The sequence below is a fragment of the Odocoileus virginianus genome, chromosome 9 (genome assembly GCF_023699985.2).
Source record: "Odocoileus virginianus isolate 20LAN1187 ecotype Illinois chromosome 9, Ovbor_1.2, whole genome shotgun sequence".
Lineage (NCBI taxonomy): Eukaryota > Metazoa > Chordata > Mammalia > Artiodactyla > Cervidae > Odocoileus > Odocoileus virginianus.
The window spans coordinates 25412013-25530342 of record NC_069682.1 but is presented as its reverse complement, the minus strand read 5'-3'; the positions used below and the strand labels follow the sequence as shown (position 1 = coordinate 25530342).

Below are 118330 nucleotides of genomic sequence, written 5' to 3'. Positions count from 1 at the left end.
AAAGCACATCTTCAGTGAAAAGAAAACTGAACACGCAGAGAATAGTTTGGGTGTCCAGATTTGTGTTCATCCAGACACATAACAGTCCTCCCCGAAGTGGCTGGAGCTGCTTCACAAACCGGTTTGGCAGGTCATAGCTCTTGGCAAAGCTTCTGATAGGGCCCCTTCCTCACCAGGCTGATTACATATCCTGGCAAATAGCCCTCTGGGAGCTCTCCCGGGAAGGGCCGTTGGGTCATTTCACCAACCGGGCACCTGGCTTGAAAGGGCCATGCCAGGGGACTGGGCCACCTTCTGGCTTCTAGCCTCTGCTCTCTGTCTCCACACTGGCTGCACAGGTGGTACCTGGAAACAAGACGCACCTTAGAGGTAACAAGACAGCGCTGACAAGTCAGGTAATCATTAGGAGTGACAAATTCATCCTAAGACCATCCTGCAGCCCCGCCTTCTAAAGATCAAGTCAAAGGGACCACGATATGCCATTCCCAAATACACTACTTTGGCATCAGGATTATTACTGATTACAAACTGAAGGCAAGCGAGAATCAACACAGTGCTAAATGAGTTCTCTTCCCTCCCCTTTTCTGCCTAAAAACAGGGCATAAAATTCCCTTGGGGAAGGTTTCCCTCCTCCTGTACTAGAAAGAGATTCTTATTACCAAGACAGAGTCATCACCAAGACGATTCTGCATACACAGACCTTGTTAAAGTAACCCTCGGACTTCCCTGGTGGTCCAGTGGTAAAGAATTCTCCTGCCAATTTGGGGAACATGGGTTCAGTCCCTGGTCTGGGAAGATCCCATATGCCTTGGAACAATTAAGCCCATGTGCCACAACTACCGAAGCCCTTGCACCTAGAACCCAGGCTCTGCAACAAGAGAAGCCACCGCAGTGAGGAGGCCAAGTAACCACAACTAGAGAGTAGCTCCCTGCTCACTGCAGCTCGAGAAAAGCTTGCACAGCAGTGAAGACCCAGTACAGCCAGAAATAAATCTATAATCTTAATAAATAAATAACCCTCATCTTCCATTAGTTTTCCCCCCTTATATTTCCTCGTCACTTCTCCACAAGGTATCATCCCTAGAAGCCCAAACCTGCTTTCCTTTGTTGAAGATGACATATAAATCCCCGAATCAAGTCTACCTTGAGTTTCACTTTTTTCTGTGAACTCCAAGTAAAATATTAATAAAATTTGTCTTCCTTTTCTCCTTATAACCTGTCTTTTGCTGTTTAAATTCGTAGGCCCTCGAGTACTGAACATAAGAGGGTAGTGGATAAGTTTTTCCTCCCTCCTAGAAAGTCCACAGATCCAGATTTTAAAAGGGATCCAGACTGTTTGCTTCAGAAAGTTCTATTTTCAAATAGATTCAAGTTGAAAGTGGCTCTTAATCCTCACTTTGTCCAACAGCAGAAGCATTAAACCAGAGTGAACTCTGTAGAAACAAGAGCTGCATCATGGAGCTAGTGTCTAAGAATGCCTAATGCACAGTAGGCACTCAATAAACAGCTCAGTGAATAAATCAATGGATGGATGGATGGTCAGATGGATGGATGTTGGGTCAAATAAGGTTGGAGCAACTGCATCACGCAGAAAGTAAAATTGTGGACTTCCCTGGCGGTCCAGTGGTTAAGAATCCACCTGCCAGTGCAGGGGACATGGGTTTGAACCCTGGTCTGGGAAGATTCCACATGCCTTCAATTCCACTAAGCCCTCGAGCTACAGCTACTGAGCCCACGCACCATAACCACTGAAGGCCTAGAGCCCGTGTTCTGCAACAAGAGAAGCCACTGCAATGGGAAGCCTGTGTACTGCAAATAGAGCAGTCCCGGCTTGACACAACCAGAGAAAGCCCACATGCAGCACAGTGCAGCCAAAATAAATTAATTAATCAAAATGTTTAATTTTTTTTAAAAAAGTAAAACTGTAGCTTATTAAATACAGGCTCCCGTAATATATCACCAAGACAACCTGTTGATAAAGCAAAGCTTCCAGCAGTAACAGAGGTCATTACTCGCCAGTCTCAACAGTGTCTCTGAGTCGGGCAGGTTATTTATCAGGTTGAAGGTGGGTCTTTCAGTGTGGGGCTCATTAGGATTGTATAGGTTCTTGATGTAATAGCTCAGGATTGTGGGCACAGCAAGGTGTGGTAACAGTCATTTGATGTTATCTGCTGAAAAGCTAAGCAGTTTTAAGTGGGTTTAGGAGAAGTTCCTAAAACCATAAAATTATTTACAGCTTTTATCTTCTTGGGCAAATGTTTCTACAATCGTTAAGTCATGTTGGTAAAGACAGGGGAATCAAGTCATCAGTGAGGACTGCATGGTACTAGTCACACTAGTACAGACGTAAGTAAGCTTGGTGGATGTGGATGTGTTCGGGCCTCAAGCCAATGACCTTAAGTAAAGCGTTCTCCTTCCACCCTGTGACAAGAAGTAAAAACCATGTCTGTCCACAGGAGCACAGCAAACTTAAGTGGGCTCTAGGCTATGTGCGGCGGCTAATTTCATATGATATCACTTATATGCAGAATCTTAAAAAAAATTGATACAAAGAACTTATCTACAAAGCAGAAACAGAAACACAGACTTGGAGAATGAATTTACAGTTACCAGAGGAATGAACTGCCCGGAGGTATGAACTGGGAGTTTGGGACTGACATACATACACTGCTACTAACTCCGGGAGCTAGTGAAAGACAGGGAAGCCTGGCGTGCTGCAGTTCATGGGGTCGCAAAGAATCGGGCACAACTTAACAACTGAACAAAAATGTACCTAAAAGAGATATATCAACATGGACCACTGTATAGCACAGGGAACTCTGCTCAATATTCTGTAATAGCCTCAATGGGAAAAGAATTTGCAAAAGAATAGAAAAAAACAAAAAGCTTAATATGTATATCACATAGAGCTTTGTAGCTACAATAAAAATATAACTGTGATAGCAGTTTAAAAAATGTTTGTCCACAGGAGTACAGGGTATGTGTGGTGGCTAATTTCTGGTTAAATAGAAGTGATACATGCTAAACCACCCATGGGAGAGGTGATTTTTTTTTCATTTATTTTTATTAGTTGGAGGCTAATTACTTTACAATATTATAGTGGTTTTTGCCATACATTGACATGAATCAGCCATGGAGTTACATGTATTCCCCATACCGATCCCCCCTCCCACCTCCCTCTCTACCCGATCCCTCTGGGTCTTCCCAGTGCACCAGGCCTGAGCACTTGTCTCATGCATCCAACCTGGGCTGGTGATCTGTTTCACCCTAGATAATATACATGTTTCGATGCTATTCTCTTGAAACATCCCACCCTCGCCTTCTCCCACAGAGTCCAAAAGTCTGTTCTGTACATCTGTGTCTCTTTTTCTGTTTTGCATATAGGGTTATGGTTACCATCTTTCTAAATTCCATATATATGTGTTAGTATGCTATAATGGTCTTTATCTTTCTGGCTTACTTCACTCTGTATAATGGGCTCCAGTTTCATCCATCTCATTAGAACTGATTCAAATGAATTCTTTTTAATGGCTGAGTAATATTCCATGGTGTGTATGTGCCACAGCTTCCTTATCCATTCATCGGCTGATGGGCATCTAGGTTGCTTCCATGTCCTGGCTATTATAAACAGTGCTGCGATGAACATTGGGGTGCACGTGTCTCTTTCAGATCTGGTTTCCTCGGTGTGAATGCCCAGAAGTGGTATTGCTGGGTCATATGGCAGTTCTATTTCCAATTTTTTAAGAAATCTCCGCACTGTTCTCCATAGTGGCTGTACTAGTTTGCATTCCCACCAACAGTGTAAGAGGGTTCCCTTTTCTCCACACCCGGGAGAGGTGATTTAAATATGCCTTAGACTTTGATATCTGAATGGGATCCCTGCTGGCCCAGACGGTAAGGAGTCCACCTGCAGTGTGGGAGACCCAAGTTCGATCCCTGGGTGGGGAAGATCCCCTGGAGAAGGAAATGGCTACCCACTCCAGTATTCTGGCCTGGAAAATCCCATGAATAGAGGATACTGGTGGGCTACAGTCCACAGGGTGGCAAAGAGTCTGACACAACTGAACGACTTCATTTTCACTTTCTTTGGTATCTGACAGTAGCCCTGGCAGGCCAGGCCATTGAAACAACTTGCAGAGCCCAGTGCCAAATGAAAATGCAGAGCCTCCTGTTCAAAAACTAAGAATATCAACTAGTTTGGCAGTTCTTCAAAAAGATAATGTATAATTACCATATGACCCAGCAATTCTACTCCTAGGTGTATACCAGAAAAAACCTGAAAACAGAGACTCAAACACACAATGGAACACCAGTGTTCATCACAGCATTACTCACAATTGCCAAAAGGGGTAAACCACCCAAATGTCAATCAACATATGAATGGATAAACAAAATGTAGGTACATACAGATAATGAAATATTATTCATCCATAAAAAGAAAATGAAGTTCTGATATACGCCACAATATGGAGGCACTAAGATGCAGCAACTAAAGATCTCCCATGCCGCAACTAAGACATGGCACAGCCAAATAAATAAAAATAAATAAAATATTTTTTAAAAAAGGATGGTGAAAATTGCAAGCCCACTATCACCCTACCTCCCTGGCCTCCTCAACATCACATCCAGACCCAGAGCTCCAGAGACTTCCCTACATCAACCCTGGAGGTGACAATGTTTATGGGATTTTTCCTCCTCCTTCTGACATCAGTTCTGGTACTTTAACCCTGTGGTACCATTCACAGGGCAGACGTGTGTAGCCAGGGGTACAGAGGGGACAGTAATCTAGCTGGGTCACATGACGGGTAATTAGGTGAACAGTTACCACCCCCATGTTATCTGTAGACTCTGATTGAATTGGATGACAAGGCCAGGACTCCTTCCAGGTTTAATCTCTGCCGTCATCTGACATTCATGAGCACACTCTCCATTCCTTCTGTTTTTCCCTCCATGGAAACTCTCACTTCTCTGGGCTTCCTCTCACTCCGGATCCATTAGATGGGACCTGTTAGGGGGTATAGAGGGGGGTATAGAGGGATAAAGATGAGGGATTAAAGGATGGCAGAGACTAACCCGGAACTAACTAATCCTGGCCTTGTCATCCAATTCAATCAGAGTCTACAGATAACATGTATTAAGTACCAATGAGAGATGGGAGGTCATGACCCTGCCCCAGGTAACCTTATGATAGATAGCTTGCTAACTTGCATACATGCCTTAGATGATCAGCCTTTGATCTGGGGTTTACTAAGCAGAAAAGATGCCCTTCTCATGAGCCAAACCAAACACAGGGGCCCACGCCATGAGCTTCCTGAGCCCTGAGGCCACCTCTGGCTGTTCCTACTCATTGGTGGCCTCCAAGCTGTTCCATCTCTGGGCAACACTCAATAGGAGGGTGGGGGCTCTGCCTACTGGCTGAGTGCAGACCCCAAACAAGACACTGAAAAATAAAATGATACAAAGTAGTCCTCTGACTCTGAACCTGCTTACCATTGTAGGATTCCCCAGCCACCCCCAAAGCCTCTCATCATTTCTAGGACATCTCATGGGTATGTGTGTCCTTTCACAACCACATGGCACACATGCTTTCTCCAAGTCTAACTATGGTTCCCTACTAGGTTACGTGCTGCCCCAACTGCCAAAGGTCTGAAAGGTCCCAGAAAGGTGTCTCCCTCCAGTCCTGTCTCCTGCTGCCCAGGGGTCTGTGGTCAGGCAGAGGCTTCTCCTCAAGGCCCTGGACATCAATACAGCCCCCCACTGCAGATGCCTGTTCTCCCCAAAGAAGAGAGAAGCCTGAATCACACACTCCACCCTCCCCACGCTGGGCCACTGTGTAGGTTTCTGAGCACTCGCAATGTTCAGGAGAATGATGCATGGCCCTGCCATGCTAAAGCTTGCCCTTCAGCAAGACTATACAGTGGAAAAAAAGATAGTCTCTTCAGCAAGTGGTGTTGGGAAAGCTGGACAGCCACATGTAAATCAATGAAGTTGGAACACTCCCTCACACCATACACAAAGATAAACGCAAAATGGCTTAAAGATTTAAATATAAGACAAGACACCATAAAACTCTTAGAAGAGAACACAGGCAAAACAGCTCACAGAACCCTACCAATGTTTTCTTAGGTCAGTCTCCCAAGGTCATAGAAATAAAAAACAAACATAAACAAACAGGACCTAATCAAAATTACAAGCTTTTGTACAGCAAAGGAAACCATAAACAAAACAAAAAGACAACATACAGAATGGGAGAAAATATTTGCAAATGATGCAACCAACAGGGGCTTAATTTCCAAAAGATATAAACAGTTCGTATAACTCAACAACAAAAAAACAAAAAACCCAATCAAAAAATGGGCAGAAGACCTAAGTGGACTTTTCTCCAAAGAACACATACAGATGGCCAATTGGCACACAAAAAATGCTCAACATTTCTAATTTTTAAAGAAATGCAAATCAAAACTACAATGAGGTACCACCTCACAATAGTCAGAAGGGCCATCATGAAAAATATCTACAAATAACAAATGCTGGAGAGGGTGTGGAGAAAAGGGACCCCTCTTAAACTGTTGGTGGGAATATAAATTGATGTAGCCACTATGGAAAACAGAACAGAGGTTCCTCAAAAAACTAAATATAGAGTTGCCATAAGATCCAATCACACTCCTGGGCATAAACTCAGAGAAAAGTTAAATTTGAAAAGATACCAAAAAAATAAAAAAGAAAAGATACATGCAGCCCAATGTTCATGCAACACAATTCACAACAGCCAAGACATCGAAACATTCTAAGTGTCCATCAGCAAATGAATGAAAAGAAAATGTGGTAGGTATATATAATGGAATACTACTCAGCCATTTGTAAGAATGTGGATGCAACTAGAGATTCTCAAACCAGGCGAGCTAAGTCAGAAAGAGAAAGACAAACATCATGTGATATCATTTATATATGGAATCTTAAAATATGAGATAAATGAACTTATCTACAAAACAGAAACAGACTCACAGACACAGAGAGGTTGCCAAGGGGGAAGGAGAGGGGAAGGGATGGACTGGGAGTTTGGGATTAGCAGATACAAACTATTGCAAATAGAATGGAAGAACAACAAGGTCCTACTGTACAGCACAGGGAACAATACTCAATATTCTGTGATAAAACAAGATGAAAAAGAATATAGAGAACAAGATGGCGGAGGAGTAGGTGGACATGGAGTACACCTCTCTCCGCAGATACATCAGGAATACACCTTCAGGCACAGAAGTGCATGCAGAACACCTGCTGAGAGCGGACAGGAGCACCTGACCAGTGGGAAAGAATATATAGAACCACGCAAAACTCAGTAGGATGAATAAACTAGTGGGAAAAACAGGAATGTTAGTCAGACTGGACCTGCCTTCAGTGGGTGGGGAACTGAAGCAGGGGTCGGATCCCCACAGTAGGGCAATTGTCTGAGTCGAAGGAGAAACATTTAAGGCTGAGTGTGAAACAGCTGATCTGTGGCAGCTTAAGTGGAAAGAGAATCACAGTCTTTGCCACAGGCATAATACCCTGGAGAGGAACGCTGGTCTCCTGGAAGGTGCAGCGACTGGGAGCTGGAGTTTAGGGATTGTGGAGCAATCCCAGGGCGAGGGCTCCTGTTGACTGTGGAGAGACGGATTGAGGGGATGAGAGGGGTGGTGGGAAATGCTGGTGAAGGAAAGCCAGACAGCCATGGAAGTAAGGCGATAGATACTGCTGAGTCACACATAGGGGCTGGAGCCATCACCATAGCCTCTCTCTCCCCACATGCCAACAAAGGCAGCTGAACAATAGGGAGGCTGGCCCATCAAGTGCCTGACACGCTGAACTACAGAGTAGGACCCCGCCCAGGGTGCCCCTTTAAGTACCTGATGCGCCAATCTCCAGAGTAGGACCCCAGCCAGGGGGGCCCCTCTATGTGCCTGACCTGCAGAACAACAGAGAAGGACCCCAGGCAAGGGAGCCCTCTAAGTACCTGAACAGGAGGAGCTACAGAGAAAGACTGGCCAAAGAGGCCTTCTGATCACCAGCTACAGAGGCTCGAAAAAAAGACTCTGATAGGGCCGTAACTCCTGCAGCGGAAGCAGTCCGTGTCCCTACACACAGTGCCACCAGGGTCCCACAAGCCAAGCAGCTGCACCAGCTTCACGCTCAACTCTCACTGGGCAGAGCTGCCACAGGCAAAAACAGTCTTGTCTATGCGCGCAGGGTCACTTCGGTTGTGTCAGACTCTGCGATCCTGTAGACCGTAGCCTGCCAGGGTTCTCTGTCAGAGAGGGGGTTCTCCAGGCAAGAATACTGGAGTGTATTGGCCAATACTGGTTGCCATACCCTTCTAGAGCACTATTTCCTGCTGCCCTAGCCGGCAACCCCCCTGAGTACCTGGCGCTGCCAGAACCCCTGTGACCCAAGCACCTGCACCACCTCCACACCTGGCCCTCACAGGGGCAAACCCAAGCCCTCCAGGGCAGCCTCAGGAGCTAAACCCCAGTGGACGACCCACATGTAGAGGTGGAAATAAAACCACAGTTGAAACCCAGCGGCAGTGCGGCTAAGGAAGAAGACCCAAAACCTTCCCACCAGCTGTACAAGCTGCAGATTAAATCCACACGATCAACTAAGCAGACTCTGTGTGTATGGAATATATAAAAGGCCATTAAGAGCTCCCACAAAAGAAAATGCACTAGCTCTAATAGCTGTGGACATTGGAGGCAAGAGCACACAGGAGCAGGACCAGATTAAAATCGGAGCAGCCCCCACAGCAGGTCCAGCGATCAGCAGAGTGTTGGAGGGCATCCTAGAGAGGTAAGGTGGACTGTGACTCCCAGCATGGGGAAGGACTCTGACAGCAGTGACTCAAAAATATTTATTATTCTTATTTTTTGGCTTGTTCTGTAAATTCTTTTGGATTCCCACCCCCACTGTTGTAGTTGTCAATTTTATTGGCACTAAGAAAGCCAATTAAGTTTTTGAGCTTTTATTTTTTTTCTCAGTCACATTTTTTATTGTTGTCATAAACCTCTGCCTCTACATTGGGCTTTTGCACTTCAGTGGAGTTTTCCTCTTTTTTTCCTTTTCTCTTAATTTTAATTTTTTAAACCTACTATTATTTTTTCTACATTTATTCCGTTGTTTGCTTTTCCTACTGTTCTTTTCCCCTTGCAGTTAATTTTTAACATATATAAATCTTCTTTATCTACCTCTATTTAACTTTGCATATCTATTCTTTTTTTTCTTTTCTTTGTCTCCCTTCTTCTCAACATATTTGTTAGTTTTATTTTCACTGCTTTATTCCCCAACTGGCACCTTGCTTTAGTTTTGTTTTCCAACTTGTGCTTTACTTAGTCTTGCTCTGGTAGATATAATTTTTGCTTTCCTTTGTTTTCCAGGTCAATCTATTGTACTTTATTTTTGTTGGTCAATCTATTGTACTTTATTTTTATTTATGTTATTTTTATTTTGTTGTACTTTATTTTTGTTTTGATTTTGCTTGTGGGTGTATAGGTATATGTGTATATTCAGTCACACTTTCTATTATTGTTATAAACCTCTACCTCTACATTGGGCTTTTGCAGTTCTGTGGAGTTTTCCTTTTTTCCCCTTTATCCTTTCTTCTGTTTTTTTTTTCTTTTCTCTTTTTTATAATTTTAATTTTTAATTTTTCAAACCTACTATATTTTTTCTACATTTATTCATTTGCCTTTTCTACTGTTCTTTTCCCTTGCAGTTAATCTTTAATGTATATAAATCTTCATCTACCTCTATTTAACTTTGCATATCTATTCTTTCTTTCTTTCCTTTCCTCTCAACATATTTGTTAGCTTTGTTTTCATTGCTTTATTCCCCACTTAGCACCTTGCTTTAGTTTTGTTTTCCAGTTTGTGCTTGTTAGTTTTGTTCTTAACTGGTAAATATAATTTTTGATTTCCTCTGTTTGCTGGGTCAATCTACTGTACGTTATTTTTGCTGGACTGTTGTCACTTTGCTCATGGGTGTATATGTATATATTCCACTATTTTAATTATTATTTGTCTGATTTTGTAACTGCCATTTGTCTGGGGTTCATCTTTGGTTTCTAGCTTTTGGATATTTGTTTTAATCTCACTTAATGCCATAACAAACCACTTGTGGAATCTTCGTTCCTGACCAGAGATCAAGCCCTGAGCCTTTGGAGTGGGACCACTGACTCCAAGACCCTAGACTACCAGAGAACTAACCCTAGGGAGTATCAAATAGTGAGAACTCATACAAAGGAAACAACTTAAATACAAGACCCAGCATCACCCAACCACCAGTAGCACCCTGTGCAGGATGCTTCATCTAAACAACAAACAAAACAAAAATACAAGCCCAATCATCAGCAGACAGGATTACCACCTCACTCAGCCTCACTCAGCCTTGCCCACCAGAGGAAAAACAAACAAACAAAAACTCAGCACAAATCTCACCATATACGAAGCTCACAAACCACTGGACCAACCTTAGGAGGGCAGAAACCAAAAGGAAGAAAGAATTCAACCTTCTTCAAGGAAAGAATTCAGCTTCCCTTGAAGCCTGGGCAAAGGAGACCTCAAACATGATAATTTAAAAAAATAATAATGAAAGGCAGAGAAATACTGCACAAATGAAGGAACAAACTAGAAACACAGAAGTCCAAATAAACAAAGAGGAAATAGGTAAATTACTTCAAAAAGAATTCAGAATAATGATAGTAAAGATGATCAAAAACCTTGAAAACAAAATGGAGAAAATGCAGGAATCAATTAACAAAGACCTAGAAGAATTAAAGAATAAACATACAGAGACAAACAACACAATTACTGAAATTAAAAATACTCTAGAAGGAATCAATAGCAGAATATCTGAAGCAGAAGAATGAATCAGTAAGCTGGAAGATAAAATGGTGGAAATAACTTCTGAAGAGCAGAATAAAGTAAAAAGAATGAAAAGAGCTGAGGACAGTCTCAGAGACCTCTGGGACCAAACCAAATGCACCAAAATTCGAATTATAGGGGTCCCAGAAGAAGAAGAAGAGAAAAAGAAATCTCTTTTGGAGAGATTATAGTTGAAAATTTCCCCAACACAGAAAAGGAAAGAGTCAATCAAGTTCAAGAGGCACAAAGAGTCCTATACAGGATAAACCCAAGGAGAAACACGCCAGGACACATACTAAGTGTTAGTCACTCAGTCGTGCCCTACTCTCTGTGGCCCCATGGACTGCAGTTCACCAGGCTACTGTGTCCATGAGATTTTCCAGGCAAGGATACTGGAGTGGGTTGCCATTTCCTTCTCCAGGGGATCTTCCCAATCCAGGGATCGAACCCGGGTCTCCTATACTGCAGGCAGATTCTTTACTGACTGAGCTACAAGGGAAGCCCAGACATATAGCCTTTGTTAGTTTAATTAGACACATACTAATCAAACTAACAAAGACTAAACACAAAGAAGGACTATTAAAAGCAGCAAGGGAGAAGCAACAAGTAACATACAAGGGAAACCCTATACACTTAACAGCTGATCTTTCAGCAGAAACTCTACAGGCCAGAAGGGAGTGGCAGGATATATTTAAAGTACTGAAAGGGGAAAATATACAACCAAGATTACTGTACCCAGCAAGAATCTCATTCAAAATTGATGGCAGAATAAAAAGCTTTTCAGACAAGCAAAAGTTAAGAGAATTCAGTACCACCAAACCAGCTTTACAACAAATGTTAAAGGGACTTATATAGTCAAGAAATAGAAGGAAAAAAATCTACAAAATCAACTCCAAACAATTAGAAAGTGGCAATAGAAACATATACATCAATAATTACTTTAAATGTAAATGGATTAAATGCTCCAACCAAAAGACACAGACTGGCTGAATGGATAAAAAAACAAAACCCTATATATATACTGTCTACAAGAAACCCACTTCAGACCTCGAGACACATATAGGCTGAAAGTGAGAGGATGGAAAAATATATTCCATGCAAATGGGAAGCAAAAGAAAGCTGGAGTAGCAATCCTCATATCAGACAAAATAGACCTTAAAATAAAGATTACAAGAGATAAGGAAGGACACTACATAATGATCAAGGGATCAATCCAAGAGGAAGATGTAACAATTATAAATATCTATGCACCTCATTACATAAGACAAACACTAACAGACATAAAAGGAGAAATTGACAGTAACACAACAATAGTAGGAGATTTTAACACCCTACTCACACCAATGGACACATCATCAAAACAGAAAATTAATAAGGAAATGCAAGTCTTAAATGATACTTTAGATGAGAGGGATCTCATTGATATCTTCAGGACATTCCATCCAAATGCAGAAGAATACACCTTATTCTCAAGTGCACATGGAACATTCTCCAGGATAGAACACATCTTGGGTCACAAATCAAACCTCAGTATATATAAGAAAATTGAAATCATATCAAGCATCTTCTGTGACCACAATGCTATGAGACTAGATATCAATTACCAAAAAAAAAAAAAGTGTAAGAAACACAAACACTTGGAGACTAAACAACATGTTTCTAAATAACAAACAGGTTACTGAAGAATCAAAAGGAAAATAAAAAAATTTCTAGAAACAAGTGACAATGAAAACATGACAACTCAAAACCTATGGGACGCAGTAAAAGCAGTTCTAAGAGGGAAGTTTATAGCAATACAATCCTACCTCAAGAAACAAGAAAAACATCAAATAGACAACCTAATTTTACACCTAAAACTGGAAAAAGAAGAACAAAAAAACCCCCAAAATTAGTAGAAGGAAATAAATCATAAAGATCTGAGCAGAAATAAATGAAAAAGAAATGAAAGAAACAATAGTAGAGATTAATAAAAGAAAAACTGGTTCTTAGAAATTAAAAAAATTGACAAACCTTTAGCCAGACTCATCAAGAAAAAAAGAGAGAAGAATCAAATCAACAAAATTAGACATGAAAAAGGAGGTTACAACAGGCAATGCAGAAATACAAAGGATTATAAGAGACTATTGTGAACAACTATATGGCAATAAAATAGAGAAACTGGAAGAAATGGACAGATTCTTTGAAAAGTTCAATATCCCAAGACTGAACCAGGAAGAAATAGAAATTATGAATAACCCAATTACAAGCACTGAAATTGAAGCTGTTATCAAAAATCTCCCAAAAAACAAAAGCCCAGGAACAGATGGCTTCACAGGAGAATTCTATCAAACATTTAGAGAAGATCTAATGCCTATCCTTCTAAAACTTTTTCAAAAAATTGCAGAGGAAGGAACACTTCCAAACTCAATTCCAAGAGGCCACCATCACCCTGATACCAAAACCAGACTAAGACAACACAGAAAACTACAGGCCAATATTACTGATAAACATAGGTGCAAAAATTCTGAACAAAATTTTAGCAAACAGGATTCAGCAACACATAAAAAGGCTCATACACCATGATCAAGTCAGGTTTATCCCAGGGATGCAAGGATTCTTCAGTATACACAAATCAATCAATGTGATGCACCATATTAACAAACTGAAAGATAAAAACCATATGATCATATCAATAGATGCAGAAAAAGCCTCTGACAAAATGCAGCACCCATTTATGATTAAAACTCTTCAAAAAATGGGCATAGAAGGAACCTACCTCAACATAGTACAGGCCATATATGATAAGGCTACAGCAAACATTATCTCATGGTGAAAAACTGAAAGCATTCTCCCTAAGATCCGAAACAAGACAAGGGTGTCCACTTTCACCACTGTTATTCAACATAGTTCTGGAAGTCCTAGCTATAGCAATCAGAGAAAAAAAAGAGATAAGAGGAATCTGGATTGGAAAAGAAGAAGTAAAGCTCTCATTGTTAGGAGATGACATGATACTGTACATAGAAAACCCTAAAAATAGTATCAGAAAATTAGTAGAGCTAATCAGTGAATTTAGCAAAGTTGCAGGACACAAAATCAATACACAGAAATCACTTGCATTTCTATATACTAACAATGAAAAATCAAAAAAAGAAATTAAGAATCAATCCCATTCACCACTGCAACAAAAAGAATTAAATATCTAGAAATAAACCTACCTAAGGGGACAGAAGAACTGTACACAGAAAATTATAAGACACTAATGAAAGAAATCAAAGATGACATAAACAGATGAAGAGATATTCCATGTTCCTGGGTAGGAAGAATCAATATTGTGAAAATGACATACTACCAAATGCAATCTACAGGTTCAAAGTGACCCCTATCAAATTACCAAAGGCATTTTTCACAGAACTAGAACAAAAAATTTCCCAATTCATATGGAAACACAAAAGACCCCAAATAGCCAAAGCAGTATTGAGAAAGAAAAATGGAGCTGGAGGAATCAACCTTCCTGACTTCAGATTATACTACAAAGCTACAGTCATCAAGACAGTAGGCTACTGACACAAAAACAGAAATATAGACCAATGGAACAAGATAGAAAGCCCAGAAATAAACCCATATGCACATATGGGTACCTTATTTTTGACAAAGGAGGCAAGAATATACAACAGGGCAAAGACAGTCTCTTCAATAAGTAGTGCTGGGAAAACTGGACAGCTACATGTAAAAGAATGAAATTAGAACACTTCCTAACACTATACACAAAGATAAACTCAAAATGGATTAAAGACCTAAATGTAAGACCAGAAACTATAAAGCACTTAGAGGAAAACATAGGCAGAACACTCGATGACATAAATCAAAGCAAGATCCTCTATGACCCACCTCCTAGAGTAATGGAAATAAAAACAAAAGTAAACAAGTGGGACCTGATTAAACTTAAAAGCTTTTGCACAGAAAAGGAAACTATAAGCAAGGTGAAAAGAAAACCCTCAGAATGGGAGAAAATAATAGCAAATGAAACAACTGAAAAAGGATTAATATCCAAAATACACAAGCAGTTCATACAACTCAATACCAGAAAAACAAACAACCCAATCAAAAGGTGGGAAAAAGACCTAAACAGACATTTGTCCAAAGAAGATATACAGGTGGCTAACAAGCACATGAAAAGATGCTCAACATCGCTCATTATTAGAGAAATGCAAATCAAAACTACAATGAGATATCACCTCACACTGGTCAGAATGGCCATTATCAAAAAGTCTACAAACAACAAATGCTGGAGAGGGTGTGGAGAAAAGAGAACACTCTTGCACTGTTGGTGGGAATATAAACTGATACAGCCACTATGGAAGACAGTATGGAGATTCCTTTAAAAAACTAGGAATAAAACCACCATATGACCCAGCAATCCCACTCCTGAGGCATATACCCTGAGGAAACCAAAACTGAAAAAGACACATGTATCCCATTGTTCATTGCAGCACTATTTACAATAGCTAGAACATGGAAGCAACTTAGATGTCCATCAACAGATGAATGGATAAAGAAGTTGTGGTACATATACACAATGGAATATTACTCACCCATAAAAAGGAATGCATTTGAGTCAGTACTAATGCATTTGAAGTTAGTACTTCACTTTGAGTGAAGTACGTCAGAAAGAGAAAGATAAATACCATATTCTAATGCATATATATGGAATCTAGAAAAATGGTACTGAAGAATTTACTTACAGGGCAACAATGGAGAAACAGACATAGAGAATAGACTTGTGGACATGGGGAGAGGGAGGGAGAGGGTGAGATGTATGGAAAGAGTAATATGGAAACTTATATTACCACGTGTAAAATAGACAGCCCATGGGAATTTGCTGTATAGCTAAGGAAACTCACACAGGGGGCTCTGTAACAACCTGGAGGGGTAGGATGGGGAAGTAGATGGGAGGGAGTTTCAAAAGGGAGGGGATACATGTACACCTATGGCTGATTCATGTTGAGGTTTGACAGAAAACAGCAAAATTCTGTAAAGCAATTATCCTTCAATAAAAAATAAATTAATTTTTTAAAAAAAGAAGATATATATAACTGAATCACTTTGCTGCACAAGAGAAATTAACACAACACTGTCACTGTAAATCAATTCTATTTCAATAAAATAATCTTTTTAAAAAAAGACTGCCCTTCAAGACTGGTGCTAGGCCTGGGATCTACCTTGCCAGTCCTCCAGGCAAACCCAGATGAGTCCTGAATCCTGGAGATTCAGCATTGGTCAGCAATTCCCAACATACCAGAAGTATAAGGTCTAGGGGTGTGTTACAGCAGAGAAACACTAATATATCTTAAGTCTCTTCTCCTTCCCCTCTTTTTAAAAAAATTTTTAAAAATAATTTTATTTATCTTTGGCTGTGCTGGGTTTCCGTTTATGTGCAGGCTACTCTCTAGTTGTGGTGCTTGGGCTTCTCGTTGCAGTGGCTTCTTTTGTTGAGGAGCGTGGGCTCCAGGGGCACATGGGCTCAGTAGTTGCAGCTCCGTCTCTAGAGCACAGGCTCAGCTGTTGCAGTACATGGACTTGGTAGCTCAGCAGCATGTGGGATCTTCTTGTAGCAGGGATTGAACCCTTGTCTCATGCATTGGCAAGCAGCCACCAGGGAAGCCCTCCTTCCCCTTTTAAGGTGTAAGTTTTAGCATCAGAGAGATGAACATGTACCACGCTTCAACTACCTTTGTCAGGGCTTTAGTCAAACCAGTCTTCTTTCAATCATGTAGAATAGACCTGCTTTTTCTAATGTCTTTGAATCAAAAGCCACTATCTTTGGAAAATGTATGGGACTATTAGAACTATCTCCCTCTATGGAGGGGATCCTCCCCAGTCATACTCTTGTTCACCACTCCACCCCTCCACCATTCACAGAAGGCTCCATTTGCAAATATGTACCCTTGCCAGGCTCTGGCAAATTTCTTTTTGACCGTTGCAAGGACACATTTGCTATAAGCACCCACACTCATTACATCTTCCTAGGCTAGTCCTTTGTCTGGTACAGAAAGGTCTAGAAGTCAGCATCTGAGGATCTTGATTTCTGGCCCAGCTTTCTATTATATAACCAATCCTCTTCTCCCTAATCCCTGAGTTTCTCTTTTGTCATCTGGGAAAAATATTGAACGTGAGGATCAAATTAAGAATGTGTGTTAAGCTCTAAATGCTTTGCAAATCATCAATCACAGTGCACGGGAGAAATTGTGTCCCTTTGATCGGCCTGGCTGAACTCTTGAGTCTGGGAGTTCCTGGGGATCACACTCAGGAGACGTAATCACATGCTTTCTGATCACATTCTTTAAAAAGCTGGCCAGAATGTCACCATTCCTTGGGCAAGCTTAGCTTAGAAGACCATTGTAGTAAGACCCTCTTTTGCTGAAAAAGCTTTTACCAGTAACAGAGTGTGAAGAAGAGAGCTATATGTGGGGGCAGACAGGATACAGTTGGGCGAGACCCCTGGCTGGTGAACTTGACCCTACTTTGGGAAGATTGGAAAGTTCTTAGGGATAGAATTCAGTGGAAATATGTGTTTTCTGATACAGAATCTTTCCACTTAAAGGAAGAGTAAACACAATAGAAATTGTGGAAATTGATCCATCAGCCTGCTCCAGAGTGGCAAGCATGGACCTCAGAACGGGAAGACTTCTCCCTTGTCACAGGAACCACAGACTTTATCAATAGAGCTATTATAAATGGGAAGACCAACTGGGGGATGGTCTGGGTTCCCTGCTCCTGCCACGTGCAGGGAGGACTAATCCAAGGAAGCAAAGCAGGAAGGGACAACCCAGGGCACAGGAGGATGATGGAGGAGGCTGAGGAATGAGCCACTGCATGCCAGCCTGAGAGAGAACATTATAGCATTCTAGAAACCAAAATGGCACCCCCTCCACCTCTTTATGCAAAGTCACCCCTGAGCTCCTCCCAAACTGCTTCCTTCAAAAACTCACGGTATGTAACATAGCCAACAGGAATTTGCTGTATAACTCCAGGAACTCAAACCAGGGCTCTGTAACAACCTAGAGGGGTGGGAAGAGGTGCGAGGTGGGAGGGAAGGGACACATGTATACCTATGGCTGATTCATACTGGTGTATGGCAGAAACCAATGCAATATTGTAAAACAATTATCCTTTAATTAAAAATAAATAAATTGAAAGCACACAAAAAAACTCATGGAACCCTGAGCGTCCACAGAAATGTTCAACAGCCCTGCCATCGGATCATGCTACTGGGAACATTAAACTCACACCTGGAGCACAGATGCACTTCCCCCCCTAAAACACACCCAGGAGGAAAGGGCACATGCACCATTTTTTCCTTTACATAACCATCAGCAAACAAACCCTGGGCTGAATCAGAGGAAGGCAAAACCAAGGGAGCTCAGCTGTATGATTCGCCTGCTTGTCCAAGTTTAAGATGCCATGGACTAGCTTTCACAGCCTGTTGGTTACTACAAGGTCATTGTTATGGCCTTGATTCCCTACAGGACTCTATGTTGCACAAGCCATAAAATTAAGCCTTGAAATTATAATCTAACCCACAGATTCAGTTTAGTTCAGTTCAGTCGCTCAGTCATGTCCGACTCTTTGCCACCCCATGAATCGCAGCACGCCAGGCCTCCCTGTCCATCACCAATTCCCATAGTTTCCTCAAACATATGTCCATCAAGTCGGTGATGCCATCCAGCCATCTCATCCTCTGTCATCCCCTTCTCCTCCTGCCCCCAATCCCTCCCAGCATCAGGGTCTTTTCCAATGAGTCAACTCTTCGCATGAGGTGGCCAAAGTATTGGAGTTTCAGCTTCAGCATCAGTCCTTTCAATGAACACCCAGGACTGATCTGCTTTAGGATGGACTGGTTGGATCTCCTTGCAGTCCAAGGGACTCTCAAGAGTCTTCTCCAACACCACAGTTCAAAAGCATCAATTCTTTGGCGCTCAGCTTTCTTCACAGTCCAACTCTCACATCCATACATGACCACTGGAAAAACCATAGCCTTGACTAGACGGACTTTTGTTGGCAAAGTAATGTCTCTGCTTTTTAATATGCTATCTAGGTTGATCATAACTTTCCTTCCAAGGAGTAAGCGTCTTTTAATTTCATGGCTGCAATCACCAACTGCAGTGATTTTGGAACCCAGAAAAATAAAGTCAGCCACTGTTTCCACCGTTTTCTCATCTATTTCCCATGAAGTGATAGGACCAGATGCCAAGATCTTAATTTTCTGAATGTTGAGCTTTAAGCCAACTTTTTCACTTTCTCACTTTCATCAAGAGGCTTTTTAGCTCCTCTTCACTTTCTGCCATAAAGGTGTTGTCATCAGCATATCTGAGATTATTGATATTTCTCCCAGCAATCTTGATTCCAGCTTGTGCTTCATCTAGTCCAGCGTTTCTCATGATGTACTCTGCATATAACTTAAATAAGCAGGGTGACAATATACAGCCTGGACATACTCCTTTTCCTATTTGGAACCAGTCTGTTGTTCCATGTCCAGTTCTAACTGTTGCTTCCTGACCTGCATATAGGTTTCTCAAGAGGCAGTTCAGATGGTCTGGTATACCCATCTCTTTCAGAGTTTTCCACAGTTTATTGTGATCCACACAGTCAAAGGCTTTGGCACAGTAAATAAAGCAGAAATACACGTTTTTCTGGAACTCTCTTGCTTTTTCGATGATCCAGCAGATGTTGGCAATTTGATCTCTGGTTCCTCTGCCTTTTCTAAAACCAGCTTGAACATCTGGAAGTTCACAGTTCACGTATTGCTGAAGCCTGGCTTGGAGAATTTTGGGCATTACTTTACTAGCGTGTGAGATGAGTGCAATTGTGCAGTAGTTTGAGCATTCTTTGGGATTGCCTTTCTTTGGGATTGGAATTTAAACTGACCTTTCCCACAGATTAGGGAAGCACAAAGACCAGAAAAGCTACAGAGCTGTTCTTAGAACACTAGGTAACAAATAGCTTTCAACATACAGACCCTAACTGCTTGGAACATGTCCCCAGCTCCTTGAATTTCTGGTCCCTGGGTAACACTACCTTCTACCTTTTAGCTCTCCCAGCTCTTCCACCAGCTTTATGACTGAATTCCACGTATTAAATCCCTCTCTGTTTGAAATACCTAAAGTGATTTACAGTTCTAATGAATACACTGATGAATCTTTTTTCAATTTTTACCCCCCCCCCCCTTTTGGACATTTGTGTACAGGCAGACCTCATTTTATTGTGCTTCACAAACACTTCATTTTTTTACAAATTGAAGATCTGCAGCAATTCTGTATCGAGGAAGTCTATTAGTGACATTCTCCCAATAGCATTTGCTCCTCTTGTGTCTCTGAGTCACATTTTGGTAATTCTCACAACATTTCAAAGTTTTCTCATTATTATTATTATATTTGTTGGTGATCCGTGATCTCTTATGTTACTACTACAACTTGTGGAAGGCTGAGATGCCGGTTAACAATTTTTGGCAAGAAAACATTTTTTCATTAAAGTACATATATATGTTTTTAGACAATGCTTTGCACACTTAATTGACTATGGTGTGGTGTAAACATAACTTTTACAAGCCCTGGGAAACCAAAAACAGTGTGCAACTCAATTTATTACAATATTCACTTTATTGCAGTAATTTGGAACCAAATTTTCAGTATCTCCAAAGTATACCTGTAAACATCCAAGTTTTCATGTTTGGGTGCTGACCTTTGTACTCATGTGGATGAATTCTTTGACATGATCTTTTTGTTTTTAATTTTTTCAGTTGTCAATGTCTATCCTCACTACCCTCTCAACATTGGCAAAGTTTGCTACTTGTCCTTAATTGGGCTTCTCTGCTTTTAGACTTCTGTTACGTTAAACTTAGGGCTCCCGTGGTGGCACAGTGTTCAAGAATCCACCTGTACTGCAGGAGACAGGTCATCAGTCCCTGGGTCGAGAAGATCCTCTGCAGAAGGAAATGGCCACCCACTCCAGTATTCTTGCCTGGGAAATCCCATGGACAAAGGAGCCTGGTGGGCTACAGTCCATGGGGTCGCAAAGAATCGAACATGACTGAACGACTGGACAGGCACACACACACAAACACACATGTATATTAAACTGCAGAACAAACTTAAAGCACTGGGCAGACCCAATCCCTTCCTCTGGGGACACTCAGGGCTCCACGGAAACTTTTACTCCACTGGGTCATTAACAAGAAAGGTCTGCCACTGCAGGACCCTGCTTCTGTTGATGGGAGCAATGCATAACTAATGAAGAGGAAAACTGGAAGCCCAACTGCCTGATCAGTCTCAACATCTTTCTAACAATCTCTACATCTCCCAACCTTCACTTTCCTGGATACCTTCCAAAATGAGTACTCCAAATCCACTTCAGCCCACTAAAATTTTTTAAGGTTTTTAAAAATACCTTTCCATTTATTTATGCATTTTCTTTTTGGCCATGTGGCATGCAGGATCCCACTTCCCTGATCAGGGATCCAACCCGTGCTCCCTGCAGGGGAAGCATGGAGTGTTAACCACTGGACCACCAGGGAAGCCCCCACTAACATTCTCAAGTCTATACTTTCTCTTCCTTTCCTCCCTATCTTATGACACTTGGTTTCACAGACAGATGTTAGGCCCAACTTCTTAGTTCCCTGTGACACTTTAAATACGACTTGCCTTGGTCTCTGGCTGTGGATCCTAAGATGTCAGAGCTATCCAATAACCTGGGAGATTGAAGAGGAGGTACTGTAGTGGACTTCCCTGGTGGTCCAGTGGTTAAGACTCTGTGCTCCCAATGCATGTGGCTCAGGTTGGATCCCTGGTCAAGGTACTAGATCTCACGAAAATCAAAGATCCCATGTGACATAACTAAGACCTGGCACAGCCAAATAAATAAATGTTTATTTAAAAAGAGTAGGTACAGCAAACACCCCAGAGATAGGTACTAGGTCTCTGTTTCAAATTTGAAGTCGTGATGCTTCCATGACCTAGGAAGGGTTCATTACAAAATTTATTAACATCACAGAGACCATAAGAGGCAAAGTCAGGATCTGAACCCAGGTCTTTCTGCTGCCACAGCTCCAGCTGGGTCTACCATTCAGAAGCTAAGCTTCTAATAGTAACAAGGGAGTTCAGAAAGCCTAGCCATGGGCAGAGATGCCAGCCACCTTCAGTGAGCCTAGAAAAAATAAACAAAGCACTGGATTTTCCATTCTATCCCTACTCTGTCAACACAAGGTCCCTCTTGGGTGAACATTCCCTTCAGGTGTTTCCCAGCAACTCTAGAAGCATTATCATGACAACTTTCAGTTCAGAAGAGTCTTTCAGAGTTCATTTCTCCTGAATTGCACAGGAACATGAAGTATGTTAGAGGAACAAGGACAGAGGTGTGGCAGGGAAGGGAACGTGAGGAGAGGCTGGAAGTAGTAAGGTGATGACTGGTCTCACCTTCATACACTTATTTCACTTGCTACAATAAACATGTATTAATGTGGAAAGTATCAAATAAGAAAAGTTAGCTCGTGGCAAAGACAATACTATATGTACATCAAATCCATTTTATTATCTTCTTTCTACATAGATACTTCCACGTGGAAACGGCCTTTTAGTGTTTTTCCTAACTGGATTTTTTTCAGGTTCTAAGTTTGTAAAAGGACATCTTTCTGAGTATAGTTCCTTTCCCTTCTTCTGCTTCTGAATCACCTTCCCATTCTCATTTTGTTGTGGTGGGTTTGTTCCAAAGGGGAATAAATCAGAGAGGAAATAGTACATGTATTTTACATTCTCATTTAAACAAGGCCTAAAAGGGGGGAGAAATCTTATTAACACTTTTATCCTCCCCTCAGGGACCATTCTGAATTTTACTATCCTAATATTTACTCACTGCTACAGTAAAACCTTGGATAAACCAACAGGGACGGAGTTGTTTTAGAGACATGTGCTTCACAGAACTGGAATTTACACATTTGGGCAATAAAATGCTGTTGACTTTTAAATGTTCTGAGGAAAATATTTATGAGCATATTGAATGAAGGATGGTGACACAGTTTCACCCAAGTTCCCTGAACACACCACGCTCCCAGGAGGGGCTGGCACATGCTGTGACCTTTGCTTAGAACAATCTTCCCCTGCTTTGCCTCTTTAAATCCTCTGCATCCTTAGGCTGTTAGCGGCCAAGACCATTTTCCTCAGGTACACTCTATCAATTTTTACTAAAACGCATGAACTGTTCACTTAAAATGGGTGAATTCTGCCGTATGTAAATTGTACCTCAATAGAGCTATGAAGAACAAAACACACTGTCCAGGAAGTGAAGCCCACCAACCCTCCCCTCAAATGCAGCAGCTTTATGGTATGGAAATGGGGAGGGAAAGAGTCACACTGGAGAAACCTGATGAAAACTCTATCAGCCAGGACTTCCCTGGCGGTCCAGTGCCTAAGACTCCCCCATCCAAACAGGGGATCCGGTTCGAACCCTGGTCACACATGTGGCAAATAAGAGTTTGCATGCCTCAACTAAGACCCAGCACAACCAAATAAATAATAAATATTTTAAAAAATTAACCCCATCACCATATACAATTATGCTTGTGTGATTTGTTCGCTATATCTTTGGCACAAGGTAAGGACCTGGTTATTGATACACATTTAGTAATAAACATAGAGCAAGTACAGTGTCAGAGAATGTAAGTTCCATGACAACAGAATTGTGTCTGTCCTGTAGTCTGCTATATCCCCATCACCTAGAGGTGCCTGGCACATGGAGACAGTCAACAAAGACTCCTCCCCAAGTTGAGCCAAGGAATTCTTTCCCCAATGGTTTGTTTGAATTTGGGATAAAGACATTTTAGCTCAATCTGCCACGTTTCTTCAATAAAAGTCTATGGAAATATTGATGGAAATAATGTTTCTCACCAGATAAACAAAGAGGCACATGGGTCTTGGCCGTATTGAGAGAAGAAAGAAGCCAACACTCAGAGTGAAGGAGGGAAAAGAGGCAGAGCAAGAGGCCACTGGGATTCCCCTCAGGGATGTCCTGTCTGGTTCCCAGGCAACTGGGATCTTCTGTGTCCTGGCTGCCATGCGAAGTCCAATGAACTTGACCATGAGATCCTGTTGCTTGATTCAGCTTCACCAAGACTTTATCTGTGACATGTTTGACTAACCTGTGTTTCTGTTATGAAAGATGTTGGATCAAATAAATGTGGGAAATATCAAGAGAAGGAAAAGAGACAATAGAGCAGAAATGGGGATCAGAAAGGGAATGTAGAGGCTATAAAAAGGAAAGAAGAGGAAGAACTGAAAGAAATGAAAATGGCCTGATAAGTACACAGAAACAAGCATGAGTTTCAAAGCGTGGTGAATTTATAAGAGCTAAAATTCCAAAATATGCAAACAGCTCATACAACTCAATAACAAAAAACCCAGAAAATCCAATCAAATAATGGGTAGAAGACCTAATCATTTCTCCAAAGAAGAATGGCCAATAGGCACATGGAAAAGATGCTCATCATCGCTAATCACTGCTGCTGCTAAGTCATGTCAGTCGTGTCCAACTCTGTGCGACCCCATAGACGGCAGCCCACCAGGCTCCTCTGTCCCTGGGATTCTCCAGGCAAGAATACTGGAGTGGGTTGCCATTTTCTTCTCCTTGCTAATCATTAGAGAAATTCAAATTAAAACTACAGTGAGATACTACCTCATACCAGTCAGAATGACCATCATTAAAAATAATAAATGCTGGAGGAGATGTGGAGAAAATGGAACTGTCCTACACTGCTATAGCAGGTGAAGTGAAAGTGTTAGTTGCTCAGCTGTGTCGACTCTTTGAGACCCCATGGACTGTAGCTCGCCAGGCTCCTCTGTTCATGCAATTCTCCAGGCAAGAATACTGGAGTGGGTAGCCATTCCCTTCTCCAGTGGATCTTCCCATTCCAGGGATCAAACCCAGGTCTCCCTCATTGCAGGCAGATACTTTACCCTCTGAGTCATCAGGAAAGATAGTATGGAAGTTCTTTTAAAAACTAAAAATAGAGTTGCCTTATGATCAAGCAATCCCACTCCTGGCCAAATATCCAAAGGAAACTATAATTCGAAAAAATACATGCATCCTAATGTTCATAGCAGCCCTGTTTACAATAGCCAAGACATGGAAACATCCCAAATGTCCATCAACAGACGAATGGATAAAAAAGATGTGGTACATTTGTACAATGGAATATTACTCAGCCATAATGCCATTTGCAGCACCATGGATGGACCTACAGATTATTATCCTAAGTCAGACAGAAAGACAAATATCATATGATATCACTTATATGTTTGATCTAAAATATGATATAAGTAAACTTATTTACAAAACAGAAACAGACTCACAGACATTGAAAATAAATTTATGGTTACCAAAGGGGAAAGGTAGGAGGGATAAATTAGGAGTCTAGGATTATCAAATACGCACTACTGTATATAAAATAAGCAACAAGGCCCTACTGTATAGCACAGGGAACTATATTCAACATCCTGTAATAAACCATAATGGAAAAGGATTTGAAAAAGTATACACAGATATATAACTGAATCACTTTGCTGTACACCTGAAATGAATGCAATGTTGTAAATCAAATATGCTTCAATTTAAAAATAAATAAATAAGAATCAAAGTGTTGTGAATTCATTCATTCAGCAAAGATGCATTGCATGTGCTTTAAATCTTTTCAGTAATCTCTGACTCTCTGCGACCCCATGGACTGTAACCCGCCAAACTTCTCTGTCCCTGGGATTCTCCAGGCAAGAATACTGGAGAGGGTTGCCATGCCCATCTCCAGGGGATCTTTCCAACCCAGTGATTGAACCCGAGTCTCTTATGTCTCCTGCATTGGCAGGTGGGTTCTCTACCTGGGAAGCCTAAAGATACACTAAGCACTTACCACATGCCAGGTTCCACTCCAGGTATCAGGAATACGGCACTCAACCAAAATGACAGACATGACCACTCCAAAGAGCTTGCATCCTGGTGGGGGCTGGAGGGGAGGGACAGAAAGTAAGCAAACAAATAATTAAACAAGAGCGAAACCAGAGACTGGTGAGTATTTAGATAGCAATCTCAAATACAGTGTGACTGAGAGACAACTTTATATTGGTTGATCAGGGAAAGTGAAAGTGAAAGTCACTCAGTTGTGTCCAACACTTTGCAATGAATGCCATGGACTATACAGTCCACGGAATCCTCCAGACCAAATACTGGAGTGGGTATCCGTTCCCTTCTCCAGGGGATCTCCCCAACCCAGGGATCGAACCCACATCTCCCACATGGCAGGCAGATTTCTTTGCTCTTTGAAGGACAAGAAGATGCAACCAGAGTGAAGGTGGTAGAGGGTGTGTGGGGGCAATGATCCAGTCTGAAGGAGGAACCACAGCGTTAGGGCTCCAAGGAAGGTTCTGAAGCACAGGAAGCGGGTGGCCCTGGGGGGACTTTTGGTAATGTCCAGGGACATTCTGTCCTTACAAAGTGGTGGCAGGGGGTGGTGACACTGGCATCTAAGGGTTAGAGGTCAGGGATACTGCTGACCTACCATGCAAGGGACAAACCCACAGGCAAAGGGTTATCCAAAATGTCAGTGGTGCCAGGTGGAAAGACTGCCCTGAGACCATTCCAGCCTTGGCATCTCCAAGGTGTAGAAAACAGGAAACCATGCCTGGAAAAGAAAAGAGGAGCACCACAGGGCTATGAAATCACCCGCTTTGTACACCTTGGTGAGAAGCTGACAGCTCATTCTATACGTGGCAAGGAGCCCACAGATGTTTTAAAACCGGGCAGTAAACATGGACTCATTTATTTTTGGAGACAATCACACCAGCTTGTGTGTGGAATGTAGGGGGAGGGGCAAGTGTGAGTGAAAGAAACCAGGTGGGTGGCTTCTAATAGTAGACAGAAGTGATGGCAGCTTGTATGTTCATCATGGCAGGAGAGACAGAGAAGAGCTGAGATGGATTTCAGAGGTCATACTCATAGGTCTTGATGATAAAGTGAATTAGAAGGTGAGGAAAAAAGGAATCCGAGATTCACTGAAGGATTTGCGGCCATCTTCATGGGGGTGTGATCAGTGCCAAGAGATGTCCCCCAGGCTGGTGGGGACCTCAGGGGAGGCTCAGGGCCACCCTGGATCCAGGTACTGGGCAGGTCCCAGCACAAAGGCTTCAATGCCCCCAGGAAGGCCAGTATACTGGGGATGGGGGCACAACCCTGTAAGGAGGCGGAATTCACTACCCTATTCCTGCCCATCTCCATGTAGCACCAGGTCTGGCAAATTCTATAGCTGATCCTGCTTAAAAGCTATTTGGGGCAACCAGACACTCAGTTAGTGTCATTTACCAAAACAGAAAAGAGCAGGGTGGGGTAAGAGGTGCAGTTTGGGACGTATTTAACCTCGAGATGCCTGTGAGACATCACACTGACAAGACCAAGTAGGCAATTGTGTACATCTACCTACAGCTTCCCACCTCCCTCCGTGCTGGGCTTCCCTGGTGGCTCAGCTGGTAAAAATCCACCTGCAGTGCAGGAGACCTGGGTTCAGTCCCTGGGTTGGGAAGATCCCCTGGAGAAGGGAGCGGCTACCCACTCCAGTATTCTGGCCTGGAGAACTCCAGGGACTGTATAGTCCATGAGGTCGCAAAGAATCAGACACAACTGAGCAACTTTCACTTTCACTTCACCTACAGCTCAGGAAAGGTATGAAGTCACATAGAATTCATCTGCTGGTAGATAGTGTTTAAAGCCATGAGAATGATGGTGCAGCTGTTATGAAAAACAGTAGGATGGTTCCTAACACCATTAAACACAGAATTACCAGAGAATCCAGCAATTTCGCTTCTGGGCAAAAGAAGAGAAAGCAGGGACTCAGGCCCATATTTGTACACCCATGTTCACAACAACATTATTCACTGTAGCTGAAATGTGGAAACAACTCGAATGTTCAAATGCCCATTTACAGATGAAGGAATAAACAGCATGCTGTGTAGACAATGTAATGTTGCATGAGTGTGTGCTCAGTCGTGCCCAACTCTTTGTGATCCCATGGACTGTAGCCCACCAGACTCCTCTGTCAATGGGATTCTCCCAGCAAGAATACTGGAGTGGGTTACCATTTCCTCCTTCAGGGGATCTTCCCAATCCAGGGATTGAACCCATGTCTCCCGCATCTCCTGTAATGTAGGTGGATTCTTTACCACTGAGCCACCAGGGAAGCCCCACAATGTGATACTACTCGGTTTTAAAAGAGAAGGAAATTCTGACATGTGCTACAACATGAATGAACTTTTAGGCCATTGGGCTCAGTGAAAGAAGCCAGTCACAAAAAGACAATACTGCAGGATTCCACTTATGTGAGGAACCTGAAAGAGTCAAATTCATAAAATGGTGGTTACCAGGGGCTGGGAGCAGAGCAGGATGGGGAGTCATTACTTAATGAGTGTAGAGTCCCAGTTCTGCAAGATGAAGACGTTCTGGAGGTGGATGGTGGTGATGGCCACAAAATGTGAACGCACTTAGCGCCACTGACCTGAGCACCTAGAAATGACTAAAATGGTAAATTTTGTGTTATCCACATTTTACAATTTAAAAATGAACTTATTCATTATTATTCAATGCTTCCTCAGCAATATCTTCAGAACTGTTCTAAATGCTTTCCATGTTTAAAACTCATATAACCCGGGGGACATGGGTTCAAGCCCTAGTCGAAAAAGATCCCTCATGCCTCGAAGCAACTAAACCCGAGTGCCACAGCTACTGAAGCCCATGCTCTAGAGGCCTTGAGTCACAACTACTGAAGCCTGTGAGCCTAGAACCCATGCTCCATAACAAGAGGAGCCACTGCAATGAGAAGCCTGTGCACTGCTGCTAGAGAGTAGCCCCCGTTCTCCATAGCTAGAGAAAATCTGCATGCCACAGTGAAGACTCAGTGCAGCCAAACATAAATAAATAAATAATTTAAATATTAAAAAACCCCTCATATAGCCCCTCATCACCATCTCTAAGGTAGGTCTGACATTATCAAGCCATTTTACAAACAAGTGACCAGAGATGTTAAGGAACAGACCTAAGCACACCCAGCTTCCAACTGGCTAGGGTAGAATTTAAGTCAGATGGTCTGGTTGCAGAGCCCAGGCTTTTTTTTTTTAACATACTGTACTACGTGCCAACTGAGATTATGTCATATGCTATAAGAATACACATTTCACAATAAAACAATAATTTTTAAAGTTAAAGGCTGAATTTATGGCCCACAAGCAGCGAGGTCCTGGCTTTTCATCATATTCCAACATCACTTCCCAGCATAGAGCCTGGCATTGCAGATGCAATGAGAAATCATCCAGAAGTGATCACTGTACCATGTCTGAGAAAACCTCTCTATGACCAGAGACATTTTTAGGAAATACATACCAGAGAGTCTCCTCTGAGTGCAAAAAGGCCAGGATCCCCCACGGCCCCTTTCCCAGTCCTTAGGAGGATTCAGCCTGGACTCAGCCAGCAGGGGCACAAGAGTCCAGGAGGGCCAGGCCCCAGTCCCAGGACAGGTAGCCCTGGGGGAGAGAGGTGCAGATCTTTGGCGTCAGAGAGAGGCAGTTACTGGGCTATTTTTAAGTTGCTCTGCTATGTTATCAGTTAAACCTCTCAAGCAGAAGCAACACCAACGCCACAGAAACTCCAGGCCTGCAGCTAGGAAAAATATGGTGGCTGGACCATGATATACAAAGTTCTCATTTATGAAGCAAAGTTGGAACTGGCTGGCAGAGGGTAGGTAAAAACCACCCATGTAGATTCACTCTAGAGGTCAGAATTCCCTTGCTCAGAAACACATCCCAGGGACCTCCCTGGTGATCCAGTGGCTAAGACTCTGCACTCCCAACGCAAGGGGCGCGGGTTCCATCCCTGGTCAGGGAACTGGATCCCACAAGCCACAACTAAGAGTTCGCCTGCTGCAACTAAGACCCCATGCAGCCAATAAATAAATAAATACTTAAAAAGAAAGAAACAAATGCATCCCAGACCATTAGGAACCCCTGGCCAGTGTCAGCTCTGGGGGAGCCTGAGTCACTGAAGTGGATAGAATGCAGGAAAGGGCCAGGTGAAAGGATGCAAAATGTCCTCTCGGCTCAAGTCTTAGGCAATTGGAAAAGGGTGAGCAGCCTTAGATTGATCTCAAGGTCAGAATCTCCATATCCAAATGGTTCTTTCAGACACAGGGAGGCCCAGGCCCCAGAGCAGTGAGCAGGAAGCCCCTCCTCAGGTGGAATTTAAGGTGACCCATAGCCACTGCCTTTGAGTATCCTTACCTCTCAGGCCCATTCGTGTGTTGGGAAGGACCCTGACCTCCACTACAGGAGCTGGGTCAGACGTTCTGGGTGGGCAAAACCAGCCCTCAAGACCAAGGAGGTTCTGCTGAATACAGCATTAGCATAGCCCAGAGAAAATGTTTCGCTTAACTTATCGGAAATAGCTAAATTTATATGAAGGGAGGCAGAGAAACTAGACTGTTCCATCATCTTCACTTCCATTTTTACCACTTTTCAAAGAAATTTCGAAAACAACACCTGTAATAGTAATCTCAGCGCTCATTAGCTATGTTTTTTTTTTTTTTTTAATTTTGAAAATTTCAGCTGTGCTGGGTCTCCACTGTGGTGCTCAGGCTTTCTCTAGTTACGGCTCCCGGGTTTTGTTGCTCCACGGCATGTGGGATCTGGATCAAACCTGCGTGCCCTGCATTGGAGGGCAGATTCTTAACCACTGGGCCACCAGGGAAGTCCTTCACCAGCTATGGTTTTCTTCTAGATTTTAATACTTCAGTTCTCTGATCCTTCCTCAAAGCAAGGCAAATACCAAAAGAACAAACCAACATGTTAACATCATCCCTAGGAAATGACAACACAATAAGCAAGAGAACACAGCCTTCCCGGGTTACTGAATTCACATCCAGAATTCCACCAAACAGAAGAAACAAGTGGTAACATTTGGTGCATCCTTCCTGTTTTCTTAACCCCTCTTTTCCTCCCTATCAGTACATTATGTTGCTGAGAACACAGTTCACATTGAAAGCAGTGTTGTTTTTTCTTTTACACTTGATCAGACTCATTTCCCAACATCGTTAAAAATTATTAATCGAGGTGTTGAACAGCGGCATAATATTACAAGGTGTTTCATGCGGTCAAGTATCTAACCATTTCCAATTGTAGGAAGCAACATTGAGGTCGTTTCCAGTCTTTCATGATTACAAATGATGCTGACAGACATCTCTGGTTTATATCCTAGTCTGTGTTTCCGAGCATTTCTTTTGGGGAGATTCTATTAGTGAGATGACTGTCTAATGTATATACTAGTTCTGAAGGCTTTGGGAACACAGGAAAAGAGCTGTTTTTTTCAGATTCTGTGACTTCGTGGGTCAGGCCCTCCCCCGATACTAATCCAGCATTTAGCCCTATGTTCTTACCAAGGTATCTTTGCCCTCCGCCACCTTTCCACCCAAGCACAATTACTACCTCCGATAATTACAGGCTTCTATGATAGGTATGAGGAATTAAAAGGCACCACAGCTGCTACTGGGGGGAAAAGGTGAGGAAGGGCGTAGAAATGCTTGCGTTTACAAAGCGCTTTTCCTCCAAAAAGCTCAAAGGTGTTCTGAGACATGGTCTCATTAATCTCCACAGGTCTGTTATTTTTCCTTCTGATACAGGTCCAAACATAAACCTTATTTGTTAGCTTGTATTTATCCACTCACTGTGTGCCAGCTTTCGTGACGTTCCTAAAGTAGCTTTTATATTTGGGACTTCTGGATCACGCGGATGACAAAAAAGCCCCATAGCTCACCCTTAAGGCCCAGAGGAGGAAAACAGGAAGGACAATTGGTTCTCATTTTAAGAACAAACAGCGGACTTCCCTGGTGGTTCACTGGTGAAGAATCCACCTGCCAATGCAGGGGACACAGGTTCCATCCCTGGTCCAGAAAGATCCCACGTGCCTAGGGGCAGCTAAGCCCGTGCACCACAACTCCTGAGCCTGAGCTCTAGAGGCCGTGCTCCCCAGCAAGAGAAGCCACCGCAAGAGGCCAGTGCATCACGACTAAAGAGTAGCCCACTCACAACGATGAAGACTGTGGCCAAAAATTAACAAATAAATACATTTACATTAAAAAAGAAAGAAAGAACAGAGAAGCTAAGTTACCCAGCACAGAGTGAAGGAGTGAAAGGGGGACTGAGGGCAGGAGCCCTACAGGACAGCTGGACACGAGGCAGGTTGCTTTCTTGCGAGTCGCTTGCTTATACCTTTTTGCATGAATACAGTCACAATTTCTGACTGTAGATATCCTGAAATGAATTGTGCTAGATGGAATGTTGGCTTAGCCAAAGACGTCCACCTCCTAGCCGCAGAACCTGTGAATACATTACATGGCAAAATCAGATGTGATTAAATTAAGGATCTTGACAAAGTAAGACTATTTGGATGGCATCACTGACTCAGTGGACATGAATTTGAGCAAGCTCCAGGAGATGGTGAAGGACAGGGAAGCCTGGAGTGCTGTAGTCCATGGGGTTGCAGATTGGATATGACTGAGTGACTGAACAAATTCTGGATAATGGGTGTAGTCACAAGCATCCTTCTAAGAGGGAGGAAAAACTTTTATGCATCAAAGGACACTATTGGATTGACATATATACACTACTATATAAGGAATGGCCTTCCCTCGTAGCTCAGACAGTAAAGAATATGCCTGCAATATTGGAGACCTGGGCTTGATCCCTGGGCCGGGAAGGTTCCCTGGAGAAGGGAATGGCTATCCAGTCTAGTATTCCTGCTGGAGAATTCCATGGACAGTGGGGCCTGGTGGGCTACAGTCCATGGGGTCTCAAAGAATCGGACACAACTAAGCAACTTTCACTTCACTTTACTTCATATAAAGAATAAAGAATAGCACAGGCACAGGCAATTCTACTCGGTGCTCTGTGGTGACCTAAATGTGAAGGAAATCCAAAAAAGAGGGGATATGTGTTTAGGAATGACTGGTTCACTTTGCGGTACAGTAGGAACTAACAGTATTGTAAAGTGACTATGCTCCAATGAAAACAAAAAGGACACTATTATGAGTGAAAAGACAAACCAAGAATGGAAGAATGTATCAGCGAATTGTATGTCTGATAAGGGATTAATATCCAGAATGTGTAAAGAACTCCTACACCTCAACAACAAAAAGACAAACAACCCAATTAAAACGGACTTAAATAGACATTTCTCCAAAGAAGATAAACAAACGGCCAATAAGCATATGAAATGTGCTATGAAATGTTCTATATCATTAGTTATTAAAGAAATCAAATCCACAACAAGAAACTACCGCACATGCACTGGGATGACGATAATCATACAGACAGACAGTAACAAACATTGGTGAGGATGTGGAGAAATTGGAACCCACACACACTGCTGGTGGGAATGTAAAATGGTCCAGCTACCGTGGAAAATCAGTTCGGCAGCTCTTGAAAAAACTAAATGTTGCATTTTCCTATAATCCCACAATTCCATGCTCTTGGGTTCAAAATAAAATCAAAGAAAGAAATGAAAGCAGGAACTTAAACAGATACTTGTACTCCAATGTTCACTGCAGCATTGTTCATAATATCGAAAGTAATAGAAATAAGCCAAGTGTTCATCAACCAATGAGCAGATAAACAAAATGTGGCATACACATTCAGTGGAATATCATTCAGCCACCAAAGGAATGAAGTTATGGGGACTTCCCTGGTGGTCCAGTGGCTAAGACTGCCAGCTCCCAATGCAGGGGTCCAGGTTTGATCCCTAGTCAAGGAACTAGATCCCACATGCCTCAACTAAAGGTCCTGCATGCCACAACTAAGACCGAGCACAGACAAAGATTTTTTTAAAAAGGAATGGAAGTTCTAGGATATGCTACAACACAGATGAACACTGAAAATACTACGCTAGGTAAAAAAACAAACACAAAAGGATAAACGCAGCCTGATTCCAGTTACATAACATACATGCAATAGGCAGAGTCACAGAGACAGTGAACAGACTCAAGGTTACCAACAGCTGGGAGAAGCAGGGAATGGGGAGTTATTGCTTAATGGGCAGAGTTTCTGCCTGGGCCAGGAAGGGTTTTGGAAACAGTGGTGAGGGTTATACTACATTGTGTATGTAATTAATGCCACTGAATTGTACACTTCAAAATATGTTTAGGTGCCAAATTTTATGGTACAAATATTTTATATTTTACAACAATCAAAGTAAAGAGGGAGTCAAGAGGGTCAAGGTCAGAAAAAAGATGCGAAGATGTGAGCAGAGACTGGAGTGATGCACTTTGAGGAGTGGAGCCGTGAGCTGAAGAATGCAGGCAGCCTCCAGAAATAGGTAAGAAGACAGATTCTCTCTGGAGCTTCCAACATCTTGATTTCAGCCTTCTAAAACTCCTATGGGGCTTCTGACCTCCAGAACAATAAAATAATAAATCATGTTGCTTTAAGCCACTAAGTTTGTGGTAATCTGTTGCAGCAGCCATAGGAAACCAATGTTGTTGCTATCGTTCAGTCACTAAGTTGTGTCTGAATCTTGGCGACCTCATGGACTGCAGCCCGCCAGGCTCTTCCATCCTCTACAAGGATATGAGGAAACTAATACCCAGACATAAAATCTTATTACAGGCTTCCCAGGTGGCACAGTGGTAAAGAATTCGCCTACTAATTCAGGAGATGTGAGATGCAGATCAATCCCTGGGTCAGGAAGATCCCCTGGAGAAGGAAACAGCAACCCACTCCAGTGTTCTTGCCTGGAAAATTTCATGGACAGAGGAGCCTGGCAGGCTACAGCCCGTGGAGTTGCACAGAGTCAGACCTGACTGAGCACAGCAGCACAAGAGCTATAATACGATTAACTTCACAGAACCCACAGAGCCTTCATATCCAGCCAGCTATCTCTCAACCCTCTCTCCTAATACCAAGATCTTGATTCCGAGGCATATCTCAGTGGTATTTCTCTAAAATCACCAAACCACAATCTTAGGGTTCAATTGGGTTCCATCCCTAAGATTCTCTGTGCTGAATTCAATAAAGCTGCTTCTTATCCACTGATCACCCTACATGACTTTGCTCCATGAATCTGATCACTGCTAATCAAGTTTCAGCCAGGTGCAGCCAGGTGCAGCTGTGGCTCCGTCACCTGAGCTCCAAGCCACGAGCTATGGATGCTCTCCACATTGTGGCACTGGGCGGATACAAAGGCTCTGCTGGTTGGGGGTGGGGGTAACAGCCAGAGATATGGACTCAACCATCATCCCCATGGAGCTGTGGTCCATGGTGGAGGAAGGGGGTTTTCTGACAATCGCAGTGGTGCCCCGCCCCCCTTTCTTAAAACTGTGGTGATAGACACAGACCAAGGAGGAGGGGTAAACAGGTGGGAAGGCAGGTGACCGGGGCAGTCTTTAGCACTCAGCCAACTCACTTCTTCCCAGGAGTGACCTGAGCAGTGTTTGGTTTCCTGCATTTTGCTTACGGTCTAAGTAAATAAAGGAAAAGTGGTAAATCCACCTGCCCTTTCTTTCTTCCTCCCCATGAAAATCCCCATGAAAGTCACACACAGTGGATTGGTAAACAACCAACCAAAGATCTTGTCAAAAAAGAGCCAGGAAGAAAGTGAACAGAAGTCTGACAATCTGCTACTGCCCCTTAAGAGAATGTTTCTCCAAATCACTTATTTTTTAATTACAGAAGGAAGGCATGTTTACTGTAAACAATTTGGAAAGTAGAGAAAAACACACAGGAAAAAAATGCAAATTATCTATAATTTTACCATCTTTTTTTTTTTTTGCAACACCATGTGACTTATGGGATCTCAGTTCCCAGGCCAAGTATTAAACTCAGGCCCCCAGCAGTGAAAATGTGGCGTCCTAACAACAGTGGACCGCCAGGGGATTCCCTGTAATCTTACCATCTTGAGATTTCACTGTCCCTTCTCTAACACCCTCTATACTCTAACTCTGCCTTATTTGGGTTCATAGTTTTGTTAGATTACTATTACTATTATTGTTGTGGTGGTTGTTACTTACTGTCTGACCACCTCAGTAGAACACAAAGTCCATGAAAGCAGGGAATTTTCCTCCCTGAAAACCAAGAATGGTGTTCAATAAATGTTTGTTAAATGAAAAATATTAAAAAAGACACATGCACCCCAATAGCAGGACTATTAATATTTACAATAGCCAAGACATGGAAGCAACCTAAATGTACATCAACAAATTAATGGATAGAGAAGAAGTGGTACATATATACAATGGAACATTACTCAGCCATAAAAAAGAAAGAATGCCATTTGGCATTATAACATGGATGGACCTAAAGCTTGTCATACTGAGTGAAGTAAGTCAAATGGAGAAAGACAAACACCATATGATATCACTTATATGTGGAATCTAAAAAAAATAGTACAAATGAACTTACAAAACAGAAATAGAGTCACAGATGCAGAAAGCAAATCTGTGGTTACCAAAGGTCAAAGCAGGGAGGGATAAATTGGGAGACTGGGATTGACATAAACATACTACTACACATAAAATAAATAGTAAAGGCCTACTGTACAGCACAGAATCTAAAAAAGAGTGGACATATGTATATGCATAACTGATTCACTTTGCTGTACATCAGAAACTAATACAACATTATAAATCAACTACACTTAAATAAATATTAATTAAAATAAAAAATACTTTGGTATATCAGCTTTTAATCACTTTTCTAAAAAACATATATGTACACAAATTATGTTTATACAGCATTATTTTTGTTACTTTAAAAATCATTCTAGGAACTACCCTGGTGCTCCAGTGGTTAACATACTCTGCGCTTCCACTGCAGAGAGCACAGGTTCCATCCCTGGTCGGGGAACTAAGATCTCACATACCAAATGGCATAGTCAAGACTTTTTAAAAAATAAATGGAGAAGTTTAATAAAATAAAGTACCTTTCTATCATCAAGAGCCTCAAAGAGAATATCTGAAATGGTCATGGTCTGAAAAGCTGTGCCCAGATGAACTCAACTGCACATTTATTCTTCTTGGGATGAATTTTAAAGCAGGATCTTTGGGGACAGGCCTTGGAGAACAAATGACGTCATTGTTTCAGCCTTTAATGGTGCACCTGGCTTACGTGCTTTCCCCTGAGAGTCACGCAGCTGCCAGCGTTTGCACGGATACACTTGAACAGGTGAGTAGGTTGCCTGGGAGGTAGGATTGAGTGGATGGACCCTATAGAAGGTCAAGGGCATAAGGGCACCAAAGAACAAGTGCAGAATTAAAGCATGTGAATGGGTGATGGGACTCTGCAGCACGCTCCGTTCCTCAACCTCAGATCCTAAGGTACAACTGTGTTCTGTAATATTAATTTCTTTCTAGTGCTAAACCAGTAATTAGAAAAAAAAATTAAACATACTGGGTCAGGACTTCAGCAAGTCATTTAATAAGCCTCTCATCCTTGCAGAAAAGGTTGAGAGATGTGGATTAAAACATAATGCAGAAGCTTTTTAGCAGAAGACCTTTCATCGACGCAAACGAAGCTGTTGTGGAGTTGAAAACTCAATGATGGGACTCTATGAGCCGTCAACGGTGGTGCACTGGGCACAGCCACTTCCACTGTCAAAAGTGTTTGATGAATTCAAATACAGTAAGTGCCAACAAATGTCCTGCAAGGTCACTGCATTTTGTTGCCTCACCCATCCTGTTCTTTCTCAATTTACCTTTAGTGCAGCGACGGCCAAGGAGAGGCACTGTGAAGCCAGAGTCCTGACTGATCATGTACTCAGACCTGAACCAGGATCAGTTCAGTTCAGTTCAGTTGCTCAGTCATGTCCGACTCTTTGCAACCCCATGGACCGCAGCACTCCAGGCTTCTCTGTCCATCACCAACTCCTGGAGCTTGCTCAAACTCATGTCCATCAAATTGGTGATGCCATCTAACCATCTCATCCTCTGTCATCTCCTTCTCCTCCTGCCTTCCATCTTTCCCAGCATCAGGGTCTTTTCAAATGAGTCAGTTCTTCACATCAGGTGGCCAAAGTATTGGAGTTTCAGCTTCAGCATCAGTCCTTCCAATGAATATTTAGGACTGATTTCCTTTAGGATGGACTGGTTGGATCTCCTTGCAGTCCAAGGGACTCTCAAGAGTCTTCTCCACCACCACAGTTCAGAAGCATCAATTCTTCCATGTTCAGCTTTTTTTATAGCCTGCCCAACTCTCACATTCATACACGACTACTGGAAAAACCATAGCTTTGACGAGATGGACCTTTGTTGGCAAAGCAATGTCTCTGCTTTTTAATATGCTGTCTAGGTTGGTCATAGCTTTTCCTCCAAGGAGCAAGCATCTTTTAATTTCAAGGCTGTAATCACCACCTGCAGTGATTTTGAAGCCCAAGAAAAGAAAGTCTGTCACTGTTTCCATTGTTTCCCCATCTATTTGCCATGAAGTGATGGGACCGAATGCCATGATCTTAGTTTTTTGAATGTTAAGCCAGCTTTTTCACTCTCCTTTTTCACTCTCATCAAGAAGCTCTTTAGTTCTTCTTTGCTTTCTGCCATAATGGTGGTATCATCTGCATATCTGAGGTTATTGATTTCTCCCAGCAATCTTGATTCCAGCTTGTGCTTCATCCAGTCCATCATTTCTCATGATGTACTCTGCATATAAATTAAATAAGCAGGGTGATAGTATACAGCCTTGACATATTCCTGTCCCAATTTGGAACCAGTTTGTTGTTCCATGTCCAGTTCTAACTGTTGCTTCCTGACCTGAATACAGGTTTCTCAGGTGGCAGGTCAGGTGGTCTGGCATTCCCATCTCTTTAAGAATTTTCCACAGTTTGTTGTGATCCACACAGTCAAAGGCTTTGGCATAGTCAATCAAGTAGCAGTAGATGTTTTTCTGGAACTCTCTTGCTTTTTTGATGATCCAACGGATATTGGAAATTTGATCTCTGGTTCCTCTGCCTTTTCTAAATCCAGCTTGAACATCTGGAAGTTCTCAGTTCACATACTTCTGAAGCTTCAGTTGGAGAATTTTGAGCATTACTTTGTTAGCATGTGTGATGAGTGCAATTGTGCGGTAGTTTGAACATTCTTTGGCATTGCATTTCTTTGGGATTGGGATGAAAATGGACCTTTTCCAGCCCTGTGGGCACTGCTGTAACACCAGTGTGTAATACCTAAGAAGGTCTCCAGCACCCAGCCCTCTTCACCAGCTCTCATTCTTCTCAGTCCTTTTCTGTCCAGGATCTCATCTTCTGTCTGCTCAACAGCATCCTCTCAAAGCCCGCCTGTCCTTCTTCCCAGGTGCAGTCACTAGACACAGGCTTTTTTAGGACCAGATTAACGTTTACTTATCATTATAATACCATTAGCATGAGGAAGGGTCCATTCCCTTCACCTGTCTCACAGTCTTCCAGCCAAAAATGCCATCATGGCAGCCACTTCCTCATTCTCCTTGCTGTTTCCGCACCTATGTCCTGCAGGCTGGTAACAGACCTTAACTTCACTCACTTAATGTGTTCTGTTTCCACTCACCAACCCCCAAACTCCTCTTCTCCACAGCAACTCAGTTCTCCTGCTCAGTACTCTCCAACAAGATCATTAAGGATTTTTTAAAGTTAATTAATTAATTAATTTGGCTGAGCCAGGTGTTAGTTGCCACATGAAGAAACTTTAGTTGTGATGTAGGAACTCTTAATTGCAGCATGTGGGATTGGTTCCCTGACCAGGAATTGAACCTGGGACCCCTGCACTGGGAGCTCAGGGTCTTAGCCACTGGACCACCATGGAAGTTCCAAGATCATTAAGGATTTTTGGTGCAGGGAAACTGGTCATTTTTGGCAAAGGGTATCCATATGAATGTAAATAAGCAAGGAAGAAGAAATCTATGAATGATCCCAAAATTATCAGTCAGACCTGCATTCATCATTGGTGAAAATGCACATGGGAAGAGCAAGTTTTACTCCCTCTTAATCACATAGAATTTATACACAAATGGACTTATGAATAACTTGTTTGTAAGTAGAGGCACACTGGTACAGTTACATGAAGTGATAACTGGTTGAGCAACTTCACCACAAGATATGGGCTGGTAGACCCAATGCCAATATTTCCTTTTGTTAAAACATATAATTTTTAAAAATTGAGGTATAGTTGGTTTATAATATGATGTTAGTTTCCAGTGTACAAGACAGATTCAAAAATGTTATAGCTTATACTCCACTTATAGTTATTGAAAAATATCGGCTATATTCCCTGTGCTGTGCAGTATATCCTTGTAGTAGCTTACTTATTTTATATATAGTAGTTTGTATTTCTAAATCCCCTACCACCATCATGCCCCACCCTCTTCCCTCTCCCCAGAAGCAATCACTAGTTTTCTATCTGTATCTGTCTTGTTATATTCACTACCTTGCTTTATTTTTTAGATTCTACATATAAGTAATAATATATAGTATTTGTCTTTCTCTGACTCACTTCACTAAGCATAGCATTCTCTATGGCCACCCACACTATAACAAATGGCAGAATTTCTTTTTTATGGTTGAGCAGTACTCCATTGTGTATATATACCACATCTTTATCCATTCATCTATTGATACACTTAGGTTGCTTCCATATCCTGGCAACTGTAATCCATGCCAATTTAAAGTGAGGTCTCTAATGCTTGCTAAATCTTCATCTCTGCCCTGTTCATGCCTTTCCAATTTGTGAAGGGATAAGAAAATCCGTGCTGAAGGGTTACTTTAAGTAAGAATCAGGGTTCTTGTACAAATATAAAATGAACATGTGTCCATTAACTAACTTATTAAATAACAATGAGGCAGTAAAACATTACAACTGGCTCCAAGGGAAACCCAGAGAAGGGACACGTACAAAAGCAATCAGAGATACTGAAATAAATTTGCTAATAGATGGAAGACTAGCAGTTTCTTTCACAGGGTGAAAATCAATTGCATGTCCACCAGACAAAATTCATTTGCCTCTTTATGGATGAGAATTCTTCGCATTAGCACCATGTGTTTTCTACAATTTATAGTTGCAAATTAGTTTAATCAAAAACAGTGAAAGACACAGACCCCTGTAAAATCAGACAACCCAAGAAGAATCTGCTAGATGACACCCAGCAATTTCACTGAATGGAAACAGTCATCTTTTTGCCCATTTCAAAGCCTTTCACAATTTTTTCCTGACAATAAGAGGAAACAATAATCACAAAGCAATCTGAGGTCTTGTGCAAGTCCAAGAACAAGTGGAGAATAGAAAAGCCTGTAGCTTAGCAGCAGTGCATGCAGGAATGGTTTGAGTTTAAATCAGAATTATATTCAGTGTGATGAGTGCCTGTATTATACTCAGAGCATGACTGCCAAAAAATTCCTAGGTTTTTCTTTCCACTTCAGGCATCTTCTGTATAATAAGAGAAGGAAAGGGCCCACTCTGGTCAGCTGTGATCAGACAACTGGGTTCCAGTTACCACATTTTACAAGGACTAGAGACAGTCAGGAAGATAAAGGAATGTGGGCTGGTGGAGGAAACCAAGAATATCTGGTCTAGAGAAGACAAAGCTCAAACAGGAATGGGATAGCTGGGACTTCCCTGGCAGTCCAGAGGTTAAGAGTCGGTGCTTCCAATATAGGGGACATGGGTTCAATCAGGGATCACATGCCAAATGACCAAAAAATAAAAGTAAAAAAATAAAATTTAAAGGAATTGGATAGCTGTCTTCAAACCTTTACATTACAAATGTGAATGAAGGCTTAAAGAAAACCGTCCTAAATAATAATCCAATGAATGGTGATGTTGACAACATCAGTCAAGATTTATTGAGCTTTGCTCTCTGGCAAACCCTGAGCTAAGCACTTTACAAGTGTCATCTCATTTACTCTTCATAACAAGGAGAACTTAGTGGCCGAGTCTGGACTTGGCCGACAGAGACATCAAGCTTTGGATGGAACCAAAGGCCTTTAAGTCCCTTTGAGCTTGGAGACCACATGGTTGTGTGTTGCTCCTCTGCTCAAAGATCTCCAATGGATCCCTATAGGTTACTGTATTAGGTATACATTTCTCAGCCTAGCAACAAAGACATTTCATGGGATGGCCCACATTACTGTCTCTGTTTATCACCTGAATACTAATACCCAAAACGTATCCAAATCAGTCATGTCAGGTACTTTACTCAAACAACCCTTTTTCAACTTAACCAACCCTCTACGATCCCACCTGTATCTTTCCATCTCCAATGCTACCTCTTCTGCAAAGCCATTCCAATATCTTTTTTTCCTCCTCTCCTACCATCTCTCTGCACTCCTTCCACCACGTGCTGCCCATTGTCATAGTTAATAAGTACTTGTTTGATCTCTTCTACCAGTTCACAAACTCTTTGAGGGGAGGGATATTGGACATGTGTATAGAATGGCCCAAGAAGGAAGGTGGGATGTAGACAGAAAAGAAGGAGCTTGAGGAACCTTCCAAGGCAAGAGGAACAATCCCAGGTCCTTAGCAGGGGAGCAATCTCTGGAATGCCTCCATCTCATGGGCATTTCCATGAGATGACAGGGCAGTTGAGGCTTCCTCCGTTTGGTACCTAGACCCCGAGAACAAGTCAAAAGGGTTTGATAAATGACTTACTTATTTACTATAGTTGGCATCAGAACTGGACAAATATGTTTGGGTCCAGATTATAGAAGGCCTTGAACATCAAAACAAGAGGAGTGCCTACAGATCCTGGACAGTAAAGTGCCTTCTCTAAGTGATTCTAATAGTCTTGAATGTATTTTTTAAAAATATGCTCGTACAATTTTCTCTTTTTGTTTGATCTCTCATTTTCCTGTCTTTATAGTTGCTCTGAAAACATTATTTTTGACATTTGATGGGTTTGTGTTTCCTTTGCTTTTTATCATCTCCCACCTAGACCATCCAGGCTTCCCTGGTGGCTCAGCTGATAAAGAATCCACCTGCAGTGCAGGAGACCTTGGTTTGATCCCTGGGTTGGGAAGATCCGCTGGAAAAAGGCGAAGGCTACCCACTCCAGTATTCTGGCCTGGAGAATTTCATGGACTGTATTAGTCCATGGGGTCACAAAGAGTCGGACACGACTGAGCAACTTTCAATTCACCTTGACCTAGAATACACTTTTCCCCTCCTCCATGGACACGAAAATGTCGTTGGCCAGTTTCCCTCTCCCTCAAATCCATAAAAGCCTCTTGACAAGTCTGCTTTTCTCTTGACAGTTTTCCCTCTTCCCTCCCCGTTAGTGGTTCCATTGCTCCAAGTCTGTCATGTACTTGGGTTTGGGGTTGGGTTGTACTTGGCTCCTATCTGGCTCCTATCTCTTCCTGTGGGAGACTGCAGAGAAAGTGAACCTACCCAGCAAACAATCGGGAATTCCTCACTAACCAGTGGGTTGCCTGCACTTGTTATATCTCTTTTCCAGAACCATGGAGAGGGGAGCGGTAGCCACCTTCTCCCCCACCCTCAGGAGCTGGGCGTTCTCCTGGAATTCGGGCCATCCCACCAAATGCAAATAACATGAAGATGGTGTTATGAGCTGCCACTTCATTGTCAACCCTCAAAACAACACTCCCACATGGGTTACTACCCCTCTGCCACTGACAGAGATGCAATGTGGGGTAACTAAAGATCCCTGATGTCCCAGAGCCAGTGAGTGACAGAGCCAGGAATCAAACTCTAGCCTTACTGACCCCACAGGTATACCTTACCTCCAGACTTCATGTTTTGATGCTTTGCACTGGGCTTAGAAGACTTACATTTCTTTAATGTGCTGCCCTGGCAAAAATTCCAAAAAGTAAAAACAAAGGCTCCGTTTAAAAAGTCACATCTCTTACATGTAGCCATCCAGTTTTTCCAGCACCATTTATTGAAGAGGCTATCTTTGCCCCATTGTATATTCTTGCCTCCTTTGTCAAAAATAAGGTACCCATAAACATGGGTTTGCTTCTGGACTTTCTATCTTGTTCCATTGGTCTATATTTCTGTTTTTGTGCCTGTATATATTTCTGTTTTTGTGTTAGTACCATACTGTCTTGATGACTGTAACTTTGTAGTATAATCTGAAGTCAGGAAGGTTCATACCTCCAGTTCCAGTCTTCTTTCTCAAGACTGCTTTGCCTATTGGGGGTCTTCTGTGTTTCTATATGAATTGGGAAATTTTTGTTCCCGTTCTGTAAAAACTGTCATTGGTAATTTGATAGGGATCACATTGAATCTGTAGGTTGCATTTGGCAGTATAGTCATTTTCACAATATTGATTCTTCCTACCCAGGAACATGGAATATCTCTCCATCTGTTTATATCATCTTTGATTTCATTAGTGTCTTATAATTTTCTGTGTACAGTTCTTCTATCTCCTTAGGTAGGTTTATCCCTAGATATTTAATTCTTTTTGTTGCAATGGTGAATGGGATTGATGCCTTAATTTCTCTTTCTGATTTTCCACTGTTAGTATGTAGAAATGCAAGTGATTTCAGTGTATTGATTTTGTATCCTGCAACTTTGCTAAATTCACTGATTAGCTCTAGTAATTTTCTGATACTATCTTTAGGTTTTTCTATGTACAGTATCATGTCATCTGCAACCAGTGAGAGCTTTACTTCTTCTTTTATGATCTGGATTCCTTTTATTTCTTTTTCTTCTCTGATTGCTGTAGCTTGGACTTCCAGAACTATGCTGAATAATAGTGGTGAAACTGGACCTCCTTGTCTTGTTCCTGATCTTAGTGGGAGAATGCTTTCAGTTTTTCACCACGAGAATAATGTTTGCTGTAGGCTTATCATATATGGATGATGATGCTGTGAAAGTGCTGCACTCAATATGCCAGCAAATTTGGAGAACTCAGCAGTGGCCACAGGACTGGAAAAGGTCTGTTTTCATTCCAATCCCTAAGAAAGGCAATCCCAAAGAATGCTCAAACTACTGCACAATTGCACTCATCTCACACACTAGTAAAGTAATGCTCAAAATCCTCCAAGCCAGGCTTCAGCAATACGTGAACAGTGAACTTCCAGATGTTCAAGCTGGTTTTAGAAAAGGCAGAGGAACCAGAGATCAAAGTGCCAACATCTGTTGGATCATTGAAAAAGCAAGAGAGTTTCAGAAAAACATCTATTTCTCCTTTATTGACTACACCAAAGCCTTTGACTGTGTGGATCACAATAAACTGTGGAAAATTCTGAAAGAGATGGGAATACAAGACCACCTAACCTGCCTCTTGAGAAACCTGTATGCAGGTCAGGAAGCAGCAGTTAGAACTGGACATGGAACAACAGACTGGTTCCAAAATAGGAAAAGGAGTGCGTCAAGGCTGTATATTGTCATCCTGCTTATTTAACTTATATGCAGAGTACATCATGAGAAACACTGGGCTGGAAGAAGCACAAGCTGGAATAAAGATTGCCGGGAGAAATATCAATAACCTCAGATACGCAGGTGACACCACCCTTATGGCAGAAAGTGAAGAGGAACTAAAAAGCCTCTTGATGAAAGTGAAAGAGGAGAGTGAAAAAGTTGGCTTAAAGCTCAACATTCAGAAAACTAAGATCATGGCATCTGGTCCTATCACTTCATGGGAAATAGATGGGGAGACAGTGGAAACAGCGTCAGACTTTTTTGGGGGGGCTCCAAAATCACTGCAGATCATGATTGCAGCCATGAAATTAAAAGACACTTAGTCCTTGGAAGAAAAGTTACGGCCAACCTAGATAGCATATTAAAAAGCAGAGATATTACTTTGCCAACAAAGGTCCATCTGGTTAAGGCTATGGTTTTTCCAGTGGTCATGTATGGATGTGAGAGTTGGAATGTGAAGAAAGCTAAGCACTGAAAAATTGATGCTTTTGAACTGTGGTGTTGGAGAAGACTCTTAAGAGTCCCTTGGACTGCAAGGAGATCCAACCAGTCCATCCTAAAGGAGATCAGTCCTGGGTGTTCATTGTAAAGACTGATGCTGAAGCTGAAACTCCAATACTTTGGCTACCTCATGTGAAGAGTTGACTCATTGGAAAAGACCCTGATGCTGGGAAGGATTGGGGGCAGGAGGAAAAGGGGATGACAGAGGATGAGATGGCTGGATGGCATCACCAACTTGATGGGCATGGGTTTGAGTAGACTCCAGGAGTTGGTGATGGACAGGGAGGCCTGGCGTGCTGAGATTCATGGGGTTGCAAAGAGTCAGACATGATTGAGCAACTGAACTGAACTGAACTATCATATATGGCCTTCACTATATTGAGGTAGGTTCCTTCTATGCCCATTTTTTGAAGAGTTTTAATTATAAATGGGTGCTGAATTTTGTCAAAGGCTTTTTCTGCATCTATTGAGATGATCATATGGTTTTTATCTTTCAATTTGTTAATGTGGTGTATCACACTGTTTGATTTGCGTATGTTGAAGAATCCTTACATCCCTGGGATAAACCCAACTTGATCATGGTGTACGAGCTTTTATGTGTTGCTGAATTCTGTTTGCTAAAATTTTGTTGAGGATTTTTGCATCTATGTTCATCAGTGATATTGGTCTGTAGTTTTCTTTTTTTGTGTTGTCTTAGTCTGGTTTTGGTATCAGGGTGATAGTGGCCTCATAGAATGAGTTTGGAAGTGTTCACTTCCTAACACCATACACAAACTCAAAATGGATTAAAGACCTAAATGTAAGACCACAAACTATAAAACTCTTAGAGGAAAACATAGGCAGAACAGTTGATGACATAAATCAAAGCAAGATCCTCTATGACCCACCTCCTAGAGTAACAGAAATAAAAACAAAAGTAAACAAGTGGGACCTGATTAAATTTAAAAGCTTTTGCACAGCAAAGGAAACTATAAGCAAGGTGAAAAGACAACCCTCAGAATGGGAGAAAATAATAGCAAATGGAACAACTGACAAAGGATTAATTTCCAAAATATACAAACAGCTCATACAACTCAATAGCAGAAAAACAAACAACCCAATCAAAAATTGGGAAGAAGACTGAAACTGACATTTCTCCACAGAAGACATACAGATGGCTAACAAGCACATGAAAAGATGCTTAACATCGCTCATTATTAGAGAAATGAAAATCAAAACTACAATGAGATATCACTTCACACTGGTCAGAATGGCCATTATCAAAAATCTACAAACAACAAATGCTGGAGAGGGTGTGGAGAAAAGAGAATGCTCTTGCACTGTTGGTGGGAATGTAAATTGATACAGCCACTATGGAAGACGGTATGGAGATTCCTTAAAAAAAACTAGGAATAAAACCACCATATGACCCAGCAATCCCAATCCTAGACAAATACCCTGAGGAAACCAAAATTGAAAAAGACACATGTATCCCATTGTTCACTGCAGCACTATTTACAATAGCAAGAACATGGAAGCAACCTAGATGTCCATCGACAGATGAATGGATAAAGAAGTTGTGGTACATATACACAATGGAACATTACTCAGCCATAAAAAGGAACACCTTTGAGTCAGTTCTAATGGGGTGGATGAACCTAGAATCTATTATACAGAGTGAAGTAAGTCAGAAAGAGAAAGATAAATATCGTAATCTAACGCATATATGGGGAAGGCAATGGCAACTCACTCCAGTACTCTTGCCTGGAAAATCCCATGGAAGAAGGAGCCTGGTAGACTACAGTCCATGGGGTCTCGAAGAGTGGAACACTACTGAGAGACTTCACTTTCACTTTCCACTTTCATGCACTGGAGAAGGAAATGGCAGGCCACTCCAGTATTCTTGCCTGGAGAATCCCAGGGACAGAGGAGCCTGGTGGGCTGCCGTCTATGGGGTTGCACAGGGGATATATGTATACCTATGGCTGATTCATGTTGAGGTTTGATAGAAAACAACAAAATTCTGTAAAGAAATTATCCTTCAATAAAAAAATTAATTAATTTAAAAAAAGGTCACATCTCCCATTTGCAGCAATGTGGAGGGACCTTGAGATTATCATATAAGCAAAGTAACCCAGATAGGGAAAGAAAAATATCATATGATATCACTTATATGTGGAATCTAAAAAAATGATGCAAATGAACTTATATATAAAACTTAAATAGACTCACAGATATAAAAAACAAATTTTTGGTTACCAAAGGGGAAATGGGGGAGAGGGATAAATTAAGAGTCTGGGATTAACATATACACACTACTATATATAAAACAGATAACCAACAAGTGTGTATAGCACAGGGAACTGTACCTAATATTTTGTAATAACCAACATCAGAAAAGAATCTAAAAAAGAATATATATGTGTATACATACAAGGGGGCTTCCATAGTGACTCAGTTGGTAAAGAACCTCCCTGCAATGCAGGAGACCTGGGTTTGATCCTTGGGTCGGGAAGATCCCTTGGAGAAGAAAAAAACAACCCACTCCAGTACTCTTGCCTGGGGAATTCCATGGACAGAGGAGACGGGCAGGCTACAATCCATGGAATCGCAAAGAGTCGGATGTGACTATCTGACTGTTCACTTTGCTGCATACCTGAAACAAACACAACATTGTAAATCAATTATACCCCAATAAGAAAGTAAAAGAAAATAAATTCACAACTGAACACTCTCGCCCAGTAATACTAACCCTCTTGTAAACATATTTGCTGTGTCACCTGTACAAACATTCCTCATGAACACGACCCTTTGTCTGTTTCACAATGTAAAATGCAACAACTCTATAAAAGGAAGGATCACCCAAAAACAAGGGTCAATTGCTTCAGAGATGCATTTGCCATGTCATCTTCTTTTCTCTTCTTCTTTTCCCAGATTGTCCCCCCATTTCTGTTTCTGGAGGTTTCCTTTTTTAAAAAATTAGCAAGGTTTTAATGAACCCGTTCACTTTCTTTTTTAAAAACATTATTTATTTATTCAATGCTGGAGAGGGTGTGGAGAAAAGGGAACCCTCTTACACTGTTGGTGGGAATGCAAATTAGTACAGCCACTATGGAGAACAGTGTGGAGATTCCTTAAAAAACTGGAAATAGAACTGCCAGATGGGCCAGCAATCCCACTCCTGGGCATACACACCGAGGAAACCAGATCTGAAAGAGACACGTGTACCCCAGTGTTCATCGCAGCACTGTTTATAATAGCCAGGACATGGAAGCAACCTAGATGCCCATCAGCAGACAAATGGATCAGGAAGTTGTGGTACATATACACTGTGGAATATTACTCAGCCATTAAAAGAATTAATTTGAATCAGTTCTAATGAGATGGATGAAACTGGAGCCCATTATACAGAGTGAAGTAAGCCAGAAAGATAAAGACCAATACAGTATACTAATGCATATATATGGAATTTAGAAAGATGGTAACGATAACTCTGTACGCAAAACAGAAAAAGAGACACAGACATACAGAACAGACTTTTAGACTCTGTGGGAGAAGGCGAGGGTGGGATGTTCTAAGAGAATAGCATTGAAGCAAGTATACTATCAAGGGTGAAACAGATCACCAGCCCAGGTTGGATGCATGAGACAAGTGCTCAGGGCTGGTGCACTGGGAAGACCCAGAGGGATGGGATGGAGAGGGAGGTGGGAAGGGGGATCGGGATGGGGAACACATGTAAATCCATGGCTGATTCATGTCAATGTATGACAAAAACCACTACAATATTGTAAAGTAATTAGCCTCCAACTAATAAAAATAAATGGAAAAAAAATATTATTTATTTATTCATTGGCTGCACTGGGTCTTCATTGGCTGCGGGCGTTCCCTAGCTGCAGTGAGCAGGGGCTACTCTTTGTTTCCGAGCTGGGCTTCTCATGGAGGTGGCTCCTCTTGTTGTAGAGCACGCAGTCGTCAGTAGCTGTGGCGTGTGGGCTTAGTTGTCCTGAGGTTTACAGGATATCCCTGGACCAGTGGTGGAACCATGGGTGGAACCCATGGCCCCTGCATTGGCAGTGGATTCTTAGCCACTGGACCGCCAGAGAAGCTCTCCCTTTCACTTTCATTCCCTCCCTCTGAACAGGTTCACCATCCTGATCTCCTCTCTTTGGTCCCTGGATAAGCCCACAAGACACGCACAGATTGGAAAGCATAGCCTCTTCCCTTAGACCCCTGTCAAGTTTATAGCATCCTCAAATTTTGCTCAATTGAAGAGGGGTGTGTTTATACCCTTCCTGTTCCCTGCAGTGATCTTCCATCCAGAATGTAAATTTATCATTTTCTTTTAAAAATTTTTTCTCAAAGGGATGCCAAGGGATTAAAAAAAATCATTTTAATTACTCAAACAAATTAGAAAACAATTTAAGAGGAGGGACTTGCCTGGTGACCCAGTGGTTGGGAAATCACCTTGCACTGCAGGGAACTCAGGTTCGGTCCCTGGTTGGGAACAAAGATCCCACATGGTTCAGGGCAACTAAGCCTGTAAACCACAACTGAGGAGCCTGCATGTGGTGACTACTGAGCCCGTGTGCGGTAGGCTCCTAAATGCCACAACTAAGACCCAGTGCAGCCAAACAAATAAATACTTTTTTTTAAGGTGTAAAAGGGTATAAGTCCTTGTCATAGTCCCTTGTTTTCTATACACAGGCCACCACTCTCACCAGTTGGTTTGCTAATTCAAACAATAAAGATCTGTGTATATAGTTTACTGCTCCCTGTGTCTTCAAGTTAACTTCAAAGATAATTCACCCATTCAGTTCAGTCAGCTTGAATCACTAATCCACCTTTAGTCTTGACTTAAATGACACCTCTTCCTGGAAGCCTTTCCTGTCCTTCCCAAGCCTGCAACACTAGGCATTTGCCCCACTGTCCATCATGCTTACCAAGAAGGATGGACATTGTCTGTTTCTTATTTGGGAGGGGCAGGGTCAGCACCAGACACACAGAATGCATTCAGGAAATATTTGCTGAATTAACATAAATACTATCTGGAGATCAACATATACTCCAAACTATGCGTGAAATCTGTGGAATACAAAGGCAAATGGACTAAGGTATCTACCCTAACCTTCCTGGAATCTTCATATAACAAAAAGCAAGAGAAAGATCCACTTTCATTAATTCTACTTTTAATCTAGGTTCATTAAGTAGCAGTATTTCTCATTTGCAGGATCTGTTCTTTCTCTTATTGTTACTGTGTTCTACAGTCTCCCTTTATTGCCAAGATTTGTCCTAGGAATCCCATGGATTTGCGTTGGCCCAAAGCATGAAAGGCTGAAGATTTCACCTTGCCTTCTTTGCCATTTTCACTTTCTTCAAACTGGCAACTTAATGACCCACTCAAACACCAACTATAGAGAACACTGGCAAGCAATCAGCTGCGAGAGGGCACCACCTATTTTTATGACTTCAATTGAAAAGTTACATTGTTGTTGTTCAGTTGCTCAGTCTTCTGATTCTTTGCGACCCCATGGACAGGAGCACACCCGGCTTTCCTATCCTTCACCATCTCCTAGAGCTTGTTCAAACTCATGTCCATCGAGTTCATGATGTCATCCAGCCTTCCCATACTCTGTCATCCCCTTCAATCTCTTCCTGCCTTTAATCTTTCCCAGCAACAAGGTCTTTTCCAATGAGTTGGCTCTTCGCATCAGGTGACCAAAGTATTGGAGTTTCAGCTTCAGCATCAGTCCTTACAATGAATATTCAGGATTGACCTCCTTTAGGATTGACTGGTTTGATCTCCTTGCAGTCCACGGAACTCTCTAGAGTCTTCTCCAACACCACAGTTCAAAAGCATCAATTCTTCGGCACTCAGCCTTCTTTAGGGTCTAACTCTCACACCCGTATGTGACTACTGGAAAACCACAGCTTTGACTAGACAGGCCTTTGTCAGCAAAGTAATGTCTCTGTTTTTTAATATGCTGTCTAGGCTGGTCATAGCTTTTCTTCCAAGGAGAAAGTGTCTTTTAATTTCAAGGTTGCAGTCACCATCTGCAGTGATTTTGGAGCCTAAGAAAAGAAAGTCTGTCACTGTTTTCATTATTTCCCCAGCTAATTTGCCATGAAGTGATGAGACCGGATGCCATGATCTTCGTTTTTTGAACGTTAAGCCAGCTTTTTCACTCTCCTCTTTCACCTTCATCAAGAGGCTCTTTAGTACCTCTTCACTTTCTGCCATAAGGTTGGTATCATCTGCATATCTGAGGTTATTGGTATTTCTCCGGACAATCTTGATTCCAGCTTGTGCTTCATCCAGCCTGACATTTCGCATGATGTACTCTGCACATAATCTAAATAAGCAGGGCAACAATATATAGCCTTGATGTACTCCATTCCCAATTTGGAAGCAGTCTGTTGTTCCATGTCTGTTTCTAACTGTTGCTTCTTGACCTGCATACAGGTTTCTACATACAGTTTACAAATATAGAGTCATCCCCTGGTATCAGTGAGAGATTGCTTCCAGAATCCCCACAGATGCCCAAATCCGAGGATGCTCAAGTCCCTCATATAAAATAGCACACTATTTGGACTTACCTGTGGTCCAGTGGCTAAGAATCCAAGCTCCCAATGCAGGGGACCCAAGTTCGATCCTTGGTAAGGGGACTCAAGATACTGTGTGCCACAAATAAGACCTGGAGCAGTCAAATAAATGAAAATAAATATTTTAAAAATAAATAAAATAGCACATTATTTGCATTTAAACTACCACATAATCCTTTGTACACTTTAAATCATCCCTAGATTACTTATACTACTTGAGTGCACGTGTGCTAAGTTGCTTCAGTTGTGTCTGACTCTCTGGCTGTAGCCCGCCAGGCTCCTCTGTCCATGAGACTTCCCAGGCAAGAATACTGGAGTGGGTAGCCATTTTCTCCTCCAGGGGTCTTCCTGACCCAGGGATCGAACCCCTTGTCTCTTAAGTCTCCTGCATTGGCAGGCGGGTTCTTTACCACTAGCACCATCTGGGATACCCCTTATACTACTTAATACAATATAAATTCTACATTAAGAGCTGCAAGGGCATAGCAAATTCAAGTTTCTCTTTTTTCTGAGTATTTTCACACACCGAGGGTGCGGAACCTGTGAGTAGAGAGGGGCAACTGCAGGCTTGAAATATACTCGGAGGCAGTGTGTGTTGGCACCCTAGGGTGTCAGAGCAGGAAAGTGGTATAAGAGCTCAGTGGGGTCCATCTGGGTATCCTGCCAACTTCCAGACACAGCGCAGTCTGGCAACAGCTCTGAGCTTCTGCTGTGTGACAGGAGCGGGTCTCTGAGTCATCATTGGGGGTGTTGTGATATGTTAACTAAGTCTACAGGGCTTCCCTGGTGGCTCAGACTGTAAAGAATCTGCCTGCAACGTGGGAGACCTGGGTTTGATCCCTGGGTTGGGAAGATCCCCTGGAGAAGGGAATGGCTACCCACTCCAGTATTCTGGCCTGGAGAATTCCATGGACAGAGAAGCCTCGTGGGCTACAGTCCATAGGGTCGCAAAGAGTCGGACATGACTGATCAACTTTCACTTTTCAACTAAGCTAATGAATGCACATGCCTGTGACAACAGTTGACTGGTCCTGAGGGCTCAGTGTAGCTAAGGGAGGAGTGATAATTCCTGCATGATGATGACAACTTTGATACTTATCATTTTAAAATTATTTAAAAATGCAAAGCCATCTTATTATGAAATTCTACTTAAGTGAAATGGAGCAAATGTTCTGTGCATCAGCCTTAGGCAAATCACCTTGCCTCAACAGTATTTTTCGCATGTCAGAAATGATGTGTGCGTGTGTGCATGCTCAGTCCTGTCCAACTCTTTTGTGACCCCATGGACTATAGCCTGCCAGGTTCATATGTCCATGAGATTTTTAAGGCAAGAATAGAATACTGGAGTGGGTAGCCATTTCCTTCTCCAGTTTCTGCCATTGCTGATATTTAAACATGATTGCCTGCCTATTAGATATTATGGAGTTATTATTTGTGTTCTTAGGTGTGACAGTGGTTTTGTGAGCAGGTAGGAGAATGTTCTAACTAATAGGAAATGCATACTGAAGTATCATGATGTCTGCAAATGTTTAGGAAAGAGAATGTTCAAGTTTGTGTACGTGTGTGTGTACAGGGAGGGATTGCAAGGAAGAAACAGAGAAAATATATCATTTTTACCAAATGATCTTTGAATTCCTTATTTGCAGTCATTTCAAATTTTCAAGAGTGCATCAGAATCCTATGACCAAATATAATGAACACCATTTTTTAAACCAACTGTAAGTCTATCCAAAGGAGAAACAGATTCTTTTTGCTCTAATTCTCTAATTCTGGCCTTTAAAAATCTAAATATTCTGTCTTAACAAAGTTTCAAAACTTCTGAGTACACTAGAAATTATAACTTTCCAAGGAGGCTCTCCTACACTGCTGGTGGGAATGTAAATTGGTGCAGCCACTATAGAGAACAGTATAGAGGTTCCCCAAGAAACTAAAAATAGAGCTACCATATGATCCAGCAATCCACTCCTAGGCATACATCTGAAGAAAATCATAATCTGAAAAGATACATACATTCTAATGTTCATAGCAGCACTATTCACAAAAGCGAAGACATGAAAACAACCTAAATGTCATTGTCAGATGAATGAATATATATATATATATATATATATATATATGTATGTATGAATATATATATATATATATATATATGTATGTATGTATATATATACACACACACATATATATATCAGTGGAGTACTATTCTGCCATAAAAAAGAATGAAATAATACCATCTGCAGCACATTGATGGACCTATAGACTATCATACTAAATGAAGTAAATCAGAAACAGAAAGACTAACACCATATGATATACACTTATACATGGAATCTAAAATATGACACAAATGAATTTATCTACAGAATAGACTCACAGACACAGAGGACACACTTGTGGTTGCCAAGTGGGAGAGGGGTAAGGGAGGGATGGATTGGGAGTTCGAGATTAGTAGATGCAAACTAGTGTATACAGGACGGATAAACAACAAGATCCTACTGTATAGCCCAGGGCACTATACTTAATATTCTATGATAAACCATAATGGAAAAGAATATGAAAAAGAATATATATATATGCATAACTGAATCACTTTGCTGTAGAGCAGAAATTAACATAACATTGTAAATCATCTATACTTCAATATAAATTTTTAAAAATTATAACTTTAAAATTCTGCTCATTGGTTTTATTTATCCTAATTTTAACCAACATTTTTACTCTTTTCTTCCTATGATCCTTCATGCTTCAGGCATTCATCAGAACATGTCTTGCTTTTCCCCTCTGGATTTTATTAACATACGTCTTCATTTGTTCTTTCATCCCCATCATTTACAGAGATTTCTCACTTCCTTCCTTGCTGTCAATGTTTTCCTAGATTTGTCTCCTGTTTGGGGCAGTAATTTATTTCTCTAATTTGCCCTGCCTTCACTGCACTTCTGATTTCCTCTACATCTTTTTCATTATCTTCTGTCACCCTCTATTTCATGGAAAGGGGGGGCTCCCGGGCATCCCAGCTGGTATCTCCCATCCCTCTGTCTTCCTTTGTTACATGTAACCCTCTGAATGCTGTTTCAAATCTGCTGAGGCTTTATTTAAAATAGAATATATATGTGTGTGTGTGTGTGTGTGTGTGTGTGTGTGTACGTATACATACACATCCATATATATACACAACACTTAAACTTTTTTTTAAATTGAAACTCCAAGGCAGAAAGGTTTTCTCCCCAAGACTATAAAAATGGAGCCTGCTCAGAACCAGTCCTGCACTGTCTGGTCTTTTGTGAGGAGCTTATTTGGTTGATTAGGTGCTCCGGGACAAGAACGCCGGCACACCTCTGTCTGTTTACTTAGCTGGCTTCCCGTCCTCACCAGGCGGGGTTCACCCTAGTGACCGCCCCCCCCCCGCCCCCGCTCCGCCCGCCCCGCCAACCCCTCCCCCCCCCCCAGCCCCCACCGCTCTCAGAGCTTCCTGTCATTTCACCTTTTCTCTGGTCCACAGAACCCTTGAATGATAATCCTCTTTTATTTTCCTGAACTTCTGAACTCTTCTTGCGTCTCTTACCTCCGGTCTTTGGCAGTCAGCCTCGGATTCCTTTATCTGCCCGCGGCCGGCGGGAACTTTCTGCCCAGAGAGAAGAAGGAGGACCGGTTTCCAGCGAGCCTCCGTCGTTTGTCGCCTTTAAGCATAAGGCCGGGCCACGCTGCGTTTTTCTTTGCTCCTGTTCTGTCTTCCCTGTTAGCTGACCTAACTTTTCCTTCCGTGTCCGGACTCAGCGTTCGGTGGTCATTTTTCCTTTTTCTCTGTTATCTGGTCTCCGTGGTAGGCGCTCCCCCCTCCCACCTTTTTGACTGAATCGTCCTTCGATCCCACAGGTACCACGTCGTGGAAGGCGGTTCCCCTCTTCCCCCAGCAGTATGCACACCCGAGCCGGTCAACTTCAGGAATCGGTCGATTTCAGGAGTCCAGCTCCTTCAACCCGTCTTTACAGCTTAAGTGCCCCGGTTCTTCATAATCATGTACCCCCACTCTGTTCTCAAAGGTGGAAGGATCATTCTGCCATCTCTCTGCCATGTGCACATTCCTCTGTCCACTCCCCAGTCTGACCCAGTATTTCACTTGGTATTTCATTATCATGTATTTCATTTCATTGCCCTGGCTTATTTCATGGGTCGTCGTGGCTTATTAGCCATACCAGACTAGCATCTTTCATAACCACATTATTTCTCATCTTAGGCATAAAAACGTTTTGTTTCTCATCCTGCTTGGTGTAATGCCACTGGAAAATTAAGTCACAGGCACCCAGATATTTTTTCAGATGTGTCATGTATTGTCTTGCTTTGAAGGCTCAGTACCACTTATCCTAGGCAAACTAAATTTCACCAATGTGTCTTCTGGGATTACAGTGGAAGACTTTGTACTCTAAATTCTCTAAACAAAATCCCTGCCTTGGAATGTTTTTCAGATGACAAAATGCCCTTTCTGAATGACTGGGTGATCAGCTCCTCTCAAATCAGTCAACAACTTCCATTAAGTCCTTTCTCCTTATGAAAAACAAGAAACGCAATATTACTTTTTACCTCTCTCTGACTTTTATTAAGCACAATTTTTCATCTTCTCCCAAATCCCACCTTGACACCTGACTTCTTCTATCCCTTTTCTGTTCTAGGTCTATAGCTAAAACTCATCAGGAGAAAGCTATTCTCTGTGAATTGCTGTTAGTGTGCCATCAGCCGTTCGGTCACCAGGTATTTACCAAGATAGTCTCGTGGACAGTCATCACAAAAATTGCCTTGGCAAAATCCCACAATGCCATGGCACTGAATCATGTTGGGAGGAGTCTCCCTCACTTGTAATCACAAAATGCCCAGCACCCCTCTGGATCTACCCCATCCACACATCATGTAGAATGCATGGTGTCAGGAAGGAAAAACCTTTCCTCTATCCTCTTAAACTCTGTCCCTATGGACCTGTAAATTAAACTAACAAAAGACAAAATAACAGGAGAAAAGACACGCAATTTTTACTAACATTTTACATGCATGGGAATTTATAGAAAAGAATAAAACTTAAAGAGGTTATCAGATTTGGGGGCTTATATATCATTTTAAGAAAGGAAGTGGGTTTTGGGCTTCAAGGCACAATAAATTGTGGGAAGTGGCTAGGATATGGGGCTTCCTTGGTGGCTGAGACAGTAAAGAATCTGCCTGCAATGCAGGAGACCCAGGTTCAATTCCTAGGTCGGGAAGATCCCCTGGAGAAGGGAATGGCTACCCATTCCAGTGTTCTTGCCTGGAGAATCCCATGGACAGAAGAGCTAATGGAAAATAAGGGTTATTTCAGTAAAGTCTGTTTATGCAGACTCTTCTCGGTGCCAATTCTCTGTCTCTGGTGATATGAGTCATTCTCCTCTTCCTGGTACAGGAGAAAGGGACTTTGGTCACCGAGGGAAATTTATGCTTGGCTCTTAGGTGGCTAAGGGGAAGCCAGAGAATTCTTAGGGTTTCCCTGGAAGTGCAGATGATAAAGAATCTGCCTGCAGTGCAGGAGACCCGGGTTCGATCCCTGGGTTGGGAAGATCCCCTGGAGAAGGGAATGGCAACCCACTCCACTATACTTGCCTGGAGAATTCCATGGGCAGAGGACCCTGGCGGGCTACAGTCCACGGGGTAGCTAAGAGTCAAACACGACTGGAGTGACTTAGCGAGCAAGAGAACTCTTCCTGTACCTGTTGATTCTCAGTTGCCTTCAGCTCAAAATAATCTCTATGCTAAAGCAGCATATTGGGCAGGGGCACCTCCTGATCCCCTTCAATGGTTCCATCAGTAAGTGCAATGGTGCCGACATTTTCTACTGGCACCTTACAGAGAGCACTACTTTCTGATTAGCAGTCCTATTTTTCTGTCAAGTAAACTGTGGGTTTGAGAGGTTAATCCTCTTCCTTGTCTAATCTGATCTCCAGATGATTCCATTCAGAATTTGTGCAGTTCTATAATCTCACTCTTCTCCCCTTTCTGTATTATCCATGTAGCTGCCACCGAAATTACTTTAAAAGATCTATTCTCCTCCTTAACCTTCATAGTGGGAACCCCTTGGCTTCTTCTCTCTGATTCCTCCCAACCTCCCTGAGCAGAAGAATGAAAGACACTGAAGCAAGTAGGGACCCAAAGGAAGCTCAACTCTTGCAGCCATAATCAGAACCTGCAACCTGTGCCCCAGATCTCTGTACCCCGTGGTTCATCCACAAGCTTGCGCTTGTGACCATCTTCTGCTTTAGTCTCCAGGGTTCCACAGAATCCAAAACCTGTCCTCGTTGCCTCCAGAGGGATGCTCCTGAGCTGATGGTCCAGCTGAGTCTCCCCAGTTAAGATTCTCTCTAAACATGTGAGCCATTTGGGGTAGAAACAAACTAAGGACCTACAGAATCACAGTTTTTTAGAGTTGGAATAGCCTTAGGCAGGAGTATGTTCCTCACTGAAAGAGTGTACAGGCTGGGTGAGTTTTACTGATGATGGGGACAGGTTGGTAGACCATGGGGGCAGGACGTGCCTCCAACAGGAATCAAATCTGTTCAGAAGCTCTATTCATATTTATTTTCTTCTGCCACTAATCCTTCCTAGTGCCCAAATTTCATGATGTTATTTGAGTGGAATTAGATTGGAACAGTTTACATTACCTGATTAATTAGACTCAGCTTTGACTAGAGTGATGAAGAGGTCCAATCCTGTTAGTGTAACATTCTACCTCAGGTTGTGGTTACATAACACTATGGGGGTCTGGGAGAGACAGTTGGGCTATTTGTTAATGGATAGAGGTAATTAACTTGAACTTTATTTTTAAAAATTAGGAGGGCAAAGCAATGGAATAGTATTCAGCTATGAAAAGGAATGAAGTACTGAGGCATCCTGCAACATAAATGAACTTCAAAATAGTAAGTTATTAATAAATGATACAAGCCAGACACCAGAGGCCACTGATGACATGATTCTATTTATAGGAAATATCCAGAATTGGGGAATTCACAGAAAGAGCCCACACATGGGTGGTTGCCAGGGGCTGGGAGAGGAGGGAATGGAAAGTGACTGGGAGTGGGGTTTCTTTGAGGAGTGATGGAAATGTTTTGGAATTAGAAGTGGTGTTTGCACAACATTGATAATATATTAAATGACAGAATTGTTCATTTTAAAGTGGTTAACTTTACATTATATGAATTTTACTTCAATTTAAATATGTATATATAGAGAAAGACAGACAGAGGGAGTAAGAGCTCACCTGATATTGATCTTTAATTTTTGTATTAATTCTTTAATGGACCCAAGTAACATATGATCTGAAATTCTTGCCATACACCTTAAAAGGCTTTTGTGTGTGTGCTTCTAAAATAACTAGAAGAGGGAATTCCCTGGCAGTCCAGTGGTTAGGACTCTGCACTTCCACTACAGGGGCATGGATTTGATCCCTGGTTGGGGAACTAAGATTCTGCATGATATGGCACAGCCAAAAAATAACTAGAAGGCTATGAAGATGAAAGGCATAATTGACAAAAGTGTATGTTAGATAAAGTGGCTCTGAGAATTGGTCAGCAGACGTTCAGGTCAAGGCCACAAGTGTTAACTGAGAACCCAGTGTTCAAGACCCAATCCCCAACACAATGGGGAGGCAAAGAACACTCCAGTCTCCCCACCTCCAACTTGAGATTCTCAAGGAGGGTGTGCGCACAGGAGTGTACAAAACACAGTATGATAAGTGAGCAAATAAAAAGTGTAAACATAGTCTGACCAAGGGTCTAGGCTTCAGTGCCCCTCTGCTTTTGAAAGGGGTCAAGCAGGATGAAGGTGGTAACGTGAGTATTAGAGGCAGAAGGACAACATGGTAAGTGTGGAGGCCCTGTTTAGAAGAGTCATCTGTTTAGAGAAGTCATCTCCACCTTGGACTGGGAAGAATCAGCATTGGGTAAACCACACATGTGTGAGAGGTGGTGTTCTCACCCTCAATTTTCAACCCGAGTCTGCGAGTCGACTCTCTTTAATCCTATGTTATATCTATCAGGCCCTCATGCAATGCCAGTTTGCACGCGCAGACACACATACTCACTGAGATACCTGTCTCAGTATTAAGCTATGACCAAGTGCTTTCTAACATGCAAGTAATCTGAGTGACCTCCTGGCCCTCAGAATCCTTGCCTACTTGATTCTTGGGCTTCTGTTATTTTACCAAAAGGCAGAGAATGACAGTCTATAACTAAAGCTAAAATTTAAAATGTAAGTACACTCAAAGAGGTGACATAGCCTAAAAAGTATCTTATACACAGGCACCAGATTTAAAAAAATAGATACATCAGGCTTCATCCAAATTAAAAAAAATTTTGCCTCAAAGAAAGCTATCCAGAAAGTGAAAAAGTGATCTGCAAAATGGGGGAAAAAAATTTCCAAATCTTCTATCAGTTAAGGGTCTAGTATCCAAAATACATTAAGAACTCTAGGGACTTTCCTGGTGGTCCAGTGGTTAGGATTTTGCCTTCCAGTCCCTTCCAGGGATTGAACTGCCTGGTTGGGAAGCTAAGATCCCTCATGCCTCTCAACCAAAAAACCAAAACATAAAACAGAAGCAGTGTTATAACAAATTTAATAAAGACTTCAAAAATGGCCTAAATCAAAAAAGAAAATCTAAGAAAAACCAAAACCTCTTACAGCTGAACAATGAAAAGACAAATAACCCAACTGTTTGGAAAATGAGCCAAGGATGTGAAAAGACATTTCTCGGAAAATGTACAAATGGTCAATAAACACCTGAGAAGATGTTCAACATCATTAGCTATTAGAGAAATGCAAATGAAAACCACAATGAGCTAGAACTTCACATCCACAAAGATAGCCATGACCAAAAAGGCAGTAGATAACCAGGATGTGGATGTGGAGAGATGGCATCCTCGGGTGTTGGTGGGAATGTGAAATGGTGCAGCCACTTTGGAGAACAGTTTGGCAGTTTCTCAGAAAGTTAACCATAGAGTTCCCATGTGACCCAGCAATTCCACTGCAAAGTATATAACCAAGAGAAATGAAAACATTTATATTATAAAAACCTGTACAGGAATGTTCACCACAGTATTATTAATATTAGCCCAAAGGTGGAAACAACAGAAATGTACATCAACTGATGAATGGATAAACCAAGTGAGGAGCACAGAATACTCTTCAGCCATAAGAAGGAATGAAGTGCTGATTCATGTTACACACATGGATGAACCTTGAAAACATTCTTCTAAGTCAGGGGTCCCCAACTCCTGGGCCACAGACCAGTACCGATCCATGACCTCTTAGGAACTGGAAGGAGGTGAGCAGAGGGCAAGCGAGTGAAACTTCATCTCTACTTAGAGTCACTCCCCATCACTCACATTACCACCTGAGCTCTGCCTCCTGTCAGATCATCAGAGGTATTAGATTCTCAAAGGAGTGTGAACCCTACTGTGAATTGAGCATGTGAAGGATCTAACTTGCAAGATCCTTATGAGAATCTAATGCCTGATGATCTGATTCTGCACAACCATGATGAACTGCATGGTTCTTTCATTATATATCACAGTGTAATAACAATAAAGTGTACAATAAATGTAATGTGCTTGAACCATTCTGAAATCATCCCCCCACCACCACCCGCCTCATCTGTGCAAAAATTGTCTTCCATGAAACCAGTCCCTGGTGCCAAGAAGGTTGGGGACCACTGTTTTATGTGAAAAAAGTCAGACACGAAACTCACATACTGTAGGATTCCTTTTATAGGAAATGTCCAGAAGAGGCATATCTCTAGAGACAGAATGTAGATTAGTGATGGTGGTGAAGGGAATGATGGCTAAAGGACATCAAGTTTCTTTTAGGGGGTGATGAAAACATTCTGCAATTAGTGGTAATGGTTGCACAATTTTGGAATAGAGTAACTACTTAAAATGCATGAATTTCATGATATAGGGTATAAATCACCTTTATCAGCTTCTGAGCACACACCTTAGCTGGGGGTGAGGGTGAAGCAGCAGGAAGTGGCAGGCGTCCCAGGCTGGTGGAGTAGATAGACCCAGACAGGAAAATGGGCGCTTTGCCCTAAATTTCTTTCCATCTTGGTCATTTTAAGTCATCTTTCCTCTCCAACTGAAGAAGGGAAGTAACCTCCACTGAGGGATGGAAAGTAACCAAAATTGACATTCTTAGCCTTGAAAGTCAGGCAGCAAAAAACAGACCAGTGACTTTCAAAAAAGTGGAACCAACAAAGCATGTATCTATTCTCTCACCGCTAAGAAAGAGAAAAGATGACAAATCCTGGCTTGGGGAAGTGCTCACTTGCCAAAAGATTATCAAAAGCATGTGGTCCCAAGGCAATTGCCTGTCTCTGCACACACGTCTCCAAATGATAGAGTGAGCTGGGCTTGTTTATATAAAACACGGTCCAGGGATCCTGGCAGATGTCTGCTGCCTTCCAGGAGGGGCGATCGGATGGCCAGTGTGGTTACGTGGCGCTGCCCACTTGAGAAGGTAGTTTTGGAGCTTCGTGCGGAAGGAGCATCCTTGGGGGATCTACCAGCTGGGATTGGGTGTCTGATCCCACACAACAAAAGGAGATACCCATGCCGTAACCCGAGACAGGGGTTTGACTTTCAAATTGTTAACAGACCTTGGATCTAGCGAAATGCTTGGGACGGAAAAGCAAACGGCCTTTGGATGAGTCCTGAGGTAGGTTGGATGCTCTCCTGAAAGACTCCAGTCTGATTAAATGTCTCCCATCTTCCCTCCTACAAAACTGTCCAGAGCAATCACTGAAAGTTTAGAGAAGGTCTTTTGACTTATGGCTGCGGTTCATGGCACAATTATGTGATGCTGATAAAGAATCACATTGATTAATATGTGGGATCTTAAAACGTTTTTAACAGAGGTATGTGAGAGGAAGTATTTCACAGCAGGTCAGGAGGGGACCAAATATTTCAATTTGTGGCTTCTTCCATCTGGGGGAAGAAAGCTGGCTGGAAGATGAGACGAAGGTGGGGGAGTCAGGCTGGGGAGTGAAGAGAAGGCCAGCGCACAGACACAGTGGAAAGGTTGGGACCAGAAAAGTGGGATGAGACACAGAGCAAAAGTTGTCTCTTGCCAAAGAGTTTGAGAAGTGGTTGCTGCTAAGGTACATGGTTTGCAGATTTTTAAAAAATTGTCCAACACCACACAGCCTCAACCTGTAGACACCCAGGAGCAGAGAAACGCAAGATTAAATAAGAATTCAAACAGTCAATAAACACAAGACCATATCATCTCCTGGACTGGACTACAGGTGCTTCTGCCCATCTCTGCCTGGACCACAAGTGTCTCTGTTAGTCTCTGCCAGGGGTTTTAGGGGAAATGCTGATACTGGTCATTAACATACAATAAGAAATTTTAAACCCTACTTATGTTATTTAGGCCTTTTCAGGACAGACTGTCTCCCAAGATCTTTGCTTTTAAGTTAACGTAAATGCACCTTCTATTCTTTTCCATTATCTCCCCTGTCACTCCACGGGGCCTTTTCAGGTTATATTGGGATTCCCTCCAAGCATAGATTCTTGGAGCCTGAGCCATCCCATCGCGTAGCTGCTGGCTTCATGAGGCCCAGAGCACGTGAGACATGACTAATCCAAACTGAGACGTGCACTAGCTGTAAAATACACGCCAGCTATCAAAGATTTAGGGAGATAATTTAAAAATATTGGTTATAGTTTGGGTAAATTGGGTTCCATAAGATATATCATTAAAATCTATTTCAGGGACTTCCCTGGCAGTCCGGCAGTGAGGACGTGGTGCTGCCAAGGCCGGGGGCCTGTGTTCAATCCCTGGTCGGGGAACTAAGATCTGGCAAGCCACTGGGTGTGGCTGAAAAGGAAAAAGAAAAGGGTAAATAAGATCAGTTTCATGTGTTCCTTTTTCACTTTTTTAACGTGGCTGCTAGAAAATTTTAAACTACACCTGTGGCTCGCATTCCATTTCTGATGGACAGAGTTTCCACACTACAGTGGGGAAATCTCTAGGAGGAGACTGTGGTAAGCAGGGTTTCCAAGCACACATGACCATATAGCCATTTTTCACATGGCATCTTGCTCTAGTTACATGTTGATTCTCCTTCATGGGTCCCCCCAAACATGATCATGTCCATTAATTCCCTCAAGATACTTACTTAGAGTCCTGCTGAGTGAACGGCAGTAGCTGCAGTGTTCAGCTCAGAGACCTGCCTCCAAGATACTAACCTGTGGGGGGTGAGAAAAGCAATTGAGGTGTTTTGAGAATGTAGCTCGTGATCCTGACAACCTTAACAGGGTCAAGATCAGCAGAGTAACTTTCCTGTTCGTGTTCAATGTGAGGATGGTTTTAGCAAAACTGAAACAAAAGTCCATTTTATCATTTCACCATATCCCATGGAATCATAGAACTTGACATTGGAAGGTATTTAACTCAATGCCCCACATCATAGTCTAGATTAGGGACCAAACATCCAGGTACTAATAACATCTTGAATATTTTACTGAGTGTCCACTATGTGCCAGGCTCTTATTTCATGCTCACCAATATGCTTAGCCAGTTGGTACTATCATGACAGTACAGTTTCATAGGTGCTGGGAAGAGCAGAGAGGTTGGACCAACTCTCTGAGGTCACACAGCTGGAGGGAAAGGCTGGTATGCATCTCCACTATGCTTTGCTGCCTCTGGGAAGTGGAAAGACTTGCAAATACATCAGACCTAATATTTCAGCTCTTGCAGGTAGTAATATACAGTGTTTGCAATAGACAAATGACTGCTTTAATACAATCAAAAGTAATATAATCATTTTAAACAATTTTAGAGCATATGGCCAGAAAACCCTTGCTTTTCCATTTTTTCATACCTATAGGTAGAAGTTGGCTGTAATACTTATTTTAGTTTAGTTATAGCTACATACTGGGCATCCATGTCTTTTGTGAATTTACATAGTAGAGTTTCCATTTGCAGAAATAGAAACAAGACTCCCTTGTAAAAATCTTTGAGTTTTTCAGATTTCAGGGCCACATTGGTGAGACTGGTGTTCTATTCAGCCTTGATTCCTGCAATGATGACCTGCATGCCCACATCATTTAACATTTTGAAGATGCTTGGCTGTTAATTAATTATTATTAATTCCTACCTTTCTCAGGATGCAGAGAAGGAAATGTAAGTACAGAACCATCCACAGCCTCCTTCCCTGGGCCAGAGCCCACTGGAGCAACGATCCTGACTCAGACCATTAGGTTATGCTGCCTCCTACTGGCCAGAAGGAGATTCTGCATGAAACACAGCAGGAGGAAATGATCATTCAACACTTCTCAACTTAATTACTATAGACTCTTTCTAAAGGGAGAAAAAAATCTTTTAAATATATCTAGTGTGTTACTCTTGCCTGGAAAATCCCATGGACGGAGGAGCCTGGTGGGCTGCAATCCATGGGGTCGCTAAGAGTCGGACACGACTGAGCGACTTCACTTTCACTTTTCACTTTCACACACTGGAGAAGGAAATGGCAACCCACTCCAGTGTTCTTGCCTGGAGAATCCCAGGGACGGGGGAGCGTGGTGCTATCTATGGGGTCGCACAGAGTCGGACACGACTGAAACGACTTAGCAGCAGCAGCAGCAGTGTGTTAAAAAACTAGATGTCAGAAAACTAAGAGTTAGTTTTTCTGGTGTCAGAAAACTAAGATCATGGCATCCAGTCCCATCACCTCATGGCAAATAGATAGGGAAACAATGAAAATGGTGACAGACTTCATTTTGGGGGCTCCAAAATCACTGCAGATGGTGACTGTAGCCATGAAATTAAAAGACGCTTGCTCCTTGGAAGAAAAGCTATGGCCAACCTAGACAGCATATTAAAAAGTAGAGACATTACTTTGCCAACAAAGGTCTGTCTAGTCAAAGCTATGGCTTTTCCAGTAGTCATGTGAGAGTTGGACTATAAAGAAAGCTGAATGCTGAAGAATTGACGCTTTTGAACTGTGGTGTTGGAGAAGACTCTTCAGAGTCCCTTGAACTGCAAGGAGATCAAACCAGTTAATCCTAAAAGAAATCAACCCTGAATATTCATTGGAAGGACTGAGGCTGAAGCTGAAACTGCAATACTTTGGCCACCTGATGCAAAGAACTGATTCATTGGAAAAGACCCTGTTGCTGGGAAAGATGGAAGGCAGGAGGAGAAGGAGACGACAGAGGATGAGATGGTTGGATGGCATCACTGACTCGGACATGAGTTTGAGCAAGCTCCAGGAGTTGGTGATGGACAGGGAAGCCTGGAGTCTTGCAGTCCACGGGGTTGCAAAGAGTAGGACACTACTGAGTGGCTGAACTGAACTGAGTGTGTTAAAAGGGCTTCCCAGTTGGCGCTAGTGGTAAAGAACCTGCCTGCCAGTGCAGGAGACATAAGGGCCACAGGTTCGATCCCTGAGTCAGGAGGATCCCCTGGAGAAGGGCACGGCAACCCATTCCAGTACTCTTGCCTGGAGAATCCCCATGGACAGAGGAGCCTGGTGGGCTACAGTCCATAGGGTCGCAAAGAGTTGGACACGACTAAGGCGTTTTAGCACAGCACAGCACAGTGTGTTTAAAGGCAAAGACATCACTTTGCCAACAAAATTCCATACAGTAAAGGCTATGGTCTTTCCAGGAGCCATGTACGGATGTGAGAGCTTGACCATAAAGAAGGCAGAGGCAGAGCCGTGGTGCTGGAGAAGACTCTTGAAAGTCCTTTGGACTTCAAGGAGATCAAACCAGTCAATCTTAAACGAAATCAATCCTGAATATTCATTGGAAGGACTGATGCTGACGCTGAAGCGTCAGTACTTTGGCCACCTGATGCAAAGAGCCAAGTCATTGGAAAAGACCTTCATACTGGGAAAGATGGAAGGCAGGAGAAGGGGATGACAGAGGATGAGATGGTTGGATGGCATCACCAACTCAATGGACATGAGTTTGAGCAAACTCGGGAGACAGTGAAGGACAAAGTAGCCTGGTGTGCTGCAGTCCATGGGGTCGCAAAGAGTCGGACGCGGCTGAGAGACTGAATAACAACACAGTTCCCCTGGCTGAAAAACACCATCCTAAATCATCCAAATGAGGAAGTTCAAATAGTAACCAAGCCTGAAACTCAAAGAGGTGTCTTCAGTTTCCATGAGAGCTCTTGAGTGGTGGTTTGCTCTCAGGATCATGTACCTCTTGCGGTTCCTGAATAAGGCTGGCAGTAACGATGACCTTATATCAAGGGCATCTCTCCACTTCACTTCTGGTGCTGATTCTAACTCTATTCCTATAGAACAAACGCGTCCCTTGGCTTCTGTGCAACTGTACCTACTTTTCTTTACTGTCTATACCTTTTTGTCTTTTTCTCTCAGAAAACAGGAGAGGGTGTCTTTGCCCCATCTCAGTCTCTCATCCTCTTACACTTTCTTTTTTAAAAAACTTCTTAAATTTATTTTTATTTATTTCTTGGCTGCACCACTTGGCATGCAGGATCTTGGTTTCCCGTCCAGGAATCAAACCCATGCCCCCACTGGAAGTACAGTCTTAACCACTGGACTGCCAGAAAGTCCTTCTTTTAAATACATATTTTTAAAATACTTATTTACTTGTTTGGCTGCACAGGAGTCTTATTTGTGGCAGGAAGGCTCTTTAGTTGCGTGCAGCATGTGGGATCTAGTTCCCTGACCAGGGATTGAGCCCGGGCCCCCTGCATTTGGAGCGCAGAGCCTGAGCCACTGGACCACCAGGGATGTCTCTCTTACACTTTCTTGTAATGAGAACGCCTCCCTCCAACAGCTTCCAGTACTACCTTCTCCGTAAACCCTTCCCACCTCCGAGGCCTTCGCAAGCAGAATTCGCCTTTCTCTCCTCCAGGCAAACACATCACCCTGTCCTGAGCTCAGTCGCCTTGCATAAACAAAATATCCATCTTCCTCTCTAAACTTACAGTAATTTGAGGACAGAAGACCATGTCTCAGACACTGGAACAATACCTTTACTGATATCACTTGAGCTTGGAAGTATGCTCAGCATCATTAAAGAATTTTCTTGACTAAGATGTCCAAGAGATTCATGACTTAATACGACAGACACAAAAAACACTGGAATACAGGATGAAATGCGAGAGATAAATGACAGGTTACGGAAGCCGATAAAGCCTTGGACAAGGCAAACACAAAGGAAGAAGCAACTGCCCCCAGCTAGAGAGGGAGGGAATGGCATTTGAGACTGATCTGAAATGATAAGCATGGATGGGGCTGAGGTGGGAACAGTGGAGTTGTCATATACAGAAACTACTTCAGACAGAAGAAATACAAATAAAATAAAATACAAGCCTCTGAGACAGAAAGTGTGACTATCTTCTATGAGCAAGGACAAGTACGTTTTTTCCACAGTCACCTTTCAGAAGGGAGAGAGAGAAACGTAGATAGGGTCAGTTCACTGAGGGTCTTAAGTGCCAAACTAAGGAGGATATCTTGACCAGGTGGAAGCTGGGGTAGAGTGTCATGGGGCGGGTGGATCACAGCCCACCCCCCGTACCCAGGTATACAACTGTGCCCCACTTTCCCATGGGAGTTGTAGTACTTTTGGGAAAATGACTTGAACTCAATCTGCCCCAGGAGCTTGGACACACACAGACATTGGACCTGGTGCGAGCAGCTTGGAGGCAGGCTCCTTGGAGGATGAGTCTGACTTGGAAAGAGTCTGATCTGACGACCTGGCACAGTCCTGAGGCCCAGCCTGAGGGAGGGGTGGGGGGAGGGCTCCAAGCGCCCCAGAGCAGTGGGCCCCAGAACAGGGTGACAGCAGAACTGGGGTGGTGTATGCAAGCGTGCTGAAAGGGCTGCACGCAGGATCCAACAGTGTTCTCTTCACCTCTGGAACACTTTGGGACGCAGGCAACTTTTGGAGGGACACCCCCTTCCCCCCTCCCAAATTGGGTATAAAAAGGAGAGGGCATTCTCTTTTTCATACAAGAGCAGTGGTTCCCACATTTGAGGGTGCACCAGAATCACCTGGAGGGCTTGTGAAAGTGACCCCTTTGGGGCCCCACCCCCATAGCATCCTGAGTTTACAGGTCTGGGTAGGGACCCCAGATCTGCATTTCCAGTAAGTTCTGAGGTAAGGCTGATGCTGCTGGCCCAGTGAAAAACGTCATGCAAGAGCATCCCTGGGAGGAAAACGCTATCTGAGAGTAGGAGCCACGTCTGTCCTGTTCATCACGGAGCTCCTATCACCTAGGAACATGCCTGAGACGTAAGAGGACCTCCAGAAATACATGGTGAAGCTTGGCCCTAAACAAATGCAAGGCCAGAGAGCACATGACCCATATAGCCCTATCACAGAGGGAGAGACTGCCCTGGTCTTCAGACGGAAGAATTTTTAAAATTTATTTTTTGATTGAAGGATAATTGCTTTACAGAATTTTGCTGTTTTCTCCCAAATATTAGCATAATCAGCCATAGGTATACATGTGTCCCCTCCCTCTGAACCTCCCTCCTACCTCCCTTCCTGTTGCACCCCTCGAGGTTGTCACAGAGTTCCCCGAGACATACAACAAATTCCCATTGGCTATCTATTTTACATAGGGCAATGTAAGTTTCCATGTTACTTTCTCCGTACATCTCACCCTCTCCTTCCTCCCCTAACCAGACGGAAGAATATTGAGATGGGTGTAACATCTATTTTGTTTAACCTTTATTGAGTTTTCTTAGTTTTTTTTTTTTTTTTTTTTTAATTTGGCTGCACCATGTGACTTGCAGGATCTTAGTTCCCCCACCAGGGATTGAACTCTCGATACAGCAGTGAAAAACTGGCAATTCTAACCACTGGACCACCAGGGAATCCCCTAGATCTTTCTTCAGATAAATATCACAGGTAGAATTCTACTGTAGCCACCTCCTCAGACTTTCCTCCTCTCCCTGCCATGGGTCATTTGGCCTGACTCTTTCTCATCCTTGTCTTTATGTATTTATCATATATACCTAGTGGCAAGGGGGGAAAGAATCCGCCTGACAATGCAGACCCAGCAAAGGAAATAATCACCATTAATCAATCAATAAATAAATAATCACCATCAGCAACAAATTGTCAGGGGTGCTGACAATTCACGCACCTTAAAGGAATCACTGAACCTCCAGGTGGAAAAAGATCTTAAGGTTCATCCAGTCCAACTCCCCACATGTTGCTTGGACTGCCTGCTAAGCCGGGAAAAGGAAAGATGCCGCTCACTCCCCTAGAAACAGTACCATCGCAGCCAGAGGCCAAGGAGAGCCAACCCGAACTTCATCCCAAATCGGACACGGCCCCTGCATTCCAGGTGGGGGTACCCTGAGAGGCTCAAACTCAAACCGAACCTGTCTCCGGCATTATTTATTATTCCGCCCTTGTATCCCATCTGTCTAGTTCTGCCTCTGGAGGTCCCGAGCCCAGGTGCACTCCTGAGCCCGGGCCTGGGCCTTGCATGCTTCAGCACAGAGCAAATGCTGGACATGGAGAGGAACCCTCAGGTGGGAAGAACTCAATCTTTTCCCAAGCGGCCTCTGACCAGAGGAGATAATTAGGGAATATGGTGTGTCTGGGGGCGAAGGGCAAAGCTGGCCATGAATTAAATGTGGAGAACAAAGAATGTTAATAATAGCTGCTCCTTTGCTGGCAGAACAGTGAACTTCAGTTCACGGAGGGCTTGGTTCTGGAGCCCCCTTTTTTTTTTTAATTTGGCTGCACTGGGTCTTAGTTGTGGTATGAGAACTCTTAATTGCAGCATGTGGGACCTAGTTCCCCGACCAGGGATTGAGCCCAAGCCCCCTGCAGTGGGAGCACAGAGTCTTAGCCACTGGACCACCATGGAGCCAATTTTTATTTAAACAGTTCTGACAGCAGGAAATAGACAGTAAGCCTGAAACTTCTGTCCTCACAGACACAACCTCTCTACCTGCCTTCTCTGCTTCTTCCCCTCCTGACCTCTCCCTGTTTCCTCCTCCCCCACCAAATACTATGGGGGGATCAGGCTTCTCACACTTATTGTTCATTACAATATGATCCCTGGAAGAGGAGAGGGTCTTAGCCGCGGGGGCAGTGGTGGGGTTGGGGAGAGAACCAATTATATATCATTCAGAAAAAATGGGGGGAAAAAAGGGAAGAAATGCCCCCTTTATTAGGTTGCAGAACCAACTCCTGAAGGACAGGAAGCTAGAAATGGTTGGGTTAGGATCCCTGGCCAAAAGGCAAGAGCAGTTTTCCTTGACCGAAGTGGGAATGGAAGGGTCGAGGGAGGAGCTGACAATGAATCTGGAGGGGCTAGCTCTCTGGGTCTCAGGATTTGAGGGAGGTGGGGAGTAGTCTATGCATTTTTGGAAATTGTGTGCAAAACCTCACTCATTTTAGTGAGTGAAGGCAGGAAGAGACAGAGATGTTAAAATATAATTGAGGAAAATAAACTGGCTTTCTCCCCTGTCACCCCTAGTTATCACTCCTGTATCAAAGAGACAAAGGGAAAACCTAACTAATTTTGTAACTTTTGCTACTCTCTGAGTGCAAATGATAAAATCTTCATTTTATATAGCACCAGATTCATCACTTTTGTGCTGAGGAAAAGGGGGATTCGCCAGGGATAAGTCCACAGCACAGTGGGATTTTGGGGAGTGTGGGTACGTTTGGAGAGGTACAAAGCCAGAATTTCAGAAAGCAAAATAGTGTTAGTTGTAGTTCAGTGGAGAGTACCCTGCTGGACCCACCACTCAGAGCCATGCACGGAGATGCTGCAAAAAGCAGGTCTCAGGGGGGAGTCCCAGGCTTGATTAGGGGAGGGAGCTTGCAGGGGACTTGCTAACTATGGTCCATTCCAAGGAGATCCTTTCCTTTAGAAATAACCAATTCAGTGACCTAAGTGGGAAGCAAATTCAGAAAAGAGCTGGTCTATATAAACATACCATTGATTCACTTTGCCGTGCAGCAGACACGAGCACAACATTGTAAAGCCACTGTACTCCAATAAAAATTAAAAAAAAAAAAATCACTCCTTCTGAAGTCAAACACCATGACTTAAATTTCATGTGATTTTTTTTCTTGCCCAAAAGACTAACAATAAAATCTTTTACTGAAGATTGTAAAAGACCCCTGAAGAAAATAATTGATGATTATTTGTAAGGACAGTAGCATTAATGAATTAATGGAATAACAATGCACTCCCTATACTTCCACTTTTTCCTTCAAATTCTGTTCTCCCACAGCACTTGTCACCATATTACCCAGTTTGGGAATATGATAAAAGCTATTATCATAGCTGGGAAGCTGACAGAAGCTAGGAACTCTCTTTCCAGAAATGCACGAGTAGACAGAATTTTCCACACAATTTCAGAAGGTTCATAGATTCCTGCTCCTCAAAAAAAAAAACACAAAACCTCCCTGAGACCTTGACTTCACGCTTGGCATTACAGCATTTCTCTGTCACTGACTGGGATCTTGACCTATTCACAGTGTTCTATACTGAGCATCAGGGCCTGCAAACTAGCAGCTGCTCGAAAGTAAGGCTTGTTGTTGACCTGACGTTTTAGGCAAGAATGGTGAAATGAGAGAAGTGATATTTAAAAATAAGAAGAAAGTATGTTTATGTCATGCAAGAAAAAAAAAAGATTGGCCTCTAAGCTGTTTCCCTGTTTTGGGAGGATTTGGATCACTGGAAACATTCACAGTGTAAAAAAAGGAGCCAATTTCTCTTACATAGACAGGAATCTGGAGCCTTGCTCTGTAGTTTCAAGTTGTTGTTGTTCAGTTGCTACGTTGTGCCCAATGCTTTTCTACCCTGTGGACTGTAGCATGCCAGGCTTCCCTGTCCTTCACTATCTCCTGGAGCTTGTTCAAACTCATGTCCATTGAGCCAGTGATGCGATCTAACCATCTTATCCTCTCTGCCCCCTTCTCCTCCTGCACTCAATCTTTCCCAGCATTAGAGTCTTTTCTGATGAGTTTGCTCTTCGCATCAGGTGGCCAAAGTATTGGAACTTCAGCTTTAGCATCAGTCCTTCCAATGAATAGTCAGGATTGATTTCCTTTAGGATTGACTAGTTTGATCTCCTTGCTATCCTAGGGACTCTCAAGAGTCTTCTCAGCATCACAATTCGAAAGCATCAATTCTCCGGTACTCAGGCTTCTATACGGTCCAACTCTCATATCTGTACAGGACAACAGGAGTAAGCTTAGAGAGGGGCCTAAGGGGACCAGAGTTGTTTAGTCGCTAAATTGTGTCTGACTCTTTGCGACCGTGTAGACTCTAGCCCACCAGGCTCTTCTGTCTATGGAATTTCCCAGGCAAGAATACTGGAATGGGTTGGCCTTTCCTTTATCTTCACAATCCAGGGACTGAACCCGAGTCTTGACAGGTGGATTACTTACCACTGAGCCACCAGGGAAGCCCCAGGGGAAATAGGGAGGGCCGCCAAAATATCAGGATGCAGCCTAAAATCTGCCTTAGGAATCATGCTCCTTTCTAGAACCACTCCCCTAGGATGCTGGGTGTGAGGGGGCCAACAATGAGTGGTTCCAGGCACAGACTCCTAAGTTGCTTTCCCACCTGGGCTGCCAAGGCTCTATCTATCCTTTCTAGGCTCTGAACCTATTACTTCTGGCACTCTTGCTTCTGGATCTGAATTTCTGCCCCCCTCACCCCCCATAGCAGACTGCCTTCAGTAGGACTGTCATACTTGCCCCCGGGCCCTGAGCCCTGCTCGCAGAGAAGTCTAGGACTGCAAAGACAGGTCTGCAGGCAGTGAAGGACCTGGAAGGAAATCTCCTGTCATCTGCTGGGGAAGCAGGTGACGGTTGAGTGCAGCAGTCCTCAACATTTTTGGCACCAGGGAATGGTTTTGTTAATGGCAGTTTTTCCACGGATTGTGGGTGGGGGAAGGGAGATGGTTTCAGGATGACCCAAATGCATTACATTTATTGTGTACTCTATTACATCAACTGCACCTCAAATCATCAGGCATTAGATCTCAGAGGAGATCTTAGTGAATCTTAAGTCCTGACCTGGATTGAGAGGGAGGAAGAGGGGAGAATGAGGTGTCCTTCCTAAATACCTGAGTGTACCTAGGTCCTGTCAAGAGTGGAGGGTAAGGGATAATATGTCAGTCATCTCTGTGGCCTCAACCATGGTACGGCCAACTGCCACCCTTTCAGTCAGGCCTCTGTGTGTGCGGCTAACTCAGATGTGTAATGCCCAACCTGGGGGAGGAGACAGCGGCAGGAGAGTAAACCCATCCTGCTATTTCAGGGGGAGCACAGAAGTGGGCTCTTTCTCAGCCACTCACTCACTGAATGCCTGCATCTTTGAGTGTGGACTTGGGAGACAGACAGCCCAGGTTCTAATCCAAGTCCTCCACTTTTCACCATTGTAACTCTGGACAAGTTGCTTACCTTCTCTGTGTCTCAATTTCCTCAAGTATAAAATAGGGATGATAACACTACTGAGAAATGGAACATTTCCTTCCATATCAGTAAACAAAGGATGTCACAGGCATCAGCAACTGCAGCCCTCTGGTGTGAGCTGGTGAGCCCTGAAGAAATTCTGGAAAGAAAGAACACCTGCCATCTAGTTTAGCCATTAGTCTGCAGCCACTCCCTACAGTGAGCCCTGAGGAAACTCAGGATGTGAAAAAACAGGATACTGGCCCCAGACAGCTGAGGTGCATGTGGAAGGAATGATTAAGTCCAGACTCATATCTTCCCATACATAGAAAAGCACTAAACTCCTTTTTTTTTTTTTTTTTGGAAAAGCACTAAACTCCTTAACATGGGATGTCTGGTTTTCCTTTAATCAACAATAATCTTTTGACATTCAGACTACGTGCCCTTTGTTGCAAAGTTTCTATATAACCTGGCTGCTCCGCACCCCCCACCTCACCTCTTAGAGCAGTTATCTCAGGGTTATTTGAGTTGCTGCCTCCAGGGCTTGAAGTCCTAAAAATTCCTACCCAAGAAAACATAACTCCCAACTTTTAAGTTGTGAATATTTTTTAAGTTGACAGGATCCTGGTGTTACACTGGTCCATCCAAATAATCCAGGAAAATCTCACCCACCCCAAAAAATCTTTAATCACCTCTGCAAAATCCCTTTTGCTGGCCAAGATACCATATGCACACGTGGATGATAACTCTGGGGACCATTATGCTGCCTCCATAGGTAGGGCTCCCCATGCACTGCCAGAGAACTCTTCAGAGAGCGAAGACTCTCCGAGAAGAGTCTTACAGGTTTAGTTCTTATTTGCCAGAAGAGGGGGATGTGGTGGTACAACAAAGAACTAGCACCTGATGAGATGCTATGTGGAGAAGGAGAAACTGGGTCTGGAGACCTGCAAGTACCTGGCACGGTTGTATGGCTGAAGAATAGCAAGGGGATACCTTCTGGAGATTATATTAGAGAGGACATTAGAAGCTGGGTCGTGAAGATTTTTTTTTAACCATTACTGAGTCTGAAATTTATCGGAAATGCATTTACTTGACCAATACCATTACTTTCGACTGTGCTACAGTTTCTTTAAAACGTTAGGGACTTTCCTGGTGGCCCAATGGTTAGGAATCCACCTGCCAATTCAGGGGACCCAGGTTCAATCCCTGGCCTGGGGAGATTCCACAAGCTGCAAGGCAGCCAAGCCCGTGTGCCTCAACTACTGAGCCCAGGTTCTAGCGCCCTCAGGTTGCAACCACTGAAGCCCACTCGCCCTAGAGCCCATGCTTCACAAGAGAGAAGCCACCCCAATGAGAAGCCCGCAGCAAAACTAGAGAGTAGCCCCTGCTCGCCACAACTAAATTCCATGTGCAGCAATGAAGACCCAGCGCAGCCAAAAATAAACAAATAAGTAAATCAAAAAAACTTTCTCTGACACACTTTTTATCCTAAAGAATAATGCTCATGAAATCACAGGTTTTATCTGTTAGTTATGTCTTTTCAGTGTACAAGATGTATATATAAGATGTTCCTCCCCGTACCCTTAAAATCATCCACACACACCCATGAATGAATTTGATACTCAGAAACAGAGCCAGAGGCACATAAACCATCCAAAGGTTTGGAGCAGGGAAGGAACACGATCAGGTTTGCCTTGGATCAATATCATTCCCACAGCATAAATCACTTTGAACTGAATGGAAATCAGTGAAAATCACAGCAAAAATACCATACATGAGACTTCTACAACAGCTGAGGGGAGAGATGAGAAATAAACAGAGAGACAGGGACTGTGGGAGGGGAGCGGAGCAATATGAAGCAGGATGAAGCGGGAACAATATGAAGGTGGTAGAGCTGATGGATAACAGCACGTGCAGACTGGGGATGACTGCCAGGGTTCTGGCACGAGCAGTTCAGCAGATAATCATCTGTCCGCCAAGATGCCAAATAGAGGAGGAGTTGGTGGGGTGGGGAGGAGTGGGCAGGGTTGGAAGAGAAATAATTGCTTTGGTCTGGAACACGCTCAATTCGAAGTGTTTGTGGAACACTCATGTAAGTATGGGAACACCTGTGTCTGGGGCTCTGGACTGGGACATCACCCAGAGCTGAGCTGTCTAGGAGAAACAAGCTGTGAGCCATGTGTCACTTTAAATAGTCAGATGACCACATTAAAAAAAAAAAGAAATGAATAATATATTTTATATAACCAAACATATCCATAATATTCTATTTCACGGACTTCCCTGGTGGTCCGGTGGTTTAAAGTGCACCTTCCAATGGAGGGGACTTGGGTTTGAGCGCTGGTCAGGGAACTGGGATGCCACATTGCAGCAGGTGGGGCATCTAAGCCTGAGCATCACAACTAGATAGTGCCTCAACTAAGATCCAACACAGTCAAAATTAATTCATTAAATTAATTAAAAGAAAAATCAGTTGTCCATTTATGGGTGGGTTTATTTCTGGACTCCATTTGGCTTCAGAAGTATTCTATTTCAAGATGAATCAGTATAAAAATCATTAAGCTATTTTACATTTTTTGTTTGTAGTCTTCAAAATCCAGTGCGCTTTTCACAGAGAGCACATCACATGTGGGACATTCCAAGCTCTCAAAAGGGACTGTAAAGAGTAGTTACCATATTTATTGGACAGCACGGCTCTAGAAGCACTTGCTGAAGGCAGACCAGGGTGATCAAGCGCCTGGGTGACGGTGGAGGACAAGGACCCTGTTCAGACATTGAGGGTGATCAGATTTGCTAAGACTGGATTTTACAAGGAAGTGCACGGATGGGTCTAGGAGGAAGTTCAGGAGACCCGCTACAGGTTCAGCCAAGCAAAAAATCTTTGTCAGAATTCCACCCATTACACCTGATAGATATCATCTTTGGGGTGGGGCTGGCAAATTCGTAGTTGTAACAAGCCTCCAGCAGGTAACGTGACCCAGAAGAACCATCTGTTCAGTTGGAGCTGGTAGGACCGCAGGGGGATGGTTCCCAACAGGATGTGACTCTGATGAGCCCCCTGGGGAAGACTCATAGAAAGCTGATGGGGGGAAGCACAGAGAGAGGCTTGTGTTAGGGTAAAGGAAGGGAAGGATGAACGATCTGGTGGATTATCTGATCCCGAGACATCAAGGTATCATGGCTTATGTAAGAGTCCACAAACTCCACTTGGCAGAATTTGACTCAAGGTGTTCTGGAGCTGCCAAAGGGGTCCAACCCCAAGGGCTGGGGAGGAAGGAGCGGTTTCTGAGAACGCTCGTCTCCCACACAAAGCAGGGATCAGCCTCAGGCTCGCCCAGCCATTCAGGTTTGAAGCTCTGCAGGGCTCTGTCCAAGGTCTCTTTCATTTTTTTTACCCCTCTACTCTCATTCCTGGTTAATCTCAACCCTTTCCGGGGCTACAAACCCCATTTACATGCTGATGGTCCCCACATTTGCATCTCAAACTCAGAGTCCACCCCCACCCCAAGTGGCAGACCTCGTTTTACCAATTACCTTCTGCCTAGTGTATCGGGTGAGCACCTAAAATTTAACATTTCCAAAGCTGAACTCACCTCAAACTTGTTTGCCTGCTAATAGTTCCTGTTTCAACTAGTAGCCTCGCTATTCACCCTGTTTCCCCCAAACCAGAAATCTGGGGGTCTTCTTACACTTCTTTTTCTGATCACACACTAAATCATCTGAAATTTTTTTCCTAGGTCCGAATTCCTGCAGCTTTGGGTCAGATGCCCTCGAGTCTATGACTGACTTGCACAATTCCCTCCTCACTGGAGATGTGGCCCTGTTTTCCCTTCTGCCAGAGAAAGGATGTCCTCCCAAATGTGGTACAGCCTTCTTTCACAAGCTAAGCTTGTGAAAACCAAATCTGCCAAACTCTGCTGACTATGGCAGAAACACCAAACTCAGCATGAGACATGGATCTTCAGAGAGGGTCCTACTCACCTCTCTTGAGTGAGCCACCTTCCGCCTAATCTCCCAAGATCTTTTTTTCAGTTCTGACTTTTTTTTTTTTTTTTTTTTTGCTAAAAAGTAAACATAATACCAAAATGCCTCGGACAACTCACAAAATCGATTTTAAAAGGAGATGAGAGGAATTAAGCGGTCTTCATCCCCCTTCCCAGATTCTGGACGTCTAGAGTGCTGCCTGGGGAGTGCCTCACGTGGGTTACCCCAGGCGATTCAGAGGCAAATCTAGGTTTGTCAACCAGTAGGTTATGCCACTCTGACAAAAGTCCAACACATCACATTAAAGAATCTAGGCTACTGTGTTCTTTCCTAACTTCCCGAAGGGCTACGGAGAAAAGACCGCGAGGAGCCTGCAACAGCCCAGTCTCCTAGATTGCACCTAGATCAAAACCCTGGGGAACTGCCAAGCAGAAATTTTAAGAATGAAATAGGCATCTGCGTAGCCTACAAACCTGACAACAGAACCTACAGCACCTTTTGGTTAAAAAACGAAACAAAACAGAAAAACACTCCTGCCCCGAAATATATTTGGAAAATGCTGAACCATTCTAGAAAAGATTGGTCAGAGTTTCCAACTTCTCGGTTTAAAGGGAAGCACGAAAAGGCGTCGTAGTAAAGCATTTTACTTCACTGTCTTCAACAATGTATTAGAAAGTTGAAAGCCTGAAAAAAGTAATCTCAGAAGCTGAATCGCTCCCTTGGGTGTTCATTCACACACATGCAGTACTAGGCTGCCATGTTGACTTGGACCTGTGGAGAGCAAACAATGTAACTGAGGAACCTTAAGCTCTGACTTCCTACCAAACGTATGAAACGTTCAAGAAACTTCGCAGGACGTGTGCGTGTTCACCAAGGCTCGTGTGAGCTCCCGAGCCAGGCTGAACAATAGAAAGGAGAATCGTTATTAATCAAACGCGCCGTCTGTGTTTCTAAATCCTTCGTCGCGGCAGAGGGGGCATTCCCTCTGCTCCCACCCGATTTTCAAATTGTCTCCGTGCTCATTGTCTGCCGGTAGGAACGACGGCAGCGCTCGGGGAGCAGGTACAGCGTCCCGCAGAACGCAGCACGGTTGAATCCCGCCAGGTTTTGGGAAACCATTCCCGGCCCTTCCAGCGGGTCAAGGAAAAGGAGGTGGCCCGGGCGCCAAAGGCTGCTGCCAATGCAACTCGCAACTTTTGAAATCAATCCTTTTTGCATCATGCAACGGATGCCACCGCTCCTCGGGCTTGCAACCCCCCACCCCTCCCCCGAGACCAATCATTGCCGCGCTCGGGCCTGCACATCGCCCCCGCCCCCTTTCCCGGGCCGCACGCAGCCACCGAGCCGCTCCGGCCGCGGCCCGCCGCCTCTTAAAGGGAGGGAGCCGGCCCTTAAAGGCCCCTCGCGCGCGGCGCACAGCGGAGCGCGGCGGCCCTGGTTCCCGGCAGGGGCCCGCCGAGCCAGGCCGAGCCCCCGCGGCGCCCAGGCGCGGCCCGGGGCCCTCCCGCCCTCCGCGCCGCCGCCGGGAGAGGCCTTTTTATTCAGGCGACGCTTAAGGGAGCCCGGCCGCGCCCGGTGCATTGTGGGAGCGGCGGAGTCCCGTTCGCGGGAGGAGGCGGAGGGCGCAAAGCGAACCGGTAAGCGCCTGGCTCGAGGAGGGGGGGCGAGACACCAGGCTTAAAGGGGAATATTCGTCCGCAGGCCCAGGGCGGCCGTGCGGATCCCCCCGCGGGCCGCCCGGGCGCGCTGGGAGCCGTGCACGGCCGGCGCTCTGCAGCGCTGCCTGGAGAGGGGCCGAGCCAGGGCTTGGTGGGGCCGCTTTAAAAAAGAAGCACCGCCCGCGCCGCCGCCGCCGCCGCCGCGGCCGCCGCGCGGGGCCGGGGAAGGAGGGAGGGAGGAGAGGGCGGGGGAGGAGTGGAGGGGGAGGGCGGCGGCGGCGACGCAGGGGTTAATTTTTTCGCCCGCCGACATTTTTTGTGCGGCGGCGGCCCGCGCGCGCCGCGAGAGAGCCCAGCCCGGTCCCCGGGGCGCGGCGCCTTCGGGCCCTCCCCGTCTCCCCCCCGTCCGCGCGCGCCCTCTCTCCGGCCCCGCGGGCGCCTCTTGACGCCGGCGCCCCGGCCCGCGAGCCCGAAGACCCGTCGCGGCTAGTGGGGCCGTGCGGGCCTCGCGCCCTCCCCGCGGCCTGGGCCGCGCGGTTCCCGCTGCCGCCGGGACAGAGAGCGGGCGGGCGGGCATGGCCCCGTCGGCCGCCCCGCTCCGCCTCCTCCTGGCCGCGCCGCACAAAGAACCCGGGCCCGGGTGGCCTTTAAAGGCGGCAGCCAGGGATTTAAGGTGTCCCCGAGCGCTGCCCTCCGCCACCCCGACGTGTGGTTCCCGCTGGGCACGCGCCCCTTGCGCCCACGTCGCCGCGTCCTCCCTGTTGTTTGTTTCCTGGGCTTGGGGAGCTTGGGGGAGGTAGGTACCGGGCCGGGGCTGCGCTCTTTCCCGCCCCCACTCACCGCGCTCCCCCGGCTCTGCGGCCCGCTTGGCGCCCTCATTTGAAAAAACTAAAACGTGACTCGGAAAGAAAGGGTTAACTGTTGCTTTAAATATTCATGTCATTGTTTTAAAGGTGTAAACAGGCGGCTTTGGGGTTCTAGTGGACTGCATATTATGCAACACCCCCCCGCGCGCCATTAATTGCACCTTTCTGCCGCCCCCCCCCCCCCCCCCGCCAGTCTCTTTTTTTTTTTTTTTTTTAATTCAGATATGTGTGATTTAGGTCCCTTATTCTATTTGGAATTTGGAAACTCTTGAGTGCCTTCTGGGCTTAAGGTGTTTTAAACTTTTTGCCGTTAAAAATCTTGGAAGATTTAAAAGGAAGCTAGTCTCCTGAATTCCAGATTCCCCTCCCCGCCTTTATTTTTGGATAGGGATTGGAGGTAGGAAAATAACTGGATGCCTCGTGAGTTGGATTTTTTTTTCTGCCCCTGGTAGGAGTGAGGCGGTGTTAAGTGCGAGGCATTTGGTGAGGAAAGGACTGTTTTTGTTCCAAACCCTTCCAAGTCAAAGTGTTGGTGGACTTTCCCAGCTGTAGAATGGCTTCAGAATTCCCATGTCTGTAACTTGATTAGCCCTGCACCCTCCTTTTGCACAGGTGTTTTCTTGTACTGTCGGAAGGTCCACTCCTTCACAGGTGTAGGTTTCAAACCAAAATCATTGCTCACCCCAAACATGGTCTTGTAAAGACAGTTTGGATGACTGCCTGAACTCAGGCTTTGTGAGATTTATTTTAAATGAGTGATGTGCTTCCCAAGGGATCGAAAACTCTATAAATGGGAATTATGTTCTTAATCATGAATTTTATAGGGGAAACTGACCTTAAAACTTGGGGTGTCTGTTACTCTGTACCCAATAAAGCATCAGTCTGGAAGTTTATAAACCCCGGGAGCGCAGGAAAGGTTTTCATTTAGCCCCAAGCCTTCAAACTTAGAAAGATTTGTTCCAGAAACTTCCAGTGGTACCCCAAACTATAAATGCTGTGATTTAGTACAGTTTATCACTTTAGTTCTGCAATGAAACAGTAAGGAGTAGTAATATATTTTGTCAGTGATTTTGTGTTTACTAGTTAGTTGGGCAGCGTTTGCTTTCTAGGAAATAGCACTGAATTAAAATATCAGAGAACTAACTTTCCACTGCTCTGTTGTAGAAAATGAACCTTGCTGTGTTAAAACAGCCATTCCAGGTTTCAAATTGTATTCTTTAGACAGGCTTCCTATTAGTTTTGGATTGTTTTGTGTACTTCTGACTCAGAATCAAAATCCATTTTTCTAAAATCAAATTTAGCATCATAAAGAATTTCATCAAATGCATATCCATTAACTTCCATTTCACCAGAAATGCCTGTTAGGCATTTTATTTTTCTTTTAGATAGCAAAAGGTCTTCCTGAAAAGTCGCTTTAGTCAGGGCATCTTATTTCTAAACCATAGTACTTCCTGGTTGATAGGTGAAGTGACTCGTTTTCCTGTAATGCCACCAGCTAGAAGAACGTTTGGGACTTTTTACTCAAGATGGCACTGTGTCCTATAAGCCAGATGGCTCCTAGTTCTGTTTTCTTGGCTGCCCCTTGCAGCCACAGTTATAACAACATAGATGCAGAATGTGTCTCTAATGGTACAGTCACTTTTTAAGACTTACCTGGCTTATACATCACTGTGTCAAACCATTCTGGCCCCAGATGGCTGTTTTCCTATGATATTGGTGATTTCAGCCCATTTCATGTTTACTTTTCACTGTCATATATTCACTTGATTCTTGGCAGCTACTGGTGAGAACTCAATGGTGTTTTTGTGTTTTGGTGCTACCCAGGTGGATCTATAAAGAAACCAGCTGCGTAGGAGAGGGAGGGGAGGAGCCCAGCTGTGAGGTGTGTGGGCCCAAGAACCATGTCTGCACGGGAGTCCTTTAACCCGGAAAGTTATGAATTGGACAAGAGTTTCCGGTTAACCAGATTCACTGAACTGAAGGGCACTGGCTGCAAAGTGCCCCAAGATGTCCTGCAGAAATTGCTGGAGTCCTTACAGGAGAACCACTTCCAAGAAGATGAGCAGTTTCTTGGAGCAGTTATGCCAAGACTTGGTATGTGAACCACTGTTTTCTTTCATATTTCCCGAGTAGAGCATCTTGGATGCATTGTTGACAGTGAGTCAAAAGCTGGAGTTCTCTCTTAGCATGTTGGCCTTTTAAAAAAAATTTTTTTTTCTGCAAGAAGGATTCAGAGCAAAGCAATGGTAACTTACCTTTTAACTTATTTGGAGGAACTATTTGAAAAGCATCAAGAAATGTGCTTTAACCGTTTTTAAACTCTATATGATTGAGACAACTGTTAACAGTAAAGGTATTTTTTATTAGATCAGATTAGGATAGTTAGTGGTTCCGCATTCTTGTACAGGACTGGGGGAGCAGTGACTGGGTTGGGGGGACTCAGGGCTTCTCTGCAACAAGCATCACTAGAAAAGTTCTAGGGAGAAGGGAGGAGAAAAGTGCTCCAGACACAGAAGGCGGAAACACTGGACTGGGTCTATACTTGACCCCAGCTTGACATCTGGACTTGTGAGCTGTGTTTCCTTGACCCAGTTCCTGATGTCCTTAGTGGTTTACCCTTCCCCAAACATTGAGCTCAGAAAGAAAGTCTCAGCTACTGGGATGTCTATTAGCTTCTGTGTGTGCTTTGTTTAGTATGTGATGCAAGACTTGTGGTCACTTTGCCTTTTGAGTGTTAGTTGTATATTCTAGGAGCTTGTGGATGTTTTGTAGTTATAGTATGTGACTTGATCAGTTTTCCTGCATAAGGTTTTAATTGCATTTCTTTTTGCCTGTATATGATCACAGTGTCTCATAAGATTGGTTTTGAACCCAGGATACTCCTTTTTTTCCTGATTGTATAGAGCAAAGTTGCTTTGGGTGGGAGAGAGGAAAACTCACTTCCTGCACTCTCAGGGCCTGTAAGGACTCCTAGGAGCTCAGTTAGAAAACTGCGCTTGGGAATTCCATGGTGATCCTTGGCTAGGACTTGGAGCTTCCAATGCAAGGAGCCCATGTTCAGTCCATGGTCAGGGAACTAGATCCCATATGCCACAACTAAGACCTGGTGTAGCCAAATAAATTATAGAAAAAGAAAACTGTCCTCATCTAATGTCTCAGTGTGGAAAAATACCATGTGAATGAGGTGGAGTGGATGTCAGCTTACTTGGCAAGGAATGAGAATATACTGAGAAAATCGTTAGATAACTCTGTCTGGAAAAAATAAGCTACTAAATAGGCAACAACAAATGCAGTAAAAACCTCATGGGTGGGACTTCCCTGATGGTCCAGTGGTTAAGAATCCCCATTGCAATGCTGGGGACAAAGGTTCAGTCCCTGGTGGGGGAACTAAGATCCTCGATGATCCTATTCGATGCCTCGAATCAGCTAAGCCTGCAGCCTACAGTTACTGAGCCGGTACGCTCTCGAGCCCATGTGCCACAAGTACTGAAGCCCATGAGCTCTGGAGTCCATGCGTCGCAGCTAGAGTCCGTGCACTGCTCCGAAAGATCCTGCATGATGCAGTGAAGATTCTGAGTGCCGCAGTTAAGACCGAACATAGCCAAATAAGTAATTAAATTAACAAAAAAACCAACTTTCTGGATAAAGCAGTAATTCCCCTCTGTAGCCTCCCTCTTAGACTTACTGCGCACTCAGAAGCCCTGTGGTGCTCAGGAAAGCTAGGTAGCCTGTTTCCTGTCACTTGGTGGGGGTCAGAACTTGAAATCCACATTTTTCCATTCCTCTGCTCACCATACTGCTTGTCATGATTTTTCAGTCCAGACATGTTTGTGGGGAAAGGAGCTGCATCAGTTGTAGCTCAGCAGTGACAGCAAGGGAACCGGCCAGGAGAAAGAGTTACATAAGTGTTACTCTGTACACTCTTCTTCACCCTCCTGAGCCTCAGTTTCCCCAGCTGTAATATGGGCTAATAATACCTGTGGTTTGCAACTGTTCTGAGTATCAGAAATTATCTGTGTATGTATGTGCACCGTATCTGTACCCACATACATAATACATACGTGTTTTTATGTATAATGTATGTATGTATACACATAAGTCTGTTGGCATGTTTTAAAATTTTTTCTAAAACTGTCATTCATGTTTTCTGCAGTCTAAGGATAAGGCATAACAGTTGTAAAAGATACACGATTATTGTATTCTGACAAGCTGTTATGGTAAGTATGTCTTGGAAGTTGATATATGTGGGACTTCCATGGTGCTCCAGTAGCTAAGACTCTGCCCAGGTTTGATCCCTGCTCAGGGAACTAGATCTCATGTACAGCAACTAAGACCCAGCTCAGCCAAATAAATTAAATTTTTTTTTAATTCTTTAAAAAAAAAAACTTGGTACATCTGTTGCTGATGCTTAAGCTTTGTCACATGTTGACGGCTGCTGGCTCTGGAGGTAGTATGATGATTTAGGTTGTTTTTTATTTATTTATTTTTAATTTTTTTGCTGGATGGTTTCAGTCTTGCTGAAGCCTTCTAGAACTCCCCTTCAGCCACTGATCATTAAGGACACCCTGCTCTGTATTTGAGGCTTCCTCTCCTCTAGCATCTTCCTTTGTTCCCACCTACACTGTGCCTCTGTCCTGCTCTCTACTTGATATACTCATTTTCAAAGCCCATGGCCCATCATAGGCTCACCCTTTCTGTCTTCCCTTCTTGAAATTTGATAGGGGATTTGTAAACCAGTCACTATAGACTAGTGCTGTCCCTAAGAAAGATGAGCTGAGCCCCTTGTGTCATTTAAATTTTTCTAGTACAGGTAGTTCCCATTAAAAAACAATCAGGGACTTCCCTGGTGATCTAGTAGCTAAAACTTCTTGCTTCTAATGCAGGCGGCCTGGGTTCAATCCCTGAGGAATTAGATCCCACATGCCACAACTAAGCATTCACATTCTGCGACTGATGCTAAAGTTAAGACCCAGCACAGCGATATAAGTAAATAGTTTTTAAAAATATATCAGGTGAATTTAATTCTATTGTATTTTAACTTAATATATAAAAATGTCATTTCAATGCATAATTAATATAAAACACTGCTAACGAGATACTCGGAGAAGGCAATGACACCTCACTCCAGTACTCTTGCCTGGAAAAACCCATGAACAGAGGAGCCTGGTAGGCTGCAGTCCATTGGGTTGCTACAAGTCGGACATGACTAAGTGACTTCACTTTCACTTTTCACTTTCACACATTGGAGAAGGAAATGGCAGCCCACTCCAGTGTTCTTGCCTTGAGAATCCCAGGGACGGGGGAGCCTGGTGAGCTGCCGTCTATGGGGTCACACGGGGTCGGACACGACCGAAGTGACTTAGCAAGCAAGCAAGCAACAAGATGCTAGCTAAGATTTTTCTCAGGTCCAGGTATTTAAAACTTGAGTGTGTTTTACAGTTGCAGCGTGTGTCACTCTGGAATTGCCATATCTTACTGTGTGTGGCTGGCAGTTCTCATGTGGACAGTGCTAGACTCTCCTAAGTAAGCATGCAGTGGTGTCCTCGTGGAGATAGGACACGTGGGTGATGGGAGCTTCTTGTCAACCCCAGGAGTGTGCTCAGGAGTCATGGTTCCCACTCTCTGATGCTGGATAGAGAGAGAAATTAACTGGTCTACAAATCAAGAAGATTGAATTCAAGTTTAAGATTCCCATGTTGGGAAATATTTAAAGCTAACTTTCAGCAACTCTTTTTTAGTGTCTCTTTGGATAGTCCTATAGTTTATATGAAAGCCTAAAAGGAAACTCCCTCTTTTCCAAAGTGAATAGTAATGTATTTGGAATACCCAGTTGTTGGAGTGATCGATTTCAGGAGAATCATATGAGTTTAGTTGTGGTTCTTGCCCTGTTTCCACTTGAGTGCCGCAGAGTGGCATTAGTGGGCATTTCTGTGCACAGGCAGCAAGTGAGATGTACTGTCGCCCACTTCCTGATCGTTGGTAATGAGTGTTCTGAGGGCACAGATCTGTGAGGCCTGCCATTCTGAAACAAAATCCTCCATTCCCTAACTGGATCTTCCACCAAGAGTTTCTGCTTTGCCATCTAGTGTGGTAATAAAAAAAAAAATCAGCCTGTCATCACGGAGTGATGTTTTACTAAACTTGATTTTATTTCTATGTTAGTAATAATGGATCAGACCTTAACAGACTGCCCCTGGGACCCGGCCTGTCTGCTGGGGCAATTGTGAAAGCTCACACATAGTCCTGTCTGTGGGATTCGGTGTGATTTATTCTTGTTTCATCTGGGATTCTGGGTGAATCTACCTACTTCCTTTTGTACTTTTTCCTGATTTGTCCTTTGCCCATTGTGTTGCAAAGTTGAAATGCTTCCTAAGGGCCAGGGGGCATCCCCTTGAGAAATGCTTTGGGAAAGCCCTCCATTCAGGCAGGGGGCCAGTCTAAACTTGTAGTGTTTGCATTGCGAGTGATTTTTTTTTTTTTTTTTTTAAGAAATACAACCTACAGTAACTAGTCTTGAATCTTGACTGTTTCTAAACCAATTTCAGGAAAAGGGAATTATTTCTAAATAGTCCATCAGTTGTAAGATCCTGTGGGTACCACAGCGCATGTGTGCAAGCTTGATTGGAGTCCATGAATACTTGTTCCAGCTTTGTCCTTTTTCCTTTCTTGGTCATTTTTTACTAAAATGTAGAATAGCATTTTATATGTGTCAAATATTTTACAGATTTTCTGTTTGAAAAACAGAATGATGCCCAAAGATGTACTCTTGGCTAACTATGGAGAAGACAACCCAAGTTCCATCTGTGCTGTTCTCATCTTTACGGAAGTTCTCTGTGGTGCCAATCACATGATAACAGTAAAAGAAAGGAAAATTTCTCTGCAAGGCATCATTAGAGTCTCAGAATTGTACCATGTTGAAGTTGAGTCTTCATGACTAACAAATTGTCTTCTTGCCTGCTATCTTAAGCTGGTTTTGTTTCACATTTATTTCAGTTATACTTCTTGATAGGAAACACATTGCTTTGTTGGCAGTGAGCAGTGCTCCATAAGAGTCTGGTGCAGAGCCCCGCCAGTCAGAACACTGAAGGTACAGAATGACGCCACTCTCCCTGTTGACTTCTGGCTGACCGTGACTCCCCTCTTTGCAGGCATCGGCATGGACACCTGTGTTATTCCTCTGAGGCACGGCGGCCTTTCCTTGGTTCAAACCACAGATTACATTTATCCCATCGTCGACGACCCTTACATGATGGTGAGTTTGACCCGACGTACTTTTATATCTGCAACTGCTTACTCGCTGGGCTTGGAGTGGTGGCTGGGTTTTGTATGTGCGTGTGTGGGTTTTTTGTTTTTGTTCTGTACGAACTGTTGTTCCTCCTCCCACCGTGACTCTGCCACCGTGGGTCTGACTTGATTGCTCCCTTGCCACACGGCGCCGTGTGTGAGGCCGGCAGGGCGAAGGTGGGGCGTCCCCTGCTGCTCGCGTACCTGCGCGCGTCTCTCGTCCCTCTGCCGGCGCGCGTCCCTCTGCCGGCGCGCGTCCCTCTGCCGGCCGGCGCGCGTCCCTCTGCCGGCGCGCATCCCTCTGCCGGCGCACCTGTTCAGTGTGTCTGGGAATGACGTGTTACTAGTTTTCTCCTTTTGTTTCCTTGTCCATGTTTTTCTTTGACATTTGTTAACTCCACCTTCCTGTGTTTCACTGTCCTCTGTAACAGGACAGATCCTGCTCGTCTCTGTCCAGAAATAGAGAGCTTAGCATCTCATCACAATGAACTTGACCATTGACCCTGACTCTGGTCACTCCTCTCGCCGTGTCCTATTCCACAGGGTAGCCCGTGGGTCTCCCTGCTGATCATGCTCCGCTTAGATACCCCCGCCTTCTCATCGTGGGGGTGCTGCTAGCAGCCCCTCCATCTACCCAGCTGGACCCTTCCTTGCACCCTGGCAGCTTCTGGAGGAGCCGATGAAGAGATTGGGAGCATCCTATCTGTAGGAAGTGCCAAAGGCCCCTCCTGGTGCCAAGGGCACCGGGAATAAGGCGAGGAGGGAGTGTTCACTGCCCAGGCCCCAAGACAGGCACGCGGGCTCCCAGAAACCCGTTTCATGCCCACACACCCAGCTGTCTGACCTGGAAAGCAGTGCTCCCATGCACGCCGTGCCCCTGGTGTCCTACCTGACTGGGGGCCCAGGTGGCTGGAACCAGAATGCATCCTCTGCCCGCATCTCACTGAAGGACCTGAGAGCCTAGCAGAGAAGGGGCAGCACACTTCTGCAGCCTGACCTGTGGTCGGCACCTCCCAGCATGCCGACCAGACTGCCCCTGTTGCCTCGTAAGTGAGTCCCAGAAGGTGATCCAGCCCCCTGCCAGCCTGCCCAGAAGTTGTAAGACAACATAACAATAAACGAGCAATGAAGTGGCCACTGGAAGTGGTAGTAGCTTGCAGTTTGATTACCCTTATGTCTAAAGTAAAGTAAAGTTTGTCATTTTCTCCTTTCCTGTTTAGAGAAAGACAACTGTAAAAAATTTTTTCAATCTCCCGTCGGCAGTAGAAAATCTTTTATTACCACGTTTCTATTGAGTACTGGTTCAGAGTTCTTCAATAAAACCATATAGTTTACTGGGAAATGCCTCCCTTTTTCTTTAGAAAACAGTCTGGTTTCAGGGCTAGGTATTATTCATTTCTTTTTTTTTTTTAACCAAGATGATTTTCCTGTTTATCTCATACAGCTTTGGAAAGGAATCCAAAAATTTCTCCGAGTACATAAAACCTGTCTTCTCTGTAACCAATAAAAGTTGGCCCTTTTTAAGAATCTGTTCAGGATAAGTGACTGTTCCCACATTTTCTTTAAGACGGTTGTTTCCCAGCATTTCCACTCTGGCTCCTCTGCAACCATCCGCACCATGCCCACTTCTCTCCACCATCTCCCTGCTCTGGGTTCTGCACCTAAATAAATGGCAGGTTTCCCCTGATGTTAAGAGCACAGAAATGCTCTGTGCTGTGCGAAGGAGAGGTGGTGGCAGGAACATCTGAGCTTGGTTCTGTGGTGGAGGAAAGGCAGCAAGTGTGTGAGGCTCAGCCGCTGAGGCCCACGTCCTGGAAAGTCCCCTCCCGGGTGCCTCTGGGCAGCCCAGCTCTCCGTGTCCGCCCTGGAAAGTCCCCTGGGGTCCTTGCTCACGTCTCCCTTCTCTTCCAGGGCAGGATAGCCTGTGCCAACGTCCTCAGTGACCTCTACGCCATGGGGGTCACGGAGTGCGACAACATGCTGATGCTCCTTGGAGTCAGTAATAAAATGACCGACAGGGTGAGTAGCAGCCTTCCAGCCCAGGGTGTGGCACCGAGGCCGTCACCCTTCTCTTTGGTCACTGGATGGTGACACAGACAGTGGTGGGGTCGGGGTGTCCCACTGTTCACATGCTCCCCAGCGGCATCTGTGGCCTCGCTGCCTGACCTGTTCTTTGACCGAGAGGTGAATTCCTGTTTAGGTTATTTTTGACAGGTAATTGGTTTCATCCCCTCCCCCTGCCATAGTTCACCCTGCGCATAGAATTGAGTGTTCAGTAGGCCCTAGTCTGCCCCCACAATGTGCTCCTGGCCTCTGCTTGGACCAGCTCTCTGGGGCAGACGTGGGGGTGCATGTGAGCTGGTCTTGGATGGTTGAGGACCGCTGAGAGAGCCCATTCAGATGCAGGCAGCCCTGAACACCCAGCACATTTGCAGAGTTCACTTCTCTTCTCCAAGCTCCATTCACAGTGTAACCTGCAACCTCTTCCAACTTGTGATAAAAGGGCTACAGCGTGAGCTGTTCCTACCTTTTTCTGTTATTCCCTGCCCCTTCTGGAAACTCTGGTTTTATGATCTTTTCTGGTTTATGATCTTTTCATAACTGTAAGTGTATAGACTCTCTTTTCTGGGTTTTCAGCTGAATGATGTGACTTGTAATTTTCCTTTTAAACCCTAGGAAAGGGATAAAGTGATGCCCCTAATTATACAGGGTTTTAAAGATGCAGCAGAGGAGGCAGGAACGTCTGTAACGGGCGGCCAAACAGTGCTAAACCCCTGGATTGTTTTAGGAGGTGTGGCTACGACTGTCTGCCAGCCCAACGAGTTTATCATGTAAGTCATTTTTCGTTTCATGTCACCTGGCCTGGTTCGCTTCCCAAAATATCGCATGACATAAAATTCAGTTTTTTAAAGTATACAATTTACTGGTTTTTAGTATTCACAGACTTACATAACCATCACCACTGTCCAATTCCAGGACATTTTCATCTCCTCAGAAGAAAACCTCGTATTCATAGCAGCCACTCCTAACTCCCTCCTCCCCGACTCCCTGAAATCCACAAGTCTGTTTCCTGTCTCGTGGATTTGCCTGTTTAGGACGTTTCATATAAATGGAACCATGCAACAAGTGATGTTTTATGTCAGACTTCTTTCACTTAGCATGTTTTCAGGGTTCATCATGTTGCACATGTGTTGGTACTTTATGGCTGAATAACAGACACTCCATTGTATGGACAGACCACAGTGTGTTCATCCATTCATAGGTCACAGGCCTCTGGGTTATTTCCACCTGTTGTGAGTGATGCTGCTATGAACATTCATGTGCAAGTTTTCTGTGTGGACATAGATATCAAAAAAAGACAGTAAACAAGTCTTGGTGACGATGTAGCGACATCGCAGACCTTGTCCATGGCTGTGGGGAATGTAAAATGGTGCAGCTGCTTTTGTTCCTCAGGTTCAGTAGTCACCACATGACCCGGTAATTCTTAGATATCTGCCCCTTGGAACTGGAATGTATGTCCACACAAAAAACTTGCACATGAATGTTTGTAGCAGCATCACTCACATGTTTGCTGTCTTTTTTGATAATAGCTGTCTTAGTGGGTGTGAGATGATAGCTCAGTGGGTTTTGATTTGCATCTCCCTGATGGCTAATGCTAAGAGCATCTTTTCATGTGCCTTCGGGCCATTGCCAGGTCTTTGGAGAAGTTTCTCTCTTAACACAAGTTGTCACTTTTTGTGATTGACATCTTATTAAGAAAACCACCTTGCCCTGTTCTCTGAAGGAATCAGAAGCTCTATTTGTGGAGTGGGTTTTGTGAGCAGGTGCCGGGTCCATGTGTTTCACAATTCCAGAAGTGTGAAAGGGTGTGTCTGTGGATTTTTAACCCACTTGGATGATTGTTGTCTAGTGTCGGGGGACCAGACAACTGTGTGGACAGTTCTTTGAACCAGGACAAGAAAGACATGAGTGCTAGTCGTGAGGGTACTTAGTGAGACAGGAGTTTTGTTCAGGGGGGCAGTCTTTCTGTTTTTAGGGGTGCCCTTTTTTTTTATTTTTGGTATTTGCCTTCTGTCTTTAAGACAGGGCCCAACCAGGGATCCTGTGTACCAAGGAAACTTACTGGTCATAACTCTGATTTGACACACTGATGCTAAAATCACCAAAACATTAGACCCATAATCGAACAGCCTGAGAAATCCCACCTGCATCTCTGCTACATACGTGTTTGTAAAAAGAAGGAACAGTGTTTGTTTCAGAAGTCTTGTTGCCTCAGAACCCTGGTAGGTCTGTGTTGCAAAGTACAGGGCATGACTAAATCAGGGCCTGATGATGTCTTTGAAGTCTAAGCAATTTGCCTTTTTGGGAAACTAGTAAGTCATTGTCCTGAGTGTTGAAGTCGTGGCCTCTTCACTTTTCATTTAATGTTTTGTTTTGTTCACCAGTCGTGCCAGTAGTAAATGGTAAAGCTTCGCTATCAATACATGGCAGTAGTTGGCTTAAATAGGAGTGACTGCAAACACACATGTGGTCTTACCACCAGCCTTTTCTTTCTTTTGTTTAACCGATGATGAACTTATCTCCTTGGTTAATTTGATGAGAAACTGCCAGTGTTCTCTTCTTCAGGCCAGATAACGCAGTGCCGGGTGATGTGCTTGTACTGACAAAACCTTTGGGGACGCAAGTGGCCGTGGCCGTGCACCAGTGGCTGGATATTGTAAGTGACCTTCACCTTCTGGTGGCAGCAGTGTGTCTTCTAAAATGAGCTCTTGGGGACTTCCTTGGTGGTCCTGTGGCTAAGACTCCATATTCCCAGTGTAGGGGGCCCTGGGTTCGATCCCTGGTCAGGGAACTAGATCCCACATGCCCCAACTAGAGATGCTGCATGCTGCAACTAAAGATCTCCTGTGCCACTAAGACCTGGCCAGGCAAATAAATACATAGATATTAAAAAAAAATTTTTTTTTCTTCTTTTAATGCACTCTTCTAGTTGTAGTACCAGAGAGTATAGTGTCAATCTAGACCTTACAAAAATCCTGGGAGTTGTCCCTATTCTTTTATTAAATCCAAGTTTCATGTATCGAGTGCTTGAAGTAGGTAAGCCCCTGCTCAAGGTTCAGAAGTACTCCATAAAGAGAATTTGGGAAACAGTTGAGTTTATCTATTCATTAGTTGCTGAGCTGGCTATATCTTATCACTGAAAATTAATACATAAGAGAATGTGTGCAAAGTTTGATATTTGAGGTATAAATAAGGCCAGGCTTATTGACAATTTAAATTATTTTAGTCATGAGTTTTTTGGTCATTTCTGGTTGCTTGTTTTATCTTTTTAAGCTAATTAGTAAATCAGAACATTTTGATAAATCATCTCATGGAGAAAGCATCTAGAATATAAAGATATTTATCCTGAGTCACTTTTCTACTGCACTATGATCAATCATTCTTCCTTTAAGACTTTCTTCACTGCCGTAGCAACTCAAAAATGATTGTGGTATATTCTCACGTATCTCAGTGCTTTCAGTGTCTACAATTGACATCTGAAATCCCTAGTCCTGAGAAACAGTTGAAAAAGAGTAATTTTATGTTACTCATCAACCAGATAGATCTTAGCTTGACAAACAGCAGAGAGAATCTCTAAGGAGGCCATATTCTTTAGATATTTTTCCCTTCTTATTCAGCAATGATGGGGACATTTCCCATCTAGTATGACCACTTGTGAATCAGACCACAGGACTTTGGTTTTTACCAATTTCTTAAAGATGCTTAGAATTGAAAAAAAGCAAGTTTCAAAGACTAAGTAACAGTGTGACACCCTTTCATAAAGGTTGGAAGCAACCAAAGAGTATTGTTTGGGCATCTGTATGTATGAGGATACTGCTTTTCAAAAGGCAGGGAAATGACAAGTATAAAATTCAGAATCATCATTACCTCTCGGGGAGAGCTGGGAGGCAGGGAATAAGGGAGGTACACAGAGATAGACTTCCGTTGGGCGATAGATTATTGAGTATTGCTAAAAATGAGTGAATTCATGAATGCTGGCTATTAATAGACCACGACTCTATGTCATGAACCCAGCATTGTGATGCTAGGCTCTTTGACTATCAGACTGGGGAAGAAGAGGGAAGACAGTGGCATTTCAGAGGATGTGCTGTGTGGTCACTCTCAATGTCATCGGAGCCAATGCTAATTTGAAGTTCTTTCCCATTCATTTGTCCTACAAGAGGACTTGATCCCAGAATTCAGGGAGAGTCAGTAAGAATATTAACACAGTTACACGAAAAACATGAAAAATGTGAGCCATCAGCTTACAAGGGGAGATGAAGAGGAGAGCCTAAGGACATTCACAGCTGTCCTGCTGGTTCACGTCTCCAGTAAACTGCAGTGTTGACCATAGAGGTGCGGCTGAGAGCAAGAGAAGATGCCATGATGATATATCTAGTGGACACCTAAAATGATAATCACAGGGGTTGGGGCAGTGGGGAGTTAGAAAACTTAATTTTGTGTGCAGAATTAGATAAGTAAAACTCCTCAAGATGACTAAGGAAAAAAATAGGCTCTTTCAGTGGTTAGAAACAAAGATTGATCACATTTTTTCTCTTTTCTCCCTCATCTGTGTTCCTGTCATTAGCCTGAGAAGTGGAATAAAATCAAGTTAGTGGTCACCCAGGAGGATGTGGAGCTGGCGTACCAGGAGGCGATGATGAACATGGCTAGGCTCAACAGGACAGGTATGGCCGGGCTCAGGTCAGCAAGCTTTCTGAGATGCAGGATGGGAGCTATTTCAGACTTTGTGGGCCACAGTCTCACTTGTACTGGTTTGTTTGGTTTTTTTTCCTTCTCATGACTCTCTTAACATTGTTTAAAAAAAAAAAACTTAGCTGGAGGAACTGGCCATCAGCCAGATTTGGCCAGTGACTACACAACCCCTTCTGTTGATGCCTAGAGCCCTGGTGGGAATCCAAACACGTTGCGTGTTCTTGACGTAAGCGCAGGGTAAATGTGATTTGCCTTAGAGGAAAAAAGATCATGCTTATTATAGGAAAGTTTTTAGAAAATATAAAAAGGAAGGGAAAAACATTGTTCATAGTCCCACCACCCCAAAATAACTTCTGTTAATACTTTTATGTATTTTTCTAAGATTTTTATCGATGTTTGGTTGGTTGGTAGTTTACTTTTATCTTATCGTTGATGTTGTAAACTAATGGTTAGCATACATTTTACTTGTGTTTGGAATTTGGCGGGGGCAGGTCATGGAGCGGGATGCCAGATCTTAGTTCCTCAACCAGGGAGGGATCAAACCCATGCCCCCTGTAGTGGAATTGCATAGTATTTCCCACTGAACCACTGGGGAAGACCTTGGAATTTGCTTTTATTATTACTAAATTCTATTTTCTATATTATATAATTCTAATACACATGATTTTTAATGCTGGGTGTTCTATCAGAGCAATATGCTGTAACAGATTTGCCTTTTGCCTACTTTTGAACAATTTATTTTGAAATCAAATTTTTCTATAACTTTTTTCCTGCATTCCAAGAGTATTTCTTTGGCTTTATTCCAAATTAAGTTGAATTGTAATTATTTAGTTCTTTGATTTCTGGTATTCTCATCACTTACAACCAAGGCTTTTCATTCCTACTTTTCCTGTGCCATGTTTAAGAAGTCTTTTTTTTTTTTGTCTTTCAAATTAAGAAGTTTAACAGTTAGAAGGTGATTTGTAATGGATTTATTTTTACTTATATTTGTGCATTTAAGATTCCCCTATCCTTAAGTTTTAGACATTCTTAATAGGGATATAGTAGAAAACTTACAGAGGCGTGTTTGGTCATATGTAGCAAAATTAAGTGTATGTTTATTTTGACCCAGAATTCCCACTTCCGTGAGTCTATCCCAAAGCTACAGTGGCCAAAATATGAAATAACATGTGTACAACACTATTCGTTGAAGCACTATTTATAATTGCAAAAGAAGGATGCAATCTAAAGGTCCATCACTAGGTGACTGACTGGGATTATCTAGTCTCCATGCAGAGTGGAATACTATACCCTGTAAAAAGGAATGAGAGAGCTTTATTACCAGGAAGCTATATGTAGGATGCGGCCAGTGAAAAAAGCAAAGGACAGCATATATGTAGTATGCTACATTTTGTGTGTTCATAAATAAATATGAGGCAATAATACTTGTTTTAACAGTGGAAAAATAAATCATTAACAAAAATTATTACATATATAAGAGAACAGGGAGGAAGCAGACCCTCTGAACATGCTTTGTTTCATAAGTTCAATTTGGAAATAAATGTTTTGTGTATTTTTCTGTACTTAAATGAAAAGAGCATATTTTATGGATCCAAACCAAATTTTTTAAGGTTGTCCAACATATGTCTAAGTTAGTGGCAAAATGACATGAAGAAGAATTATTTCAAATCTCTTTGAGCCTGGTGTTTTCTGGGTACATCCCTAAGACACCCACAAAAATATTTCACTGTCAGTGAGTTTGTGAGAATGTTGTTATATTGAGATAAATAAGTGAATGTAGTTAGGAACAAAGACTTCAGAGAGAAATAAGAAAATCAGAGAAGCTAAGTTAATTAAAAACTGTCATCTTTAATTTTGAATTATCAGTGTGAACTCAGGATTATTTTTTTTTCTCTGAAAATGTTGATTTCTGAACCTGTTGAAAAGGCCGAGAAGCAATGATAACCAGCAAGGGTGAAGTCTTAGTGCCTCAAGTCGGAAAGTTACTGTTTTCCATTAAAAAGTACCAGGACTCCCTGTGGAAATGACAGGTTCCAGCTCTGGGACAGGAAGTATGGAAGATTAAGCTTGATTTCCTGTGCCTGGAAGGGGTGGTGATGTCACATCCCCACAATGTCAAGGGGCTCCCACTTGTCATGGGGGTGGAGAGTACAGTTTGAATATCAAAGACCAGAGTGACCATATCAAGTATCTAAACAAATGGTAATTAAAACTTTTTGGTCACCTGGGTCACCAACTTGTTCTGAAATAAAAGTGGTCATCCTCTTATTTTACCTGTCTTGTATGGGGTGAATTTCAGGGAAACCATATTTTCTAAAATAATTCTTTATCGAAGTCACATCTAATAAATACCGGAAGACTGGTTGAATTGTAAAAGTTGCCATTTTTGCTGTCCCCTTGATTAAATGAACCTCAACCACCAAACATCAGTGGCTGCTAAAAGCTTTTGGTGAAAGGTTCGTGTTGATATTACCCTCCCCATCACCCATGAAGGATTCTTGCCAGAAAAAAAAAATGAACCTGAGTCTCTTCGAGCCTTTTCCTAAACAACAGTACGGGAAATAGGGAAGATGGTAGAACATGCCCACATTGGAGAAGATCCCCAAGTCCAGAATGGAGGAGATGCTTCAGGAAAAAGTGGCTCAGTTTCTACAAATAAATGACACTGAGAGGGAACTGTTATGAAGTTTCAGAGAGAGCAGTCAAATATAATGTGTGTTTTGTTGGTATGATAATGATATTGTGGCTGTGTTACAAGTTTTTTATCTCTTAGAGGCACACACAAAAATGCTGATAGCTGAAGGGGTATGACTGGGTTTGGCTGTAAAGTTTCCTATTGCGCTCCTCACATCCCCCAACAAGTAGGCAGGAAAAGAGGAGACCCCAGCAGATCAGTGGTAATGCCTGAGGCTGGGTATTGTCAGGCATGTGGAAGTTCATTGTGGTGTGCTCCTCTCTCTGCTTCTGTGTTTCATTGAAATTTTTGTAATAAAAATTAGCAACAACAAAAAATTAGCAACAGTCATTCCCTATAAGAGAAGAAGTAGTGACCAATACCTTAAAAGTAGAATCCCTTTTCCTTAGTGGCTCAGGCAGTAAAGAATCTGCCTGCAGTGCAAGAGACCTGGTTCAATCCCTGGTTCAGTAAGATACCCTGGAGAAGGGAATGGCTACCCACTCCAGTATTCTTGCCTGGAGAATTCCATGGACAGAGGAGCCTGGCAGGCTACAGTCCACGGGGTCACAGAGAGTCAGACATGACTGAGTGCCTGACACACACTTCCTGACCATAGGATTCAGCGTGTCCGCTTGTCTACTCTGGTCCTCAGAGCTTGTCTAGGACGGCACTGGGAAGAGCTGCAGTGTAGGTCACGGCTTTGTTGAGTGTCCTTGACTGCCCCACTGTGCCAGGTATAGGTAGGTGTGTTAATAGGACGGGCTGTTCTCAGTGTTGCTTAGCTAGCACTATGAACCAGAATAGAGTCAACTCTTCACTCAGCATGTGTTGTTGAGGATATACCTAAGTAAAAGATTCAGGTCTAAGGAAAGATAAAAGAGAGGTTTTATGTACTTGTGCTTAGTCGCTAAGTTGTGTCCGACTCTTTGGGACCCCATGGACTGCAGCCTGCCACGCTCCTCTGTCTGGGATTTCCCAGCGAAGAATACTGGAGTGGGTAGCCATTCACTTCTCCAGGGGATCTTCCTGACCCAGCGATAGAACCCAGGTCTCCTGCATTGCAAGTGGATTCTTTACTTTCTAAGCCACCAGGGAAGCCCAAAGGGAGAAAATGTATATCAAAAAGAAAGTCTTTCCTAGTGGTGTAGTGGATAAGAATTCACCGAGCCAGTGCAGGGGACACAGGTTCAGTCCCCAGTCTTGGAAAATTCCTCATGCCATGGCGCAACTCAGCCTGCATGCCACAACTACTGAAGCCCACACGCCCTAGAGTCAGTGCTCTGCAACAAGAGCAGCCGCTGCAGTGAGAAGCCTGAGCGCAGCAACGAAGACCTAGTGCAGCCAAAAAAAAAGAGAAAGCATTTACCCCAGAGCACTTCTGTAAACATAGGGCATATTTCATTTCATGAGAAAGACATTTAGTTTTTAAAAATTAGCAATTCAGTTACTCCCCCCTGCCCCAAATGAAATACATAGGTGTGACTCTAAAAACATGTCCAAGCTCTGTATGAGGAAAACTATAAAACTGATGAAACAAATTAAAGATGTAAATAAATGGAGGTATTCCATGCACATGGATAGAACTCAGTATTGTCAAGATGTCAGTTCTTCCCAACTGTGGGTATAATGCAATACCAGTTGCAGTTCTCGCAAGTTATTTTGTGAGTATCAGCAAACTGATTCTGAAGTTTATATGGAAAAGCAGTGGACCCAGAACAGCCAACACAGTGTTGAGGTTGGAAGAATGACACCTCCTGACTTCAAGACTTCATATAAAACTTCATGGGATGGAGAGGGAGGCGGGAGGAGGGAACGGGATGGGGAACACATGTAAATCCATGGCTGATTCATGTCAATATATAGCAAAAACCACTACAATATAAAAAATAAAAATAAAAAAAATAAACCAAATCTAATTGGAGAATAATTGTAAAATAAAAATAATAAACCAAATCTAATTGGAGAATAATTGTAAAATTAAAAAAAAGAAAACTGCAGACATCAAGACAGTCTGTTGTTGGTTTAAAAAGAGAGATCAATGGAATAGAATAGAAAGCTGAGAAATGGGCCCGAATAAGTATAGTTGAACTGATTTTTGACAAAGGAGCAAAGGTAATTCAAAGGAGAAGGATAAATCTTTTAAACAAATGTTCTTGAAAAATTAGACATCCATAGGTAAAAAGTGAATCTGGACACAGGTCTTAAAACAATCGTAAAAATAAACTCAAAATGGATTGTAGATCTAAATGTAAAATGCAAACCTGCTAAACTCCTAGAAGATGGCATAGGAAAAAACTTGGGTGATCCTGGGTTTGATGATAGCTACTGAGACAACACCAGAAGCACAATCCATAAAAGACAAAATGGACAAGTTGGACTTAATATAAAAAACTTCTCTATAGAAGAGACTGAGGATGAAAAGACAAGCCACAGATTGGAAGAAAATCTTTACAGAACACATGTGACAGAGGACTGGTATCCAGAATTTTCAAAGAACTCTTAAAACCCAACAATAAGAAAATCCAATTAAAAAACAGGGGGAAGATCTGAGTAGATACCTCACCAAAGAAGATATACTGATGGCAAATAATTATGTGACAAGATATGCCACATCATATGTCATTAGGGAATTGCACATCTACTGGAATAGCTAAAGTCAATACCAAATGTTGGTGAGGGTGTGGAGCAACCCATTGTTGATAGGAATGCAAAGTGGTACAGCTGCTTTTTTTTTTTTCCCTTAGCTTTATTTATTTATTTATTTTCCATTTATTTTTATTAGTTGGAGGCTAATTACTTTACAATATTGTAGTGGTTTTTGCCATACATTGACATGAATCAGCCATGGATTTACATGTGTTCCCCATCCCGATCTCCCCTCCCGCCTCCCTCTCCATCCCATCCCTCTGGGTCTTCCCAGTGCACCAGCCCTGAGCATTTGTCTCATGCACGTCAATGTTTGTCGTAGGTTTATTCAGAATTGCCAAAACTTGGAAGTAGTTGGTAAATATATAAATTTATATAAATTAATATAAATATTAAAGCCTTTCGGTAGTTGGTAAATATATAAATAAAATGGTGCATCTAAACAGTGGAGTATTACTCAGTACTGAAGAGAAGAGCTATCAAGACATGGAGGAGCCTTAAGGACACATGACTAAATGAAAGATATCAATCCAAAAAGATCAAATACTGTATAACTCCAACTCTGACCTTGTAGAAAAGGCAAAACGAAGGAGAAAATTGAAAGATCAGGGGTTGAAGGAATGGGTGAAAAGGTGGAACTTGGGATTTCCAGGGAAGTGAAAAGACTGTGTATGATACTCTAATGACTGGATAGGCGAGTTCATACAGCTGCTGCACGCATAGACGCCAAGAGTGAACCCCAGTGTAAACTGAACTGGAGTTCACAGTAACGTATGAGTGCTGACCTGTCATGGCAGCACCCTGATGCTGGCTGTTCCTCGGAGAGACGGGTAGGGGCAGGGACAGGACAGCAACTTTCTGCTAAGTTTTCTGTAAACCTAAGACTATTCTAAAAAATAAAAATTAATTTTTTAAATTAAAAAATAAAAGATTAACCTTTCAGATACCAGGAATGTACCTTGAATTTAGATCAGACAGTCTTAAAAGGTCTTGTTCTTTGATTTTAGGAGAGTATGACAGGTTTATCTTCTGTTGAGGTAGCATTTCCTCTCTACAGATAGTTTACTAGGGCTTTACTGTTGGTTGAAGCTGCTGTTCTGAGTGATTCAAAATGAGCTACAAAATCAGCTTTCAGAATTTCACTCCAGGTTTTACCGATCTTTAAAATCCAGCTTTCATCATTCCTGTCTGCTGTCTTCCTGACGATTTAGCAGTTTTGAGACCAAAGCGTCTGTAAGATTTTAGTTGAGGAGGGGTGTTTTCTAGGAGTCTGTTCACGATACCATATGTCAAAGGCTTCTCTGTTCTCTGGCAGCGGCAGGACTCATGCACACGTTCAATGCCCACGCGGCTACTGACATTACGGGCTTTGGGATTCTGGGCCATGCACAGAACCTGGCCAAACAGCAGAGGAACGAGGTATCCTTTGTGATTCACAACCTTCCCGTCCTGGCCAAGATGGCAGCTGTGAGCAAGGCCTGCGGAAACATGTTTGGGCTCATGCATGGGACCTGCCCAGAGACATCAGGTACCAGGGCCCTGGCCCGGGTCAGAGGTTAATGCTAGTGAGGCCAGTGGGACCTTCCCGAGGAGGGGGAAGCCAGGTCTGGGAGCAGGGCCCCAAGGTGTGAGGTCTTGGCTGGGAGGATCTTCAGCCTGCTGCCCTCAGCCACGGTGTGTCTGGCCATCCTTCCTGTGATAAGCAGCGCTGTTTTCAGTCCATTGTTTGTGTGTTTGGTGATGCAATGGGAAGAAGGAAGGATATGGGGAAAATAGGTCATCACTCAGTTTCCATTGGAAACTGAAGAAATAGCCAGTGTATCCATAGGTTACATTGACGAGGCTGTATTTTTTCCTTGCAGAAGTCTAAAATTGCTGTTTTAAGAATGAAATAGTACATGATATCTCCAAATTACCATTTTTCTTTTTGTCCCTTTTTTTTTTCCTTTATTGGGATTGGTTTCATCCTTTCAGTTCCATCCCCCATCCATACCTTCCCTCCCCCTGGTTTCTCTTACTTCTGTTATTCTTCCTCTATAACTCAGTAACTGTTTCCCTGTCCTGGTAAAAGAGTTGAAACATCTGGGAATTAAGTAAAGTTCCCATGCCTAGACTGAAGCCCTAGGTTAGTCAATCTGAGGTGGGCCTGGTCATGAGAAATTCTGACCCCTGGAGGCTAAGACCACGAAGCCCCACCCAGGCACCAGCCCTGGGGGCGGGGATGGGGGGGATCATCTCAGATGGGCCTCTCAGCCAGAGAGGACCCTGCCACTTCCTGACCTCAAAATTACAAAAATCCATTGCCTCGAAGTATGCTCCAAGAGGGAGCTGGACTATTGGTAGAACAGCACCTGCTGCCTGGCAGGTGTGGAATCAGTGTGAATAAACTAATGAATATTCCTATAACAGTCTGTCTCTATTAAAAAATGGGAAGTTTCTCATTTTTTGTAAAAGGTCATATATATTTTTTTCCCAATTATGTTTCTTCTACTTACAAATACATGAAATTATTCTGGCCTAGCTACTCGGGATTATTTTCACATATTTTGTATTTTTCTGTTTTGAAGTTAATGACAGAGCCAGTGACAGAACCTAGATACTTTGAGGCCCACACACTTTTATGGCCTTAGTTTTTAAATTAAAAACAAAAAACATGAAAAGCCTTTTCTGGTAAACTGAGGACTCCATGTAGAGAATCAGATTGAAAATGAAAAGTTCTCTTTTGTTAATCCTTACAGTGGTGCCTGGGAAAGATTGGCTCCACATACCTTACTGCGCCTCAGACACTTCACTCCTACACAGCATCGATGATTCACAAGGAGGGTGTTTTCATGACTTAAAGTTTGTTGTTGTGTGTGTTTTGAAATATTGTAGGAGTTGAGCAAGGAATCACTTAGCGACTCCACAGTGCAGTCTGTGGAATAAATGCGGGCAGTGCAGACCTCTTCTGGGGAGACAGTGGCATCACCGCTAACAGTGTTCCTTTTTTCTTCTTTCCCTTTTGCCAGGCGGCCTCCTGATCTGTCTACCGCGTGAGCAAGCAGCTCGATTCTGCGCAGAGATCAAGTCCCCCAAGTATGGTGAAGGCCACCAAGCATGGATTATTGGGATCGTGGAGAAGGGTAACCGCACAGCCAGGATCATAGACAAGCCCCGGATCATTGAGGTCGCACCGCAGGTGGCCACCCAGAATGTGAACCCCACGCCCGGTGCCACCTCGTAATCTAGGCCAAGGCAGCTGTGTGGTTTTGTTTTTAAATAGCTCTATTTCCTTTATCATCATTTCAATTAAAGACTATAAACAACAACGAAAAATCTCATTGTGTCTACACATCTGGTGACCTTAGGTCGATTTGTGAGTGGATGCAATTAATCAAATAAAATCCATTGCCTTTTTTTCCCGTTACATTAACTGAAGATGCACCTAATCTTGAGGCAGCTTCTGAGTTGAGAATTATATTGTTATCCAATACTGTTGATTCATTTTGAATCTTTAGACACTTAATCTCTTGCCGAGTAGGCTCTTTTTAAAGGTGCTTTCACGTAGCACAGGCATTACCTGTCGTAGTGTCATAGCAGTTTGTGTCTTTTCATTTTATGTATATTTATCATTATCAGCCTGATCCTTTTTGAAGTGTATGGAATGGTATTCTGGTGGTATTCTGGAAAGACAGGATTGGTGAGGGAGTGACACAGCAGTGTCCCAGTAGCAAGAGGGTTGCATGAGTCCTTCTAGTCTTCTAATTCAGGAGCATCTCTTTGACCCAAGAGTGCATTCAGCTAAACCAGGCAAGTGCTTAACTCTGCATGGAAAGCACTTTGAAGACAAAAAAGAAATGTTCTTTCTTTCTTTTTTTTGTAGCCTTCCTAATACTTGCCGTAGTATCATTAACTGTTTTCTTTATTGATAGCAAAAAAGGACACTTTTTGCAATGTAATTAGATGTTCAATAGCACAGCAAGGAATTGCCTCTGAAAGGGGGTTCATGTATAATACTCATTTACAAGTCAGCATATAATTAACTACACAAATAATTTTTAAATATAATCAATAATAAAGACTGTTCTGTGGATAGTCGTGTTTAATACATTTTATATTTTGTATAGTGATTTCAGACCTTTTGTTTCCTTAAAATCCAGCTGTTTAGCCTGATTCTTAGCATTATTTTGTCCTTTGCGCCAGTACTTTTCCGTGCACGCTTCCTGTGATCTGTGTGGAAACCTGCATTGGCCAGCCATGCAGCTTGAACTTCAACTTGTTATTCAAATAAATATTTAATTTTTTTTATTGCTCTTGTATAATCAGATGCCCCATTTAGTATTATTTTAGAAGCATCAAGAGGGTTTTGGCTAAAATACAATTTATTGGGGGAAAACTAGATTTTAGTTTTATAAAACTTTTAAGTCTTTCACGGGACCTATATTTTCTTGAATTAAATTTTGTAGTTCTAGAACAAATAGGTGATCTAAAAAGGTGTTTATCCGTGTTCGTTAAAAGCAGAGGCTTCCTTTTATTTTCACCTACTGAACCAGTAGGAGAGGCTCCTCTCCTCACGTGTCACACTGTCCCCGCATGTCCCACCGCCCGCTTCTGAGCGCTTCCTGCCTACAGGCACCAAAGTCGAGAATGGCTCAACTTCTTGCCAAAGGAAACCACCACGTGGGAACAAAGCCCTGGAAGAGGCGCTACCTGGGACACGTCCTCCTTCAGGAGCCAAAGCGCAGCCTCTCCGCACATGTTACTGGAACTCAAGCCATTAACTTCAGTGTGTAGAACCAAGGGGCTGCAGCAGAACTGAAATTAACTGGACATTGGGTAGGGACTGATAACCATGTCGGTTCTCAGAAGCTACAAACTGGTGGTCTGCAAAATAAAATGTGTTGGAAACCTCTGAGCGAAATGAACATACTGTTGAGCTTTTCTTTTTTTTTTTCCCCCTTTAAGGTTCGGTGTGATGGCTAAATTTGAACTACTTTCAGTGTTGATCGTGTCTTGAATGCTGATGTTTTCCTTGGTGGCTGGTCTGCCGATAAAGTGAGCTAATTGAATGATGCTCTGAGGAAATGATTGTGGAGATTCATGTTTTATAAAGAGGAAATGCTGGGTATTTAGAGGTCCATGTAACTGAGGAGGAATAACTGGGCTTTACAGGAGTGTTTCTTAGAGTGGGTCCAGAGCATACCTGCATTATAATCACCTGGGGATGCTTGTCAGAGTCAAAAATTATTGGGCCCCAAACCAGGCTGACAGAATCAGAATTTTGGGGGTGTGGGACTAAGGGAATCAAAGGAGCACCCTGTGTGGCCGGGCACACAAAAGTTAGAAGTAAATGTCTAAAGGAGTGTTGTGGGGGTCTGGGATGGGGTGGGCAACCAAGATGGGGAGAGCGATCTTCCTTTTACAGTTTGCTTTACCAAGAGTTTTTCTTTTAAGCCTTGACCATTTATTGACATCTGGGTCCAACAAAAGAAAAAACCAAGTATCCTGACCCTTCCTTAAAGAATCAGGTGACTGTCATGGACTATTTGAATTCTTGGTAAAACCTACATAAAGTATGTTAAGATTTGGTGAATGGTAAATAAATAGGCAATTATTTAACTTCTTGATAGCACTTTAATACTTCACACTGAGTTATGTTCATCTTTGTATAGAGATCTATTGTCTTTAAGCCTCATGATATATTTGCATCCAAAGAACAGTTTGTTAGACAGCATAGCACTGGTGAGGATAGCCTTGAGAGCCTGGGCCCTGGGAAACTCATTAATTCCTTCAGGAAACAGGAGTTACTTGACAATGAATATTAAAGCTGGGCTTGCTGACTGCAGCCTGTTGAAGCATTTATTGTGATTTAGTCCAGAAAAAGAAACTGAAATATTGTGGAAGAGATGTGTACCATTCCTTTTAGTTGTGGTATTTTAAAATAACTTAGCATAGTTTCTAAGTTCTGGATGCTTAATGATGAATAAATGCAAGTGGTTTAAGTCATTTTGATCATAGATATGAAAGCCAATTTCCCGTCTGAACTTAGCATTGCCCTTAAAGGAGTTACATCAGAATTCTAAGTTTTACAGTGCTATTCTGTAGAGACAAGAATAGCTCCAATACTCTTTATTTTTAGAAGTAATAAAGCAAGCATAGATATTGATGCTTCAGATACTTAACTATCGTGTGTGTGTATAAGTGTATGTATGTATCTCCCTGAATTTCCACAGCTTTTTTCCTCTAGGTTAGAGAAGCTACATAGACAATATAATTTACTTTCTTTTTTTTTTTCATTTATTTTTATTAGTTGGAGGCTAATTACTTTACAGTATTGTAGTGGTTTTTGTCATACATTGACATGAATTAGCCATGGATTTACATGTATTTCCCATCCCGATTCCCCCCCTCCCACCTCCCTCTTATAATTTACTTTCAATGGTAATCTGTACCTTTTCTCATTAAAGATCCACAGTTAACCATGCAATTATCAAACCTGCCAGGGTCCACCAGTAAAACCCACAAAGCCCTGGTCTTAAAGGAACATGGAAATAGCATTTTGTCTCTGGTTACGTCTGTGGAAAGAATGGGAGTGGGTGTATTTTCAGGCCTTCAGTGAAATAATTGGTAAGATGGGGAATTCACAGGTTCCAGAGACGTTCAAGAATTGATTGAATCCAAGTCTGCCACCTGCTGTGGGTTAGTCAGCAAACACTGGGTGAGTAGAGTTCTGTGTTTCATGATCCTTAAATATTTGATGTCCAATTCTGAATATGCATTTGATCTTTTCAGTGGGTTCTGATGGTTTTTCTAGTCCTGTTGCTTTTAGAGGGAGTCTGTGCTTGGGAGAACTGCATATAATAAGGCTGTTAAATCTTTGTGGGAAGAAACGAAAAAGAACTTCCAGAGTATGAAATAATGGAGATGAATAAAACTAAGAGAAACACCAAACAGGCAGTGGAGCTTTTTAAAATGTGACATATATTAGATGTATTATTGTGCAACTTGTTTCTTTTCACTTTATATACCCTGGACCTAATTTCCTGTCATATTTAATGATAGAAATATCCCCACTCATGTTAACCCTAATGTTGTATCCCATTGTATGTCTGCAGGATACTCTGACCTTGAAATAGAAATATTGAAGTTATTTCTTATTGTCCAGTTCACTCACTTCAGTTCCGTGAAACACTATCCTTAAAATTGAAAACCCTCTGTTGTCCTTCCATGCCCAAGCTAATCTGATTTGGGGATTTTTCAAGTACTGTAGCTATTTACATAGCCCTCCAGGGCAGTCTGCTAGAGCTAACTCCTGTTGCAGTCAAGTGTTAGCTCAAACACGGTACTTTTTAAATAAATTAACAAGAAATTGCTTATGTGGCCCTGCCAAGTGGGGCAGCCGGTAGGATGATTCCTCCATCAGTTGCTGCTGAGCCCTGGGCACCCAGTGAGTCTGGGCCTCCAAGTGCAGTGTGGCATTATCTGCCTTTCTGCAGTATGAGGATAAGCCAGCAGATTGGGAGCAATATTTTTGGAAACAAATATTTAAGAAATACCCAACCCCGAAGTGGCTTCTCAGGTGGCTCAGTGGTGAAGAATATCCCGGTCAATGCAGGAGATGCAGGTTCGATCCCTGGGTTGGGAAGACCCGCAGGAGTAGGATATGGCAACCCACTCCAGGATTCTTGGCTGGAGAATCCCATGGACAAAGATCAGACACGACTGAGCACGCATGCACACCAATCCCCAAGTCCTTGAATTGTAAAACAAAAATTCTGAATTTGCCATATCTTCTAAGGATCTTCCCCTCCTCTGGTTTATAGTGTTTCCTTCTGACCCACCAACTTCTCTCCCCATCCCCTGTCCCCTCTGCCTGCAAATACTTCGCACAGAGTAATGACTCATGCAGATCCTTAAGCCCATGACAGGTACTCACTATCTTTCTCTTTAACTAGACTTTGAACCCTCTGCTAACATGAATGGTTGCCTGCATCCTTCTCTATTTTTCCCTGCAGATGGAGACAGCCCTGGGCAAATTCGGTACCCAAGTATGTGAAGTTGTGTTGGTTCATTTATCTTCATTTTGAGGCTGATAATTTACCCTAGTCCTCTTGACATTTTTCGATCCAAACAACTCCATAAGAGATAATTTCATCCATTCATCTCCCGCTGAGTTTGTACATACATGTATATATTATATCTTTTAGTTTATAGTTCCTTCTGAAAGATTAAAAACCTCTGCACCACACATTCTCTCAATTCTTCAACTTGTTTTAATTATGGCTGACTTCAGAAATGGGCTTACAGCAAATAAAGCCCAGATCTCTTTGTCTGGAATGGATTTATAGGAAGTTTGTCTTAAAACGGTAACACACAACTTAATTACACTTGTGCCCTTTCAGTTTCAGTTCAGTCGCTCAGTCGTGTCTGACTCTGCAATCCCATGGACTGCAGCATGCCAGGCCTCCCTGTTCATCACCAACTCCCGGAGCCTATCCAAACTCATGTCCATTGAGTTGGTGAGGCCATCCAACCATCTCATCCTCTGTCCCCTTCTTCTCCTGCCTTAAATATTTCTCAACATCAGAGTCTTTTCAAATGAGTCAGCTCTTCACATCAGGTGGCCAAAGTATTGGAGTTTCAATTTCAACATCAGTCCTTCCAGTGAACACTGGACGATCTCCTTTACGATGGACTGGTTGGATCTCCTTGCAGTCCAAGGGACTCTCAAGAGTCTTCTCCAACACCACAGCTCAAAAGCATCAATTCTTCAGTGCTCAGCTTTCTTTATAGTCCAACTCTCACATCCATACATGACCACTGGAAAAACCATAGCCTTGACTAGACGGACCTTTGTTGGCAAAGTAATGTCTCTGCTTTTTAATATGCTGTCTAGGTTGGTCATAACTTTCCTTCCAAGGAGTAAGCGTCTTTTAATTTCATGGCTGAAATCACCATCTGCAATGATTTTGGAGCCCCCAAAAATAAAGTCAGCCACCGTTTGCACTGTTTTCCCATCTATTTGCCATGAAGTGATGGGACTGGATGCCATGATCTTAGTTTTCTGAATGTTGAGCTTTAAGCCAACTTTTTCACTCTCCTCTTTCACTTTCATCAAGAGGCTGTTTAGTTATTCACTTTCTGCCATAAGGGTGGTGTCATCTGCATATCCGAGGTTATTGATACTTCTCCCGGCAATCTTGATTCCAGCTTGTGCTTCATCCAGCCCAGCGTTTCTCAATGATGTACTCCCCAGATAAGTTAAATGAGCAGGGTGACAATATACAGCCTTGATGTACTCCTTTCCCTATTTGGAACCAGTCTGTTGTTCCATGTCCAGTTCTAACTGTTGCTTCCTGACCTGCATACTGGTTTCTCAAGTTATTTAGCCTCAATAAAGAAGAACATCCTGCCATAGGGGACAACAAGGAATAAATCTGGAGAGTATTATGCTAAGTGAAATAAGCTAGTCACAGAAGGACATATGCTACTTGATACTACTTGTATGTAGAATTTAAAGGGTCAACACCATCACCTATACTCTTTCCCAAACTCACTGAATTGAAAAATAAAGAATCTAGTTCTTCAGCAAATTTAAAATTATACCTACACCATTGCTTAGATATTTGTTAGAATCATTTAAACTCTAGTTCCCCCAGTAATCTCCTTGAGCATCATGACATTAAGTTCCCTCTGTAAACTGGTGATCCCCACAATTCTATCTCTGGCCTAGGTTCTCCAATAAATTCCAGACCCTACATATCCTACTTCACATTGCTAGGATTTCTAACAGACGCCTCAGAACAGAATTTCTGATCTTCCCTCACAAAAGCCATCCCTCCAAAAGATACATCCATGTCCTAACACCTGAAAGGATAAACGTGACCTCATTTGGAGAAAGGGCCTTTGCGGATGTCAACTGAAAGAAAATAATGCACAACCTAAAAGTGGAGAATTAAGTTTTATTCAGCGGACTTGTTGAGGACTTGAGCCCGGGGATGCAGCCCTAAGAGCTATGAGAAACTGTTCTGAAGAGGTAGAGGAGAAGCCAGGATATATAGTTTTTGAGACAACAGACAAAATAAAACCTCCAGGTAGTGAAATATCAAAATATTACCATTTATTAAGGAAAAATGAGACATCTCATGTTGCTGAATTTAGCGCTTTTCTTTTGTTTAGGAAGATGCAAGAGTCTTTTTTTTTTTTTTAAGAGTCTTGGCTCATTGAAATTATTCCCTTGATATGCACCTTAACTATCTCGGGCCAGTATCTTGTTTTCTCCTCAACCCTGAATCCCCTCAGCCTGCACAGTCAGGGGGCAGCTGCTGACTAGGTGGCCAAAACACCCTTTGTTTACTGATATGGCAGGTGACATTCTTTGTCCACACAGATGTGATCATTTTAAGGACCTAGAGATGAGCTCATCCTGGGTGAGCCATAAACCCAAGGAAAAACCTCTCCAGGTAACTTTGACATATAACACTCTCATCCTGTTGAGAACCGCTGATCTCTGGCATTTTGTGGTGAAGGTAGTAGGGTAGGGAGGAAGGAAATAAAAAAATAATCACACACTACTTATTTCCATTCCTTTAGCTCTGGATTACATTTTCTACCTCTATCCCATGAAGAGCATGGTCTTCTCTTATGGAAGTAATTTAAGGAAAACAGGATAAAGGTATTTCTAAGGGCACAACTATGCCCTTCATGAACAGTATGAAAAGGCAAAAAGATTGGACCCTTAAAGATGAACTCCCCAGGTCGGTAGGTGCCCAGCATGCTACTAGAGATCAGGGGAGAAATAACTCCAGAAAGAATGAAGAGATGGAGCCAAAGCAAAAACAACACCCAGCTGTGGATGTGACTGGTGATAGAAGCAAGGTTTGATGCTATGAAGAGGTCTATTGCACAGGAACCTGGAATGTTAGGTCTATGAATCAAGGCAAACTGGAAGTGGTCAAACAGGAGATGGCAAGAGTGAACGTCGGCATTCTAGGAATCAGCAAACTGAAATTGACTGGAATGGGTGAATTTAACTCAGATGATCATTATATCTACTACTGTTGGCAGGAACCCCTTAGAAGAAATGGAGTAGCCATTTCATATGATGGCGACCCCACCATAGTCAACAAAAGAGTCCGAAATGCAGTACTTGGATGCAGTCTCAAAAACGACAGAATGATCTCTGTTCGTTTCCAAGGCAACCCATTCAGTATCATGGTAATCCAAGTCTATGCCCCGACCAGTAATGCTGAAGAAGCTGAAGTTGAATGGTTCTATGAAGACCTACAAGACCTTTTAGAACTAACACCCAAAAAACATGTCCTTTTCATTATAGGGGACTGGAATGCAAAAGTAGGAGTCAAGAAACACCTGGAGTAACAGGAAAATTTGGCCTTGGAGTATGGAATGAAGCAGGGCAAAAGCTAATAGAGTTTTGCCAAGAGAACACACTGGTCATAGCAAACACCCTCTTCCAACAACACAAGAGAAGACTCTACACATGGACATCACCAGATGGCCAACACCGAGATCAGATTGATTATATTCTTTGCAGCCAAAGATGGAGAAGCTCTATATAGTCAGCAAAAACAAGACGGGGAGCTGACTGTGGCTCAGATCATAAACTCCTTATTGCCAAATTCAGACTTAAACTGAAGAAAGTGGGCAAAACCACTAAACCATTCAGGTATGACCTAAATCAAATTCCTTATGATTATACAGTGGAAGCGAGAAATAGATTTAAGGGACTAGATCTGACAGACAGAGTGCCTGATGAACTATGGACAGAGGTTCATGACAGTGTACAGGAGACAGGTCTCAACACAGGAGAAAGGAATCAACACCATCCCCAAGAGAAAGAAATGCAAAAAACAGCAAACTGGCTGTCTGAGGAGGCCTTACAAATAGCTGTGAAAAGAAGAGAAGCAAAAACAAAGGAGAAAAGGAAAGATACACCCATTTGAATGCAGAGTTCCAAAGAATAGCAAGGAGAGATAAGAAAGCCTTCCTCAGCGATCAATGCAAAGAAATAGAGGAAAACAACAGAATGGAAAAGACTAGAGATCTCTTCAAGAAAACTAGAGATTCTAAGGGAAAATTTCATGCAAAGATGGGCTCAATAAAGGACAGAAATGGTTAGGGACCTAACAGAAGCAGAAGATATTAAGAGGTGGCTAGAATACACAGAACTGTACAAAAAAGATCTTCACGACCCAGTTAATCGTGATGATGTGATTACTCACCTAGAGCCAGACATCCTGGAATGTGAAGTCAAGTGGGCATCACTATCAACAAGGCTAGTGGAGGTGATGGAATCCCAGTTGAGCTATTTCAAATCCTAAGAGATGATGCTGTGAAAGTGCTGCCCTTAATATGTCAGCAAATTTGGAAAACTCAGCAGTGGCCACGGGGCTGGAAAAGGTCAGTTTTCATTTCAATCCCAAAGAAAAGAACTGCCACAGATTGCTCAAACTACCACACAATTGCACTCATCTCACACGCTAGTAAAGTAATGCTCAAAATTCTCCAAGCCAGGCTTCAGCAGTACGTAAACCGTGAACTTCCAGATGTTCAAGCTGGTTTTAGAAAAGGCAGAGGAACCAGAGATCAAATTGCCAACACCCGATGGATCATCGAAAAAGCAAGAGAGTTCCAGAAAAACATCTCTTTCTGCTTTATTGACTATGCCAAAGCCTTTGACTGTGTGGATCACAATAAACTATGAAAATTTCTGAAAGAGATGGGACTACCAGACCACCTGACCTGCCTCTTGAGAAACCTATGTGCAGGTCAGGAAGCAACAGTTAGAACTGGACATGGAATAACAGATTGGTTCCAAATAGGGAAAGGAGTACATCAAGGCTGTATATTGTCACCCTGCTCATTTAACTTATCTGGGGAGTACATCATTGAGAAACGCTGGGCTGGATGAAGCACAAGCTGGAATCAAGATTGCCGGGAGAAGTATCAATAACCTCGGATATGCAGATGACACCACCCTTATGGCAGAAAGTGAATAACTAAACAGCCTCTTGATGAAAGTGAAAGAGGAGAGTGAAAAAGTTGGCTTAAAGCTCAACATTCAGAAAACTAAGATCATGGCATCCAGTCCCATCACTTCATGGCAAATAGATGGGAAAACAGTGCAAACGGTGGCTGACTTTATTTTTGGGGGCTCCAAAATCATTGCAGATGGTGATTTCAGCCATGAAATTAAAAGACGCTTACTCCTTGGAAGGAAAGTTATGACCAACCTAGACAGCATATTAAAAAGCAGAGACATTACTTTGCCAACAAAGGTCCGTCTAGTCAAGGCTATGGTTTTTCCAGTGGTCATGTATGGATGTGAGAGTTGGACTATAAAGAAAGCTGAGCACTGAAGAATTGATGCTTTTGAGCTGTGGTGTTGGAGAAGACTCTTGAGAGTCCCTTGGACTGCAAGGAGATCCAACCAGTCCATCGTAAAGGAGATCGTCCAGTGTTCACTGGAAGGACTGATGTTGAAATTGAAACTCCAATACTTTGGCCACCTGATGTGAAGAGCTGACTCATTTGAAAAGACTCTGATGTTGAGAAATATTTAAGGCAGGAGAAGAAGGGGACAACAGAGGATGAGATGGTTGGATGGCCTCACCAACTCAATGGACATGAGTTTGGATAGGCTCCGGGAGTTGGTGATGGACAGGGATGCCTGGTGTGCTGTGGTTTATGGGGTCGCAAAGAGTCGGACACGACTGAGTGACTGAATTGAACTGAACTTTCCATTGTATATACATACTTCATCTCTATCCATTCATTCACTGGTGGACACTTACACTTGATAGGTACAGAAAAGAGAATCTGCATCTCTCTGAAACTTTCTGAGAAAAAGTCCTGCCAGAATGTGTGTGTGCTTAGTCATTCAGTTGTGTCTGACTCTTTGTGATCCAAAGGACTGTAGCCCGCCAGGCTCCTCTGTCCATGGGGATAAGTCCCATGCACACAAGGGACTGCTACTAAGCCATAAGAACGAAGGAAATATTGCCATTTGAATCAACATGGATGGTTCTAGAGAAATCCACTTGGTTTCACAAGTCAGACAAAGAAAGATAAATGTATGTCACTTACATGTGGAATCTAAAAGATGATACAAGTGAACTTACAAAACAGAAAGACTTGACGATATAGAAAACAAATGTATGGTTACTACAGGGGGAGGGAGGATAAATTAGGAGCATGGGATTAACCGATACACATACTGTATATAAATAGGCAGAAATAAGTACTGTAGAGCACAGAGAATTACTGAAATACTCAGTATCTTCTAATTACCTATAAGGAAAAGAATCTGAGAAAGACTATATACACATAAATGTTCATGTATAACTGAATCACTTTATTGTACACCTGAAACTTACACAATACAACTATACTTCAATAAAAAAAACAACAAGAAAGAAAAGCGTTGGGTAGACACAAACCGAATTGACCCATTTATTTTTCCCTCCTCCCCACAGTCCCCACATTTCACCAGAGAAGGGCAGTATGAGACACCCATTTGACCATTACCATGCCTGCAGGGAAGATCCCCTGGAGGTGGGCATAGCAACCCACTCCAGCGTTCCTGCCTGGAGAATGTCCCCGTGGACAGAGGAGCCTGGCGGGCTACATGGGGTCGCAAAGAGTCAGACACGACAGACCAACTAAGCACACACGCAGAATCCGGCAGCGCTTTTTCTCAGAACGTTTCAGAGATGCAGATTCTCTTTTCTGTACCTATCGAAAGCCAGACACTTCATTTCAAACTACGATAAACATAAGTGTACCCCTTGAAAACGCTTGATGATCCAGGTGACAAATACAGGATCAGGCTCCAGCTGTGTGATGAGAAGTTTGAGGGGAATCAGATTAAGAGCTGATAAGGATAGGCCCACGGTCCTTCTGTTAAGTAAAAGAATCGAGGAGTCTTGGTAAGGAGGAATCATGGGAAAAGAATAAAGAACTCAGGTGGAAGCCCAAGGACAGCCCTTTCTTCTTTCTGCCTCTGAGAAAACAGGCAGCAACTAGTAACTGAGTCCTGCTTCTCTCCTTGACTATGGCAGTTTCACCACATTATATAAAGGCATCATTAAGAAATGAAAACAGGTTTATGATGTGAGGCATTCTGATAGTAACTCTTTCAGATAAAGAAACAAAAAGTGAGAGGGAAAAACCCAATGACATGGTAAGTCAGCTATCTGTAGATATGAGATGGGGAAGAGATCTTATGAAAAGAATTTCTAGTTCTTACAGCCAAATGGTAATCACTATGTAAACAGTACCTCAAACAATTAAAATAGAACTACCATATGATTCAGCAACCCCAGTTCTAGGTATTTATCTAAATGACTTGAAATCCAGGATCTTGAAGAAATACCTACACCCCCATGTTCACTGCCACAGTATTACGATAGCCAAGGTACAGAAACAACCTAAGTGTCCATCAGTGGATGAATGAGTGGAGAAGACAGGTTATGTATACACATGGAATGTTAATCAGCCTTAGTAAAGAAGTAACCCTGGCATATGGGACAACATGGAATAAATCTTGAGAGCATTATGCTGAGTGAAATAAGCTAATCATAGAAGGACATATGCTACTTGACTACTTGTATGTAGAATTTAAAGGGTCAACACCATGACCCATACTCTTCCCTAAACTCACTGAATTGAAAAAAAGAATCCAGTTCTTCAGCAAATTTAAAATTATATCATACCATGGTTTAGACATTTCATAGAATCATTTATTTCCTAAACAACTTTAAAAACATTAATGAAACTATTTCTAATATTTCAGACTGGATTCCTGCTAAATTAAAGGGGACTTTTGAAAGAACATGTTACTTCCAGTGCTGAACATCTGAATTTTCATTCCTGCAGCAGATGAGTGGAAGGATCAGTTAAGCTCAGTTCAGTCCCTAGGTCATGTCTGCCACTTTGTGACCCCATGGACTTCAGCACACCAGGCTTTCCTGCCCATCACCAACTCCCAGAGCTTGCTCAAACTCATATCCATCGAGTCAGTGATGCCATCCAACCATCTCATCCTCTGTCATCTGCTTCTCCTCCCACCTTCATTCTAGCCCAATATCAGGGTCTTTTCCAATGAGTCAGCTCTTAGCATCAGGTGGCCAAAGAATTGGAGTTTCAGCTTCAGCATCAGTCCTTCCAATGAATATTCAGGGTTGATTTCCTTTAGGATTGACTGGTTTGATCTTGCAGTTCAAGGGACTCTCAAGAGTCTTCTTCAACACCACAGTTCAAAAGCATCAATTCTTTGGCGCTCAGCTTTCTTTATGGTCCAACTCTCACATTCGTACATGACTACTGGAAAAACCATAGCTTTGACAAGACGGACGTTCATCAGCAAAGTAATGTCTCCGCTTCTTAATATGCTGTCTAGGTTGGTCATAGCTTTTCTGGCAAGCAGCAAGCGTCTTTTAATTTCATGTCTGCAGTCACCATCTGCAGTGATTTTGGAGCCCCCCAAAATAAAGTCTCCCACTGTTTCCATTGTTTCCCAATCTGTTTGCCATGACGTGATGGGACCGGATGCCATGATTCTAGGTTTCTGAACGTTGTGTTTTAAGCGAACTTTTTCACTCTCTTCTGTGATTTTAATCAAGAGGCTCTTCAGTTCTTCTTCACTTTCTGCCATAAAGGTGGTGTCATCTGCATATCTGACATTATTGATATTTCTCCTAGAAATCTTGATTCCAGCTTGTGCTTCATCCAGCTGGGCATTTTGCATGATGTACTCTGCATATACATTAAATAAGCAGGGTGACAATATACAGCCTTGATGCATTCCATTCCTGATTTGGAACCAGTCTGTTCTTCCATGTCCAGTTCTAACTGTTTCTTTCTGACCTGCATACAGATTTCTCAGGAGGCAGATAAGGTGGTCTGGTATTCCCATCTCTTTTAGAATTTTCCAGTTTGTTGTGATCCACACGGTTAAAGGCTTTGGCATAGTCAATAAAGCAGAAGTCGATGTTTTTCTGGAAGTCTCTTGCTTTTCCGATGATCCAACGGATGTTGGCAATTTGATCTTTGGTTTTTCTGCCTTTTCTAAATCCAGCATGAAGATCTGGATGTTCACGGTTTACGTACTGCTGAAGCCTGGCTTGGGTATTTTGAGCATGACTTTAGTAGCCTGTGAGATGAGTGTATCTGTGTAGTAATTTGAACATCTTTTGGTAAAGCCTTTCTTTGGCTTGGAATGAAAACTGACCTTTGCCAGCCCTGTGGCCACTGTTGAGTTTTCCAAATTTGCTGCCATATTGAGTGCAGCACTTTCACAGCATCATCTTTTAGGATTTGAAATACCTCAACTGGAATTCCATCTCTCCATTAGCTTTGTTTGTAGTGATGCTTCTAAGGCCCACCTGACTTCGCATTCCAGGATGTCTGGCTCTAGGTGAGTGATCACACCATCGTGATTATCTGGGTGGTGAAGATCTTTTTTTGTATAGTTCTTCTGTGTATTCTTGCCACCTCTTCTTAATATCTTCTGCTTCTGTTAGGTCCATACCAGTTCTGTCCTTTATTGTGTACATCTTTGCATGAAATGTTTCCTTGACATCTCGAATTTTTTTGAAGAGCCCTCTAGACTTTCAC

General features: G+C 43.0%; 1 protein-coding gene and 1 long non-coding RNA gene across 5 annotated transcripts; one reads left to right on the top strand and one right to left on the bottom strand.

Annotated features, from left to right (window-relative positions):
- Positions 1-3275: 3275 nt before the first annotated feature.
- Positions 3276-81382, bottom strand: LOC139036583 (uncharacterized). 3 transcript variants are annotated; one of them, XR_011489401.1, is made up of 7 exons: positions 81326-81382; positions 65576-65711; positions 64595-64664; positions 52405-52502; positions 26464-26586; positions 25819-25911; positions 3276-5005 (listed from the first exon to the last, which is right to left on the bottom strand). It is a non-coding gene; the product is annotated as an uncharacterized lncRNA (long non-coding RNA). The 3 variants fall into 3 exon arrangements; XR_011489403.1 differs by having other exon boundaries at positions 25819-25901; XR_011489402.1 differs by lacking the exon at positions 26464-26586.
- Positions 80174-105618, top strand: SEPHS1 (selenophosphate synthetase 1). 2 transcript variants are annotated; one of them, XM_020881318.2, is made up of 9 exons: positions 80174-80464; positions 83176-83445; positions 88500-88603; positions 90547-90654; positions 91312-91466; positions 93262-93352; positions 95264-95363; positions 102030-102242; positions 103723-105618. In XM_020881318.2, the coding sequence occupies exons 2-9, from the start codon at positions 83253-83255 to the stop codon at positions 103935-103937; spliced, it is 1179 nt and encodes a 392-aa protein (XP_020736977.1). In that variant the 5' UTR covers positions 80174-80464; positions 83176-83252; the 3' UTR covers positions 103938-105618. The 2 variants fall into 2 exon arrangements, with proteins under 2 accessions (XP_020736977.1, XP_020736979.1); XM_020881320.2 differs by lacking the exon at positions 80174-80464 and adding an exon at positions 80762-81281.
- Positions 105619-118330: the final 12712 nt, after the last annotated feature.

Bases quoted from the DNA above. Each gene is read 5' to 3' on its own strand.
- SEPHS1 (XM_020881318.2), top strand. From the start codon at position 83,253: ATGTCTGCACGGGAGTCCTTTAACCCGGAAAGTTATGAATTGGACAAG. The intron at 91,467-93,261 runs GTAAGTCATTTT...TCTCTTCTTCAG, and splicing joins CAGCCCAACGAGTTTATCAT to GCCAGATAACGCAGTGCCGG. The intron at 102,243-103,722 runs GTACCAGGGCCC...CCCTTTTGCCAG, and splicing joins GACCTGCCCAGAGACATCAG to GCGGCCTCCTGATCTGTCTA.